The sequence below is a fragment of the Rattus rattus genome, chromosome 5 (genome assembly GCF_011064425.1).
Source record: "Rattus rattus isolate New Zealand chromosome 5, Rrattus_CSIRO_v1, whole genome shotgun sequence".
NCBI lineage: Eukaryota > Metazoa > Chordata > Mammalia > Rodentia > Muridae > Rattus > Rattus rattus.
The window spans coordinates 111,312,578-111,456,756 of record NC_046158.1 but is presented as its reverse complement, the minus strand read 5'-3'; positions in this window follow the sequence as shown (position 1 = coordinate 111,456,756).

The following is a 144,179-nucleotide window of genomic DNA, read 5'->3' as shown; positions in this document are numbered from 1 at the left end:
CCAAAGCAAGGCAGCAAAAAGTCTCTCTTTCCTTCCCTGCATCTCCTTTTCCTCCTGGGACCTGGAAGAGAAACACTATCATTCATAGAGTGTGCCTCTATTTAAATTCATTTTTTAGATGAATTTTCTTTCTAATGGGCTTATAAAATAATTGGCTTCCATTTGACCTTCCCACAGATTTATTTTGAGTATTCACCGATTCTTCCCTGAATTCCCACCCCCCTCCTTATTAGACCTTTCTACCCCCAGTATTCTGACCTCCATTTCCATCTCCAGTGTATTCTGCTACAGCCCTCCTCCCTCTGGTGACTCCTTTATATCTCTCTGGCTGTAATCACACTCAATGTTAACCGCAATAATACCAAACGTCATAGCTAGGATCTGGATATAAGTAAGAACATATGTGTGCGGTTAGCTTTTATCAACTTGATGCAAACAGGTGCCCGGGAAGAGGGAAACTCAACTAAGGAGTTGCCTCCATCAGATTGGCCTGTGGGTGTGCTTCTGAGGCTTTTTCTTGATTAATGGTTAGCACAGGATGGCCCAGCCCACTGACCATGGTAATATCTCCTACGTTTTGGAAGTGAGATGAACAAATTGAGATCAAATGTTGTAAAGATTTTGATTTTCAACATGTTACCAAGTTGTTTAAGGAATCAAGCCCAAAATCTATACCAAAATTGATAATGAAAATTGAACAGAAATGAGTGAATGGGGTGAAAACATTTGCTGGATTTAATGGCTCATTTAAATGAGACGAGCATTTGCTATTAAGGTGAAAATCAATTTATTTGTGCAATGTTCTCAATCAAAACAGCATGCCAAATGAAGCTGACATCAGGACAAGCTCACGTTTAGACAAACGATTCTACACATTTTAACACACTGGGTAAACACAGTCCCCTGAGTAGAGGTCGGGGGTGGATAACATGGCATTGCTTTTCTATTTGATAGGAGAGCTTACAAACAGATTTCAAGATTCCCGGGAGATCGATACTTGGTATATTGTATCTCTGACATTAGTTAGAGATAAATTTGATAGCATCAATTTTCATTTTGCTCCTGTCTCTTTGCCTGTCAGGTCCTGTTCTTAGAGACAAGCAGCCCTCATTTTGCAATCATGTCACCCTGGTTTGCCAGTGCCTACATTTGGGAGCAGCTATTTTTTTTTTTAAGAATGAAGCACAATGAATAAAATTAAACCCTAAATATCTGATGAGCACTGCGAGAATTCACTGAGAACTCTGACGGTCCCTCGAGCCAGTTCTGATGTCCTAGTGTCAGAAACACAATGTCAAATGTCCCACTAGGTTTAGGTTGCGCCTTTCACTTTTACAATTTAAAATGCAAAAATCCCCTCAAAGTTTTATTGCATGTACCCATTCACTCAAAAATAAAACCACTGTTTAAAAAAGAGAAAGAGACCATCAAGAGAATAAAAGGAGAATTACTTTATAATCTCAGAATTGGGAAGAATGTCTGAAAATAGCAATGGTAAAATAAAATTTTGAACAAATGATACAAAACTACCACATAGCCAAAATAGGGTATAAAAAAGTGAAGAGACAACTGAAAAACATCCACAAATTACAAGTCAGACCAAGGCTTAGTCTTCCTGTTATGGAGAGTGCTACTGGAAATCAAGAAAGACAATTTCAACAAACCAGTACACAATTGATCAAAAGAGGGGTTGGAGAGATGGCTCATCAGTTAAGAACATCTGAAGCTTTTCCAAAAGGCCCCTGGGTAGGTTTCTAGCAACCCCATTGGGTGGCTCATAACCATGTATAACTCAGGCTCCAGGAAATCCTAAGCCCACTTCTGGCCTTCATGTACATATGAAAACACAGTCATAAACATAATTAAAAATACATCTTTTAAAAACTGATCAGAAGAAGTGAAGAAAATCTGTTATGACATAAATGGTTCTTAAAATATGGCAAGAGGCCCAGCTTTACTCACAGTACAGGAATCCACATGAAAGCTAAGCTGAGGTAACTTTGATGTTGCCCTCCCTGCTTCCTGTCCTTCCTGCAACCCATATGTCATTACGCAGGCTAAGTATTGTTCTGCTTTCACATGTGAACCTTATACAAACATTACATCACTTACAGTTGCATACTGCAGCATATTATTGTGACATTTCTCATTTTGCTTTTTGTTTTTCTCCAAAGTTAATAATTGCCTTGCTTTTTACTAGTTTAGAATTTTTATTAACTTTTAATTTTTCTAACAACTTTCCCCATACTTCCAATAGCATCTCAGTGTATTTGTCCACAAAGTTAACAACATTAAATGACTGATCATTCCTACTTTTCTTAGAGACATGATCTCTGGGAATCCCAGTCTCCTTTTTTTTTTTTTTTTCTGAATTAGGGGTAACTTTATCCCAAAGCTTCTCCTTATTATCACTTGCAAGATCCACTCCTCTGCTGGATTGTGTGTTACTGGAACCTCATGCTTTGTTGGAGCAGAGACGAGGGATCAAGAGGATGAGAATAGAGTCCCGCTTCAGGGGTTGTGAACTGTTCACATGAGACTACATCTCTAATCTACAGCAGCGACTAACACCTCTGCATAAGGGGATGTGGTGAGTGCAATATCTGAAAAAGGTGGTGTGAAAATGCAAAAATATTTGGAGAAGAATATCGTGGTCGTAGATGGTTTTTATTTTGGACTTTGCCACTTCCAGAGTCAACTTTGTCACCTTTAGTGTGTTCAGTACAAAGCATCGGGCCATCATAACTGGATGTTCTGGGCTATGGCAGATCTGTCAAGAGTCTCAGGCTTAAAAGGCTCTAGAGGGAACCAGGGATGATATAAGTGAGACAGGTCTTTGGAGTGCTACTAAAGTCTGTCATTGGGTCCCCCTGTAAGCAGGCAGAGAGCCTTGTCGTCTTTAAAAGTTGACAAAAGGGACAAATATCTTCCTCTATTGACAGACTTCTTCTCTAAACAAATTCCTTGATAGCTGTTTTGACAATATTACCCTCAGATTAAAAAGAGGATCAGTCACTATTCCAAGAAAGTTGATTCCACTTTTGAATTCAGCTTGGTCAAACCAAGGCTCAGGAGGGAAGCATCAATGTGGTAAAAGGAAAGGAAATGCCAGAGACAATTTCCTAGGAAGAAATGAAGGACAGATGTAAGAACGCATTGAGTTCCATAGACTATTCAGGGGTTGTTCAACAGGCCAGGGCTAGACCCTTCTGCAGTAAACACTCACTCGTGTCAAAATGAAATGTAGGCTGGCTTTCCCCTCTGGAATGACCATGAAATGTGGGGTGGGTTGACCTTGTTAGCAGGCATTCGGATGGAATGTGACCCATGGCATTTTTCTACAAGCATTCGCTGTTGGAGCAGAAGGTTAAAGGGCATATTTTCTTCTCTCAGAGAATTCACAATTTAGGAGATAAAGATAAGTTAGCAATATAAAATCAGATGAAACCAGGACTGTATGACAGAACCAGAGGAATGCCTTCTGCCTGGGAGACAGGGAAGAATTCCCAACAGACCTGGAATCTGTCACTGGGCAGCTCTGAAGTGGGCCCCAAAGGCTCATATGCTAAAGCAATGGTTCTCAACCCTCCTAATGCCCCAACCCTTGAATAGGGTTCCTCATGCTGTGGTGAATAAAATTATTTTCATGCTACATTATAACTGTAATTTTGCTACTGTTATGAATCATAACATAAATATTTGTGTTTTCCAGTGGTCTTATGTGACTCCTGTGTAAGGGCCATTCAATCCCCAGAGGGATCACGAACCATGGGTTGAGAACGACTGTACTAAAGGCTATACCATGTCACCAGGACAACTACCTTAAGGAGGTAGAGACCGATGGAAGGAAAGTAGATACTAGGACTCTACCTACTCTCATTCTTGTCCCACCCCATCCCTGCCTGCTCCTTTCCTCTAGGTTCTGTTTCTCTGGAGATTTCTTACTTCTGTACTTTGCACTTCTGTATAGTTCTCAAAATTGAGAAACTTAGCTAAATAAAAAACTCCAACCTCTATGAATTTCCATCTCGGTGCTAGAAAACAGTCATAATAAAAAATTGTCACTTATTCTTTTGTGTGAAGCTTGATATTTAGGCACTGATACCAGAGTGACTTTTTCTCCAAGAGTATTGGGCAAGAAATCTTCAGTTGGGGATATTTTCCTTTAATGTGCCTGTGGTAGTTTGGGAATTATTAGGAGGTATGACCCTGTTGGAGTACATATAGCCTTGTGGAGGAAGTGTGTCACTGTGTGTGGGGTGGGAGGGGTCAAGTTCTCCTCCTATGGTCAGCCTCTATTCAGTGTGGATGAAAGCCTCCTCCTGGCTGCCTTTGGATCAAGAGATCAAGATGTAGAACTCTTAGCTCCTTCTCTAGCACCATGCTTCCTGCCATGATGATAATGGACTGAACCTCTGAAACTAAAATTGTAAGCCAGCCCCAACTAAATGTTTGCCTTTAAAAGAGTTGCCTTAGTAATTGTGTCTCTTCACAGCAATAAAATTCAAACTATAATGGAAATTGGTACCAGTCACTGGGGTATTGTTGTGATAGGTTTGCAGGAATATGGATTTTTTTTTTTTTGACTTTGGATTTGGAAAGTGATGGAATGCTTTAAATGGGGCTCAATTGGCCAGCATAGAAGGAATATGGAAGAAATTGGTGCTTAGGGTGATTTGAACTCTGAAGGCCCAGCTCAGAGGTTTCAGAGGAGAAGAATTTTAGTATGTTGCTTAGAGATCATTATTGTGGTATTTTGGTGAAGACTGTGGCTGCTTTTTGCCCATGTCTGAAGTGTCTGCCTGAGGTTGAGGTAATAAGATTTAGATTAATTGCACTGACAAAGAAAGTCTCAAAAATAAACAAACAGGGGTTGGGGATTTAGCTCAGTGGTAGAGCGCTTGCTTAGGAAGCGCAAGGCCCTGGGTTCGGTCCCCAGCTCCAAAAAAAAGAACCAAAAAATAAATAAATAAACAAACAAACAAAAGAACAAAACCCTAGTTTAGACTTTATCCTGTTGTTCACTTTTATGAGAAACACTTTGGTCAAACATAGCAAGCTTAGAAAGGAAAAATACAAAATTCGTGGTTTAAGTATTAAAGGGGCGCCAGGAAATGGAATGGAACTAAATCCTGAGTTCAAGAATATTAAATGTAATTAAGTGAGTGGTGACTTCAGGGCAATTTCCTACCCAGCTAAGCTTATTGTTTATGCAGTTCAATGAGGGATAGTTAAATCATGTTATGTGCTATTATGACCTAGCTATTGTTTTTATTTTAACAGAAGAAGATATGATTATGTCTCAAGTTGAAAAGGGAGGGATAGATTGTGATGACTACTCCCAGTTGTCAACTTGACTACATCTGGAATGAACTACAATCCAGAACTTATAAAGATCTTGTGAAAAGGTAAAGAAAGGCTTAGGTTCAGGCATGGTGGTACTCAGGAGACAGAAACAGGCAATCTTTGAGTTCAAGATCAGTCTACAGAGCAAGTTCCAGGACAGCAAAGTTTGTACAGTGAAGGAGTTGGAATTTTGTAAAGGTAATGTATATCTTGTGATGTTGAAAGTATGTGATCTACCTTCTTAATTTTGATTTTATAGGAATTGCAGTTAAGAGACTGCATGAATCTCAGAAGACACTTTGAAGTTTTAAACATTGTTGAAATTGTGATAGACTATGGGGACTTTTGAAGTTGGACTAAATGTTTTTGCATTATGCTATGGCTAGATATGGCCTCCATGGACTCATATGTTTGAAAAAGTCATTGGGGGCCAGAGAGTATAAATGGTCGTATGACTATGTATAACTCATGGGAAGTGACACTACTAGGAGGTGTGGCCTTGTTGGAGGAAGTATGTCACTGTGTAGGTGGGCTTTGGGTTCTCTTAGTTCTCAAGCCCCACCCAGTGAAAAAGAGAACCTCTTTCTGGTTTCCTGTGGAAGAAAGTCTTCTGGCTGCCTTCAGATCAAGATGTAGAGCTCTTAGCTCCTTCTCTAGTACCATGTCTGTCTGCCTACTGCCGTGCTTTCCACCATGGTGATAATGGACTGAAACTGTAAACCAGCCGCAGTTAAATGTTTGCCTTTATAAGAGTTGCCTTGGTCATGGTGTCTCTTCACAGCAATCCAAACTAAGGTAGTGCCCAAGTGAGACATTTTAATCTGGTGATATCCCAACTGAACTACTGTGGTCTGCTTGCTCAAGTGAGCCTTTTCAAAATATAAAACCTGAGTCATTCTTTAAGAAGAAGTTTCTGGTTCCATTGACTTGATTCCAATATGTCATCAATTTAACAGTATACTACTGCCTAAGAATGGAGGAAAGACAGGCCTATTTTTAAGGTATAAAATATATTCCATATAGTGATTGCATGTAGAATTTTGCTTAGTTATAAATCTATGTTAAAATCACTGAAAAACTTGTTAAAAAAGAATTGCTGATAGTCTAAGAAAAGAGAGAAAATGAGATAAGATAAAATGTTTAATTAAAGCCATAAATGAAATAACAAGAAGGTAAAAACAGAAAAAAGCAAATAATAACCAATATGAAATAGTAATAATATGACAGATCTCACACTTCTATATTAACAATTACCTTACTATCATGTCTCGTGTGTGCTGGTGCTTTATTGTTAGGGTCACATACCAAGAGCTGGCATGTAGATGCTGACAATATTTATCATACAATGATCATTGTCTTACTCAGAGTTCCATTGCTGTGAAGAGACACCATGACCACAGCAACTCTTATAAGAGAAAGCATTTAACTGGGGCTTGTTTATGATTTCAGAGGTTTAGTCCATTGTCATCATAGCAGGGAACATGGATGCATGCAGGCAGACATGGTGCTGGAGAAGTGTTTGAGAGTTCTACATCACTTGATTTGAACTTTTGAAAACCAAAGCCCATCCCCAGTAATACACTTACTCCAACAATACCACACTTACCCCAAAAAAGCCATCCCTACTCAAAAAAGCCTCATCTCCTAATCTCTCTCCAGTAGTGCCACTCCCTGATAACTAAGCATTCGAATACATGAGCCTATAAGGGTCATTGTAATTTAAGCCCCCACACTTCTCTTTAATTCCTAATAACTTTCTGTGTTCTAAAGCTCACTTATATGAAATTAGCACAGTTTATTCCATTTCTTTTGATTGGTGTCAGTGTAGTATATATTATTAGCCCTTTTATTTGTAATCTATATGTGTTTTTTATACTTAAAACGTGTTTCTTGCATCCAACCTATAGTTGGATCTAGTGTTTTTATTCATTCTGATAATTTCTGTCTTTTAATTGATATATTTAGACTAATTTTTAAACACAAAGGAGGGACCAAGATATGAAAAGAAGAAACTTTAAATGTATTTACTTTAAAGAAAGACATAGACCTAAAAGGTCACTTAATGTGTGCTTCTAACTACATAGCACTCTGGAAAGGAAATACCATGAAGATAATAAATGGGTCAAGAGATGTCAGAGATGAGAGAGAAAGCAGGGCAAAAGAGAAAGAACTTTTAGGACAGCGAAAGCTACTCTATGTTAATACTGGTCAGCGTCACATGTGTTATATGTCTGCCCAAACTCACGGAATATGTAACCCTGATTTAAACTAAAGACTCTGGAGATTATTGTATGCCAATAAATGATCATTAATTGTAACAAACATACCTCTCTGGTATGGAGTTCAGATAGTGTAGGAGAGATGGATATGCTAGAGTATGGAATATGTTGAAAATCTCTGTACCTTCTAACTCAATTTTTTGTGAACCTTCCATTATGTTTAAAATATAGTTTATTAAGTATATGAACACATGAACACATGCCCACACTTATGCATGTACACACACACACACACACACACACACACACACACACACACACACACACCAAACAACAAACTTTGCCTAAGAGCATCTCACATTCCCTGAACATCTGCTGGGATAAGTTGGCCTCTAGAAGGAAGCAAGATGGGGAAAGAAACAAAGACAACTCTACCAGAAAGTTTCCCAGTGACTCCAGTGAACCCCTGGCTAATCAAGGCTGTCCCAGGTCTTGTCTCATCACCGCTCTCAGATCTGGCATTGTCTCTCTGGGTCTCGGATATTCTAGTGCATGTAGGCTTTCTGCGGAAATGCTTCATACTTATCAGGAAACCACAGGCTGCATGGTGACCAGAGAGCAGAGCCAAGCTGGGGGTGCAGACGTCCCTTCCAAATGCTAAAGACCCGCTCCATAATGGATGCTTACTTTGCCCATATGTAGCTGGTTCTAAATATGAATCCCACCCAGAACTCCCTGCATTATCAGTCACAGAATGAAGGGAGAGGTCGGGAATTGAAGATACAAAGGGACAAACAAAGCAAAACAAAACAGAAATTGGTCTTTCCTGTTGTAAATACCACTAGAAGAGAAACGAGGACTGAATGCAAAAATCAATGGAGGGCATTGTACATCATTCAGAGGAGACCTGCGGCCACCTCTGCTCCTCCCTCCTGCTTTGGCCCTGCGTGTTTGTTTGTTCTGGCTTAGATTCCCCCATCCCATTTTGCCAGCTGCCCCCAAGTATGAACTTACACAGCAGAGCTTAGGCACTAGTTCTATCTTTGGAAGTTCTTCTTCTCTCACCACTAAATATAACTCACCCCAGCTGTCCAATGCAATTTGTGATAGACCCTCACAGTGACCCACTCGTGCAACCAAGGAAAACAGAGATGATCTATTGAATGTGACTGTGCTCTCCCAGGCATTGAGTCATTCTTTTGCTATCACAACCCACTTCTCTGTAAAGATTTCTTGAACACATTTGGTTCCAGTGAGAGTCTTTAGGTTTTTAAGTCAGGTATAGTTGGTATTCGAGATACCAACTATACCTGTTAGGATACTCAAGACTAAGATAATGTATCATGTTCAGACATGTGTTTCTTGTAGTTCTTGAACTGAGAAGCTCAGGATAAAGATGCTGTATCTGGTAAGGGCCTTTTTGCTATATCATCATCTCACGCCAGAAAAACACAGACAAGCAGACAAAGGGTCTGATGTGTCTTGTTAGAACACTAGTATTCTCACCATGAGGGTGGAACCCTGATACTTAATTATCTTTGAAAGGTGCCATAGTACTGTGACAATTAAATTCCATGAATTTTGGAGAAGATAAATATTCAAATCACAGCACACCATTGGTGTTGCCTGGGATTTGGGGTTCACACTTAAAATTCAGGGATGAATAGAAAAGCTATTAAGCAAATGCACTCTTTCCTCTGGCAACAAGGCCCATTATCAATGGGACAGCACAGCGACCTTGAACTGTGCTCATACATGGTTGCTTTTCCTCTGGCCAGCCATCTAAGCAAGAGCCATTTGAGAACATGTGATTCATTTGCGCACATTATTCTAACCTGAGCTTTTAATTTTAGACCAGGGATCCAAGTTAAATATTTCATGTGAACAGACCAAGAATAGAAAATGAGGTGAAAAGAAAAATAGAAAAGCCGCCATTAGCCAAATTACAACCTTTAATGGAGCACTGGTGACAGATCAGGCGCTGTGCAGCAGATGTCTCCCGCACCTGGTAGTCCCCATCCCACCTCAGTATTCAAACCCTTGCCTTCTTGGGTTCCACTTCCTTGACAAGAAAACGACTCTCGCCAACATGCTCTCAAAGCTGTTCTGAGTGAGTTACAACCCTTAGGTGGCATTTCGTCCTTTCTATAGCTAAGTCCAAAGAAAATCACTTCCAATAGTGATGAAGTCCTCCATAATATGGATAAGAGCAGCCTCTAGGGCTTTCATTTCTTGTGGCTAGCTGTGATCCCTGACCAGGAAGATGATATCAACCAACAGAACAATGATATCAACCAACCAGACCCCCCAGAGCTCCTAAGCTAAACCACCAACCAAAGTGTACACATGGAGCCACCCATGGCTCCAGCTGCATATGTATCAGGGGATGGACCTTGTTAGGCATCAGTGGAAGGAAAGGCCCTTGGTCCTATGAAGGCTCAATGCCCCAGTGTAGGGGAACGCCAGGGCAGAGAGGTGGGGAGGGGTGGATGGATGGGTGGATGGGGGAGCACTCTCATAGAAGCAGGGAGAGGGAGAATGGGATGAGGGTTTCCTGAAAGAAAACCAGGAAAGGTGATAGATAACATTTGAAATGTAAATAAATAAAATATTCAACTTTTTTTTAAAAGAAGAAAGAACATGGTGGTCAGTTTTAGCCTGTCTCCCTTGGGAGTTTGTTTAAAGCCCTATCATCATCAGTGACCTTGAAGTATTCTATCTTCTGGTCGGTCCCTCTGTCTGTGGATAAATTAGTAGGTCATTCTTCCTCTTGGTCCTGGCTCAAATAACAGCCTGAAGTATGATTTAGGTATCTGTGGGCACCTCGTGGGGGTGGAGATGGACCGTTGCCTTTCTCCAAACTTCCTCTCATGATGTGACTGTGTGTATTGAAATCTATTACCACGGTAGAGCTGCTAGGAAGTGCTTAGGTCATGAGGGCTGTAATCAGGATTGAGATTCATGTCCTTATAAATGAACAGCAGAGAGATGTCCCCAGTCCCTCCCATCATGTAAAGGGACAGCATTCATTCATCAGGAGGATGCAGGAGGACAGACACATACTGGACATGAGACATTGAGCCGGCCACTTCCTTGATCTTGGTCTTCTCAGCCCTCCAGAAGTAAGCCCTTGATTGTGAATGATGGAGTGTGAGGTATCTCGTGTGGCAACAGGGATGGATTACTTCCTGGTTCCATACCCACACTGGGATGGTAATTTCCCACAGTTTCTTCATGTTGAGGAGTCTGGGGGTTCAGGAGTTCTAGTGCTAACTTCTGGACTTGAATGAATGAGTTTTATGTTATACTCATAAGATTTAACTTAGAATAGAATTTGCCATACCTTAGTGACATTCAATCTTTCCAAATTTGCAGATTGGGAGACCACTGGGCTAGGAGCCTCTATAACACGAAAACCTCATACTTCTTTGCCCACCCAGGCTGAGAGAATCTGGTTGCTGAAGAATGCCATTCCCACCCCTGGCTCTCCACTGATACCAGTCCCAGCTCAGCCTCCAGGAAAATGCTAGACAAGGCTCCAGCATGCTGATTAATGTTTCCTAGACCAGACACGGACAAATTCTATGGTAAGACCAGTCCTATTACAGTCTATCACCACAGAACTTTATAAATCCCACCACTGAAATGCATGTCCTATTTATAGAGTGAGCTAAATCCTGTGGCATAGTTATTCATCAAACCCCATGTGGATCTCCCATTCCCCGAGTGAGGTCAGTGAGCAGGAAACACAAGTGGCAGAAATAGTTTAGTTGGAGGGCTTCAGCTGCAGAGACTTCCTCCCACACTGCCTTCTAGGACGTTAGAGATGTGGACTGAAGCTTTTGGGTAATAATCCAAGACAAGATTCGGTAGCTGCTTAATGCTTCATAGACAGGATATATTTAGATAACAAGGGAAGGGCATAAGGAAAAAGAATTCTTATAGTCTGATGGAAATAACAAAAGCTCTTTTATACTTAGAAGCAAGGTCATGTTATATGCATACAAAAACTGAATGTCAAAAAGTTAGGATATGCTTACCAGAGCCAGGCATTGTGGTGTATACCTTTAATCCCAGAGTTTAGAGGCAGAAGCAGGTGAGTTCAAGGCTAGCCTTGTATACATAAAAGGTTCTAGGGCAATCAGAGCTACAAAACCTCGTCTCATTTTTTTTCTCACAGTAAGAAGTTCACAAGTTCTAAGTCCTGATCCCTATGTGCCGTGCCACAGTGTCTAGAATGCATGAGATCATGGTCAAGCTTCAGTAAAACTGTGGACTAGTCAAACTTTGTCTCCTGGTCCGTAAACATCCTTTTCCTCACCTTGGGCACTAACTTCTGCTGAGTTTCACACCTAACAGCCATTATCCCTCAACAACTTAAGCTGTGGAGCATCCTCTGGTGTGTATATACATATATGAGAGAGAGAGAGCATTTCAGACCCATGCACCAGTGGGACTGGTTAGAACCTCCGCTGCTGCATCATAGTCTGAGAGTTTAATAATCCACCCTTAGGCTTCCAACAACTAGAACCAAACTGTCTTTGCTAGAGCCCACATTTGTACTTTCTGGTTATGTGTCTGTAGTAGAACCCAATTAGTGCTACTCAAACCTATCCTGGCAGAGGTGGATGCATATGTTCCTGACTGCCCTCAATGTTCTGGTTCCCAAATGAAAGGCTTACACACACACACAGCCTTTATATTTAGACATGCCTTAAACAGTTCAACGGCTAGGCCACTTCCTAATCTCCACATGGCTGATGTGCATTGCTTCAATATTCCCCAGTTATTACTTACTAAAATCTATATTCAATCTTTGCTGCCCTGGTCTCAGACCTGTGGCCCCTTGGCTGCATTCCCTGGCACCCACATGATGACTACCTCTCTGTCTTCTGCACCTCTCAGGTCTGGTGTCTCTCTTCCTTTCCCAGCATGGCGGCTATATCTTTCCTTCTTCCTAGGTCCCTTGCCTGGGAATCCTAAAAGTCCCACCTCTGTCTCCCTGTCCATCCATTGGTGTACAGCAACTTTATCAATCAAAGCTAACTCAGGGCAGGGTCCTGCAAACATGTAGATTCTTTTGCAATTTGGGGACCAGATTAACATAATACAAGTGGCATTAGGTCAAATCCACAACATGTGTCTTATCCCTATTGTGGTGGTTTGAATGAAAATGGCCCCCATAGATCCATAGGAAGTGGCACTATTAGGAGGTGTGCCCTTGTTGGAGTAAATATGGCTTTGTTGGAGGAACTGTGTCACCGAGTTTGGGCTTTAAGGTCTCAGATGCTCAAATCAAGCTCCCCGTTCTCTCTTTCTTCCTGCCAATCTGGATGTAGAACTCTCAGCTACCTCTCTAGCACCATGTCTACCTATGTGCTACCACGTTGGCAATGGACTAAACCTCTGAACTGTAAGTCAGTCCCAACTAAATGGTTTCCTTGGAAAGAGTTGCCATGGTGTCTCTTCACAGCAATAGAATACTGACTAACACACCTATAAAGCTCGGGGTCCAGAAATAGACAACTCTTTCTCGAATCACTCTAGGCTCCTTCATTCTCTACAGATCTTACCTTAATCCCTTTCCTGGGTCCCCTCAATAAGAGTCTTACCTAACCCTATTACCTGCCTAGCACCAGGCCTTCTGCCTCCCCTTTCATGAAAAAAATAATGATCATTTAGGGTCAATAAGACAAAACTCCTTTCTCTGCTTCTACAGCCAAAAGTTACAGGAAACACTCAGGTCACCACAAATACAAACGCTCTCAACTTAGCTGCGTCCTTGGTGCCTCCGTTAGGAAATGCTGTTTCTTACTCTTCAGTGTGTTGGAGGAAAGCATGTTACCTTCCACTACCATTGTTCTATCGCTATGTTAAGACATTTTAACCAAAGAACTTAAAGGTGGAAAGGGTTTCTGTTTTCTACATCATAGTCCATCACTGGGGGATGTTAGTGCAGGAACTTGAAATAATACTTTTATTGCTTGAGAATTTCACACATGTATCTAATGTGCTCTTTATCAAATCTATCCCCGTTCCCTCCCCTTCTAACTCCCCTCCTATCCTTCACCACTTTTCCATCCCAACTTCAAATACTCTCATTTTTAAAACCTACCGAGTCCACTTAGCCTGTATGTGCATGGGTCCAGGATCATTTGCTGACCAAGGATGGTCCCTCAGGGGCCACATTCCCAAAGAATACTGACTCCCTGGGAAGCTGTCATTTGCCAATGGCTCCTCAGACAGGTGTAGGATTTCGAGAGCTGGGATCTAGGCTGGCTGGATCTTGTGCAGACCTTGTCACGGCTGCTGTTTGTTCCTTTGTCCAGCGGCCCTGCCATGTCCAGAAAATATAGTTCCCTGCAGCCATTCATTGCTTTTGGATCCTGCAATCTTTCTGCTCCCTCTTCCATGATGATCTCTGAGCCCTGGAGAAGGAGGTATGATGTAGACATTTTATTTAGAGTTTCTTACTCTCTGTATACCATCCAGTTGTAGCCTCTGTATAAATCTGCCTCTTTCAAAACGAAGCTCTTCTGATGACAGTGGAGAAATATACTAATCCATGGCTATAAGAATAAGAACATAAGGGCAGTTTATTACTAAGAACCTTGAGCAGAAGAGTAGTATTAGGTTATGACCTATGACCTAGACAGCCACAGGTTTGGGCACAGTGAACAGTACCAGGCCTGCATTTCAAAATGTGGAACAGGATTTAAATCTAATCAAAAAGTGGTTGGTTTGTTCTATAATATCCCCTCCGGTATTGTACCAGCAGGTACAGGAACTTGAAACCGAAACCATGCAAGAACACTGCTGGCTGGCATTCTCTCGGACTAGTTCACAGGTTCACGATTAGCATTCTTATATAGGCCAGAATTACCTGCGCAGAAAATAGTATGGTCCACAGTGGGCGGGACCCTCTGCATTAGTTAAGCTAGTCAGGACAGGTCCTCACAGACCAACCTGATAAAGATGATTACTCAAGTGAGACTTTTCCTGGTGATTCTGTGCCAAGCTGACAGTCAATGCTATCTAGGGCATCCATCAAAACAATTCTAGTCTCAAACCCGTGTCTGTCTCCTCCCTGCGTCTTACCATCAGCAGGTAGCTTCGTCTACTCTGTGAAGAAAACCTGACTTAGTAGTCAGGAATGCCAACTTCCTGCCATCATGGTTATCTACTTCACAGCCAGCCAACCATCCCTTTCCCCCAGTACTTCCTCCTCCTCATTCTCTTCCAGCAGCTTCCTCTTGGCTCTGAGCAGCCGGCATCCTAAGCAATAACACGTATTTCAGGTCGCTCCTTTCCTGTTCTGTCTCCTTCCTGTCTGACTCATCTCCCTCCCAGAAGGCTTGATCTTATTCTACCTTGTGAAGTCACACCTTGCCTTGACCAGCTTACCCTCACCCCTTCCCGCAGAAGACGTACCTTGCCTCTGTTTGTTGCCTCTGCACTCTTTTTAGCCATCAACTTGCTGGATTTCTTTGCATCTTTAATGCACTGTGTCTATTAGGGCCAACGTTTGGAAATACCAGATTGTGTATCTTAAATGAACAGAAATTTGTTTCTTGTAGTGGTCAATGCTTGGAAGTTTTAAGATCTAGGTATCAGGGCTGGAGAGACAGCTCAGCGGTTAAGAGCACTGGCTGCTCTTCCAGAGGTCCTGAGTTCAATTCCCAGCAACCACATGGTGGCTCACAACCATCTGTAATGGGATCTGATGCCCTCTTCTGATGTGTCTGAAGCTACAGTGTACATAAAATAAATAAATATATCTTTAAAAAAAATCTAGGTATCAGCCACTTAGGGTTTAGGACTTTAACAGATGTGTTTGGAGGACACATTCAGCGCTTAAGATGTTCCTTCTCCCTTGAAAATTCTCTTCCCACTCTTTTGACTGTCTCTCCTGAGAGAGCCTAATGACTGTTTTCCCCCTGTAGGTCACTTTGCCTTTGCCTGACCCTTGAATAGTATCCATCCTTGACTACTTGTGTGTGTGTGTGTGTGTGTGTGTGTGTGTGTGTGTGTGTGTGGGTGGGTGGGTGGGTGTGTGTGGGTGTGTGTGTGTGTTATGCACACAAGGAGGTTCGGTTGAGATCAGAGGTCTCATTGGGGTCCTTCTCTATCACTCTCTGCCTTATTCCTTTGAGAAAGGATCTTTCATTAAAACTGGAGTCAGGTTGAGAGCCAGCAAACTCCAGCTATACCCTCCTTAACCCCTAGCGCCAGGGTTACAGGTACATGGTTACACGTGTACATATCTTCGCACTTGCCCAGCGTGAGTCCTTATCATCTTGCAGTGTTAGCTACCTTGTGCTGATCACTTAGCATCTACCCCTCCAGGTCTGATCCTCACTCATTCACAGGGCACAGTCACCAGGTACTCAGGTGGATGCCCTGTGACTGCCTGGTACCAAGAGATCAGTCATGAATTTCATTTCTTCCCATCTCTAGATTGCTACGTGCTCTGGATTCTCTCTGATGGGGTGGCCCCAATATATTCCAATCAGCAGAGTAGAAGCTCTGTGGCCACCCAGAGTCCTTACTATTCTCGACAAGCTGCATTCTTTTGCTGAATTCAACAAATCTGACCTCAAAACAATTGCTAGGCAATGGTGTGACAGATGGAGTACCTGTGGCATTTTAAAGTTATCATAGCCATCTTTAATAGGCTAAAGTAGTTTTGTGTCTCCAACTAATTTTAACTTTCTTTTACTCTGGCCTACATTTTAATTTCTGTATTTGCTTTTATTGGTTTTTTAAAGTTAGCATACAAAAATGGGTTTCACTAAGGCATCTTCATGAATATGTGCTCCTATTTGTCCCCAACCCCAGTGCTCTCCCCCAACCTCCTCTGCTCCCTCTTGTTGGTCTCCTTCCTCCTTCCATCCCACAGATAGTTTCTCCTGCTTTTACTCCACATACATTCCTGGGCTCTCTCCCAGACCTGATCCTCCCTTTTCATAATGCTTTCTACTTTCATACCCAAAACTCATACATATTTGTACATACAAACTTGTGCACACACAGATACTCATACATGTGCACACAGTACCTATACACATGCACACACATATATACACAGGCAAACACATATACATTTAAGTCTAAATTATATATATATGAGGGAAAAAACAAATGTTTTCCTGCCTTCAATAGCTTTCTTTTCCTTTTCCTAAAAACATAATTATAGCAAAGAAAATCAAACCTATAGTCTCAATATTTAAAGTCGCATTCCTGTGCAAAACAAATTTAAGACAATGCCACGCAACTAACCTTAGCAGAGGTTCTCAGACAAGGAGTAGCGTGAGGCATGCATCATTGTGTTGATGTGAAAGGAAAACTTCTCTTACCTGTGAGAACACTACCTGTACCTGTTCTATCCAATGGGGCCATGGTTCAGAACAGAATAAGAGCAGCAAATGTTCTGGTTATACAGAGGATGACATATAGCTTCCCTCAAGAACAGTTGACTCCACTGTCCTTGTGCGGTAAGGAGTGGTACATTACGGTCCTCCACTCTGCATTCCTCAGATCCCCCAGCAGAGCTGTTTTGCCTGCACCACAATGAGTTACAGCACTATGTGGCTGCTCTTTCTATAGATGATACACTGGTGGACACCAAGGTCAGTTCAGTGTCTGGAGCACAGAAGGTTCTCAGTTTATAACTACTGAATGCATACAAGAAGTGAACCAATCAGGATTCAGGGAACTGGCAGAAAGATAGAGCCGCTTCTTCAGAAACAAACTAGAGACATTTTGCACACTTCCCTGGGTAGCACTCTATGTCCTCTCCAAAAGAGAATTATAATTTCAAGGCCTTGGAGGAAAGCTGATAGTCAAAGTAGGTGGACTCTGGTCTGAGCACAAATCATTCACAGGAGATAGCTCTGCCAGGTAGCTCCCTTCTTGAACAAGGCAGTGGCAAAAAGAAAGAAAGGACAGATCCCTAGGCATTCTCTTTCTAACCCCTCTTCTCTTTCCCCCTCTTCTCGTCTTGCCCCTTCCCTCTCCCATCTCCCTCTCTTTCCCCACCCTGCTCCTGAAAATTTCTTGATCAAAGGAGGAAGAATGCAGTCTATCTTCAATGTCACTGCTAACATTCACCAATGCTGCAATTCTACCCTGACCCCAAGTCACCTCTCTGAATAGCACTTAAACCCCAGGAGATTCGCTCTGCCCTTCCATTGCCTTTTACCTTCACAGTAACCAGTGCCAGCTCGTCGCAGGCTTCTGGTAAAATGAGGTAAAATGAAGCTAGAGCACCTTGCTATTGCTTTTCTTAGTGGCATTGCCAGGGTCAGGTCTTTCTGCAGACAAGTGCACGCAACAGGGATTTTTTTGTCTTCCCAGTTTGCACAATGGGAGCAGGAGTCCTAGGTACATTCTCCAGATTCTTCCTCTGAGGCTGCAATATAGGAACAAATGCTGTGTTTGCTGACTGCTGCCCTACAAAAGCAGAAAACGGAAGTGGATCCAGTCTCTGGAGAGTTCCCCAGCCTTGGTGTGAATTTGGCCGCAGATTCCATTTCAGAGCAAATAGCTTCCATACATTCACTCGTCACTGGCTACAGGGGGATGTCAATTTCCAGGCACTTTCAATTCTTACCAAGACTAGGTAAATAGGTCCCAAAGTTTGATTCAACCCTCTGAGGAGGCCCAGGCCGTTAGGAGCAAAGTATACAGGAACTAGGAGACAGATCACTAATTTGTAAGTAGATCCACTGAGGAAGCTTGGCTGGAACTGTGACAGCATCCTTCGTGACAGGACACAGCAAAGCCATGTATTAGCTGCACGGCACTTCACTGATTAAACTTTCATTGGGGAGATTTATGGATGGCTAATGAGTTCTTAATATCTGTGGTTTGGCCTTTGAAGACAATGTCAGAACCCAAGCTGGAGAAGGTCCTGAGAAAATGGAATCCCATTCGTTTGGTTTAAATAGCTCCTAAGTTCTCTGAGCTTCTTTGTCAACTCTGACGAAATGTAGCACAAGAAGTCATCCATGCCTTGATAGACCAGGCTCTGTGATGTCAGCCAGCTTATGTCTTGAAAGAACTGGGTAGGGAAGACAAAACGTGATAGGAAATAGGTATATATCCATCTCTTATCCTGCTGCAGATACTGGGACTCCTGGAGGAATAGTCTCATTGCATCTGTAAGAACATAGCACACCAGGACTAAAGATCGGCGTCCCCAGCCTCCGTGTAAAGCTATACGCAAGGGATAGGCTGGGCCCCAGGACTGAGCCCCATGCCCCTCTGCCTGTCTCTGATGGCCAGCATTGCTGTGAGTGTCTGAAAGATTAACACGCCTCTAACTGTCATGATAACACACTCATGTCCATATTTCTTCTCTGACAAGATCAATTTCGTTTCCTCAAAAAGTTATACTGCTTCCTAGAGTCAAAAATGGAGAGAGAGAGAAGGCAGCTGTGATCTGAGAGGAACAAGGAATTAACTGAGTTCAAAAGCTTGTCAAATGCCTCTAAGTCAAACGCTTTGTTTTTAATGATGAGCTCGGGAAGAAAAGAAAGAAAGAAAGAAAGAAAGAAAGAAAGAAAGAAAGAAAGAAAGAAAGAAAGAAAGAAAGAAAGAAAGAAAGAAAACCCTACTTGCTTTTTGCCTCCAGGCTCTGACTTCTTTTAGAAACCCCATCTGGCTTTGAAGGGGAATATAATCCATATGTTTGAATTCCTATTAATCTAACTCATCCCCATCACGTTTATGAGAGGGATTTACTGCCTGTGAACACTTAGCCTCTTGAATAAGGCCGTCCGCTATTTCTCCCCTCTGTTCTCTGCCTCCGGTGTCTCTTTTCTTCCTTATTTGTCTCTCCTTTCTGTTCTTTTGCTTTATTGCTTCATGATTCATTCTCATCTCCTCTCTCTCTCTCTCTCTCTCTCTCTCTCTCTCTCTCTCTCTCTCCTTCTCCCTCTCCTTTTTCAATTAAAAAATCTTTTAATATCTTTTGGTGACACAGCACCATATGTATTTCATATGCTCAAGCCATGCTTTGAAGTCCAAGCTATGCATTGTGGGATGGCTACATCTATGGTTGTACATTCTTTGACTGACTATCACTCCTGCCACACTACCCACACCAGCCCACAGCAAGGACCATCTGTTCTCTGCTTCTCTAAGATCACCTCCTGATCCAACATTTGACTGAGATCATGTGACATTCCTTCCTACAGTAATGCTCCCTGCAAGAGCCATAGACTTAGAAAACCCAGGTGCCAGACACAGGAAAACTTCTCGAGTTTTTGATTTAGGGAGTCTAGGACACCCTCCCCCCCAAAAATACAGGCTGTTGCTTTGCCCTTTCTTGCCTCCCAGAACCTGAAGGTAAGTCTCGATTGCTGAAGACACCACACACTTAGGTATATTAATTAGAAGAATAAAGGTGAAGTTGACCCAGTAGCCTTCCCCTAGCTCTCACAGTACCTGAGGGGCTATGTAAACTGCCAAGGTTAAAAGGCAGTGTAAATCTATTCACTTGTAAAGGCTGCACACCATCACAGCAAAGCATGATATTATCAAGGGTACAATAGTGGCATTTATATCTTAGGGGTAACCAACAGCTACCTAACTGGATTTAAGGCCAACCCTGAGAGAATTCATGCCTAGTGCAGTAAACCTAGCCATCTAGGCATGGCGGGTAAGATCAGGACCACTGAGGAGAACCTACCACTGCCCTGGTCTGAAACTAATATAACCCCAGCTTCATTCTAAATGTCTATCCTCATCTCCACAGGTAGCTGTATTTCCAACCCCTTACCAAAGAAACTTGTTTTACAACACAATCACAGAGATTCACAACTGTCCAAAATGTAAAGAATATGTAACCGTGGGGATCTTAACCCCAACTGATACAGACATTTACAACACAGCCTCTACACCCAAACCTCAGGGGACATGGTGGAGGGCTGTAAGAGACGGAGGACCAGGGCATCTGCTGTGAGGTTGTGTCTTAAGCTACATTTATAAAATGTTAACAACACCGTCACCTGAACAAGACATGCACAGTGAAAACACCAGGTGCTTAGTATGACCTATAGATAGAAACCCACTGTTTGTTCAATTACCAAATTTGAGCAATGTAGAATCAATAAAAAAAATAACAATCCTTTAGCCTATGGTAAAAATGTAAATCCTGTGAATCCCCAGTGAACATTGCAAGTACAAAACAAGGTACACATACATTTAGTGGAAACATAGATGTCTATTTAAATAGGGCTAAAATGGGTTTGTTATGGGCAGCATGGTAAAGCATTAAAACATCTAAAAGGGAACAAGAAAAAATGATAGAAAACAGAGCATTTGTTACCCTAAGGATGTCTGTCTATCTCATTTCACAATCTAGGTTCCTTTGTCATACTAAATAAAACAAAACAGCACATAACACATGGGAAACGTAAAATACATTGAAATGCTCTTCTTAAAACAAGCAAAGCATCCTTCTATAAATTAATATGCAGTTAATTTTGAACTTCACTTTGAAGTCAGCATATTTTTATATTTTATAAAATATCCTGTGTGCTACTTAGTTCTTACTTGATTACTAGAATCTATGATTGATTGACACCTCAAATTTATTATGACAAGCAGAGAAATTTGTACAAAAAGTTAAATAATGATTTATAGAGGATCAATAATACTAAGATATGCAACATACTGTTCAAAGGGGATATGATCAAAACAGCTTCTTATAAAACATTAACTATTGTCACACAGAAAATACACGCTACTGTAGTACCTGCAAAATTTCATAACGCTGTCTATGAAGGGCTTTCTTCTGTGTTTATGGAGTATTATTAAGGTAGAGGGGTTTCACATACATAGTACCACTGACACAGGTGCATCAGTGATCCTCAGCCACAGATGAGAATATTGTATGCCCAAGCTATATGGGCACAAGGGAAGTTGCAATGTGCCTTTCTGTGCTCATCTGCAAACTGCAGAAGATTTCCCTATGAATGTTCCATAGCAATTCTCTCCCTCCCCCCTCTCTCTTTCCCTTTCTCTCCCTCTCCCTCTCCCTCTCCTTCTCTCTCACCACACACACACACACACACACACACACACACACGCGCGCGCGCACACACTCAGAGACCAGGTCATAAAGTTGAGAGGGAGTGGGAGTGACTAGGAGAAGAGCTGGAGACGGAAGAGTGTGAGTAGGAAGAAGTTGTAACTGTATTTCATGTATTAAATTCCCCAAAATAACAATAAAATTAATGTTAAAAAGGAAGAAATGATTATGTTTCCATAAAATTGTGTAAAAATGTCGATTTCCTTGTTAACACTAGGTAAGATAGATTTTTAACTGTTTCTCCAATCTCATTGCTCAAAACCATGTTTCACCTGTTATCTTGGTTATTCTTCATTATGAGAGAGGTTGTGGCCACAGAGATGTGGATTGAGAAAGGGCCACAAGGCCTCATCTCATCTTAGTTTTCTGTCATGAGAGAAAAAGAGAAGCTGTGGTGGGCGTCAGGACTTAGGAAGACATGTAGGTCAGGGGCAGAAAAGAGAGATGACTGGTGGGATCACACCTGGAGGAGGACTTTGCTAACCAAGAAGGGAATAGTCATGCAGGCGTGCAGCTGCTGTTCTGGGAAGGAGACAAGAGTGGGCCTGGATGCTTCTGACCATGACTCAGGTCCGGGACATGTGTAACAGTCCCACAACTTGTCATCTCTTTGTCTCGGCGGCATGGGTCATAGAGATGATACTTGTAACACCAACAACAATTTTCTACTGTAGTAAAATTTTAACACACTGTTTCTGACAAGACAGTCACTATTGTTGCAAATTGAAATGAAAATAGTTGCAGCATGTGACAGTCCCCACTATGGAAATCCTTTTATTTACTTATTTATTTATTTATTTATTTATTTATTGATAATTTCACTCACACAATGTATTTTTACCATATGCATTGCCAATTATACAATAAGTAAATTTGAAATGATCTATGTCTCGAGGAAACGAGTAGAAGATGCTGGAATCTACTCTCCTAGTTCACAGACCTTGGCTCTATGCGTTTATTTTCCATCTGTTCTAAAACTGCTACTCCAAACCAGCCAGCCCTGTCCTTGCCGACCTTGGAGATGTGTCTTATACACAAGCTTGTCTCCTCCCAAGCCCAGCCACTTTCTGCTAAAGCTGTCTCTCTTTAGGTGCTTTTTGTGACTGGAGACTGTCCTGAAAAACTGATAGTTGACCCTCACCAGAGCTAGCCTCGCACACATTATCAAACCGGAAGTCTAGCTGTCTTGTGTAGATGAAGTTGGCTCTTGGTGTTTCCATTTCTAACCTGCAAAAGGCGGACTCCCAGACATGGATACAGTATCAACACCATGACACCCTGTCTAACCAACAAACCAAAGTACCCTTGGCTACACCAAGCCTGCACTCTAGTCTTTCCTGGGTGAGGTATCCTGGTGGAAGCCATGCTCTTCTGCAAACCAAACTACACTTACCTAGGACATGCTGACTAGACTTGGTCTGTGACCAGTCAGGCCTAGAATGAGCTAGGGATGAGTCCAAGGTAAGTCAGAACAAACACATCATCACGTCTACCCCAACTGAAGTGTGTGTGTGTGTGTGTGTGTGTGTGTGTGTGTGTGTGTGTGTTAACCTGGTGCTGATCTCTTCTGAGCTCACAGATCTGGACTCCACATGGACACCAGAAAATCTTCCCGGAGCAGTGTGAAAAAGTGTTCCAAATAAAATTCTCCCACCATCACAGACTGGAGGAGGCAGACCAGCAATGAGAGGAAGAAGGTTCCTGGTTTCTCCCATCTCATGGTTCTCACCACACAGGATCTACAGTGACCTCACATCCACCCCATGCCTCCCTTATAGGCCCTGCCGCTGTTGAGTACTGACCTTGGTTTCCATATTTCCATGCACAGGTGCTGCTTGCTGAGATGGGAAGAACCTGGCCTCTGATCTCTAGCAGCCCAGGATTGGGGCAGTGGAACGGGACCCTAGAACAGAGTCCGCTTTCTAAACAGGATTGAGTGGGCACGAATGGCAAGAGCAATGGTGGAGGCTGCTCTGTGATCCGCGTCTTTCACCCCTGGAGATTCATAAGGCAACAAGTGGAGCCCCTAGGGTATCACAAGGGAGAACTTTAAACCACTGACTGAAGCCAGACCCCAAATCACAGTGCTGAGTGAAACGATTAAGATAGACTGATATATAAATTAGTAACATGTGCCATGTGCCGGAACTGGTGTTGCTACTTCACAATACTCACTTTGTAAGAACCAAACAGGGACACGATTCAATAGGAATGTCCTACTCTTGCTCTCTTGTTCTTGCTCTCTTCCCCTCTTCCTCTTTGTCCCTTCTTTCCCCTTCCCTTCCCCCCCTTCCCTCCATGTGCTCATGGCCAGCCTCTATTCCTCTCTTCTTCTACTCTTCTCTCTCTCGTCCCTCTCCCTTGTCTTGTCCTCTCATTAAACCTTTCCATGTGGAAAAAAATTAATAGGAATGATTGTAGTTCTCCCCTCTCTCGTGGATCATCTGCCAATATAGTCCACCCGGGCAGTGGGAGCAGAGTCGTTCAATGGGGGTTCAGGAGCCCTGTGAGTACACACAGTGAATGACCACACTGGGACCAGCTATCCGGAGGCAGATCAACTTTACTTAGGGTGATTCAGTGCTTATAATGTTTGGGAAGACTCAGGGTAGGAATATCCAGGATGGGCAAAAGCTGAAGGCTTAGGATAGCGAAATGCTTCATAGGCGTGGGGAAGCATTTGAGGAATCTCCGGTGCTGGCTGAACAGGCTCTTATCAGGAGAAAGGAGATTGATCCTGTCATCTAAGTAAGGCTAGGCTACATTCCCCAGGTAGAGGCACGTGTGGGGGCTTAGAATTCCCCAGACAAAGTCAGAGAAGGAGACACCCTGCTAATGAACGAAGTCACCCATATTGCACCAAGCCCAGAGGCTATCCAGTCATAGCAAACTTTGACCTTATTTAGCAGTTTTCCCATAAGTGATGCTTGATGTATGAAAAGAAAAACAATGAGACATCAGAAGGATAGAGGTTTTTAAAGGTAGTTAATGAGACAAGATACTGGGTTGGTTTGAAATAAAGAGAACTCTCTGGCTAGTGAGGGCAAGCCACTCATTTCACTGAGCCTGAAGCTAAGGGGCTCAAAGCCACATGGTAATGGATTCTGGGTAGGAGCTTGGATCTGGTCATGGAGGCTTAGTACTCTTCTCAAAATCCTTCTTTGGCAAGTCTTGTTTTCTCTGTGCCCTTGTTATGTGCCCTGCGGTGTTCCCCAGGATGTTGATTGGCTGAGCTGTATTTTCTCCCTCTGTTTCCTTTGCATGTTCCACTGTGCTCACCCTCAGACTGGCTGCATGGCCTAGCTTGAATTCTTGTCCCCAGACTCATGATTTCTGACTAGAATGTGAGTTGGTTTCTTCTGGGCCTTGAGCATTTTGCCTGACGGACATCATTTCATTCATCAATTATGTCCAAGAAGAACCTGAGAGGTCGTGCTGTGGACCTGCCCCCTTATTTATAGAAAATGGACATTTGGAAAAGGCCACTTCTAAATGGGCTAAGGTCACTGCACTGAGGGAGAGTGCTAGGGATTGAACATAATGCCTGGTGCATGCTGGGAAGGCTACATTTTTGTCCAGTTAAAGATTGAACTGTTAACCTTGAGAAAAAATTCCCCCAATAACAACTACCAGAGATGCAATTACACTGAGGACAGAGGGGGCTGAGATTGAAGGAGGTCTGTGGTGAGCATTCAGGAAACACAGAGAGCAGGGATATTTTGGTGAAATGTTTTCCTGAAGATTTAGTTTTTACACTTTATATCGATTACTTGCTAATTTTTGACAACTCATTGCCTATAACGCATGGGTTATCCATTATTATGGTTTAAATGGAAACGTCTCCCATGAGCTCCCATATGTTTGCAAACTAGTTCATCAGCTGCTGAGCTCTTTGGGGAGGTGGTGGAATCGTTAGGAGGTGGAGCCTCACTTGAGGTAAGACTTGAGACCTTACAGCCCAGCCCACTTCTTCACTGCTTCCAGACTGCCACTACCTATGCAATGTGGTGGGTGGGCTTCCTGTCCCCTCCTTGAACTGTGAGTCTACATAAACCCCCCTTGATCACTTCTTTTGAGTTATTGGGTTACAGCCTTGAGAAAACTAATAAACAAATATACCAACACATTCAAGAAACTACATATTGAGAATATTAGAAAATAAGATTCCTGGAGGCTCTGTAGAGCAAACCTCAAGCTTGCCAAATACACTGCTGAATCCATGAAGGTGAAGCAATATATTGGTACAGCCTACCCTCTGCCCTCTGCCTTCTGCCTCTGCACAGCACCTTTGCCCCTTCCAGAGCTCAATGAAGCATTGTTCACTGGAGTCTTTTCAGCAACCGTGTAGTTGGGCTTACAACACTCGCATCTATACAGAACACTTGAAGACTTTTTCTTGTTCTTTTCTTAACACTGTAGCTATTTATGGAGAATTTACATTATACTAGGCATATCAATAATCTACAGAGCATTCCAAATATACAGGTACATGTGCCTAAGTTACAGGCAAATGCTATACCATTGTGTATAACAGGCTAGAATACCACCTGAGGATTCTGGGATCTGCTGGAGATCAGAAGCCAATCCCCTATGCATGCCGAAGGGTGAGGTATGAGGTAGGAACTGGGGTCTATTTTTTTCAATCACATATGCTGCTGGTTTAGGACTATTTGTTGAAAAGACCGTCTGTCCACCGCAGGATTGGGCTTGTTTGCATGAATGAGATTCTGTTTCTAGGCTAAGTGTTCTATTCCACGCATCTGTGCCTAACTTCCTTACATTCTGACCTTGATAGTGTACTTTAACGGTGCTGAAGAAGTCATATACTGTAAACTCTCCATTTCACTCTCTTCCAAGATCACTTCAGATACTCTAGGCTCTTTGGTTCCATATACACGTTAGAAACAACTTAACAATTTCTGTAAAAAGAAAATAAATAAGAGAGGTCCTGTTGGGATTATAACTGAATGATAAACCCTTGAGGCTTCAAAAGTCATATTTCAAATTTTCATCTTTATATTTATTTAGTAACAAGCGAAACTCAAACCTAATGACTAAGGCCACAATTCATGCTGAAGCCATGGTGCCATGCAGCATCCCACACCCAGCTATTGGTGGGTTCATCACAGTGTCTTATCCCATAAGTGCTCAGTATCTCACAGGTGACCAGCACCCATGGGACAAAGGACTGTAGCTGGCAAATGCCTCAGTCAGAGTGATCTTTTCTACTTGCCAAATGGTTTTCCTATAGGGAAAAAAGTTAGTGTTCACAGGACAAATGTGTGTCTTTGTTGTCATGGAAACACATCTTCAGGCATCTTGACTGCCTTCTTTCTTGAGATTGCTTTACTTCCAGATTTCCCAGGCCTGACTGCACAGTCTGGAGCCCACTGAGGGAGGCCAGAGGATGAAAAGAAGGGTTATGTATTCAGGCTTCACACACGAAGGAACCTTGTTGGAAAAACAGGGTTCTCAGAAACTACATGTGGGCTGTGAGGGCTAGATGTTAGGTTCTGAGAACTTCCTAGATATAGGCTTGGGGCTGATGTACATTGGTTCAAATGCATAATTCTTGCCCCCAGATTCCTTTCCATTAATAAGAATTAAGTTTTTAAGAAGCCAAATTGTCACTTGAAGGACCTGGAAATTTTAGAACCTTTGACATTCTCATCTTATGGCTTTCCAAAGATAGCAGGTCATTGTCAAAATATGTCTGAACACAGAACTTGATCTAGAAACATTATCATTTGTGTTCTCTTTCAGGAACCTCTACATCCCTATGCGACATGGGGCCATTTGTCTTTTATATAATCTATAGGCGAAATGTAAATATTTCTTTGTATTTATGAAAGATCCTTTATTAAGAATGTTTGTTGTTATGTTAGCAGCAAACCACTGAACTGAGAATGAGACCCCCTTGGGGGAATTAGAGGAAGGATTGAAAGAGTTGAAGGAGCTTGCAACCCCATAAGAACAACGGTGCTAACCAACCAGAGCTTCCAGGGACTAAACCATTACCAAAGACTCTACATGGACTGACCCAGGGCTCCAACTGCATGTGTAGCAGAGAATGGCCTTGTTGGGGCACCAGTGGAGGGGGAAGTCCTTGGTCCTGCCAAGGTTGGACCCCCAGTGCAAGGAAATATGGGGGGCAGTAAGGAGGATGAATGGGGGGAATACCTGTATGTGGGAAGGGGAGGGGCTGGGGGTTATAGACAGGAAACTGGGAAAGGGAATAACATTTGAAATGTAAGTAAAGAAATATATCTAATTTAAAAAAAGAATGTTTGTTGTTGAGCTGAGGAGATAGCGCTAAGGATAAAAGCATCTGCCATCAAGCCTGATAACCTCAGTTTGGTCCCCAGGATTCACATGGTGGATAGAGAATCAACTCACTCACATTGTCTACACACACACACACACACTCACACACACACACACACACACACACACACACAGAGCAAGTGCATCCCCCCACCATAAATATATGCAGTAAAAATATTCGTTGTTTATACTCATGATGTACTCTTTTATATCCATGAAATACTCATTTATATGAAGAAACTATCTTGATAATGCCTACTCCAGGAATAACTCACAAAGTTTGGTGTCCTTAACTTGAAGGTTCACAATGATCCTCACTTGGATGATGTATATTTAAATGACACTGTCCTTTAATATAAAACCTTTGTAGAAAGACATACGACAGGGCTGGCAAGATGGCTCGGTAGATAAACTGTTCACTGAAAATCTGACAACCTGAGTTCTATCACTAAGACCTACATGGTGCAAGGAGAGGACCTACCCCTGTGAGTTAGCCTCCGACCTCCATATAAGGGTGGAGAATTTGCATCCCATCCCCCACCTCCAGAAATCAGTGCATGAATATAAAAATAAGGCTTAAAACAAAGAGACATTGAGAATTTTGTGACAAATGCTCAAATCGGGTCAAGATGAATAGAAGTCCCATAGAAACAGTGTTGGGGAGTTAGGATGAGTCTCTGTCAAGGGACACTAGATTGGCGTCTTCAAGGCTAACCCAGGAGTACATTTCCTATGTCATGTGGTCCCATGGTGAGATTTCTATTTTGTGCCCTTCCAGTTGAACAAAGGACAGAAAGTGTTTCCTTAGCGGGAGTAACTGGTGCACTTTGAATCTTTAGTCAAGGTCCAAACAAAATAAAAGGCAGACACACATAGTTAGAAACACTCCATGTGAGCCTATATCTGTTTAACCAGGAGCTCACTGCCCTGCTCCTTCAGCCCTGTTCCTCAGCCCTGCTATCTGCCACTTGGAATTCCTCTGTACCAGAACATTCCCTGTACGTGGTCATTCTAGGGAGGAACAGGCCGAACTCAAAGTCACTAATTCCATCTGACAACCAGGTCTTTATTTGGAAGCTACCCCAGTCCAAAAATGTGCCAAGGTCGGCTCATTCTCCCTCGGGCCGTGATACCCAATCTGGGCCTCTCTACCCTGGGAAATGTTAGTGGAAGGAGAGAAGTTTAAACTATATAAGCTGATCATTTAGCATTCGGCCACACATGCTGCGGGCCCTTTGCCAACCCAGCTTCCATCAGTGGGGAATCAGCTTTATGTCTCAGTGTCTGCACAGAGGCTGAAAATTCTGTGCTGAGGGTACCCCATCCGGAGCCCTGCCTGACTACCTCAGCCTCATAAATCATTCTCACATGTCCTTCGACGTGACTGGGATGTTGTAGGATGTGTCCTTGAGAAGGTACGCTCCACCTTAACATAGAAGTACGCAAAGACGAACAATTCATCCGAGACTAGGAGGGACATGAACATACACCCTACCTCCTGGCCCTGTGGTCTTGCCTACAGTCTGATGTAGGGCAGAGATAGTTGTAAGAAAAAAGACTGAATCGACCACTTGTCCTTATTGCAAAGTCCAGGTGATCTCAAAATCTGTTTCCAGAGTAAGTGATCAGCTTGGGGTCTAAGACAATGCTCCTTTTTCATGCCTGCTCTAAAGATTTGAGTGTGCTATTAAGAATGTTCCACAGGGATAGAGAAAGGGCTCTTCAACAGAACCCAGGTTCAAGTCTCATTACCTTACAATGATCTGCTCAGTGGCTCACAACCATTCACAACTCCTATTCCAGAGGATCTGGAAAACTTTTAAATCTAAAATTAAAAAAACAAAAACAAACAAACAAACAAACAAACAAAAGTAGTGCCATGTAGACCAGGAAGATGGTTCAGAGGGGTGAAAGTACTTTCTGTACAAACATGCATTGGATCCTCACCTCTGAACCCGCAGCAGAAGAGAATTGACTCCCAAAGTTTTCTTCTGATCTCCACATACACTGTGGCATGTTCATTTCAAAACACACACACACACACACACACACACACACACACACACACACACACACACACACGCACATGCACATACAACATGCATGCACACAGAAACAAAATAAATGAGTGAATGAATGGCTTCTCTATGGTGTGAGAGAAATAGAGCAATGTCTCAGTCAACAAAGTGATTGTTGCACAAACATAAGACCTTAGCTTGATTCTTGAGATCCATGTTCAAAAGTCAGGGATGGTATGATAGATGTCTAATCCTTGTGCTGAGGAGGCAGAGACAGATATAGATCCCCTGATACTTAATGGCTAGTCAGTACAGTCTACCAGATTCAGATGACTGAGGGCTGGTCTCAAACAAACAAAAGGATAGTGTTCCGAGGACTGACACTCGAAGGTGATCTCTGGCCATATTCACATGCACACACATAGGCCCACCCAAACACATACAGAAGAATGCCCAGCCTAAGAGAGGCAGGTCACAGCCATTCTAGTGGATAAATTGCTTTGTTTATTCATTTAAGTCATCCAATATTTATTGGTTAACAGTCACATATTGTCCTAGGCTTCAGAAGAGTTGAACTCTATGACATGAGTGTGGAAAAAAAAATTAGGGATATTGTGCCATGCGGTAAGTAGGACGTGTCACAGGATTGAGCACTGGAGACAAACAAGTAAGACTGGGGGACCAGAGGAGACTTCCTAGGGCAGATAGAGCCATAAGGAAAATTACTGGCTGATTCTGGAAGGGAGTGGCGGTTGAGCACAGCAGAGTGTAGGAACAGCTTATGTAAAACATGGCCACACAGCAGAAGGCATTAATGACTAAAGCAGAGTGAGTCAGAGACTCTCCTAACAAGAGGAAGCAGATTCTCATGTGATCTCACTGATGTGAGAGAATACTTTAGAATTTGAGTTAGGTGGGCATCCTGGGCCTTGAGGCTGAGGAAAGATGATCTTGAATTTGAGGCCTCCTCCCCCTCAAATTAAAAGAAAAGATGTGCAGCATAAAGGGTTCTGCAGGCTGGCGAGATGAAAGGGTGCACTCAGGGCGTGGCTCTCAGCTCCGTAGCATCAGTACCACCTAGAACTTGTCAGAAGAAAATTAAAGGGAACCAGACGCTCTGGAGATAAATCTCACACCAGGGCTTTTCAGTGTCCCATGCCTCCCGCTGATTGTGCTAGTTAACCCTCTGGATACATGGCTGTGAGATGACAATTGGTGTTACTACAGTTGAGGTCCTATGGTGTGTCTCTTGGGTCCCTTCAACATCCCATGTGGAACACAGTTTTCACCCCCACCTCTAAGCAATGCCTACTTCATCTCATTCCTTCAATGTCCACATCACTAGGACTTCAGACTCAAACCCAGGCTTAGTCCTCCACGTCCTTCATGTCCTTAAGCCCTAGCAACTTGTTCGTCTGTGCCTCATGTTCCTACAGCTATAAAATAGAGGCAATAACATACCCGCCTCCTAGAGTTGTGGTGGGGACATTTATACAAGTAAAATACTTGAACCAGTGCCTGGCTCAGTAAACCCCATGGCCATACTTACTCATTGCTGCAATTATTCATGTTCCTTGCCTGTGACAGCGTCAGGTTCCACAGACTGTCCATCCTGCTCCCAGTCTAAAGCCTGGATACCTTGAAACACCTTCATGCTGAACTAGTCAGCCATTCCCCATCCCCATGGATCCTCAGTGTGCCACGAGCTCATTATTAATTTAAACACCCCCATCCTGCTCTCCTTTTAAGCTGATGAGAGGGGACCTGCTTGTAGTGACATCAGGGAGTGAGTAGGCCATTTCAACCCACTCCTTGCCCTTCCTTATTCCCCAGGAGACATCAAGGAGAGTCTTGGGATCCTAGGGGGCTAGTGTGAATTTCTTGTTTGTGAGATTCAAACAGCTTCTCAAATGAGCCTGTCAAGGTGTTCATTTGCTTCAAAGCCATTGCTTCTCTGAAACAAAGTATTCGCACTGTTGGAGCTGATTTGAAAAGCCCTCAGCTTTGGCCTGAATGTCCCACCTAACTGTCCCTGCCAGTTAAGCCAGTCTCAGGAGACCACCTCTTCCTTTCAACCATGATACTCCTTTTATTTGTCAAGCATCCTCCCCAAAGGCAAGGAAGAGACTCTGGGGAACCCTGAGAACAGACACCCAGGAGAGCTGTTTCTAACTCAGAGGGACTTGGCCAGCTGCCCAGGCTTTGTTCCACTTTCTGGTGCTCTGTAAAATCTCCTCATCAAGTTGCTAAGAAAAGCACAGCGAAGCCCTCATGTCCCCCTTCTGCTTTTAATAACTTTTGTTCTATTTTCTGATCACGAACTAATGTGTGACCAATATGTCAGGAGATATATGTAAAACACAGACGTTTAAACAATAAAATAAGCTGCCATGCCACCCAACAAAGCTGAGCATTGTTAATTTTTTGGTGTATTTCCTTTGAGTATTTTTTTATGAATGTACTCATATTCAGTCATATAATTTGGGTCGTGATTATAGAACATTAAAAAGATAACCCTTAAGAATGAAAGTTTGGGGAACAAGAATACCCTTGGGAGGGAATAGGGAGGCAAAGTTTAGAACAGAGGCAGAAGGAACACCCATTCAGAGCCTGCCCCACATGTGGCCCATACATATACAACCACCAAACTAGATAAGATGGATGAAGCAAAGAAGTGCAGGCCGACAGGAACTGGATGTAGATCTTTCCTGAGGGACGCAGCCAGAATACAGCAAATACATAGACGAATGCCATCATTAAACCACTGAACTGAGAACGGGACCCCCATTGAAGGAATCAGAGAAAGGACTGAAAGAGCTTGAAGGGGCTTGAGACCCCATATGAACAACAATGCCAACCAACCAGAGCTTGCAGGGACTAAGCCACTACCCAAAGACTATACACGGACTGACCCTGGGCTCCAACCTCATAGGTAGCAATGAGTAGCCTAATAAGAGCACCAGTGGAAGGGGAAGCCCTTGGTCCTGCCAAGACTGCCAAGTGAACTCGATTGTTGGGGGGAGGGCGGTAATGGGGGGAGGATGGGGAGGGGAACACCCATATAGAAGAGGAGGGAGAGGGGCTAGGGGGATGTTGGCCCGGAAACCGGGAAAGGGAATAACAATTGAAATGTAAATAAGAAATACCCAAGTTATTAAAGATGAAAAAAAGAGTATTATAAAAAAAGAAATGTAAATAAGAAATATCCAATTTAATAAAGATGGAAAAAAGAATGAAAGTTTTACTAATAGAATATTATTGACTTAATTGGCAATGCCTATTCAGTAAACAATAGATAAAGCTTATTGAATGCTTTTTTGGGCAGGCCTTGTAGTTGGTATCATGCAGAAATAGTGAACAGAACAGGTACACAATGGCAGCAGCAGAGAAACACTCCACAATAGCAAGGATATTTCAACAAACAAATGGAAACAAAGTTACAAGGTGCCCAGAGTGGTAGGAAAGGCAGGACGAGCATGTGATACTGTGGTTTTCATATGAAAGGCCACCCACCAGGCTCATGTGGTTCAGTCTTGGTCCCAGTTGGCACAGTTTCACTGCTTAGAGAGGTGGTAGATGGCTTTAGAAGGTGGGGACCTAACAGAAGTCCTCTGAAGAGTGTATCCTGCCCTCTGTTGCTTCTCCTTTTGCTTCTTGTTGCCCTAAAGTGAGTTGTTTGCTCTGCCAGATGTTCCCTGCCATGATGGCCAATCTCAGGCCCACATCAACAGGACCAGCTGACCACAAACTAGAATGGCAGAACTCATGAGAAATAATAGATCTAAAACCTTGGAAGCAATAAATCCTTCTCTCGGGTTGATTTTCTCAGATGTTTCTCCAGAGACCACAGCGAGGTAGCTGAATTCAGACAGTGAGCAAAATAGGACTGGGAACTGAGGAGCACCCATGAAAGTCTACTTCATTCAAGCGAGAGCTGGTGGATGCCATAAGAGAAAGAGGGAAGGAGACTAGCTTGGGTCTGTTAGGCTTTGCTGTATTGATACTGCAGAAACACCATGAGCAAACACTGGCCAGCATCATGTACACTGTTCTCCCTCACAAGACTGTAGCATGGCTTGGGCCTGGATGGCCTCAGCTCAATGGAGATCAACACTAAGCTCTAGGTGGGTTTGGGATCTGCTTTAATGGTCCCATGTAGAGCTAAATGGCTTTAGAAACATTCTCTCTCATGATAGATAACAGGATGAGAAAGGTTCAAACGAACTCACCATGACCATTCAAGCCTCGCCTGTCATCATCTGTTAACATCCATCAGCCAACATGCAAGGAACTTAGCCAGAAAACACATTCAGCTCTCTTTTGGAGAAGTTCTGGAAACTTCATTACAGGAACAGAGTGGAGAACTGGAAACAATAATATAATCTATCCCTAGACCAAAGATAAGTCGTGGGCAAATGTCCCCAAGTCAGAAGAGAGCTAGGGCAAAGGCCATTGTGATGACAGAGATGGTAATGATCTTGCAGAGGCAGTGAAAATATCTAATTTTTACTTTCACTTCATTGAATCATCAAACTAAATTCCCAATAAGACATGGAGAAAAAAAAAGATGATATAAGAAGCCTCCAGGATCTGCCTTTCCCAACACCATTTTCCTCATTTTTTCTAATGAAATACTAACTTTCCAAGACTCCCTTGCAGCTAAGGATAGTCATGTGATATAATTCTGGCAAATGAGATAAAAGTTTATTGCTAGTAAAGTTTCTGAAGGTTTTGTGGATTACCTAATAGAAAGAGAAAAACAACTTGATGTTTTTTGTATTTTTTTCTTACTAAACTTTCACCTTGAATACAAATGTGATGCCTGGAAGCACAGCAGCTCTTTTATAGCCATGAGGACAAAGGATAGATTTAATAGCAAAGTGGAAATATAAAAAAGTGACTGAATCTATAATAGCATTTTCAGTATATGCTTACATTCTAAACTGTCAATGCTTGGAAGTGGTCTCAGGTGAAAAACACAAGTCTTTAAAATAATTGTCACTTGTATTTTCTTTGAATTGTCCTCGGATTAAGACTATACAAATTGACATGTTCCAATTTGTGTTCAAATGACCTGAGCATCATTTCATAAGAATGATTTTTTGTGAGGTAGCAAAGGGAACAGGAGATTATCTGTGAATTATGTAGCTACCAGAGCAGGAAACAAAGAAATCTTGGCTACAGTGAAGATTGAAATATTAGTTATTGGATGCTGCTTTCAAAAGAAAGAGTTGACTTGGGGCAGAGCTGGGGAGGGAGTTTGGCAGGTTAAATGCTTGCCACACAAGCATGAGGACCTGAATTTGAATGTCCCCTACACATGTAAAAAGGTGGACACCATGGTACGCATCTGTAACCCTAGCACTGAGGGAACAGGGACAAGCAGGCTCCAGTCAATCTGGCTAACCAGTGAGCTCCAGTTTCACTGAGGAACTCTGTATCAAGAAATAATAGAGGGCCATAGAAGAAAGACTCCTGACATCAACCTCTGGCCTCCACGTGCAAGCAAGCGCACACACACACACACACACACACACACACACACACACACACTCACACACATGAGACATGCATGTCCCCAACATCCAAAAACTGGTTTAGAGCTATAGGGAGCCATTTCTACCTTAAGTATTCTATAAGATTGATTGACTGATTAAAACTTCAGTGATGGCAGGGGGCTGGAATATTTCATGCCCAAAGTCAAATTTTCTTGAGCTATCTTTAGTCCCCTAAATAGCCACTTACTATCCACCTCTGGGCTTGACCTAATGTGCTTGTGACTGTCATACAAAATTATTTTGGAATGCACAGGCTTCCACCAGCCTAGAGGCTACAATTGCTATGCCTAACATCTGAGCCCTATAGCAGAGGTTCCCCAAATACCAAAAATTTCAAATTTCAGAGAAATTTGAAAAGTACCTTTATGTATTGCTTTCTTTCCTGTGTCACTATAGAAACTTTAGAAATGGCTATCATATCAAACCATATTATTTGAGGTAATCAGAATCTGTGTTTGTCAAAGTTGGCTCCAACATAGACTTTTTTTTACTCCGTTTAAGGTGAGCGCCATTTCACCTTCGTTTTTTTAATTTTCATCCTAATTTCTGAGGTTGTGTGTTTGATGAATTTACACACTAGAATCTAACAGTTACTGAGGATCCATCTCAGATTCAGATCTGACGGGGCCAACAATTGAACTTTAGTCATGGCGTCTCTTCACGGCAATAGAACATTAGCTAAGACATTGGATGATGCTTTCAAAAGAAAGAGTTGACTTGGGGTGGATCTGGGGAGGGATTTTAGTAGGTTAAATGCTTGCCACACAAGCAAAATATTCCTTTTTCTATAAAGGGATATAATGGGAAGGTCTTGAGGAAAGATCCCAAGTTGGTAGTATAGCCAGAAGTTGGGACAATCTCTTTGGTGTAGTTTATTAGTTCTGGGGAAGTGGACACAACAGTGCAGCTGTACCTGTACATGGGTCTTGCCTCTCCAGAGCAAGGCAGAAAATATCCCTTTTCCATGTGTGTGTTTTGTAAGCTTACACAGGTAGTTGCCCATTGGACTCAAACATATTTATAAGACATAGATTTGGAAACTTTTTGAGATGAGACAGAGGGATCTCACACTCCATAGGCCCAACAGAAGAGAGATGATGCCAAGGAAATGATCACCTTCCTGCACTGGAGGAGAGGAACCACTATGGGGAGCTTATAGGGTATTCTGAATTAGAAACTGAACTATGGAAAATGGCCTGACTTGTCTTTGCTATGATAGTATCATAATATTGTATGCCTTGTCTGCCAGGAAATGGCATATTCTGGCAGAGGTATGTCAAAGCCTTGTTCCCAGTACCAATGGTTACGTCCCAAGATACAGGAAAAGCTAGACTGTAGGGTTTATATCTAAATACTCATCGTCTCTGTGTCCTAGTGCATTTTGCCTTTCTATACTAAAATCACATAAGGAGACATTTACCATCCTATCACTGAGCCTGTTCCATTAAAACAAGAAAGACAAAAATCCACCCTTTTCTCAGGGAAAATTACATGAACCTTAGCTCATAGATATGTCTTGCCTTCCAGTTTGGATACTTGGAACCTTGGTTGTTTCTAATAGATTTAAAATATCTTATTTATGTTTTGTGGGTGAATTGTTAGCTCTCAATACTTCTTTCTCCTTCTAAGTGGCAGCAGAGGCATGTAAGACCATTAAGGCATAGTTTGAATATATAGTATAATGTTATATTATTATATAATTATATATTTATTATATTATCTAGTGTTTAATGAATATATATTATAATGTTATATTATTATATAATTATATTTATTATATTATCTAATGTTTAATTTTCAACTAGTAGTGTTTTGGCTTCCACTGTTCTTAAACAGGGGCCCCACTCTAATATTTCAATATATATATATTTTTTCTTTGAAAAATATACTTTAGTCTTCACTTCTGACCATAGGCATTGAGTCAATTCCATTAAGACAGGCCTTGTTGTTTTGGCTTGTTTTTAGGTCAAATAACAAAAAAAGCTTTTGGAGATTAGTCACACCTAACGTTGGGGCTTCCATGAGAGCCTGCTTCATTTAATTAAAGGACTGTTGCAATTGATTGTCCTAGTTAAGGTACTTGGAATCTGGACCCTTGACAGCCTCATAGAGAAATATTGCCATTAATCCAAAACTAGGAAGCCAGATTTGGCAGAATCCAGTCATCTCCCCAAAAGACTAACACCTTTTTCTATTTGGTAGAAGTGGTTCAATTAAGCTTGAAATCTAGATGGGAGAAATTGTCATATCCCCAGAAACAAAATATATCCCAAATTCTGCATTTTTCTTGCTGCACTCTCTGGGCCTTTTCCCCAGGGGACTCGGTGGTCATGAGAGAATAGAAATTTAGGATCCAGATGGTATTTTAGTTGGAACTTTCCTTCATATGACTGCATAGCAAAGTGTCACATCTACATTGTAAATGGCTCATCAGCAGAAATCGAGCTGCCAAGAACCGAGCCAGCCTGTTCTCCAGCATTTTTGGTCCTATAAAGAAGTCATGGTGTTGGGGATTTGCTTCCCCAACCCTGAAGTCAAGGGCACTCCAAGGCCAGGCTGTAGGGTCCTTACATATCAGACATGCCTGCCGGGATGCAATGGCCTGAGTTCTTACACTGGAAGCAGATCTGGCCCCATCCTTTGCTTTCAGAGGCTTCTTATGGGAATTCTTCAATGGACGGGTCTGGTCAACAGCATCTTCAAGTGCAAGCGCAATAATCTGGTCCCTGTTCTCTCTTCTCTCTTCCTGATCTTCTTTCCTCCAGGTCTCAGTTATAGATCACTAAGAATGCAGTGTCTACTAGCCAAGCCCAAGAGGTGTGAAGTCCCATCTGTAGTGTCTCAAGTTTTCTATGGACGTCAAGGGCTGAGTACAGTGAAATGCTGGCTTTAAAGGGTTTGTTCTTCAAGAGATAAGAAATTCAGTTGGAAATTTCCTTAAAGATTAGATGAACCTGTTAAGAAGTAAGGGAATATTGTCTTTCCTTCATTTAGTGAACTCCTTGACCTTGCCATTACAAACAGGTTTACTTCAATACAGATGTCTATCATAATTCTATGGCTAAGGTCCCTGCTGGTGTGTTATAATTATAATTAGTAGGTTCTGGATCTGGGATGATCTATGCACTGGGATGATGAACATTAGGACTTCAAATACATGACTCATCTTATCTGGAATCTGTTTTCCCACAGGAGTAAAACAAGTCGCCTAGTACAGTAGTCTACAAGTACAGGTCTCTCCATGTTCTCTCTTGGGATAAAATTAAAATCTTGAAGTGACTGGTAACTCTGGATGGGTTCTTGGAGAAGCTTCCAAGCTTCTTACACTTTGGAGATCTGTGATTGAAAAGGGAACACAGTCTTGGATAGCCCCTGTAGAACCAGGCACATCTCTTAAGAGAAATGTCACAGTCACAGGAGAAGATGATCGATAGGAGGCTCAGTGTAGGTTCCCTTTCATCTTGTGACTTGGGATAAATGGAAGAACATGGTGCTAGGGATACAGATCTGAGAGTGGGAGGAGATATTCCCTCCAGTACCCTGCTGTCTCTTGTTTAAAAGGTGGGTTTGGACACAGAGAGAGAACACCCAAGATAGTACAATTTCTTCTTTTGTGTCTCCTTTCACAGCCCCCTTTCTTTGTGCAGAACTATGAAGGCCTGAGCATAAGGCACTTTAGATCATTTCTCTCGTTTTCCACAAAATGCACCCAGTGGTAGAATGGTATTTTGAGCTTCCATCTTTTGGCCAGATTACCCCACCCCCACCCCATCACCCAGTATTGAGACCAGTCTTAGCTAAAACACTAATCTCATTTTCTTTAGGTTCCCAATATCAAACCCATCCTAACTCTTGAGAATTCGTTGTAGCAGGAAGTCCAAAGAAACTAAAGGTAATTTCCCATGATAATCCTAGGCAGGGTAGAAGGAGGGAGAGAAAAAGAGAAAGAGAGAGACTGTACTGAAGACTCCTCCCAACTTCCCTCAGACACTCAGGAGAAGGCATACCTCTCAGCAGTTACTATGTAGGACTCCCCTCTTCCCTCTCCCCTCTCCCCTCTCCCCTCTCCCCTCTCCCAGCCCCTCCTGAGATGGCTTGGCCTGTTATCAAAGACCACATGTGTTTGGCTTTCCCTGAACTAACTGCTTTGGGTACTGCATTTTGGTGAATCCTTGGATCTCCTGGGTGGGCACAAGTCTCCTCTCTATAAACCAGTGAGTACTGCCTTGGAGCTGGAAAATTCTCTTTAACACCTTAAGTAGAAAACAGACTGAAGCTGTAGGTGAGACTCAGGCTCTGTCTGTATGGGAGGCCCCATGATTGGTGAAACAAAGTTCCTACCAACAAGAGCAATTTAAAGATTTTCAGGTTGGTGGAGTTTTTAAGAATTTTATGCTCCACATCTCAGACTGTGATCATAAGCAGACATCTAAGTATTCGATACTGAGAGGTTGGACACTGCAATTCAAGTTAGAGTCAGTTTCATATCACCACTATCATGACAGTTAATAAAATCCATCATTTGAGCTCCTCACGTGATCTCAGTCAAGTCATGTTGAGTAGCAGATGTCATCTGAGGTGGAACTCAAGTCACAGGGAATTGTCAGTGCAGTGTGGGGGTGTGCTAAAATTTCTATAAGGCTGACTCACTAGAACTTCTAGGATTGTAGAGAGTTGAAATGTTGCAGGCCCACAAGCAGGTTATCCCAGGCTAGCTTTAGTACTTAATTACCATGTATTGTGCATATCTATATGTAGACAATACATGGCTTAGGATTCTTGTGAATATCAATTTGTACATTTGGCATGTACAGACCCTTAGCTTCTACCAGCCCAAAGGCTAAGAATGTCATCAGATAGCTTCTAAAATGTATGCCAGGGATGCCCCTACTTTAATGTAACTCATCCACCTGATGTCCCGCCGATGTATTTTTAAAGTGCTTTGATTTATAAGTTTCTTTGTACTGTGGCCACGTTGGAACATGGAGTTTGAGGTTACTGAATCTGTGTTCCTGGTCCTCGGTCACTCATATTTGGCTCCAGAATAAGCTCTCTCTTATTTCCTTAAGGTGAGAGCTGTGTTTTTGCAAGGACGTGAGTACTACAGTTAATGTGTGTGGATGATCTACTGGGCACCAATTGGCATTTGAAGATTTAAAGGTTCTTCAGACGGAAGGGCACAGCACTTGAATAGATTAAGGACAGAATCGAATAAGTTGCAGAGCCTCTGCAACTTAGGCTCTAATTATGTAAGTAGACATGCCCAGCCCAACCCAAGGCAGAAGCCAGTGCCTTAAGAGAGAAGGGTGCCGGCCAGGGCCACACACAGGACAGGGGTTTGTGCCTGGGGACAGAGTAACATAACAGTAAGCAGTAGCTGTAGGAGCAGCTTAGGCAGAGGGATGGAGTCAGTTGGGCTCATAAACTCTCTTGGCTGATTTGAGCAATATCATGAGTCTTGGGAAATACAGTCAGTATCAAGCTCTCTGTTACCTGGAGAGCTAGGTCAGAAAATATATATGTTTATAAATGGAGGAGGTATTATTATGCTGTCTGTATTATGAATGCTCTTTTGTGGTGTGTGCCTGTGTGTGTGTGCGTGTGCGTGTGTATGTGTGTGTGTGTGTGTGTGCCTGTGTAGTGTGTGCTTGTTTGTGGTGGGTATGGTGTGGTGTGTGACTCTGTGTGTGTGTGTGTGTGTGTGTGTGTGCCTGTGTAGTGTGTGCTTGTTTGTGGTGGGTATGGTGTGGTATGTGTCTCTGTGTGTGTGTGTGTGTGTGTGTGTGTGCCTGTGTAGTGTGTGCTTGTTTGTGGTGGGTATGGTGTGGTGTGTGACTCTGTGTGTGTGTGTGTGTGGTGTATGTGCGTGTGTGTGCATGAGTGTCTGTGTATGTGTGTTCCTAGGGATCAGACTCAGCACCTTATGCATGCTGGACAACATGATATATCTGAGCGACACATCCATCTCAACCCAAGGCACAGTGTTTTTGTTGTTGTTGTTGTTGTTGTTTTTAAAGGTTAAAAAAAGTACAGCTTGATTGGATGATTGGCTTAAAGTATGGCCAACAGTGTGTTTCCTACAATAAGGGACCTTACAGTAGCATATAAGGACACAGACTAGCATATCTAGACCTGTCTCTCACACACACACACACACACACACACACACACACACACCCACACACACACACACTCATTCCTTACTCACCTGTTGCCCACATAGACCACATTTACTGCATCACATCTTTCCCCATCTGCTATGGATTGAGTGTCTGTGTCCCTTCTTAGTCAGTATACCACGACCATGGTAACTTTAATAAAAGAAAGCATTTAATTAGGGCTTGCTTACAGTTTCAGAAGTTTAATCCATTATCAGCCTGGTGGAAATCCTGGCAGAAGAAAGGTAGCTGAAAGTTCTATAACTTTATCCACAGACAGCAGGAAGGGAGAACCTGGGCTTGGCTTGGACTTTTGAAACCTCAAAGCATACCCACAATGATGTGTTTCCCCAACAAGGCCACACCCACTCCAGCAAGGCAACACCTACTCCAACAAGGCCACACCTCCTATCTCTCCCAAGTAGTGCCACTCCCTGATGACCAAGCCTTTTAAAATATTTTAGCCTATGGGGGCCATTTTTATTGAAACCACCACTCCTTCTATATAACAGGAAGGAGGAAGGCCATTACCATATATCTGATCTAATGACAGCTTGGCCTTGAAGTTCCCAGTCACCAGCACAGTGGAAAGTGAAGCATTTGCTGAAGCCACAGTCTGTCTATTGTAATGACAGCCTGAGCAAGTGTCATGAAAGTCCCTGTATCTGAGTGCTCACTATATGCTCCTACCTCACATTTTTCTGTATGCCCCTCAAGGGCCAGCATGTTCCTCCCACCATCCCCAGAGCCCTCCTGTGTACTCACTCACATTTTTCTGTATACCCCTCAAGGGCCAGCATGTTCCTCCCACCATCCCCAGAGCCCTCCTGTGTACTCACTCACATTTTTCTGTATACCCCTCAAGGGCCAGCATGCTCCTCCCACCATCCCCAGAGCCCTCCAGTGTACTCAAAGTTCTCTTCTCTCTGTACTCTTATTCCTAACCAGTCATACAGCACATCCCTCTCCACCTTACACCTCTCATGGGAAGAATCATCTTCACAGGAAGAGTGCTTGAATCTTCCTTGTGTCTCTAGAGGCCACAGAAGTTTGTAATGTGCAAACCCTGTGCAGTGCTCAATAACTGGGGCAGTAGATACTCTGCTACAGAGGTACAGAGTGAACTTTGACCCATAGGTATTGGCACAGGTGCTTTCACTTGGCGTGTGCAACATAATCACAGGTTTCTTCAGAATCGATAAATCTTTCATGCAGTCCTTGTCATCAGCATGATTGCTCTGCTGGCCTTGGGCCGATGAAAGACACTGAGAGTCATAGTACATGCTTATAACCCATGCACAATCTAGCTCAAGACAAAATACACAAACAAGATGCGCGGGAATACCATCTAGGATTCAGTGTTAGCAATAGAACTGCACATGGGGATAATTGAGCTTAGGGTTAAGAAAGACAAGAGCTTCTGTGATGAATCCCACAATGGAAAACCACATGAGCTGGTGCTGGCCTGGGAACTCGGGAGTCCAGAAGGGAACAAGTGTGGTACATTGCATTGTTAGCCCCAAATCTTACTGCTCCCTGTATCCATGTACTCATCATGTGACTTGACAGTGTGTTTTCCAGCTCTTGACTGCATCAAGAGAAGCTGATAAATATCACCTTGAGATGGAGCCAGGGCCATCATCTGCCTGTCTTGATCTTGAAATCCAATTGTAAATCAACGAACGAAGCACTCCTCTCCTCCTTGTGCCAAGCTCTGCTGTCTGATCCAAGGGGCAAGGAGAAGGGTGAGGAGGCCTTGATTTGAACAAACTGATCTTACAACTAGGTCATGAGAAGCAAGACCTTGTCCCATATCCACAGTGGTGAAGGTGCTCCCAGGTAAGTGTCCAAGAACTCAGTGAGGGTGAGGGCAAGGTGTCAAAGAAATCCTCATGACTGTCATCAGGATTGGTCACCGTTGTGTTGCTATGAAGAGACACCATGACCAACTCAACTCTTGAAAAAGGAAGCATTAATCGGGGGTTTTAGAGGTTTAGTCCACATCTATCATGGCAGGGAGCACTGTTGCATACAGGGCACTGGAGCAGAAGCTGAGAAGTACATCCTGAAGCATAAGCATTGAGAAACACTGTGGGTTTGGCATGAGCTTTTGAAACCTGAAAGCCCACCCCAGTGACGCACTTCCTCCAACAAAGCCATGATCCTTCTTCTAGTCCTGTCAAAGAGTTCTACTTTCTGGTGACTAAGCATTCAAATGTATAAGCCTATAGGGGCCACTCTTGAAATGACCATGTCTACCAAGTTTCTTCTGTCTATGGGACCCCATTAATCAAAGCTTCTTTACATTTTTCTCTTCACCCACCCCAAGACCCTCCTACTCAAAATATAGTGGTTTCTCAGTCTGAAAATCACAGACTAATTACATATGAATGACCACTTTCCATTGCATGTGGCATCATGAAAAATACTTTTACCTATTACCTCCTGAACCACCCTGGCCTTCTATATAAAGGAACAGATGGAAATAATGCCATTGTACAGGTAGAGAAACTGAGTCCTAGGGAAAAAAGGAATTATGTCACCCATATCCTTTCTTGCAATGGTGCAACAAGTTCCCAAATCATTTGTCCTTAAATGCCTCTGAATTCCAAAGCTGCCTCTCAGGGAACAAACCCCATAGATGCAGCAAGTATAAGTCACCCCAAGAATTCTTGTGAACTTCTCAGAGGGAATCCGACACAATGGAATCCACCATAACTCAGAAGATCTCATTTTGGGTTCAGGGTTTTATTATCCTCCATAGGTTTCTGGGACTAGCAAAAATGTTAGTATTCCAAAATTTAAAAAAAAAATCGTTTTTCTTCACTTCTTTGAAAGGGCATACCATTTCCCATTACAACATAGAGATGGCATTGTCTCAGAAAAATTGCTTTGCAGATGTAATTATCAAGTGACAGCTCCTGGTTCAACCTTGTATTCATTCTCCCAGAATGCCTGGATCAATTATGTCTCATGAGAAGATATTATCTGGTTCCCTCACAACACTTATTTCTGAAGTTCTGCCTTTCCCAAGAACATGAAGAAGCATAACTAAGGGAGACTAAATCTTCAAGAAGGAAACTATTCAGTTATAATATCCCTGCAGTGTCACTATATGGCCCACAAGGAGGGAGAACCAATGGGAAATGGCTATTTAAAGCCTCTTTTTTAAAATGAATTTGCTTTTTGATGATTTTATTATACATGAAAACATGCATATTCTGATTATTATATGCCTTTCAATCTCCCTCCCTCTCTTGTCTGCCCCTACAAGTTCCCTTTCAACATTCATGACTATTTTTGTTGGGATTTGTTTTTGGTAATTTTTGTTGTTTTTTGGTTTGTTTGTTTGTTTGTTTGTTTGTTTGTTTGTTTGAGACTCGGGGAGTTTAGCCTGGGACATTTGTATGACTGGATTTAGACTTGGTGTGCTCCTCAGTGAGCATGTAACAAAGACAATGACTGCCTCTCTCGGAACCCTTCAGTAGCCAGTAGTTCAGCAGGAGGCAGGAAGGCCCCATAAGATCCCTTGTAGGATGTCACACAGGTGAGGCAGGTACAAGATAGAACGAACCCTGTCATTGGACGAGAAGGAAGGATGGGAGGGAGAAAAGTTTTAGGAAGAGTGGAATGGGAAGGCAGGAGAAGCTGCCGAAAGAACATGGAGGCTGATGTTAAGATTCCTCTCTGCACATTTACAGGTTGTTACAAATATTCTTAAGGTATGGATATGTACAGGACTTTGTATGTTTAGGTGGGAAATTATATCTTATCAATTGGATCAGAGGTTATTGTGTTTTGTGTTCTTTCATGTAGTGATTTAAGTTTAAGAGAGTGTGCGGCGGCTAGAGACACTGGGCTGCCCCAGAGTTGGGATGTGTGTTTCCGGCATGGTGAAGCCTGCTTGGGAACTAGACAGGTAGAGAGATTGCTGCCAGGCTCAGAGAGAAGCCATCTGTGATATGGGATAGAGCAAAGTGGGTGAGAGGCTTTGCTGACTGAGATGAAGATGTCTACCAGACATCTTGGGGCACTGTGGTGCCAGACCTAGTGGGGATAAAACACAGCTTTTCATTTTATATAATTTTACAGCAACAGTCCCTCCCCTATCTATGACTAATGAGTGATTGTTGAGAGGCCCAAACTTGTGTAAGCCACAGCTGCTGTGATATTATAACTGCACTGGCTGTGCCACACCATCGCCCTATCTTTCAGCATTTATACTCTTTCTACCACTTCTCTTGCAGTGTCCCCTGGGCATTAGAGTGTTGAAAACACTTCCTCCCACCCCTACAAGCATCATGACCACTGGGGGTTGATCTGCATGAAGAATGAAACCAAGAACAGTACCACCTTTGTGGGCACTGGGTCAAGACCTCCAGATAGTGACTTCGTAGCTTACTTTTCTTACACGTTTAAACATAGTAGAACTTGTAACCTGTGACCTTTGCAATAAGAATGTAGCCAAGTAGGACTCCCAGTGGAAGGATAAGGACAGCAACCTGCCCACAAAACCTACAAGATGTACAGGGACAAAAGGTACAGCAGAGACTTGAGGGAATAGTCAAACAATGCTGCCCCAAATTGAGACCCACCTCATGGGCAAGAATCGATCTCCAACACTGTTAATGATACTCTGTTAAGCTTGAACACAGTAGCTTAGCATAACTGTTCTCTGGGAGGCTCCATCCAGCAGCTAATGGAAAGAGATACAGAGACCCACAGACAAACATTAGATGGAGCTCTGGGAGTCTTACAGAAGAATTGGGGGAAGGATTGAGGGACCCGAAAAGGACAGGGATTCCACAAGAAGACCAACAGAGTCGACTAACCTGGACCCTTAGGAGATCCCAGAGACTGAACCACCATCCAAAGAGTGAGCCCAGGCTAGACCTAGGCTTTCCGCACATTTGTAGCAGATGATAGCTTGGTCTTCATCCAGGTCCCCCAACAACTGAAGCAGGGCAGTTCAATCTTTTGCCTGCCTGTGGGTCCCATTCCCCTAACTGGGCTGCCTTTTCTGTCCTCAGTGGGAAAGGATACACCTAGTCCTGCAGTGACTTGATGTGCGGGAGCATTGGTGAGGAAGTTCCCCATTCTCTGAGGAGAAGGGAGGGGGAGAATGGGAGAGTATCTGAGTAAGCAGGTACTTTGAGGAGAGTGGGAGCTGATATTTGAATGTACAGCAAATAAATTGAAAGATAAAATAAGAAATAAAAATAAAAGAATAAATTCTATTGACTGATGAACAGAGCTTGAGTCTAGGGCCAAGACGAAGGCTCTGTGATCAGCATTAAGGGTAAGAACAGATTCTATTGGTGAAGACTTAAAAGAACATGGGGCTTCTTTCAAAGGGGTGGGCTCTATTCACTGCAGGATTGGGACCCAATGCTCGGGGTATTGGGGGTTTCAGGTGGAGGCTGGATCCTAATAGAACAGCAAAGAATCACCAGATCAATTGACCACCTTTCATTCTGGCATCCCCAATTACTAGGTGTCACCCATTTCCTTCCATGGAAGAAAACAGACCTGCATGACAGGCAATCCTGGTTTCTCCAGTGCTTATTCTAATCTGCACTTCCTACATTCGAGGCTCTGGTATAAATGGTCTATTTAGGGCTGAGCACTCAACTGTCACTCTCAGCAACTGAGCTCTCAACTTCTCTGCATTCACCACCGTTTATTGCAAAGAGAAGTTCTGTGATTAAAACTGGACTTAGCTTTGTCTATGGGTATAAACATAAATGTGTAGAAGGCAGCTTGGTGTGAGGAACAGTTCACTTCTGGGGCCTATGACTGCTTCAGATATAGGATTTTTTTAAACCAAGTTTACAGTACCATTAGTTTCCTTTTGTGATATGGGCCTCTTAGCCAACCAGAGACAAGTTAATTGCTACCATAACAGTAGTGTCATTATTATACTAGGGGACACATCTGGCCTGGCAAAAACTCTTACTTTTAAAGTGTCTCATTGCTCTGAGCTTTCTTCCAGCCTCCCTTCAGTGCAGTAAGGAGAAGGTACCAATTCTCTTGTTCTGAAAATGGAAAAAAGCAAGTCCACGGTTTCTGACAATTCACTACTAAGCAGGTCGTCTCCTCCTCAGGCTTCCCATGAGACCTTAGAGTGGCACTGCATCCTCTTTGAGGTCTTGACCATGGGAATTGCAGCTCACAGTGCAATTGGGAAGGCTCTGGAGAGCTACTTAACAAATACCATATTTGTCACTGATTGCTGAGGGGTCTGAGAATCTCTCTTATTTCTTTGAGGGTCTGTCAGCTTCCTCTCTCCACAATCAGTGCAAAGAGAGCAGAGCCAGTTGATGACTATGGGACATTTAATCATGCAAACATTACTTATGAATACTGGTCTGTAGTGGGTGGCTGCCATTTTGGCTGCCCTGAATCTGTTCAGGTTCCTGAATCTTTCCATGTTGGAGATAACCCAGAAACGGGGTGAGGAAAGCAGGGCTATCCTTCCTTGTGTCCTGGCAATGAAATATGGATTCAGCCCAGGATTTTAAGTCTGAATAGAGTGATTCAAAGTCCTGTCTTCTCTTGGAGGTTCCTGAACAGGACAGGGATAGAACAAGAAGGTGGGATACGTTGTGACAAGTGGGCTATTTGTCGGGGGAGGGGGAGGAGGAGGTGCCTACTGTAACGGGAAGCAGAAGATCCTCAACTGGTACCCTCTGCAGCATTTCCGCTCACTCTTTGGATTCCCAAGTCTTCTGGGAACTGTCCAAATGCTCTGAAAAATTCCTCCCAAGCTTAAGTTAATTAGAAACAGTTTCTATTATTGCCAGCCAACAGTTCTGACTCATAGACTCTCTCAAACGGAAAAGAAGGGAAAGTAATTCTGAAAACAGGAATCGAAAAGTTATAACCATTTCTCAGTCATATGCCAAGTGGGGAATGGACACTTTGGTTCTTTACAAGTTGACCTTGCCACTTGTGATGATCAGCTCTAATCTAGTTTGATACAACCTAGAATCACCTGGGAAGAGAGGCTCATTGAGGGATTATCTACATTGAATTGGGGTGTAGGCACGTATATGTGGAATATCTTAATTGTTATGAGAAGAACGAGTCTACTACAGGTAGCCACATTCCCTAGGCAGAGTCCTGGACTAGATGAGAGAGGAGAATTGGGCTGAGCACAAGCAAGCATGCACACACTCATTTCTTTCTGCTCTTGACTAGATGTGATGTGAGTAGCTGCTTGAAGTTCCTGCCCTGGCGTCCCCACAATGAGGGATCACATCAAATTTAAGTTGAAATAAGTTCTTTTTCTCCCCTAAGTTGCTTTTCGTGACAATATTTTATCACATCCACAGAAATGAAACTAGAATAAGCATTATAAAATTATTAGCTTCTGTTCACAAATTAAAGTGATAAGCAACATCCTGAATATTTACGGGTGTGTAAAAACCTAAGTCTAGTTGATGACTTCCCATTACAATGTAAATTCATCATCTGAAAAACACACATAGGTCTCAAAGCATGAGAAGCCAGAATTAAGGTGTTGGAGACAAAATGTGCATTCCCTTGAGGTTTCAGAATTAGTAAATGGTTTGTATATATTTATCACCCCTCTGTAGGCTTGTTTGAAGATTCAGAACTTTTGGGTTTCTTCCTCTTTAGGAATATTTCTCTTAGGCAGAGCTTCTCCAAGCATGGTCCCCAGACAGAGCCAAGGTGCCAGGATAACCAGGGCATTGGTTAGAAAAGCCACTCCTCAGCAGGGATTCTCTGTCATACACAGATCTCAGCTTCTACCACTTGTATGTGCATGGATGTGAGAGAAAGTCTGTGTCAAGCCCAGAAAACCAGAAAGTGGCCCATGAAAATGAGGAGCTGAATCTTTAAGTGGGGTAGGAGGTTGTTGTGCATACATGTAATACAAAAATAGAAGAGGGATTAGTAGGAGTGGAAAGGTTTAAGTAAGAAAGTGGACAGAGAGATGGGAAAAGATGGAAACAGGAGGCTTCAGTAAAGCAGTGATGAAGGCTACCCAGAACAAACGATGTGGAAAAAACATTAAAAATGAATATTTTATAAGACAATAAAGAAACCTAAAAGACTTTAAGTGGAGGTGTGATGCGGGTGGATAAAGTTGTCCCAGAGACAGGAAAATCAAGCTGCTACTGAGTTGAAAGCGTCCTGCTTCTGGCTGGCTCTTAGGGTGTCAGAAGGTTCTATACAGGCTGCTGGGGAAGGACCGTCAACAGTCTTACTCTGTTGAAGACCCTATCTGCAACAATGCCTGCCAACCGGCCAGCCATATTGGCACAGCCATTATGGGGTAACCTACTACTTTCTGCTTGGATTTGTGACCTATGCCATGTAAGAAAATTCACATCTGGTAATAGAAACCCAGTCAAAAAGTCATGGTTGGTAGTCATTGGCTCCAATTGGGAGCCTAATGCTGTGTTTTGCCAACTAGACATGATATGTCCTTGTCCTAAATGATACTACCTTCTAAATAGCAATGTTTATCCCCATAGATTGGCGTTGTTCTCAGCTCTGATCAGAGACAGTAACTAGAAATGCTTATGATTGGTAAGTGTGATGAAAGTGAGTGATCTCAGCCATAAGTGAGATATCTATATCACCCCTTCCGCAGCTCAGGGAGTGCCATGGAAGTGGCCAAAGTATATAAGAGCTGGAAGAATGGAGGAAGCGCAGACTGTGGAACACTGGTTTTCTAGTGACAGGCCTGCTGCACTCTTGAACTCAGGACAGCTGTGGTTATGTCAACAGAACTGAGTCTGTCCTCCTGCTATGGAGGGAATCAGGGTTCACTGCTCCCTGCCTTTCTCTGAGTATTATTCTCAGTTAATGATTGATAGGGAAGGGAGAGACATTTTCTCCAGGGATGTAGTCACTGGCAAGGTGCCTGAGTTCCTGAAAACATCCTTAGTCAAGCTCCTATCAGTAAACCCAATGAAATTCACTGAGTCACACACACACACACACACACACACACACACACAAACACACACACACAAACACACACGCACATGACAAGAAAATAGAACCAGGGCAAGTTGAGAAGAGAAAAAGAATCAATGGGAGTGAGAGAGGGTAAGAGAGATGACTACAGTTGAAAGACATTATGCACATTTGTGAAAATGTCATAATGAAACCCATTATAATGGAGAATGTTAAGGAAAAGCAGTTAGAAAGAAAAGAAGCCATTTCGGAGATCAGACCAGAACTTGCAGCCTAATTCAACCACCCGTGGGTGGTGCCAGAACTCTGTGTTTTAACAAGGTTTCTAGGATGCTTTAGCTTGAGGACCATTGTCCTCATGTTGGATGTAAAGCTACAAAGCAAAATAAGTTCAAGTGTTTTGAGGGCTCCTTGAAATGTACACATTTTATAGAAGATGCCGATTAAAAGGTATCAGTTTCCCAATGTCTTTCACAATAACCTCAAAGAAAATACCTTGGGATAACCCTTAAAACGCAAGTGAAAACTTTGTCTTAGTTAGGGTTTCTATTGCTGCCAAGAGACACAATGTCCATGGCAATTCCTATAAAGGAAAACATTAAACTGGGGCCGGCTTACACTTCTGGAGGTTCGGTCCATCATCCTCAAGGCGGGAAGCATGGCAGCATGCAGGCCCACGTGGTGCTGGAGTTGGAGCTGACGGTGATCCACTTGCAGCAGGAAGAGAATGCCACTGAGCTTGTGCTTGGGCTTCTGAGACCTCAGAGTCTACCTCCTAGAGATGCACTTCCTCCAGCAAGACCACACCTCCTAATGGTGTCACTCCCTATGGATGTAGCATTCACACACGTGAGTCTATGGGGGCCATACCTATTCGAACCACCACAGATTTGTATAATAAAAACTCAAAGACATTGAAGAAAGAAATTGAAGACATCAGAAGATAGAGTTGTCTTCCATGATCGTGGATATGTGGGATTAATACTGTGAAAATGGCTATCCTATCAAAAGCAATCTACAGATTCAATGCAATCCTCATCAAAATTCCAACACAGTTTTTCACAGATGGGAAGAAACAATGATCAGAATATGCTACATAAAAATATTTCCAACAAAAATAAAGTTATTATTTTCAGCTCCATATCTAGCTCAGTCAATACTCTTTAAGTTAGAAACAGCTTGAAATAAGGTAGCATGCTGCTCAGTCTCCTTATTCTGTAACAAATACCTGGGAGAATTCACTGACTAAAGGGATGTTTACACCACCATTGTAGGGGGTTGCCCATGATTAATGGCCCTGGGTCTTTGGCACAGTGTATGGTAGAACAAACACAGTCATCCCATGGTCTGGAAGCAGATGAGAAAAGTGGGGAGTGAGGCTACACTATCCACCGTGAGAGGATAGAGACAGCTGCAAATGCCACCCTTGGCAGACAGAGGAAACCCTTTAACATCTTTCAGAGATCTCCGTTCAGGCCAGAGCCGGATTCACGGATTTGATACTGAAAAGAATTTCAGGGCTACCAGGTATGAGAAAGCAAATTGGAGATGTTATAAGCTGTGGGCGGAACATACGTAAGGGACACCCAAGAGCATTAACGTGGGCTCCCCAAGGCCTCACAGAGAGTAAGGCACTCCCAAGTGTGGGTATGGGCTTGGGAGAGGAGGGTCGCAGAGAATGAGATACACGAAGTGTGAGTCTGGGCTCCTCAAATGAGAATCACAATGAATAGTTTACATAGCATTAGCCATTTTAGTGGCCCTCAGGTTACACCTTAAGAGGTTGCTAAGAAACTTTCCCCTCTCCTTCGGTAAGTGAGATTGCAGGATGACTCCAGAGGGGCCGCCCATAGCATTATAATCTAACAACCCATAGCCATGAGTTGCACCTTTCACTCTAACTGGCATTTTGTGTGGTTCCTAGAAAATTGCATGTTTATGCCTAGGAAGGCAGAGAGACATCTACTTCACTGCTGGTGAGAAACTTCAGCCAGGCTCCAGGATAAGGGACTGCCTTCCCTTCTTATCCCCACCCCTGTTTTCTGTCTTTATATCCTAAGTTACCTTCCAGGGTGCACCACTGACCTACAAACTCCCCTGCACGCCTTACCTCTGAGAACAGTGGTTCTCAACCTGTAGGCTGCACCCCCCACCCACTTTGGGGAACCTTTGTCTTCTCCATTTTTCCTTTTTCTCGATTCATATGCTTGTGAAAGTTTAAAAAAAAACATTTGGGAGACTCACATAAGCAATAAAATATCTACAATCTCCTCTTGTGGTGGTTTTAAAAAAAGAAAGGAATCAGGAATCGTCTAACCTGAGTGTGGATAGTTCCCCTAAGAACAGACAGATGGTACCTGGGCTCGCTTATGAAAAGGAAGATATTTTAGTTACTTGAAAGCAGAGGGGAAAAAAAATAAAGCCACGATTTTCTTGCCCTATATAGGATATAATTGTTTCCTCAGTGCAGTGAGTTGTGGCAATATGTGGGCAGTGAATCACACAAAGGCCACTGTTTTCAACTTCTTTGCTAACTTCTTTAGTTTGTTTTTTCTCGGTTTTTATCAAATCCTAAGTTATAGAAATGTCAACCCAAAAAGTAGAACTCACAGTTTTAAAGCTGCTTCATGCCACATGAGCATTTCGGGCACCCCCAAACAGTGAGGCCAATAGCTGCTGGGCCTCCAGCCCTTTCCCAATGTGACAGAGTTTGCAGTGAATGCCCAAGCTTCACCTATCGCTTTCATTCAAGGGAGGACTGTGGGGACTGTGGCACAATGCCGGAGTCTCAAAAATGCATATGGGAGGATTCTGCAGGTCTCCAGCAGGCAAAGGGTCATTAGGGTGGGTCTACCTGCCAGTCCCCACCCTACAGAAAAGTGCAGCTCAGGGAGCCTGCCATCCAAGGGCTGTGAGCTCCACAGACGCTGGAAGGGCATTTGGAAGCCACAACTCGATCAACAGAAGGCTGCGTTTTGTAACCACATGCAGATAACCTTGGGTAAAACACGAGCTCCCTCTCATCCCATGTTGACACAAACATAAAGCCAAAAGTGGATGCACATGTCTGTCTCCCTCTTCCCACCAGCCCCATGTCTGGGATATGGTAGGCAATACCGCAGCTCTCCTGCCTCTCACACGCTGTTTTCCACCCTGCCTTTCCAGAAATCACTTTGTCAAAGAGCTTGTCTCTTTTGGCCATAGTTCTGAATAGAGAACTTTAATGAGGCTTTATAGCAACATTATAGTTATCTCAGAGACTACTTAATAATTGTCATTTTGATCAAAGGGAAACCAGGAGAAAGACATCAATCCACACTGAGTTGGTGGCTAACAGAGAATCATTATGGCCTGGCTCATGAACACCTTACAGGTTCCATTCAGCTGGGCAAGCATTGCTCATTTGTGCCTTCCCTTAATAGTTTGTACATCGCTTACAGGGATGGCCAGGCCAGAGTTCTTCCAAGGTGCCTTAGTTAGGGTTTTACTGCTGTGAACAGACATCATGACCCAGGCAACATTATAAGGAAAACATTTCACTGGGACTGGGTTACAGGCTCAGAGGTTCAGTCCATTATCATCATGGCAGCATCCAGGCAGGCATGGTGTAGGAGTGTCTACATCTTCATCTGAAGGCTGCTAGGAGAAGACTGACTTACAGCACCTTGGATGAGGTTTTAAAGCCCATGCCCACATGATAAACTTCCTCTAACAAGGCCACACCTACTCCAAGAAGACCACACCTCCTGATAGTGCAACTCCCTGAACCAACCATCTTCAAACCACCACACAAGGAAAGAACCTAACATGGAGCTCCTGTGTCCCTACCAGCAGTTTGTTTCTATTTAGCCTGTGCCACAGAGACACCATTCAAGTCCTAGAAACTGCCAGGTTTGAGTGCCAGGGTCATGCAGGGGGTTGATTTGCTATGGCCACACCTGGACAGGGAGCACAGTTGTGTAGCACTATCTCAGCAAAACAGCCACCAACTTCCTCAGATCAGCTCACAAAAGTGCATCAGGAATGGGCCTGTGTGCGTTCCATCCGAGAAGAGGCGGATAAAGCAATCACTGGCCTCTCACTTGCTTTGGGGTCCCCCATGCTCCTATAGGCGATGCCTAACCCATGCATCTGTAAGTCAGGCTAAACTATGGTAGAATCCCTGGGATCTTTTATAAGTAGACATCACTCTGATAACAAACGCACCGGAACAACAGACAGGAAAGGCTACCTGGGACCACCAGCCAGTCCCCACCCTCATGAAAAGTACAAGTCAGGGAGCCTGCATCACAGGGCTGTGAGAAGTGAGCTCCAGGGACCCTGCCATCCCAGGGCTGTGGGAAATGAACCCAGGGCCTCTAGAATAGTCACAGGGTCACATGGAGACAGAGACTAGAACTCTGTGACAGAGCCACGTGTAAACCAAAGGGTTAGTCTTAAAATCCTTGACATGTAATTGATAAGCCCAGTTGTCATTGACAGCCGGTACCTTAGGATTTGAGCACAATGATTTCTAAAGCAGCACACACAGACGAAATCTCAGCGCACACACACACACACACACACACACACACACCCCACACATACACATACACACACACACCCCACACACACACACCCCACACATACACATACACAAACATACACACACACACACAAACACACACACACACTCCATTTCTGGACCCCCTGCTCTGTGCTGCCCTCTGTCTTTAAACAGTCCCTTCAGCAGCGGCTGTTGAGGAGGGAAGCGGGGTGGAGGTAGATAGTACAAGGCAGGTTTAGAACGACTACATTTTAACAGAGCCAGCACGGCCACCCACAGCTCTGCTCTAAGCTGGGAGTTTGGCCACTGAGAGCAGCCGTGGGGACAGTAGATGGCATCCACCTAGATACTGAGCATAATCAACTGCTTCTCAGCATCACCACCAGCTGCCCTCTCAGCCCCATCCGTTTCCTAAGTGCAATCAGGATGAAGTAGGTGTTAGCACGCTTTTCAGACGTGTCCAAGTCACTGGAAGGCTTATGAGCCCCAGATCCCAGGCACCGCCTACAGAAACCGTGATTTGGTAGGGGAGAAGGTCTTCATTACAATGGAATGATTTGGGAGACTTGGGGTGTAGATCAGTCTTGGAACACTTGAGGAACACCTGTAAGCTTCTAGATTCAATCCCCAGCACCAATTAAATAGCTTAAAGGAGTTTGGGGCACCCCTTTATTAGTCGCCTTGGCATAGATAATATTAAAAGTTCATATGCTTAAAGCTTCATTTCCAGCGTAGGATGCTATTGGGAAATGGTGGAGCCTTTACGCCATTGAGTCTAGCAGAGGAAGGTAGATTACCAGGGATATTCCTTTGAAGGAACTCCAACCCCTTTCTCTTCCTCCTTCACTGCTGGTCACTATGAGAACTGTTTTCTCCAGGACATGTTCTCACTATAATATCCTACCCCCCAACTAGAAGCAAAGGGATCCTCTGACCATAAGAAGAAAGCTGCCAAGTATGAGACCAAATAAACCCTTCCTTTTTTAAGTTGATTTAATCTCAATAATTTTGTTACAGTGACAGAAACCTGTCTGGTACACAAACGCATCCTCCCCCCCCTCCTCCTTGGCTAGCATTTTACTTGTTCCAGACAGTGGAGGCAGAGGTAGGGAGGAAAGAAGAGGTAATTCCACATTCTATTCCAGAATATTGCAGGCCATTAACAGCTTTCGCTGGAAGGGAGAGAGAGACAGCTGAGATCTATCAAACAAACAACTCAAGTCAGGGATCATTTCTACATGGAAAGCCCTATTACGCTAGTGGCATCTTCCAGAAAGATTACTTCTTCATACATAAAAGTATTTTAAGATTTCTTTCAAATATCCCAACTGTTGGCAGGCCGTATAAGTGGCAGAATGTCCTCTTGTCTTTAAGAGGTCATCATGTTCTCACGTGAAACAAAGAGAGCCAAGAAAGAAGAGTCACGCTCTAAGACACTCCTACAATCAACACAAGAATGGACTGAGTGAGAGACTGGAGTGTTCCAGCCGTGAGCTGTGAAAGGCACTTTTTTTTAACCTTAGTAAGAAGTCCACCACACCAGTCAAGAGGAAGAATTTTTGTTAAATAAAAAAGTCAGCTCTGAAAGGGATGGGTCAGGCTTAGGAAACACAGAGTTTCTTGGGGGTACACTTGGTCAAACCAATCAAGACACCTGCTCTCAGTTACCCAGAGTGCTGACTGATGTGGTCCCATAGTCTCCGCCTGAGGATGGCTCTCCGTACCGACAGAGGATGTCCTAGCAAAGGTTATGCCCTTCCCCCGAGCAGCTAAATTGAAGGACTCCAGGGTTCAAGAACTAGATCTGTACGCTGGTTTGTTTGGACTGTGGAATTTGTTCTGGGTGTATCCATGAAAGATGGGTATGTGGGAGAGAGATGAGATCATCATTGAAATATTTAAATTAGTCTACACATTTCCAGTAAAGTGGGCAAAGTGAATTGTCCTCCGTAGTGTGGGTGGGTCCCATCCAACCAGGTGGCAGTCTCACCAGAACAAAGATTGACCTTTTCCGGCAGGAGAGAACTTGATTGAAACTGTTCTCAACCTCTAACCTGTCACCCTGCCACAGTGGATTTAGACTTGACAGTCTCCACATTTGAGTTAGGCAATTCCTTAAGAGAAACCATCTCCCAGTCTCACCCTGACTCCCAACTTTCCATGCCTTATGCAACTGCATGAGACTCTATTTCTGCACAGGACTGTGGGTCTTAGGCCCTTCTCATTATAGCCTAAGAGCGCTCCGTAGTCAGCTTCCTATACATAAATCTCCATCTTAGAATCCGTTCCCCCAGAATTCCAGCCTACAAAAGAAACATGTGAGGAGAGAGAGAGAGAGAGAGAGAGACAGACAGACAGACAGACAGACAGACAGACAGAGACAGACAGAGACAGACAGAGACAGACAGAGACAGACAGAGACAGACAGAGACAGAGACAGAGAGACAGAGACAGAAAGAGACAGAGAGAGACAGAGAGACAGAGAGACAGAGACTTTAGACAGTGGGTCTAGCACCAAACATCATTTTTAATATAACCCTTCAATGTATAGGTCATGCAGAGCAGGGAATGTTGGGTGTTCACACATCTGCCATCGTCATACATACTTAGTGCCAAATCACCTCCTGAGAAGTTTGTTCATCTAAGGTCACTGGACATGATGCCCTTCATGGTCATCTCTGAGTGGGCATCGCTGAACCCCATTTGAATACCCTAAGCTCTTACTGCTTCATGAGAAAGGCCATCTCATAGAGCATTCTGTGACATGATAGATTCAAACTCTCAGTCTGCTGGTGACCATAAGGAATGTTTTCAACTCCATACACATTTTGGTCCAGTTTCTGTTGCTATAATTAAATATCACAAATGGATGAGGCCGAGAGGTTCAAGATCAAGGGTGCCCCTGAAGACAGCTTATGAAGCCACAAAGCAGCCACCATCATTACCTCATACAGTCCTAACTAAGTCTCTTGGCTTTCTCCAAAATATCATTAATGTGTGACTCTGAAGACGAAGTTTCAACCTGAGCTTTGGAAGTGGCAACGTGAAACCTTTCCATATTTGAAGGAGCTTTCAAACCTTTCCTGACCCTTGGACACATTGTCTGTTTCTTGTTGACTTCTGGGTAACCTCTTTTGATGCCCTCTCTCCTACTAAACACCAAGGGCACTGCAGACCACCAGACCAGTATAGGCAAGGATACTGGCATGTCCAGCCCACGGCCAGAGGCCTGTGGTAAGGCTGGCTCCTTGCTCCATGTCCTTTTACCCTGACATCCTGTTCCTCTGATAGTGGCTGGTGTCATGCAGGATAAGTGTCTGGCTGTAGAGGACAGATCTTTGTCCTCTGGAAGGTGCCTGACTTCTAACAGCCCCTTTCTCTGACTGACTACAATGGCTCTCAAGCCCAACCTTTCTAAGGTACTCCCTGCTTGAAGTGTCGCTGCAGTGAACTTCTGCAGCAGGAGGTTGTCTCAATTCGACATGATTTTTTTATTACTATGTCCCACCAAACACATTTTAACTCCTAAATTCTATCAACACCACATGCCTTGGCTGTGAATGGGAAAAGTCTTGTGTCTCCTTGGTAGGAGCTGAATTGCTTAATATTTAAAATTGGGGCATTTTGGGGCTGGAGAGATAGCTCAGTGGTTAAGCGCACTGACTGCTCTTCCAGAGGTCCTGAGTTCAATTCCCAACAACCACATGGTGGCTCACAACCATCTGTGATGGGTTCCGATGCCCTCTTCCGGTATGAGTTCGGACAATATCACGGACTTACACTAAAATTGGGGCATTTTGATGACTCTTACTGAGAATACTGATAGGACAGCATTGCTTTCCTAGATTCAGCCAGCACTCTGTCTTCCCTGAGAAATCCTCTAGGGAGGTCACCATGATTCAAAATCACTAAGGTTCCAATGGCAAGCAACAGCATCAGAGACAGCCCCTGCTCCCCTTCCCCTAGTTGGACTGCCTGGCTGGGCCTCCTTGGGAGAGGTAATGGAAGCAGGAACTTGTAAGGGTGGGACTGGGAGGAGAGGGGAGGTTGCAATCAGGAAGTAGAATGAATGAACGAATGAATGAATGAACGAATGAAAAAAAAATCACTAGGGCTCTACTCTGATTGAAAGACTTGGTTTCACTTAGCCGAGTGTCTTTCCCAGACACTGGGCCTGTTGATGGAAACGCTCCTAGGGAAAGGTGGCTGGAGCCTGCTCCAACCCAGAGCAAAACCACAAGTGGCTGCAACCCTCATGCTTAGAGGCTACAAGAAACCATTCAGCATGCCAGCCAGTTCTATCAGGTTTGTATTCCTGGTTGGGCAATCAGGAATTTCCCTAATGGCAAGTCCTAGTGCAAACCTCCTACAGTGGCTACAATAGACGTTCCCCCTATACAAACACACACACACACAGACACACACACACACACACACACACACACACACACACACTTTTTTTCATCATCATGATCATGTCTACTGGATATTAATTTTTAGGCCAAACAGTGTATCAATGGTGCACTCATTTATCGGTTTTTCTCCTTTTCTCTTTTTAAGATTATAATTACATCTCTCTCTCTCTTCCTTTTCCTTACAAACCCTTCCATATAGCCCTTTTGCTCTCCTCCAAACTCGTACCTCACCTCTTTTTACTAATTGTTAATGCAGGCATATATATTCCTATATATTCCTATATATAATCTTTCAGTCCACATATTGCTACTCGTATGTATGCTTTTAGAACGCCATTTGGCACTGGACAAGTGGTGCGCTCTTCCCTGGGAATGGGGTGTCTCTCAGACTTCCACAGTTGCCCGCAGTTCTTTGTGGAGATCTGAGACCTCACAGGCTTTCCTCTGTCCAGCTTGGCATGTTCATTGGCATCGCCCATCTTCAGCTCATATTTGGGTGGTCATCTTGGTGAGACTTTGTGAGTACAGCTTCCGATATTACCAGAAGACATAATCTCATTTTTAAAAAAATCTCCTTGAACTTCCTCTCTTACAATCTTTCAGCCCCCTCTTCCACGATGTATCCACTGGGGCTGGGCTCCACAACTCTACATTTTAATTGGTTATGGTATTCTGTCTCCATCTGTTACAAAGAGAAGTTTCTTTGATGAGGGGTGAAGACTACAATTGTCTATGAGTATTAAGACAAATGTTAATAGATTATTAGAAATTAAACTGGTTTAGTAAATTAGTGGCTATAGATTTTTCTCCCAGAACCACGCACCATCTCCCTCTTGTTGAGCAGGTCTCAAGTCAAATAGAGTGCTGTTGGTTACTGCCACGGTACCTGTGCCACTACTGCACCCTTAGGGTTCCTGTGCCATGCTGCTCATTGATGTGGACTTAGGAACCACAATCTGGGTAGGACTGTTGGTTGACACCTTCTGGTACCTTGAAAGCTATTCCTCAGGGGGAAACCTTCAGGTCAGTTCTACCTCAGGAATCTTTGGGCCCTATTTCTGAAGTGCATGGTGTCTTCGGCAATAGGGGCTTACTTTCTACCTCTAGGGAGTAACAAGGACAACAGAAATAGGCTATATGTTTTGGGAGTCTCTTGGACAGCCCTGGCCAACAACTCAAAGACAACAATTTCACTTCTGGTTTTGGTTTTGTTTTTTTGTTTTTTTTGTTTTTTTTGGTTAGGTAGTCTTTGGCTCTTGGAGGAAGTGCCATGCTGACAAAGGTTCATTAAAACTGTATATGCATTTATATACAGAGTTATGTTTATTACAGTGCTTTTGTTTTGTAAATAGTTAGAAGTATGATGCATTGTGGCTTTTCTAGATGTCATTGTTATTTTGCCCATCTTTCTCCTTCTTCTGTATTTACCTCCCTCCCCTTCTTAAGAGTTCCCCCTTTTCTCTATTTCCCCTAGGCATGTCAGGGATAAAGCCAGCTTGGCTGTGGTGCATAATCTCTTTGACATAGATCTGTATTCTGTTTGAACGTTTTTTTTTTTGTTTTTTTTTTTTTTCTTTTTTTCGGAGCTGGGGACCGAACCCAGGGCCTTGCGGTTGCTAGGCAAGCGCTCTACCACTGAGCCAAATCCCCAACCCCTGTTTGAACGTTTTTTAATGAGTATTTTTTTAGTCTATGTTCATTAGGGATATTGGGCTTCAGTTTTCTTTCTTTTTCTTTGCTGCTGCTGCTGCTGCTGCTGCTGCTGCTGCTGTTGTAGTTGTTATTGTTGCTGCTGCTGTTGTAGTTGTTATTGTTGCTGCTGCTGTTGTAGTTGTTATTGTTGCTGCTGCTGTTGTAGTTGTTATTGTTGCTGTTGTTTTTGTTGTTGTGTCTCACAATCATACTGACTTTAAAGACAGAGTTTGGAATGACTCCTTATAGTTTTTCTGGTTTGGTTTTGGGTTTGGGTTTTGTGTGTTTGTTTGTTTGTTTTTGTTTTTTAAGTTTAAGAGGGGTTGGCTAGATTGATTATAGATCTTTTTTGAATGTAAAATAGAGTTCTGCTATGCATCCCTCTGACCTTGGACTTAAATTTTTTTGATGGGGAAGCTTTTTAATTGCTATTTCAAGCTCCTCGATGGTTATGTGTCTCTTTAGGCTGTTGACTTCTTAGTTTAATTTTGTTGGTTTGACTTCCTCTAGAAGAATCGTTCATATTTTTAGATCTTCCAACTCAATGGAGTATAAGTTTTTAAAACACTCACTTGTAACATTCTGGCTTTCTTTGGTGCCTGTTCTAATGTTTCCCTGTTCATTTCCGATTCTTTTAATTTGGGTCCTGATTTTCTTTCGGTTTGTTGGGCCAAGGGTCTATCCATCTTATTTTTTTAAAGAGCAAGTTCTAATTTGTCGATTCTTTGAATTGTTTTCTTTGTTTCCATTTCATTGATTTCTGCTCTGATTTTTACTATTTCTTGCCCTCAACTTGGTTTGAATTTGGTTCTTGTTTTTTCAACTTTTTGAGTTGCATCACTAAGCCATTTGTTTGTGCTCTTTCTGATTCCTTTAATGTGGGCACTAAAAGCCATATATTTTCCCCGTAGGACCGCTTCCAAGGCTTCTGAAGCTTCCGAGGCTTACAACAGAGCTTTTGTCGTATTACGGTTTGTTTTCATTTTCACTTGGTTCCCGAAAGCTTTCTAGCTTTGTTTTGATTTCTTCTTTGACTCGTTCATCATTAAGCAATGAATTTGCACACTTACTAGAGTTTTGTTTTTCTGCTGTCAGGAAGTTTCATTATATTATAGTCAGATGGGATCCAAGGAGTTATTTACATCTTTTTTGAATTTGTAAAGATTTGTTGTGCGTCCCAGGATGCTGTCTATTTTAGAACAGCTTCCCTGTGCTGCTGAGCAGAATGCATGTTGTTGGTGTTAGACCGAATGTTCTGTAGGTACCTGTTAGGTCCATCTGATCTCAATTAATTGTAAGACTTCTTTATTTTTTGTTCAGATGATTCATCTACTGGAGAAATGGTGTTTTTAAATCACCACCTATTAACTAATGAGTTAATGTTAATCTGTGTTTTGTTTTGTTTTGTTTATAAACTGGTGCCCTTGCATTCGGGGCATATATGTTGAGGACAGTAATGTCTTCTTGGTTGACTGTTCTCATGATTGGAATGGAGTGTCCCTCTTTAGACTGGTTTGACATCTAATCTGTCTGGTATTAGGATAGCAGTGTCTGCTTGCTTCCTGGTCCCATTTGATTGGAGCACCATCCCTCCTTTTACTCTAAGGCGGTGTCCATCTTTTTTTTTTTTCCCCCGGAGCTTGGGACTGAACCCAGGGCCTTGTACTTGCTAGGCAAGCGCTCTACCACTGAGCTAAATCCCTAACCCCAGCGGTGTCCACCTTTAAAACTGAGCTGTGCCTCATGCAGGCAGCAGATAGTGGATTTCGTTTCTTGATCCATTTACTCAGACTGTGTCTTTGGTTGGAGAATTGAAGCCTTGCTACTTAAAGCTAATATTAAAATGTGACTGTTAGTTATGGTCACCATGTTGCTGACTTTTGGTGGTGGTGTTTGTGTTCTCGGTGGCATTAGTGTTCTTATGATCATGGCTTCAGGTTTGCTTGCATAGTCTCTCTGCTATGCTCACTCCTCTCTTCGCCTGAAATACTGTTTCCTGTATTTTCCTTAGGTTTGGGTTGCTGAATATATTTTTTAGGCTTTTTATGTCCTTGGCTTTTGGTTTTGGATTTTTTGTTTGTTTGGTTGGTTGGTTAGTTGGTTGGTTGGTTGGGGTTTTTTGTTTTGTTTTTTACTTTTTGTTTGTTTGTTTGTTTGTTTTCCTTCGATAATGACAGATAGTTTTTCTAGGCATATTACTTTTGGTTGGTTGTCACAGTATTTAAGAATTTGGAATAAATTGTTGCAGGCTCTTCTTGCTTTCAAAGTTTCCATTGAGAAGTCAACTGTTATTCTGATGGGGTTTCCTTTATATGTGACTTACATTTTTTTTTCCTCCTGCAGCTTTCAATTTACTCTCTTTGTTGTGTATACTCAGTATTTTAACTGTGATGGGCCATGGGAATCTTCTTTTCTGGTTTTGTCTATTTGGTGTTCTGTGTGTGTCTTATATCTGTACAGGTTTGGCTATCCTTAATGTGGAGAAGTTTTCTTCTATGATGTTGAAAATCTAGTCTGTGCCATTGACTTGAGATTTTTCTCCCTTGTCGATGCCTGTAAGGCTTGTCGTTTTGTTTTGTTCTTTTATGTATCCCACATTTCCTGTGTGTTCCCCTCCTGGTTTTTTGTTTTGTTTTCTATTTTCATGCTCCTTGCTTATTTAGTCTAGATCCTTTATTTCAACTTCAAGCCTGATATTGTGTCTTCTGTGTGATGCATTCTAACTGTAAGGTCTTTCTTTGAGTTTTCTCGTTGGGCTATTGGGTTTTCCTACTCCATCTTTATTTCGGCTTGGATCCACATCAACATTTCTATCACTATTGAATTCCGTTTTCCAGTCCTAGGTTGTCTTGGTCGTTCCCATCGGCCGTGCTTGGGTTCTCTTGCACATTGCTTAGGTAATCACTTTCACTAAGCTCTTTCTCCTGGATTTCATGGAGCTCTCTCTCTGTGTCTTCTCTCATTCTTTGAGGGAAATTTTCTCCTTTTAAATTTCTCTGTCCTGGGGTTTGTCTAGAAAATTCTCGTTGGCAAGCATTTCTACAGGACTGGTCGGTTTGAGAAAGGAGGTATTGGCTTTATCTTTCATATTGTTGTTACTCCTCAGAAGCTGTTACTCCTGATATGGGCATGCGGACTTCCTCTGTTAGCTCTGAGTTTGTTATGGATAAAGCAGGTTGGAGAAGAAGAGAAGCTGTCGGGGTGGGTTAGGTCTAGAGGTTGAAAATGGCTGGAATGAAGGCAAATGGAGAGAGGATGCTGAGCTGGTATAAAGGATGTACTTCCTGTTTTAAGGAAAGAGTGTGGAGTAGAGAGGTTCAATGGAAAGGCTGGTGAGGCTGGAAGAGTCCTGTGGTTAGCAGATAGACGGGGAGAATAATGACACAAGCCTAGAACACCTCTGCAGGGAAGACAGGGAAGGCCAGACCAGGCTGGTACACTGGCTATGAAACCCAGGCTAGATCTGAAAGCTGCAGAGAAGGTATTGAGGAGAAAGTCAGGAGTCACCAGGCTAGACCCTCAAGGAGGACATGGGAAGTCTGGGAACAGACTGGGGTGGTGAAGGTGGCACAAAGGACCCTGTAGGTAGATGCAGGTGTGACATATTCTGGCATCAGCCTGGAGGTTGGCTTTGGTGCAGTAGGAAGTCATGGGACGGTTGGAGCACAGGATGTGGGACCCTGTGGAAGCATCGAGGCCAGCTGCTGTAGGTATGGGTGAGAAGACTAGGCCAGACAGATATAATGTGGGACCTGGGCTGGATCTGGTTGCAGAGATAACAAGTCTATACTCTCCAGGCTAGACCCTGGAGGAGGACACAGGAAGTCTCCGTATGGAATAGGGTGGCAGGGGCAACATAAATGTCCTGCATCCCCACCTTTTCTTCATGGCTCTTCCCTAGCACTGAGTGCTCAGATCCATCCTGCTTCCCAAGCTCTGGCTTGTCTACTCACATCAGGGGCTCAAGAGCCCAGAGCCATGTCTTCCTCCTGCCACTGGACATTACTCATGTTCTCAGTTCCTCATGCAATTGTGCATGGTCTGGTTCTTAGTATATCATGTCTGCCACTTCTGTTAGCAACTCACTTTGCAAGAGGGCCGCTTTAAAGAAAGAACACCCCCTCCAGTCTCTCTTTCCCGGGCTCCTTCTCTCTTTAGTGAGGTGACAAGTTGAAACAAGGTGCTTTGGCTGTTGTTTTAATTTTTTGCTTTGCTCTCCTGCACAAGTAGGCACAGAGGTCTCTGTTTGGGAAACGGCTCTATTTTGACCTCAGGTCTCACCAAGCTCCTTTGATCTCTCTGATCCACACCTGGAGTTCCAAGGGGTGGACTGTCAGCTCTCTCCTGACCACTTTTGTTGCTTTGGGTGCTTTCTTATCCTTCACCATTGGCACCAAGACAGGAGAGAGGTAGTTCTTGGTCCTTGCCTCAAAATGCCATTGAAACAGTTTGCCATCTGTCTTGCCTCTTCCATATGGACAGGGACCATACCCACACAGCAAACACTATGCCTCCAGACCTACCCAGCATGATTGCTCGGTAAATATATGTTAGTTAGCTAATAAACACATTTGACTGGAGAGGTGTCCTTTGATTTTGTTTTCCACTCTTAATGATGACATGTTGACAAACACAGGAGACAAACTGTTCCTTTTAGCCACACTCTACCAGAATTTTTGTTGTGTTTTTTCTTTCTTTCTTTTTTTTTTCAGAATCTTCCCTTGCCAGAGAAACCTGTGTGGGAGTTTTCTCTCACAACAATAAATAATATTTTACATACACTTACCCTCTAAAGTACGTTGCATTTTCTTGGCTAAATGTTAGTGGGTAGCGTTAGAGTTCTTTGGGGGAAGCCATGCTGCAGTCCTCCATCTTCCCGTGGGAATCTATGCTTCCCAGTCCCACACCTCCATCCTCAGAAACACTGCCTGCAAGATGAGCTTCCCTTCCCCCAGCCCTAGGCCCAAAGGAGGACTGGTTCCATCAGCCGCCAGCATGTGTTGCATTATCTGGTCCAGCGGACAGCACCGTTTCTGAATGCAAGGAAGGAACACCTCAGAAGAATCCTCAGGGATGCTTCAAATGCCAAGTCCCCAGAAATCAGACAGGGAAGAAAATCAGCTTTTCCATGGAGCTACACTTACATTCTGATGAGTAAACTCCTGCTGCTTGGGTGACTGCTTGTTCCCTGTCACCCACTGTTACCCCCTGTCACTTGCTGTCACCCCCTAAAATGTTTTCAGGGTTCGGATTTGGGGATTTCTCTTTAAAGAAGCATTGTATGCACCCCTTTGTCCACAAATTTGTCTCATGACCCCTTGAAATGAGTGTGTGTGTGTGTGTGAGTGTGTGTGTGTGTATGTGTGTGTGTGTGTGTGTGTGTGTGTGTGTGAGTGTGTGTGTGTGAGTGTGTGTGTGTGTGTGTGTGTGTGTGTGTGTGTGTGTGTGTGTGTGTGTGTGTGTGTGTGTGTGTGTGTGTGTGTGTGTGTGTGTGTGTGTGTGTGTGCGTGTGTGTGTGTGTGTGAGTGTGTGTGTGTGAGTGTGTGTGTGTGTGTGTGTGTGTGTGTGTGTGTGTGTATTGCCTTGAGAGTATCATAAGCAGAACTCATGTGTCATCTCTCATTGGACTACCAAAGCCCAGCACATAGTTGACCCTTCACAAACACTGTTCCTAATGAATGATTGCACACCCTGCCTCACAATTTTTATATGTGGTATATTGTCTAGTTGTCAAAACAAGTCAACAGAAGAAAAAAACTGAGATCAAAGATACTAACCAATAAGATAATAAATTCACCCAATCAATAAACGGAAAAGCCACCCCTTGAACCCTGTGAAGTCTGGCTTCAAAGCTTATCCATATTCCCTTCCCTCCGGAGGTTTCAACTCACTTCAAAAGTAAATTATTACAATCCACACGGCCACTGTGACTTAGTCTTATGTGCACAAGAACTCCCCACATAGACCCCGGGGACAATAATGTCCCTGAAATTGAAAGAATAAGAAATAGTTAATACCAATGAAGACCTGCCATGGCCTGATGTTCTGCTACCACAACTCCCTCACTTATGTCAGGCATTGTTAATCAATCACAGCACTAACTATGGATAGAATCTCAGAACCATTCAACCCAGTGCTTTTGGCAGACTCTACTAATCTGCTAAAATATCACAGCAGGTAAATTCTTTCTGGCACTCCTGGCAGTGAAACATAGATGCTTTTAGCAGTTGGAGTGCCTACATTCCAGCCCCACCTCCCTATCTACTGGCAGTAAAACTAGAGAGAAGTTCCCTATTCTAGCCAGTAGCGTTGTTCCAACATAAAATGGATATAGTGTCTGTACCAAAATTGGCTCAGGGAGGAATATGGCCCCAAACTTTAAAAAACGATGATACTACATACATTATTATATTATGATTGTGATACATGATATCATACATCATATATCAGTCTATATGATGTAGACTGGATGAAAGAATAGCACCCTTTAACTGAATATACTTTTGCTTTGCTTTGGAGATAGGATCTCAGACTCACAATGGATGACCGTAAACTTCTGACCTTCCTGCCCCCACTTCCACATGCTGGGACTATAGGTGCCCAGGACATTGGACTAAAAATATAAACTAGAAGATTGGTTACATTATCTAATTTATGAAGGAAAAACAGATGAGAAGAATTGCCAGGCCAAAAGAAAAAAATGACATAGAGCCATTTGGTACAGAAGCAGGGGCTGTGGGGCTGGTGACGTGTCTCAATGTGTGATGGCAACTGACACCAAGACTGACAACCCGGGTTCTATCTCCCGGTCTCTGTGACAGGAGGAGAGTGCCAGACGTCCATAGCACATACCGTGGCATGTGCCCTCCACCATACACAGGTATAAATATATGTGTGTCTCAAAGCATTTGCCAGTGTGGTCATTTGGGGACATACTTCTTGGCTAGCCATAAAGTGATGGGGTTTTAGCCATAAAGTGATGGGGTTTGAATAAAAGGTGTGTTTTGTCTCCGAGTTCTGAAGACTGGAAGTTGAGGACCAAGGCATCCCCACAGCTGGTTTCCTTTGACAGCGGTGGGAAGAACCTGCTCCAGATCCGTATGCTTTTGCCCTGACGCTGGTGAGTGAAAGGCATCTTTGGCTTTCCTGAGCTTACGGAAGCTCTGCCCAAGCTCTGCCTTTGGATTCACATATACTGCCCCTGACAGAATATGCCTAAGTCCAAACAGCCCTCTGTCTGGGGAAAACAGAACATCGCAGCTCACCCCAGTGACCTCGGTTTAAGCTGCAAAGACCCGGTTCCCAAATCTGGTCTCATCTTGAAGTTCTGCCGCTAGAATTTCAGCACCGTTGCTCTGCTTCCTTTCCTAAGCAGAGTCTGTGCTAAGAGCAGGCTCAGCAAACCTACAGCTGCACCACAGAGGGGAATAATAAAGCCTAGTCAATGCATAAAACAAGAAAATTAAGAGGTACAAATATTGAAAGAAAAGATACAGAAATATCCTTACCAAAAATAGTAAAGCCTGAACAAGCTTGGGTGCAGGTGGTATATTTTTGGAGGTGATCCCGGGAAGCAGGGCTTGGGGGGAGTCTGAAGAGGGAGAGAAAAGTTAAGGGGTGCTGTGTTCTCAGGGCTGGTCTCATATGCAGTGGGAACCCCCTTCCATCAGGTTCCAATACTGACACAGAAATCCCCCCTGGAACATCCTGCAATGTGGACAGATAAGCTCATTTGTCCCTCAGGTTTTGACCCTGTTGGTCAAGGGCAGGGCTACTCCTGGAAAGCTTGGCTCTGTTAAACATCTAGATTTGCACTCGCAAGGCTCTGTTGAAGGCCAGCGTGGGTGAGTGTTTGAGTAAATGTTCCGGAACATCGGCAGCTCAGTGCAGAGAGGTTTACACAGAGCCTGGGAACAGAAATTAAGACGATCAGAGCGTGTACATGGACCAAGGCCACAGGGAGGCTCTGGGGAACAAGACTCAGGCAGCTGGGGAAACAGGGAAGAAAGGATGTTTGGGAAGAAGAAGGGGGAGAAGAGTAAGCCCCCAGAACAGAAGGTCCACGCAGCAACCCTAACATCTTCTGGTCCCTCGAGCCTTGGCTATTTGGCAGAAATTCCCACTTCCTCCCCGTTTGGCCCCCATCCCACTTCCGGTTCTAGTGAGGCTTCTAACTGGTGGCAGCAACAGAAGCCTAAGTGTTAGAAAACAGGTATCTCAAGGTCAGTCTCCTCTAAAATCTTTTCATTTGTTGACAAAGGTAACCACAGCCTCTTCGTAGCCAACATAAACCAAGGGCACTTTCTCTGGGACGGAAAGCCTGCTCCCAACCCCCACCCTCTGTTTCTCAGGAAGCCTCTCCAAGGATAGAAAGCCCCGGATTCCAGCCTTCGCCAATCATTTCCAGCTTTTCAACCTCTTAGCATGCTTGCTGTCTGGGAATGGCCTTCTGGGCTGTGACCTCTAGAGAGTTACTATCCTCTCTTACCTACAACTTCCCAAGTATATCGTTAGAATAAACGCTTTCAGTCTCCTCCCAAGTTCTCCAACTTCTACTCTGCGTGAGTATCTTTTCCAAACCAAACATTAATTGTTGCTCACACTAAGTTAAGTTAGCTGCTAGGCATTGTGGGAAATTCAAAATCCCAAGACCACTCAGCCAGGAAGCTACAACTCCGTTTGCAGCTGAACAATCACCCAGATGCTCACTCGACCTTCACCTTTCATCCAAACCCCCTCTTTCCATTCTTCTCTCTCCTTCATCCTTGACTCCCTCTTGCCTTTTTCTCCCACCAGTGTCTCCTCCTGGGCTTTTTCTCCTATCCCACCCTTTAAAAATCTCCTAGCTCTCTCATCACCCTGAAGGAAAAGTCATCTTCAACTTTTCTTGGTCAAACATCACCTCTGCATCAGCAGCCAGGCTACATGGCGTGTTACCAGCCTGAGCCAGATCAGCAGACAGCACACTTTCTAGAAAGTGTTAGGTTTTCCCCTAGGCTCTGCAATCCGTCTCCTTGCAGCCAGGTAGCCTGGAAACCAATGAACACTCACAGTACAATGCAAAGGAAATATCAGGATTCGCTCAGTAACTTCACAGATCACAACCTCTCCCTCTCCTGGGTTCTCCACGAGTTGAGAATTAATTTTAAAAGAGGGGAATTCAAAAGCAGAGACTTGTTTCAATTGTATGAAAGACTCAATAACATGTGTTTGTTGCTTATTATGAAATGGAACGGGAATCTGAATGACAGAGGCAACTTTACCCACCTCAGGATGGTGGAGACATATCCCTTATCTGGGTGGATAGGGAGGTAAGACTGACAGGCTAAATCAGCAGAAAAGAACAGATAGCGAAAGGATGCTCTCTCTCTCTCAGAGGACAACAAGTTGCTGAGCTGAGCAGATTGCGTTTATTCTTCCCGAATTTAGCAACCAGTTACATCATTCCACCTCTCTTGGGATAGAGTAAATAAAAGAACAGAGACACTGGAAGCCTCACAGATGGGAAAGCTGTATCAGCCGTCCCTGGTGACATCTAGCTCTTTGACCTCTTAGCAAGTGGACTTGTCATTAAACTTGTGGTAAGGAAGAGGTCTGAGGTCCCATGCCCAGCGTCAAGATGGTAATGATTGGTGGGCATAGAGGCACGTGCCTTTGGTTTCAGAGCTCAGAGGGCAGAGTTAGGTGCATCTCCGTGTTCTCCCTCGTGTGTTCCAGGTCTACAGAGTGAGCTCCAGGCCAGCCAAGGCTACACAGTGAGTCCATGTCTCAGAACAAACAAAAATAGGATCAGATTGAGATACATGAAGGCGCTGTGGAAGTCCATGGACACACAGGTCACTCCAGGAGCAGAACTGTTCTTTAGTGAGAACCGCTGAAGGGCAGTCGTCTCTCTGTGGAAGTGGAGACTGTGTGTGCACGGCTCAGAGGTCTTGTCTCATTGGAAAGGGGGTAGATTCCATCTCAGGTCAGCTCCCCAGCTGTCTGGGAGTGGTAGGTACTTGTGGATGTGGAGCTCCTAAACAAAGGCTTCCACAGGTGAGGCCATTTCCTGTGCAGAGCTTCTCCGTTCATCTGAGGTGTCTAGGTCAGTAACAACCTTTTTGCTTTGGTTTGGTGTGGCTTGGTTTGGTTTGGTTTTGTTTTGCTGTGGTGGGTGCACAAGTGGTTAATTTCCATTTGTCCCCACAGTGATATGAAATATACCAAAAGAACAATACTAACGAAACCTCAAAGTTATTCTGGAACCAAGACCTAAAATTCATTCCTACATTCTTTCTCTCCCAAATTATATGCAGTCATAGTTTTATATAACTAACCAGTGATTCACTCACTGAACAAAATTTAACAGTGCCCACTTGGTTCCAGGTGGTGCTCCAATGCTAAAGATGCAACAATAACAAAAGGATAGACATGTTTGCCTTCCCTACCTCATATGCCAATGAAAAGAGAGGCCACAGAAACAATCTACACAGCATAGAACTTAGCACCAAGCCTGATTGTGGGCATTTGTAATCCAACAGGCAGCAGGTGAAGGCATGCGGAACATCTCAGCCAGGTAGGGAGTTCAAGGCCAGCCTGGGCTGCTTGAGACTTTTTCTCAAAAATTCGAGTGGGTAGGTGAAGAGGAAGAGAGGAGGGGAGAGACCGGGGTTGCCCTGCTTGTTTGGAAGTGGCGTGCATCACAGAAAGTGCAGTGAGGAGCTCTGAGAGAGGAGGGCATGTTGCACTCGTAAAGAAGGTAGGCTCACCTTAAGCATGCTGAAGAGATAAGCGGGGAAAGGTTTCGTTTCTTGAGATGCTATACTTTTCAGTCCCAGAATTCCTCGCTGTCAGCGTTGTCCCTGTGAATCCCCATGTGGTTCAGCTGGGTCTGCACACTTTTACGTGACCTGAGTCAGGAAATGTCTCAGTTAGTGATCTACTGCTGTGAGGAGACACCATGACAGCGACTCCAATTTTAAAAAGCATTTAATGGGGGCTGTTCACAGCTTCAGAGGTTTAGTCCACTTCCACCATAGCAGGAAGCACGGCAGCACGCAGGCAGACACTGCTGGAGAAGGAGCTGAGAGCTCTGGATCTGGATCTGCAGGCAGCGTGGGGAGAGAGAAGCGGGAAAGGGAGGGAGAAAGAGAAGAAGATGGGGGGTGGGGAAGGGGGGGGGAGGGAGAGAGAGAGAGAGAGAGAGAGAGAGAGAGAGAGAGAGAGAGAGAGATTATCATTGCAAATAGAATCATTCCCTGGTGATCAAATATTCAAATCTATGAGCCTATGGGGACCATTCTCGTTCAAACCACCATAGAAAGGCCCTTGTCCCTTTTCTTCTAACTAGCTCTTTTTTCAGATGCTGGCCAGACTCTAAGCATAGGTTTCTTTACTCGCCCTCTGAAGCCCCAACGCTCTGTTACCCTGGTTGTTTATCCTTCAACAGTTATTGAGGTTAAGGGGATCAGTGTTGTCAATTAGCCAGTACAGTATTTGCATAGTGGGGTACATCCGGCAGCATAGTGGGTTGCTCCAGCAGTTAATTAAACTCTGGGAGTAATTTAGAGACCACGCCAGGAATCAGAAACACACTCTGAGCTTCTGAACTGAGGTTCTACTTCTAAGCCATGCACCTAACTCTACCACAACTTAAGCCCACCTACCTACACGGGCACTTCCACTGAAAGAGTGCGTCTAGCAATTAAATCCACACGATGAATTATCCCCAGATGCATACATCTCAAGGCAGCAATATAAGAAATAAGAAAGACCAAGGCAGCATAACTTCTCCAAAATGTAATAATCCCACTATTAGATGAGATCCCAAAGAACTCAGAAGACCAACTAAAAGTATGTTGAAAAAAGGTCAAAGAAGAAAATAAACTCTTGAGCTATCCCAAGAGAGTGCCGCACTCGTGCACTCAAATCACAGCTAAGTAAAGATGCCAGTGTAAGATACGGAAGAGGGATTTCATAAAAAGATAAAAACACTGAAGATGAACCAAACTGAGATGCCGAAGATGAAAAACACAGTAAGTCAGATTTAAATGCTCTGTGGGAAACTTCACCAAGAGAGTAGCTCAAAGAACAGATAGGATATTGGAGCTAAAATTGGAGGAATTGGACAAAGATCATTGGTAAAGAAGCTGTGAATAGCACTCTCAAGCTATGCAGAGCTGTATAAAGACCAAACCTAAGAACCATGCACATAGAAAAAGAACAATTTTATTCAAAAGGCATAGAACATATTTTCAACAAAATCACAGCATAAATTTTCTCAGAATGAGAGGAGATACAAGTCTAGATTCTGGAGGTGCTTAGAACATCAAATATGTATCCTGGAAGAAATGCTTTTGCTGCCATGTTATAATTAAAACATCAAAGATTCAGAAGCCAAACCAAGTATTGATCATGGCAAGAGAGGAGCACAGAGTCATGAGAAAAGGCAAAGCCAACCAGAAGAGCAGATTACCCAACTTCTGATCCAGGCTACAACAACTAGTACAACTGTCTATCATAACAGAAGGAGAAAGAAAAAATTCCACAGTAAAATTAGACTTGCAGGTTTCACAATCATTAAACCACCGCTGCAGAAGATCTTTGAACAAAGACCCTGCAAGGGTGGATAGAGTTGTTCCCAGAAGCCGTAATCACTAAACAAAATTACTAGTGCCAGGGTGGATGACTTCCCTGTGAGTTGTTAGCCAGGAAAGCCACTGAGGCTCCCAAAACAACATTGTCATTGCTGCTAGCTGCCTGCCAGAATTGGACTGGAGGACCCTGTTGCCAAAGACACCACATGGTTTGGTTGTAGGACACGGAAAAATAAAACTGGAATTGAGTTGGACGCTTCTTCTCTGCTAGCTAGCTTTCATGGTTCCGGGAAGTGAGGTGCAACTGCCTTGAGGTCAGGGAGAGGGGCATCAGTAGTCTTGCATAGCTTAGATTCTGTGCAACAGTACTGGCTCGCCAGACAAAACACTGCCACTCTGTGATGGTGACAAATCCAGGGCGTGATAATGAATAGAGTATATGCTTTAGCAAAGGGAGGGAGAGCTTTCACATACAAGCTTGCAAGTATGGGAGAGAGAGAGAGAGAGAGAGAGAGAGAGAGAGAGAGAGAGAGAGAGAGAGAGAGAGACTCATTCCATGGCAGTGAGCAGGCCTGAGTATCTGACTGAGTGGTGAAAGATCCCAAGGCTGCATCAAGCCTGAAGGGTGACTTCCTACCAGACAGAGAGGTGAACCACCGGACCACAGCTCGCTTGGCTGACTTGCAAGGCTAAGTATTTAGCTCCGATAGATTTGAAAGACGAGTAAAGACCAGTGGTTGCCAACTTTATAGGATTGTCAAAGAAGTCACCCTCTGCTTTAAAAAGGTCTTACATCTCTGTGTGTTTGAGAAAACACATAAGTTAACAAGACTCTAGGGTAAATTTGTTTGTTAACATCTATTAGGGTGCCTTGAACTATGGCGGTTGTTCAGACATTCTGTTAAATTGGCCTTAAACATCCTTGGGAATGATGGGCTGCAGTGTGGTGCAGTTTAGGACTCAGGGTGCACTGAGCTCTAAAGTGAGCACAGAAAGCCCCGGAAGTCACATACTGTCTCATTGGCTCCTGAGGTTAGAGACATCTGGGAGTGGGTGGCAACAGAAACAGAGACTATTTGTGCTGTTTAATGGGAGTTCTCGTCTGTGAAAATACATCATTAGTTCTTAGTGCTTAAGCTTAGTGGGAGAAGAACTTGCTGTCAAGTGCTGACAAAATACTGTCTCAGAACATGAGCTTACAGCAGCAATCAGTCACTTATGTGCACATAAACAAATACATCTTAAAGTTACTGTAGATGCATATACACAGGATCTCTTAAAGTTATTTAGTATATATGAATACACAAATACATTTTTAATTTTTTTTAAAAACAGATTTATTTATTATGTATACACTGTTCTGCCTGTATGTACACCTGCAGGTCAGAAGAGGGCACCAGATCTCATGACAGATGGTTGTGAGCTACCATGTGGTTGCTGGGAACTGAACTCAGGACCTCTGGAAGAGCAGTGCTCTTAACCACTGTGGCATCTCTCCGGCCCCATCTTTAAATCATTGTATGTGCACATATGTCCAAATACCTATTGGATTTATTGCATCTGCATATACATAAATACCTTTTAAAACTGAGTTCAAACTGTGTGCAGTAGCATACCTCCGAAAGTCCAGCACTCAAAAGATGAAGGCCAGAAGATCAGAAGTAAAGGGCCAACCTCAGCTACATAGAGTTCTAGGCCAGCCTGGATGACATGCTGTTGTTTGGTTTTGGTTTTAGTTTTTCTGGGGCAAAACGTCGTACTTCCTCCAGGCTTTCTCACTGAACCAAACTGACCATTCTTTAGGAGACCTGAAAGCTTTTCTTCCATCCCTTCCACAGGACAGACCTCACCTCCATCCACTTCCTACCCAGAAGGCTTCTCTTCAGTTGGCTTGTCTCCTGAGCAAACACAGCAACAGCAAGCGCACTCTGTTGGCAGAGTTGGTGTTTGTGAGAACTGGCCAGAGGCTTAATTTCTCTCTTCCAGAAAGGACCATCTGTCTGACCCAGGACCAGACGGAATCTGTGCCAGAATCCTGCATCTTCAAAACTCGGCGTATTAATTGGTGTCTCCTAGAAGCTTCTTCTCTCACCACCAATCCCTAAGTTCCTAACAATGATCCCAGGTTGGTGTTGGTGTTGCTGCTTTCTTGTTTGCCTGGGGTTTGTTTCTGGGGTTTGTTCTTTACAATACACTTTCTTTTTTCCTCTTTTATGTCTTAATTGTGGTTCTAAATATTCATCACGTAAAATTTACAGTTTTCGATGCACCATTAGGTAGTATTAACTTAGCTTATCCATCCAACTTCCAACAACTGCCTACTTTGTTGTGTCTTTCCAATTCCCAATCTTATTTTTATTTATAAGACAATGGCCAGAAGCTCTTTCTTTAGGTAAGTGTGCTGTCTTTTCTAGCCTAGACTCAGTATCTTCGCTATTTTGGTTTGTCCCAGACAGGCAAGGTAATTAACAGCACACTCTCTCTCTCTCTCTCTCTCTCTCTCTCTCTCTCTCTCTCTCTCTCTCAACCTGAGTGACTGGCATGGATTCGTGTGATTTTCAATTCTCACCTCTGATCTCTGATACAATCTCTGACTGTGTCTGTTGTTTTTCTATTGCTCTGATAAAACACCATGGTCAAGGCAACTTATAGAAGAAAGTTTAGCTGGGCTCATCATTGCAGAGGGTTAGGATCCACGGTGGCCTAGTGAAGGCACCTGTGGCAGAAAACCAAGAGCTCACATCCTAAACTACCAGCACAAAGCAGAAAGAGTCATTGATTCACTTTGTAACCTCAAAACCTGCCCCCACTGACATGCTTCCTCTAGCAAGGCCATGCCTGCTGAACCTATGCAGGAAACATCAGAACCAGTGTTCAAATATCTGAGCCTCTGATTGGCATTCCTATTAAAACCACTACATATGTAGTAGCTGCTTATGTCAACAAGGAAACAAAAGGATAACTCTAGCAGGGAAACAGCAGGAAGAAACTAACTACAAACCTGGTCCTCAGGACACCCTGTCTGCAATTGTGGACACACAGACATAGACATAGACTCCCTCCTCCACAGACACGAGATCAGAAATATACATTTTAGGAGGTAAGTTGGAATTCAAATGAAGATGCTAGACTAGAGCAAGTATATCAGGGATGGAAGAGGAGGTCCATTACAGATATAAGATCTTTATAATTCTGGGTCAGGAAGAGTGTATTTATAAATAAAATCTGCTATGGTTTGAGCTTGAACCTTCTGGATCCAGCTGGGAGTTGATCCAAGAAGCTGGTGGGTGAAACTCAGAGAGACCAGCTCAAGAATATGGCTAGGTATTGTGTATGTGGAAGAACAGTATCTGAGGAGTCAAGTTACAGACACAAAGTGACTGAGAGGATTGGGGAATCATGGGAAGAGACCTCATGCGCTGATGGACCAGGGCTCATCAATGCAATCCATCTCTTGCCCAAACTCATCTCTCTACACAAGAGGCTGCTTCTTAGAGAAATCTGCAACTCATTCTCCCACAGCTTTTCTGATCAGGGCGACCACTCTGCCCACACATAGGACAAACCTACATTGCTTGAGGACCAGCATCTCCAGCAGAAGTCCATGAAGGTCAGAAGTAGCAGATAAACATCCCAGCTCCTTTCCCACTTGGCTGAGAAAACTCTGAGGCAAATGTCCTGTCTCCAACAGTTTTCATTAACACCAGGCTCTCTGTGTCAACATGGAAAGTGAATGAGTAGCATATTCTTCGTTAGCTATCTTTCCTCTCAGATAAGTTGTTTACACCCAAGTCCTAACTCAATGTATTTCTTCAGGAACCCACATCGAGAGAAGAGTTGGTAGAGGACATGATCATCCTAAACTTCCCTCTTGCATCCCCAGTAACCTTCCAGAGCCTTACTCTTCCCTTTGGTGTGCAACAAGAGCCAAACTGGGAGAGTTTTGTTCAAAGCTGGGCTTCCTAAAGACATCTTTTCCCTAAGTCTTCCATTCTGTTCCTCCTGGTATGTGTAGTCCAGCCATGATCTTCAGTGTACAATGATGTCATACAGGTGAAGGCAGATACAAGATAGAACGAAACCTGTCATTGAACGAGAAGGAAGGATGGGCAGGAGAAAAGTTTTAGAGAGAAGAGGAGACTGAAGAGAGAAGAGGGGGAAGCAGTGGAGAGAACATGGAGGCTGATGTTGAGATTCCTCTCTGCACATTACAGGTTGTTATACATATTCTTAAGGGATGGATGTGTACGGGGCTTTGTATGTTTAGGTGGGCAATTATATCTTATCAATTGGATCAGAGGTTATTGTGTTATGTGTTCTTTCTTGTGGCGATTTAATTGAATTCAAGAGAGTGTGTGGTGGCTGGAGACATGTGTATGTCTGGCATGGTGGCAGCCTGCCTTGGGAACTAGATGGGGAGAGAGGTTGTTGCCAGGCTCAGAGAGAAGGCATTGGCAGTGCGATATGGGATAAAGGAAAGCGGGTGAGAGGCTTTGCTGACTGAGATGAAGCTATCTACCAGACATCTTGGGGCACTACAGTGCTGGATCTATTATGAGAAAGAAGTCAGCATTTTTCATATTTCTACAGCAACACTTCAGTGTCCAGTACTAAGGGCTTCCCCAAAAGGCAAGGAGCCTTGATGTGTGTGCCCCATCTCTGTGACAGCACCCACAGAGCGATTCAGAGTTTGGGCAAAGCCTGGGGGTGGGAGGTCTACTACTTCCACCTACCAGGCTCCACAGAAGATCTGAGCCATGAGGGATCCCAACTGTGGAAAGCAAGGGAATTCTCAGGAAGTCACCCCTCTTCCGGTTCCTCTTTGAGGACTTTGGGTGTGGGCTGGTCAGCCTAGCAATGTCTCCCCCCTCCCGAGTCTCACCCATAGAGGAAAGAAAATACTGTTTTGACAAAGAACCAGGAGCCAGCCTTTGTTGCTGTGGCTCATGGCCAAGCAGTGCCCTTCCACCCACAGCCAGCAACAAGAACTGAATAGCCAGAGTTTGTTCATTAGCTTAATTTGTTGCTGAGGGAAATAATACGTAGGCCATTAGGCGCCTTTCTGAGTCAGCCTTCAGGGGAAATTGGTACTTAGTCCAGAGGCTTCTTAGAGGAATTAATAAGGTAAGAAGTCAATCTGAATGCAAATAAGAAATATCTCCCAGTGGGATGTGGTTGTTAAGCTCAATTTCAATCACTCCTAGGCTCAGTTGGGCCCTGCAGTTGGGACTCTGTCTTAGCTGTTGTGAGGCTGCCAACTCTCAATCATGTATTTAACTTTGCCTTTGGCATTCGGCCATCATTATCCAGCTCTCTCAGAGATGCTGTTGGGAATCCCAGCATCCTGTGGAAGCTTGCAGAACCTCTGGCCCCAATGCTTCCTCCCAGTCTCTTCCTTGTTCCTTTCTGAGGATTGCAGAGCGTTCCTAGGCCCTTTCTTAGCATAACAGAGACCATGGGAAACTAAAATGGGGGTTTGCAGGGCTTCTTAGAGACCCGGCTCCTAAGTTGTACAGTTCCCCTGGTTGTACAGCTCACTCTACTGAGAAACCTGTACCTCCTAGACCAGATAGACAGTCACAGTTCACTCTGACCTAGACTTTGGAAGCCTGGTTTGACCAACCACACAAAACCCTATCACTAAGATTTTTGCCTTCAGCGAAGCTAGGGATCAGGTATCAACTCCTCGATTTCTGTTCTTCCACCCATTGCTTTGTTTTCTCAGCTCAGAAAAGACTTCCCACCCAATTCCCACAGCCATTGGACACACAGTCTGCTATGCTCCTAAGTTAGGACTTAAGGGGATGCTCTTGATCCTGCCATATATGGAAAGAAATGCTGTGGGAGATTTAGAGATTCTTTATGTACCTGGCTCCAGCAAACGCAAACCCTTTCCTTCCACAACTACCATTCTGGAAAACGCTTTCTTTAGAGCTCAAGTTGAGTATGAAAGGAGCCTGCTGTTCTACCCCGGATTCTGCCTTCGCCCATGAACGTTAACAAGAGGATTGACGTTAACTCACGGACAGCAAGAACTAGCAGCCGTAAACAGTAGATCCATGGGTGCAAAGGGCTAGCAGCATGACTGGGCTTAGAAATGCCTTTGAACTCAGCCTTCGAGTTACCCTGTTTCTGTGACACTATGATGTAATCACGAGGAGGTTGATTGGTCATGCAGGCTTGAGACCTTCCAAATTTGAGGAGCATGGAATGCTTCTGGGAAGCAAAGGCTTTGATTTCTCTGTGTCAAGGTGACCCACAAGTACCTTGACTCCCCACCACAGTAGCCACGTTTTGAGGAGGCCAACAAGATGTGTCCTTGAGTAGATGCTGGCCTACCGGATGAAAAGCATGTCAGGCCATATCTCCTTTTATGCACCTCTCTGTAAGGCCAATGAACCACAGTGAATAACGGCTGGCACATATCATGAGCTTGACTTCCAATCTGACCATAAATTCTCTCAGCCCTAAACCAAGAGTCCGTGGGAGGCACGGCAGTCTGAGCGGAAGCCATCCATTTTCCACCTGGCATGGCATCTTCAGCTTCGCCCACCACTGTACAAGGAGACTCGTCTCCACTCCTTTCCTGGCAGAAAGTTCCCTGGTACGTTCCATGGCTCTTGTTTGCCTTGCAGGCCACACTGTGCCAAGCTGGAGATGGACATTAAGCACCTTGCCAACTGCTTAACGTGTGCCCCTGGATGACTTAGTCCTGAGAAAATGCCTGCAGAAGGCACGATCTCTTCCTACTGAAAAGATGGCTGCCTCCCACTGTAGTCTCCAAAATGAACGTTCCCCTTTAATACATGCTCAGAACTTAAAAGTCTGTGAAATATTTCATACTGATGTTCAATTTAGTCCGTCCTAAAAAAAATGGAAGGTGCCTAAGCTATGTTCTGCTGTTGCCTCAAGCAACCATATGGGGAGCATTCCTGGTGTGTGCACAAGGCTGGTGTAAGTCACTACACCTGCTCACATTGCTACAGACATGCGGGTGGCCATAGTGAAACTTGGAAGCTACAGCCCTATATGGACTAACTACAGGTCCTAGTCCCCATGCTATAGGGCATCTCAAGCCAACTCTGTATTGAGAGACAGGGAGAGGACAAGATGTGTCCCACTGACCATTTAACTATCACTGTCTCCAATAGACTAGGCTGTCTGATATAGCTTATAGCCTTGACCATTGAACTTACCCCATATTGTTATTAAGAAAGCTCACCCAGAGATTACTGCAGACTGTCAGCCAACAATACTTCATCTGGAGATTCTGATCTGTGTCTGCTGAGCCTTATCCGAGCCAGATGGATGATGGCAGCAACAGTTACAACTGTGTGTGTGTGCTCAAGGGTTAGAATATTCTTTCTTACAGCTCTTAGGAAACCCACAACTACCGCCCTGGGACAAGCCTGGCCTCATTCACTTGAGTATAAGAGACCATGTGGTTTGGTTATGCCCATCACACCAGCCAGTAGCCAGCCAATCATGTAGGTGGGTGAAACCATCACCCTCAGCTGACTTCAGGTTCCTGAGCCAACCTATGAGAGATCATCACAACAGCCACTTACATCTCACTCACTCAGGATTATCAACTCATAAAAAAAAAAAAAAATCACTGATTAAGTAAAGAGATATTTTTATCCCTAAGTTTTAGAGTTTCTTATTTTATGACAATTGCTGATAGCATAATGGAGCTCGCAGTGCCAGCTAAGGAGGCAGAAAAGAGTGAGGGGTGAGCACATAGATGAGACTTTCTATTCCTCACATAGTTACAATGTAGGTGTGGATGAGATACACACACACACATATACATTCACACACACATACATTCACACACACATACATTCACACACACATACACACCACACACATACACACACCACACACACACATACACACCACCCACACCACACACACACATACACACCACACACACACATACACACATACACACCACACACACATACACACACATACACACACATATACACATACACACACACACATACACACACACCACAAACACACACACACACACACACACACACACATACACACACACACATACAAACACACACACACATACACACTACACACATACACACATACACACACCACACACATACACACATACACACCACACACACACACACTCACATCAATTTCCTCATCGTCGAAACAGAGGCAGGGTAAATACCCTTCTTACTCCGGAGCCAGTTCTAAGGTGACCTCAGAGGACCGTCCATCTTCAGTCCTGCAGGTCTCCTTTCTTGCAGCAGAGTCCTCTTGCTCTTCCAGTTAACCCCACAGACTCCAAGAGGGTGTGCAGCTTCTATCACAGCAAAAGCACGCTCCTCTGTGGCCAGCCTAGGGATCAAAGGAGCTTGGTATTTGGTCGGTATGAGTGTGGGAACAGTTTATATAAATTTACACAAAGAGAAACACAACATCTCCCCTGGGAATGGTAACAGGGAAACACTCAGCTCCAGTTGAAAGAGAAATGTTTAAAACAAGAAAGTTTATTTAGAGAATAAGCAAGTCCCTGAATCAACAAACAAAGACCTTATCAGCGTCCCTGGGTCACTCTGACTCTCTCTGCTCTGTCGGCTGCCCTTGGCCAGGCTAGGTTTCAGGGTAGAGCCCTCCGGCCAAAGGAGGCTGAGGAGCAAGTGAGCAAGGCCCCAGGGAATGAGACTTGGGTCCTGCCATGTGCTGAGAGTCAGGGGTGGAGAGGCCAAGGAGTCACAGACTAGCAGACAGCTCTGTGGGCTCCTATTTTTAACATTTCTTATCATTTTTCTTGAGTTTATTTTTCATTGAAAGTAAGAAAGAGGGGAGGGAGAGAGAGAGGAAGAAAGGGGGTGAGAGAGGAGGATAGAGGGGAGAAAGAGAAAATAAAAGAAAGAAGGCAAGCCCTGGGGTTGAGGGAATGCAGGTCTAGTCTACAGGCCATTACCAACCTTCATTTCTCACTAAAACTTCCGCCGCATCATTGCTCTGTACAGACTACACTGAGATCATATGTCCTATGCTAATTTACACAAGATTTTAGGCATAGACAAAGGTTGGCAGGATTCCCTGTAACAACCTTTACATTTGACAAGTTGGATAGATTCAAATGGTAAGTTAGAGACGATGATATCACTTTCCTAAGAGTTTGTCGTTTCACAAGAGGACCAGATAGCCAACCTCTTCGATAAGATAGATACTAAAGCACCATATTTGACACGGAGACATTCCTGGAAATGGAGCCTATTAAGGAGTCCTAGTCAACTTCTTCTTCTACAACAAAATAACTCAAGCTTGGTGGTTCACAAGGAATTAGAACTTACTTCATGCCCTTATGGAGGCAAGGAAGGGTTCCAGTAAGTGGTGTTGTCTGGTTAGGGCCATACCTTCCCTAGAAGAGGAATGTTGTTCTTGGAATGGAGGAAGGCAGAAAAGACAGCTATTGGACTCTGTAGGTCCTTGATCCTGCTCATGAAGAAGGAGTCCTTAAGGTTTTATTGTGTCTCGATAACCTCACCTCTTAATACCATCGCATTGGCAATACTAGATTTTGGAAGAGACATATTCAACCCATAGCAGATATGAACCCAAAGTAAGAGTTTCAGGTGGTGGCTGCCTGAGACAACTGCATAGAACCTGGAGCCTCCAAGGCCCATCTGCCAGGGGCATTTGGTGGACTCTAAAGGGCTCTCCATCTAGGTCCATCAAGCTATCTCTCACCAACCTGCTTCCTTAACTGCCCTCACCAAGGATGTTAGCCTTTTGGGCGGACTTCTCTTCCCACTGAAGAACTTCTTTGCCTTTTTGGGTTCCCCAAGATAAGATTAATCATGACATGAATTGTAGAGCAAATTACTTTTGAAAAGTTATTCTGAAAAGGCTAAGAAGGGAGGGAGGAGTAAAGTGGGAGACGAACAAGAAGTCAGTCAACACAGAGAGCCTCAACCAGTGAGCCCAAGCCTATGAATTAAGTCTGAGGAGAGGGAACATGACGCAGGGGCTGCTCACTCCAGGGGCAAGGAAGATGGAACGTCTGCGCACTGTCTCCCACTTACCATTAAAGGAGTCTCAAGGGCAGCGGTTCTCAGCCTGTAGGCCAAGAGCCTTTTGGGGTCAAATGACCCTTTCGCAAGGAGTCACCTGAGATCCTCGCATTGGAAAACACAGATATTTATATTGTGATTCATGACCATAGTAAAATTATAGTTAGGATGTAGCAATAAAAAATTATTTTATGGCTGGGGGTCACTACATATGAAGAAATGTATTAAAAGCATTAGGAAGGTTGAGAACCACTCCTCTAGGGTGAGGCACAAAGTTCCACAACAGAAGATGGACCTTGGATTCAAAAAAAAAAAGACATCAGTCAGAATTTGGGGGCCTCCATGCACCACTGTGCTATGCCCCAAGAACATAGGCAGGTGCCTGTGCCAGCTGTTATCCTGCTATTTGTAAAATGTCAAGGTGGTGGGGGGCGAGGAGGAAAGACCACAGAGTGCCCAGTTGGAAGACTAAAAATGACGTCAGCCTAGTAGTGTGGCCAAGCTAATCATATTGTCTAAAGCGGGACAGAAAGCCCAAACCACGAGCTGGCACTGTGTGCCATCAGCAGAGAGGAAACAATATGAATATTTAAATCTATACCAATCTGCCCTATTCTACCTGTTGAGGGGAGAGTCATTCTAGGGAATAAAGCAGGAAAGAGGGAAGAAAGGGAAGGGGGTTATCACTTAGCTGTAGGAAAGGGAAGGCAGACACATCACTTAGATGTGAGAGGAAGAGCACAGGACTGAACAAAATACCCCGAGTACCAGCCCTAGGGCTACTATCACCCAATCTGACTCATTTCTTTAGCCCTAGTCTCCTCATCTGTGAAATGAACACAGTGTAGGTTATCTTTCAAATATTCTACAAGCATACAGTACCAGTCACAGATCAGTGTTAGAAAGTGGAGACTACTTGAACTATAATTAAGTAAAAATAAATGAGTATCCAGGCACTAATGCTTTCAAAAACATGGAAAGAGCTATATCAGCTCTGTGCAAGAGTCAAAAACCCCCTAAACACCTCAGTCAGAGATTCGTCTCCTGTGCCATATCCACACAGATGCATCATCAGAGTTGCAGGTGTTGGACTGGAAATCCCTGTGCAGACCCTGGTTCTAGAATGAATCCACTCTCCAGACCTCCACTGTTACAACCTGGGTACACTCACCCTGCCCCTTATTCCTCTGTAACCCACTACAGTGGTTCAGGGGCAAAGCCTGCTTCCAGCAAATGTAGCCATAGAAAGCTGGTTTCTGTGTCAGTCCCATCCAGAATTGGAGATTCAGGGAAATCTTCATATGGGCTTTCAATTTTCCATTTTCTCCATAGAAAGAACATTAGAAAGAAGCTGGACGGTGAAGCCATTGCCCTGCATTCACCCCAGGTACCCATGCCATACAGGTATGCACAGCCTGGGGACTCAGGGGGTCCTGGATCCTAAGAAACTTGTGGTCTATGTGGTCTGAAAGCACAGTGCTCAGGTGCTCCAAGTCACTGGAAGACCTTATCTCAGTGAACAAGACGGAGAGCACCTCAGGGATAACGCCCAAGGTTGACCCTAGCTCACATGTGCACACACTCACACACACTCACTCACTCACTCACTCACTCATCCACACACACACACACACACTCACACACAAACACAGACATTCACTCACTCACACGCACGCATACTTACACTCTAAAAATGTGGCAGTAGAAGAAGCTTGGCGCCATCCCTAAGGGGTCAATAGGGGTCAAGGGCAACCAAAGGGGACAGAAGGACAGGGACAAAGGTGCAGACAGTTGAGTAGTAATTTGAGAAACAGCTGTGAGAGAGGTATGGGAAGGCAGAAGTGAACTGAAGAGAGGAGGTAAGAACACAAGAAAGGCTACAGCTGTAACAGGCATTGTCCCAAGCCAGGCTGGCTCTCATCACAGCTGTCACCACTCACATCCCTGCCCGTCTCTTCTCGAGAGCTGTCTGCAGCCCTTCACTTCACAGTTCTAAGCTGGTCCTCTGGGACACAGCTTCTCAAGGCAATAAACTCATCCCCAAACCACTCCTCTCTGGCTGAGTCCCAGCCCCAGAAACATACCCTTACCCAGCAACTGTTCTCCAGTGTCCCCAAATCCAAGCCATTGTCTGGGCTCAGCAGCTCATCTATCTAAGCTCACCTGTTCTTGTTGGCTGGAGCAGTGAGAGGGAGCCATGTCCCTTCCAAGTTCCAAGGGCTCTTTCAAACAAGTCTACTCTGTCCCTGCTTGTTACCTGGGTAAGCTACGAGGCATTATGAGAGCTGCTTCTCTGACTCCAGATACGACTGGAAGCACCTCTCCTCAGATTTCCTGATTAATCACTCATGTCCTACTAACACAGTGACTCTCAACCTATGGGTGGCAACACCTTCAGGGAGTCAAACGACATTTTCACAGGGTCGTATATCAGATATCCTGCAAACATGACATTTATATTATAACTATAACTATATATATGTATATATACATTCATAACAGTAAAATTACAGTTGTGAAGTAGCAATGAAATAATTTTATGCTTGGGGGGTGACCACAACATAAGGAACTGTATTAAATATTAGGAAGGCTGAGAACTACTGTACTAGCAGGAGGCTCCCTGCCCTCTCTCAGCCCGCATCTTCTTTACATACTAAGAACTACAGAAGCTAAAGCTGCTTGAAGAGGAAAAATTCCTTCTCCAGATGCCAGCGAGGGGAAAGAACTGGAACGCTGACAAATCTGGAGTGTATTGCTTCTCGTTTTACCAAAGATGGGGCCTGTGCGTCCTGCTTTGCTGACGGCTTCACTGCCCAGCTGCAGGCACGGTCGGCCCCGTGTTTGAGACCCCAGGCTGCTGTTCTCTTGGCTCACCAGCCCGTGCTCCATCACTGTGCCCCAGAGCTGGACAGTTTGGTACTGGCCTCCCAGCCATGCTCACGTTAGCCCAGAGCAAGTCCCCTCACGTAAACCTTGGTCTTCATGTTGAGTCCCCTCCTCTGCCCCTGATCCTGGAGCCTTGGGCCTTGATCTACTCTAACCTGGGCTCTCCAGAAATACAAGTTGGAATCTCTGTAGCTTTTCTCCAAAAGATCTTGATGAACTCTTTAAAAGCAAGCCCTTCCCCCAACCTAGAGCTCTGCATACCAAGCAGCAGCTCGCCTTGTGACTCACAAAATAAGTCTTATGACAGACACTGAGCTGTCAACATCTATGCTGCTTACTTTGTATTTCTGGTATTTTCCTTTTGTGGGTATAACCTAGAGTGCAGCTCTCTGCTCCCTTACAGTTAAAATGCGGCCGGGCATCCAGTTCTGCTCAATAAGGTGTAAGTAATTATTAATGTGTTGTCTGTTGCTGGGACAAAGCAACTTAGAGAAGGTAGGGTTTATCTGCGCCCGGAGTTCCAGGGACCAAAGAGTCCCTCATGACGAGAAGCTGCTTGGTGGCAGCAGGGCATGGTGACTGGTTTAGCAAGGCGAGATTTCACATCTTGAACCACAAGTCCAAATCAGAGAGAGCAAACTGAGTCTTTAAACTCTCAATGCCTGCCTCTAATGGCGTCCTACCTCCAACAAAACCACATGCCCTATGTCTCCTCAAACAACGCCACTAACTAGGGACCGGGTATCAGAATGCTAGGGATTATGGGGAACATCTCATTCAAACCACCACAGTATATAAATGACATATCACCAAAGGATCATAAATCCTAGAGTCAACTGAAAAAAGAAAATGTGGAGTGGAGCCCCTTGTTCAGAAAACTATTTTAAGATTCAAGGTAACAGCATTAATGCAAACATAAAAAGCTTCTGAGAGCGGGACTCAGCGTAAGTGGGCATGCCCATAAAGCTGACCTTGCATGGAGCTGCTGATTACCTGTAACACATCACAGAGATCTTCCTTCTCCTCTAACAGAAAGACCAGGAACACTTGGGATTGTGAAAATCCTTCAGTGTAGTTCCCTAAGAGTTCCCTTGTCTACCTAGCTTCCATAAGAGACACGCTGTGCAGCAAAAGATAAACATTTGTTTGGGTTGCTGGTTGTTGCAACATAAAACTCCACATCCTGATTTGTGTACACCCTGCACCGAGATAAGAACTTCTTAGTTGACACATACTTGCCACAATAAGGTAAACACTGGCATACAACCTTCCACAACCAGAAAGGTAACATCTGGCCCCTCTCGTCAATCCAGTGAGACGGTAACTCCATCCACGATAAAAATCTGGACCATTCGCATAATCAGTGCTCATCACTGTGTTTCACGCAGAATAATTTTAATTCTAGACATTCTAAATATTTTGAAGCTTGCTTACAACAAAATTCGTTTTCCTATTATACGAGAGCTGAGGAGATAACTGTGCGTGTAAAGGATTTGCCACACAAACATGAAAACCTGAGTTTAAATCCCTACCACCCCTATAAAACCTGTGATATCTATAAGCACTGTAGGGAGATGGGAGGCAGACACAAGAGGATCCGCAGAGGCTCATGGGACAGCTAGCCTGGCATCCACAGCAGAAAAAGAAGTGTCAAGAGGCCCTGTCTCGAACCAAGTGGAAGGTGAGGCTCAGTACTCAAGGTGGTCCTCCTACATACATACATGCCTGCCAGGACATGTGTGTGAATGTAGACACGCATGAAGGTGCACAAAGGGTGTAGAAGAAAATGCATCAACTCACATAACTGGAAGTTAGGTAGGATAAGCACGGATCCCTCCACCCCATCCTTCTCTGGGGTTTCTGTTTTCATTTTGCTTCTTAAGGTGGCAAGATGGCATCCAACAGCCTCAGAGAATGTCTGCTTCTTTGCTCAAAATCTACAGGACTCAGAAAACCTTTCATATGACAATAAAAATCCTCTCCAGCGTCACTGGGACCCGCATGGCCTCATGCCCCAGCTCCTGAACCAAAAGCAATTGCTTGAGGAACACTGGGCACTTCCTTTATAGTTGTTTGCTGAGTGTGGAACATTTTAAGCTCTGTGGTTGCAGGAGCTGAAATCTGAGTTCTCTCAAGAGAGGTAAGAGGCACTTTCTGCAGTAGGCTTAGACTAGCCTGAACTCCTGGCACCCTACCATTTCCAGCTAAGGCACCATCCAAATCATGGTGCATATGGAGGTCTTTTCCCCACTACACACACTGAAGAGAGTGGGGTGGGGACACACAAAATAACAGGATTCTTCCAAGAAATGGAAGCAGTGCATGGTGGGTAATTATACATTCTATTCAGCTGTTCTTTCTAGTGTTTACTTTGTGAGACAAGAAAAATCTCAGGTAATCCTTTCCCAACTCAGCGGGCTATCTGCACAGCTCTTCCAGACTGGAGCTGACTCTGTTCTCCAGTTAGACTGTCCCCCTCTGCCTGTCTTCTGTACCTCCCCTAGCCAGACCACAAAAGCCCTGCCACACTGCCCTTTCTTCAAGTCCTCCCTGCCTTTGCCCCTACTCAGCCTCCTCAGTTAAACTTCCTCCGGCATTTATCAAGGTGAGCCTTGAGCCCCATGGCCATCTACTTCCAAACAAAAGGTTTGGATATGAATTTTACTCTAAAACTAATACCTGTTTATTCACTGTAGAAAAGCTGGAAAGGTGGGACAGCGTTGGCCTGAACTGAGGTGGACTAAATAGCTTGGCCTATGACTTTCCAGTCTGCTATCTATATATGTTTATATCATCAAATCACGGTGCATGCACTACAAAGTCAAGAAGTAAATCTTCATTTGAGGACCACAATTTGTGATGGTTTAATCTACAGTTCTCGGTCCCATGAACCTGGGTAAAATCCCATGGGGACAGGAGCATGCCAGGGAAAATCTGCTCACTTCGTGAGGACCTACGGCAGAGTGAGAGGAGGGGACCAGGTGTCATGCCTCATGACATGTTCTGAGTGACCTGAGTCCCACCTCTGCACGGTCCCAAAACTTCCCACAGTAATGCCACCAACCCAGACACAAATCTTCAACATCTGAGCCTATGGGGACAATTCGTGTTCAGTCGTAACAGTGCATATCTCATTGTATGACGTTTTAACTGTTAATAAAATATTTAGATAATAAGCATACCCCATAATTTAATAAAATGTTTATGCATATTGGACAGTTAGTGGTAGTCTACCTTTGATCTGTTGCTTCCTTTGATCTTTCCCTCCCCATATTTGGTTTGTCTGTAGTCTGTCTCTAACATGCTGATGGTCGTATCCTCACTTAAGACCTGATTTCATTACCCAAATCTCTCCCTAAAATATATATAAAATCATAAATTGATATGAAATGTTTAGAGCTTTTCCAACTTATTGAGAAAACAGCAAAGACCACTTACTATATGCAGTAATTTCCCCCATGCTATCGTAACAAATTACCACAAACCTGGGGCCTCACACAAATCTGTTTATTCTCTGTGGTTTATTAAGGCCAGCCGTGAAAAATCAGATTCACTGGGATCAAGTCAAAGGGTCAGTGGGACGGGTTTCCTCTGAAAGCCCCAGGAAAAACCTATTGCCCTCGCTCATCTAGATCCAGAAGACACCTGCAGTACTTGGCTTGTGACTCTCTGACATCATCATGAACGAACCACATCTTATTTCCATCACCATGCCTCTGGTCGTCTCCTGTGGAAAAATATCTCTCTCTCTCTCTCTCTCTCTCTCTCTCTCTCTGTGTGTGTGTCTGTCTCTCTGTCTGTCTCTCTCTCTCTCTCTCTCTCTCTCTCTCTCTCTTTGTCTCTCTCTCTCTCTCTTCTCCTCCCTCCTATTTCTCCCTCTTCCTTCTTCCCTTTTCCCTCTCCCTCCCTCCCTCTTCTAAGAATACATGTGATCACATTCAGGGCCAGCCAGGAGAATCCAGCAAAGCTCTTCCTCACAGCATCTGCCTCATAAGGTGATAGGTGAGGATTCTAAGGATTCGAGTATAAGCCTAACACACTCCTCTGTCTTTGAAGGTCATTCAGCCTGGCCCACTGCATTACAGCTAACAGTTTTGCTGTTTTCCCTTTTCTTTGGGTTAATGTAATGGACAAGATACAAGTCAGTAGCGACAGGTAAATTCTCTCCTTTCCTACTTATCCTCTAGATATGCTTCTAGTGAGACATCCAGGATTACTCACCAAGCCAGACATGCTTCTCGACATAAAGAACATTAACCTAGAGTCTGTTGCATATTGTGAAGATATTTTCTCCCAGTTAATTAATTGGTATTTTAAGGTTTATGTATCTTCAACAGCTATTTTCTCTGTTATATCCTTTTTGCAATTTATCTTTTAATCTGAATAAAAAGTTTTCACTTTAAGAAGTAGAATTCTGAGTCAACCAGAGCATCGAGTTAACAGGACTATTCATCTCTTTAGAATTCTGTCTTGATTGATAACTGTCAGGATTTTTATTTAATTCTGGTTAATAATAAGGCTACAAAAAGAAGATTTTGATATCATCTAATAAAATTTGAAACTCCTTGTGATTTCTTTAAACTCGTAACTTTATCAAGTATTCCCTACCTATATATTATCTTGTGCCTTAATAACATTTCGATATTATGCTTATTCCTTTAATCATTAAAATTATCTTTGTCCCAAGCAGATGAAACTGAATTGACTATTTGTGAACTGCAGGAGCGTTGTCTCAGCACCACTTGTATTGAATAATCCAGTTCTTTCCTATTGTTTTGTGGTTCTTCCCCTAGGAAGACATTTAACAACATGATTTCAGCAGCCTAAATAAACACCGCAAATTTTTGAGAACGGACTTTTCTTGATCTAAAATACAGAAGAAAAAAGCTTACCAAAATTAAAGTACTGATTATTAATTATCAAAGGGTTAATTCCCATAAATCCAAAAATAAAATTAAAATGAGAAGTATTTGGTTCTTTTGAAGTCTTCATAGTGGAATTAAATGAAAGGCAATAAGTTCAGCCTAACAACTCATGGGCTTTCCAAGAACTTCAGATAATTTCATGGGAAATTTTAAATTAGGAATAGTTCCTATGTAAGTATACATGTATGTTCACACCTGCATGCACGTGTGTCCCTATCTATGTATCTATGTGTATGTCTGCGTGTTTGTGCCCATCTGTGTGTGTGTATGTCTCTGTCTGTGTGTGCACACGTGCGCACGCATTCGCCCATGTCCATGTGTGTGTTTGCATGTGTATGTATGTATGTATGTATGTATGTATGTATGTATGTATGTATGTTCATTTGTCTGTATGTGTGTTGCTTGCATTAAGCCCTTGCTCCTCAAAATGTGCTACCCTAACCAGTAACATCAGTTTCATCAGGGAACTTTAAAACCTTTGAATCCCCTTTTCTCAAAGAGTGGAGCCAGATACTGTGGCACGTCTTTAGTCCCAGCACTTGGAGGAAGAGACAAGCAGATCTTTGTGAGTTCAAGACCAGCCTGGTCTAAACAATGAGTTCCAGGCCAGCCGGAGATCTACAATGGAAAGTAGAATTTAAGACTAGAAGGATAAGCTGGGCAAGTGTTACAGGCTTTAATCCCAGCACTTAGGAAGCAGAGGCAACTGGATCTCTAAGTCCGAGGCCAGCCTGCTCGACACAGTGAGTTCCAGGACAGCCAGGGCTACACAGTTAGATTTGGGGAGTAGAGGGTAGGGGAGTGGAAGGATGAGTAGTTCTGTGGAGTGCTGCCTTCATGTCCTAACAGTCATGACCTCAGCAGCTGTAGTTACCTGCACACCATCAAGCCATCTAATCTCCAGATGGATGGCAGAGGAAATTGTGAGCCCCATCTCTGGATGAGAAACTATCGGCAGCTGATGGTGGCTCAAGGACTAATAGTCTCTGAGGCATAGCCCCCCAGTAGGCTGCCCACGCAGCAGTAGATAACTGCACACCAGTCACACATAGGCAGCATTAAATGGATTCAGTGAGGCAAGAAGAAAAGTAAAAGAGAGAGACATGTATACATTAAATTCAAGAATCAATGGCTTAAGTATATGATCCCATTTTGGAAAATGTTCCAAGCTCTTTTAGCTATAGCTAAAGAGCAAAACCCATCCAGGTCGTGTTATTCAGTGAGACTGGGAGACACGAACAGCTGCAGGGACAAAGCTGTTTGGTCTTTCACTCACTGGCGACACTCTTGGGTTTCGTCATGGTTGAAACTCAGCCCCTTGATCTCTGCTTCTTTCATGACTTCGTCTTCTTCCTCTTCACCCTCAACACTTACTGGCTGTTTTCTTTCTACAACCACCTGGCTAAATGTTCCACAGAGACTGTCCAGTTGTCCTAAGTATTCAGTGGACTCTATTATGAAGAACTTCGCCTATGTCTTCTTATCATCAGCTTGTGTGTTGTCTGCCCTTGGTGCCCGTGGGGACCCACTACTGGGTCCTTTATACTTTGCCACTACCAGTGGTTACTCATCCTTGGAATGACCTCCGGTTATGGAAGTCCTAATTGTTATTCGTGCTTTTCTCATATTTTAAGATTATTACTGTTGTCTTTCTCAGGACAGGATGGGAGCTCTGTTCCTAGCAATAGAACTGAGTGTGCTAAACCTCTCAAACCTCTTCCAAATGCACTTCTGTGAGTGATTAATAAATAATCAACTGTCCATATGAATAAGTCACAAAGTACCCAGGAAATATGGATGGATGTGCAATTTCAATATTACATCCACCATCTTGTTCTCAGCAGTCTATCCTGTGTGCAATAAAAACAGTAAGTTATGAACATTTTGCCTATTTTCTTGACACTGTTATTTCTCTTCTGGCCATGTGTGTTTAATTTTTCTCTAGTTCCTGGGTTCTCCTGTCTTCTCTCTGCTTGTGAGCTGGCCTCTCAGTCACTCCAGGGTTAAGACCACACCAAGAAAGAGATTGCCAGATGGCTGGCCAGGAAGACAGAAGCTACTCACACAACCCATCTCCCAGGGGCAGCTCTCCAGCCTGGACTCTGTTGTCTCCATGTGAGCATTCCAGAGTCACTGTAGATAATTAGGACATGATAGTTGGTGATAATTTATTGAGCATCTGCCAAACTGGAAGGAAGTTGAAATATATCCATTCCTTGAAGAGCTCACAGTCAGCTAAGAAGATAACCCAGACACTGGAAAGAGAAAGCAAATATTAAACACCAAGAGCTTCCAAGCAGGAGTGAAGAAAGGAAAGATGGAGAAGTCTGTTGTAATAGTTCTCATTAGGACACCAGTAAAGTCTAACCCTTAACTGGCTCAGTCATTCATTCTTTCAACCAACCATACTGAAAAACTCAGTGTCATCTAATCTTTATGGATTGATGCAATATTATTCCCATTTTACAGATGAAGATAGTGAAGACTAGAGATTCAAAATCACTTTCCCATGGCAAGACTGATAAAAAGAAGACCACTGAAGTGGGGAGCACTGACTGAGACAAAAGGTTTTAAACTGTGATCATCTGTGTTCTACAAGACAGGCAGAAAGTTTGTGGGGTTCACAAAGTATTTTTAAAAATAAGGCTGAAAATGTCCCCAATTTAGTGAAACACACATACATGCATATTTGATGCACTGAACAATATGAACTCAAAGAGACCCACTGTTTGACACATCATAGCCAGAAAGCCTTAGAAACTGGAAAAGAGAAATTGCTCATTGTCTATAAGAGAAAAACAATGCTCATGGCAATCGATTTCTCCTCATAAACCACAGAAGCTGAAGAAGGAGCAGCATTTCAACTGTCAGCCCAGGCTAATGTCACTGAGCCTGTCAATCAACAGGATAACTATGACAACAGACACTGGCAAGGACAGTAGGGTAAAACCGTATTCATTGAAATGGAAAATGTTCTGTTAAGTAACCCAGGATCAGAAAGAACTGACCTCAAATAGGACCTGTTCTCCCTCATATATAGATCCTAGTTTCTAGTTTATATATATTTGTGTTTGTGTAGAAGTGTCTAGAGGGCAACAGTAAACTAAGGGACCCAGATAGGAGAACAAAAGATGTCTTAAAATTTACAGGTAGGGAGGGTGTTTATGATGGCAGAAGGGGAACTGTGTGGTAGGCATCTTTAAGCAGAGCTAGACAGCACAGAGATGGACAAGAGAGAATGGAGAGGGTGGATAACAAAGGAAATATGTGCAATGATGTCATAGTGAAATCTACTTTATAGGGCAACTTTTTAATTTTTAAAAACTAAAGAGAGAAGAGCAAGATCAGCAAGACTTATAGCAAGTTAAGGCACTCATCACCAGTCCGGACAATGTGAGCTTGATCCCTGAGATCCACATGGTAGAAAGAGAGAACCAACTTCAACACGTTGTTCTCTGACTTTCACACAGACAGCAGGCTGTGTGCATGCACACAGAGAGATTAAATAAATAATAATGTGGGATAATAAAAGATAATTAAATAAAAGAGAGATAAATAAATAAATAGATGTGTGTGTGTGTGTGTGAGAGAGAGAGAGAGAGAGAGAGAGAGAGAGAGCCAGAAACAAAGACAGAGACAGAGATGACAGAGACACAGAGATAGACACAGCGAAACATAAAGTCCAAAGCAAGAAAATTGAAAATTAATAAAAAGAAAACAGAGAAGAACAGACTGATTAAATTTAAAGGATAAAACCAATAGAGAAAATATGGTTGATTGGGAAGGCTAATACAATTGCAAAATGTCTAGCAAGACTGGTAAAAATTAAAATTATACAAATTATTCCAATCAAGATAAGAAGCTATCACCTTCAGACTATTAAAGGAATACTATACACAATTCTGAACACGTAAGTTTGACAACTCAGATTAAATACTTCAGTTAATATCACTAATAATCAGACAGGTAGTATCATATGCCCAGTTAATGAACAAAGAGAGGCACCGGCATGTTTGTGGGGTAATTGGAAGCATGAAGTTCAGTCTTCATCAGATAAATCAAAGTTGAGAGCATCAGATAAATCAAAGTTGAGAGAAATTATACAAAGCACTGCCCTGCTGTTCTGTGAACCTTTTCCAGGGGAGAGCTAAACAAACACCTATTCACCCCAGGGAAGGCACCAATGGCAGACCAAAGTAACAATCATACTAGATTCCAGCTTGGTTAGAATGAGTCCATTTGGGTTACTTACAGGAGAATGAACAGCCCAACACAACCTCATTACTGAAAAGCATCCTCTCCCCATCCCCATCCCCAACCCCAGCATGGGTAAAGACTCAAAGTTGAAACCCTAGAACCTTCTGTGCTGTTTGCAGGCAGCTTCAGGTTAGAGATTCACACCCTCTCCCCCTTACAGCTTGTACAACCTTGGGGAGAAAGTGACCTTGTGAATCTGTCTTCAGGGACTTCCTGAGATTTATGAGTTGTTTACTCCTTGGGTTATAAAGAGCCTCTCTCCAGGGTAGAATGTTTCAGTTCTGGGAAAAGTATTGCATAACACCTATATTCTTCAGAAATGCCACTGTCTATGTGGAAATAGCAGGCATGGATGTACAAGACTGTTCCCAGTGCAGGGGATAGACTGATGATCTCCCTGTGAATTACTGGTCAAGGAGGCTGCTGCTGGGCCCTCAGAACAATACAGACAGCTGTCACTGTGGTTGGTTCCCTATCAGAGGTCAAGGCTGTGGTTGTAGAACATAGAGAAATCAAGCTAGAGCTGAGGTGGATGCTCCCTCCCTGCTGACTAGAGTTCATAGTATAGAAGGTGTCATGCAAGCTTCCGAGGGAGAATAATGTTGTTTTTGTTGTTGTTGTTATTGTTGCTGTTGCTTGATTTTTACTTTTAGATTTATTTAGTTTATTGTTTTACATGTATAAATGTTTTGCCTGTATATATGTGGGTGTACCGTGTACATGCCTGGTGCCCACAGAGGTCAGAAAATGGTGTTGGATCCCCTGGGACTAAAGTTACAGACAGTTGTGAGGTACCATACGGGTGCTGGGAATTGACCCACGTTCTCTGCAAGAGTGACAAGTGCCCTTAATCCTTAAGTCATCTCTCCGGCCCCCATAGAGAAAAAGTGTAATCAGCAGTCTGACTTAGCTGTGGACTTTGTGTAACACTGAGGACCAGCCAGATAAGACATAGCTACTGATGCCAAGTCTGCTGTGGGGATAAACAAACACCTCCTGACTGGAACTACGGTCTGCTCCACAGAAGGGTTTCACATCTGTTCCTGTACACCTGGCCAAAAGTTAGAGTCCAGGAAAGTCACGGCTGGGGGAGCTCCTGTTGTGATTTTGCTAACTCCATGTGATAGGCCCATCAAATTGACTTCTAAATAATTATGCTTCTCCCAATAGATTAGTGTTGCTGTCAGTTCTGGTCAGAGATGAGTCTTTCTGCAGTTCCTGCCAACTGCAGAGACTCACAACTGGTCAAAGCCTTGATGGTAAACCTCTGGATGGAATAGTGTTTGGAACACTGTCTTCCAGACATGGGATAGCCGAGGTACTCTTGATTTCATAGTAGCTATAAATATCTGCATAGGCCCTGCACAAGATTAGCTTGTCAACAATCCATCTCGGAGAGGGGAGCGACCCACAGGGTTTCACCCCCTTCTGTTATCTATAAGCCGCCAGTGGTTGCTGGGGAAGGGAGAGATACTTTCTTCAGTGGTACAGTCACTAGTAAGTTGTCCATGCTCCATGCTCCGGCAAACAATCCCCAACTCACGCATGATCCCAAAAGCAACCCTAATGAAACCCCTGAGTTGCCAAAAATCAAAACTGAACTGAACAGCATGAAAATATATATGCACTTAAACAGCATGCAAGTATCTATACACTTAAACACATATATAAGCATGTTTGCCTTTATGGTATATACTTATATTTCATGAATTTTATATATTTTCTATATTATCTTAGGGATTCTATTGCTGTGGTAAGCACCATGACCAAAAGAACCTTGGGGAGCAACGGGTTTATTTCAGCTTACACTTCCACCTCATAGTGTGTCACCAACAGAATCATAGTAGGAACCCAAGGATAGAATCAGGAGACAGGAACTGAAGGAACACTGCTGAGAGGCTTGCTCCCCATTGCTTGCTCAGTCTACTTTCCCCAAGGACCAGCTGCCCTGGAGTGTCACCACTGCATGGTGTGGGAACAGAACCCAGGTCCTTGGCAAGTGCTCTTAACCATAAAGCCATCTCTCCAAACCCTCTTTCTGGTTTTTCAACATAGGCACTTAAAATTATAAACTCCTCTCTTAGGACTGTTTTCAATGTGTGTGTGTACTAAGGTAGGGGTGTGTGTGTGTGTGTGTGTGTGTGTGTGTGTGTGTGTTTGCGTGTGTATATATGTATATGTGTGTGTATGGGTGTGTATGGGTGTGTTTTCATTTTCATTTAGTTTTAGAAATTTATTTTTTTCTTGATTTCTTTTTTGATCTATTCAATGTTCGTTAATGTGTTGTTTAATCTCCATAAATTTGCATAATTACTGGGAATTCCTTTACTGTTCATTTTAAGCTTACTGTATTCTAATTGGGTAATTCATCATTATTTCAATTTCTTTCTTTCCTTTTTTTGGTTTTGTTGTTGTTGTTGTTGTTTTTGTTGTTGTTTATTTGTGATATTTGCTTTACATACCTGGGTGTGGTCTACTTTGGAGACCCTTCTATGTGCTGCTAAATAGAATATGTATTCTTCGGTGTTGGAGTGAAATGTTCATAGATAGGCGGTGTCATGTAGTCCCAGTGTTTCTCTGATTATTCTTTGTCCAGATGACCTGTCTAGTGGAGAGCATGATGGCTAAAATCCCCTACTTTGAGTAGAGTTCATCTGTCCTGAAGTCAGTCACTCTCCTTTTATGAAGCTGGTGCACCAGGGTCTGCTCTCTTCCCCCTCACTGTCCAGGCTTCCCATGGGCTCCAGGTTTGGGGGTCTTAGCAAAGTCTCTTCAGCACAGATATAATTTGGGTTCTCTTCTCCTTGTGTCCTGCCAGCTTTCAGAAATGGCAAGATAATACCTCCATCTTCTCCTTTTTCCTACCAACTCAAAGACTATCGAAGAGGACAGCATCTGCACATCTTTTTATCATTGTAATTCTTCCCTTATGGGGGAAAGTTCTTTCTAGGCAAAAAGGTATGCCTCAGTTTTGTGTCTTACTGCCCACAGCAAAGCACACATAACTGCCATGATACCCTGCTTACAATTCTGTCCAAAGTATAGTACTTTTGAGAATACAACATATTCTCTAATCTATCAGGTGTCTTAGAGTATCCTCATACCTAGATGACAGATGCTGTCGGGAATGAAGGGGTCTTTTGGAAGACAGAGCCAGTGGTCCTAGGATGAGAAGAATTGCAGAGTACAGAGCCTTTTCAAATCTTGAACAAGCTTTCCAAACACAGCACAGATGTTCCTCTGGGATACAGATCCATTGTTGATGGATGCTGAATCAGAGCAACCCACAATAGGGGAAAGAAGAATGGGGCCAGATGCCCAACATCTGTACCAGCTGATTAACTTGCAAATGTTAACTTGCAAAAATGTGAAAATTCCCTTTCTTCAGTTCTTGGCAACGTTTTATTCATGTAAAAACCAAGTCAAAGCCAATGGCAAAAACACCTCAGTGTGATCCCAGAGTAAGCAAGTGCCTAAGTGAAGAGAAAAAAAGAAATCTTCATATCCTACTTGTAAGTCAAGCAAATGCCTTGTGCTCTGGGTGTTTCTTCGTTTAAGAAGACAAGTGAAAGAGACTATGCTTTAGCTCCTAAGCTGCCACAATGACCCAGGATCTGAAATCAAGCAATGGAGTCCCATAGATGTGCTTAGACCCTAGGCAGCATGGTCTCTATTACCACATTTCTATCACCAAAGAGCCTTCTGTCCCAGTTTGTATCTCTGTCACTGTGGTAAAACAATGACCAAAAGCAACTTTGGGGGAAAGGCTTTATTTGTCTTAGATCCTGATCACAGTTTATCAGAGAGGAAGGTGAGGGCAGGAACTCAAGCAGGAACCATGGAGAAAAGCTACTTACTGGCTTGTTCTGGGTGGCTTGCTGAACCCGCTGTCTTACAATAACCCAAAATGGCACCACCCATCATAAGATGAGTCCTCCCACATCAATCACCAGTTAGGAAAATACCCTCACAAACATGTCCACGGGCCAATATGAAGGAGGCAGTTCCTTGATTGAAGTTCTGTCTTCCCAGGTAAATCGAGCTCACGTAAAGTTGACAAAAACTAATGTGCATGGCTCTGGGACCCCATCACTGCCATTGTGATATAGATTGCTTCTTGTTTACTTTCTCCATGTCTTGCATTTCTTGTTCTTTTTTTCTCTTCATCATGAACAGCACCATCACGTCTCTCATCCCGTTCAAAAGTTTGACTCCGTGTCACTTCTCCTGGAAAACTGTTGCAAACCTGCCTTTGCTGTCCTTCATGATACGAACTTGAAGGGTGGGTGGCCCTGAAGGTTGTGCTGCACTGGAGATCTGGGTCTCCTACCAGGCATGGGTGTTTCAAGCACTGAAGTGGTTTTTCATCTTTGTCTTCCTAATTCCCGGCGAGAGTCTTGAATGCTGTTCGCACTAGTCACTCGCCTAATCAAATACTGAATGAGAAAAGGTTTCAAAAACACTGTTCCTGACTCTGATTTCCTGCCCTTCCTATCCAGCTCCAAGCCAAACCATACCCTCTTTCGCAAAGTCCTTCTACAGCTATGGTCCTCAGATAAAATGTTGCTTCATCTAATCTCCCAGGAGGGGTCAGTTGAAGTTATGGTCCATTGGATTCTCAAAGGGGGGGGAAGAAAGGTGTCTGTTGAAGACATTTGAAAATAAACACCAATAAGGCTGTGAGCAGCCTGGATCCAAGGTGACGCAAGTGTAATTATGATTTTTACGGTGTTGAAAGTTAGTTTGGTATTGGACTATGTTCTGTTTCACATCTCTTTAATGTGCATTTCTCCCTGTTCTGATAATGATTTATTACCTGTTTATTTTATATTTATTTTATGCTTTGAACATGATCCTAAACGAAGAGCAAATTCAAGCATTTTATTACTCAGGTTCAGAAGCGTTTAGTCATAAAGCAGTAGCGACAGTTAGCAATGTCACTAGTGAGTCTTCCGTGGCAGGGATTGCAGATGAATACTTGGTGCAGTGCTGTGCCAAGAAGGTTTCGAAGAAGAGCACCTTGAAGATTAGGAGCATAATGACAGACCGTCAGAGGTTGACAGTGCCAAAGCACTCAACGTTGACCCTTCAGACATCATTGCTCAGTATAGGAAGCTAATTGGAAAGGAGAAGACTCAATAAATGGGAGCCTTGGGAGCTAGCCAAAAGCCATGGTCAATGCTGTGGTTTGCACTGCGGTTCTGGTCCACTGCAGCTCTTTGATTCCTAAGAGAGACCATTGTATCTGAGAAATCTCCTCAGCATATTGATGAGCTGTGTCAAATCCTGTGTGCTTGCTAACGTCATGTCAACTTGACAAAAGCTTGAGCCACTGAAGAGGATGGAACCTCAACTGAGAAAATGCCTCCGTAAGAGTGAACCGAAGAGCAAGCCTGGAGGACCTTTTCTTAATTAATGACTGATTGGGAGAGCCCAGCTCATGGTGGGTGGGGCCATCCCTGGGCTGATGGTCCTGAGCTCTATAAGATAGGAAGCTAAGGAAGCCATGAGGAGTAAGCCAGTAAGCAGCACTCTTCATGGCCTCTGCATCAGCTCCTATCTACAGGCCCTTAGCCTGTCTGAGTTCCTGCCCTGACGTCCTTCAGTGATGAACACTGATAAGGAAGTGTAAGCCCAGAAACCCTCTCCTCCTCAAGTTGCTTTGGTCATAGTGTTTCATCACCGCAATCATAACCCTAACTGTAGCACCTAAAGCTGCCATTGCTCAACAGAAAAGACCCAATTAGCCGCAGCAGCTGACTACACGCCACACAACCAACACTTCAAAAGCTGGGCACACTGCTCTACAAAGCTTTGCCTCATCCAACACAGTCACACTGCCATCTTGACAGCTGACCAACACCTCTTCAAACATCTGAATGTTTTGTTTTAATTTTATGTATGTATGTATGTATGTATGTATGTATGTATGTATGTATGTATGTTGGTTGATGGGTTGTTTTTGAGAAAAATGCTTCCATAACCAGCATGATACAGAAAATGCTTTCGAGGAGTTTGGCAAATCTTGAAGCACATATTTTTATGCCACAGGAATAAATGAACGTAAATCTCATTGGCAAATGTGTTTATTGTAATGGTTCCCATTTTCATTAATAAAGCTGTGTTTGAGCCTAGTTATAAAGATTTAAAATTCTCAGTCCAAAAATATAGTTCTTTTTGTACCAAACTAGTAGAAGATAACATGAGGAAGGTGCCAGATGACCAGAAGCAGCAAGGGGTGTTGACAAACAGAATAATAGTCCAGAGGAGACCTGAGGACCAGATAGGGGAGGACAGAATTCAGGCGGGGGCATGCTGACTTTAGGTGGTTAGCAATTTCCAGGGGACAGTTCTCATAAACAGTAGAAGTGAGTTAGTGACCTAGGATCTGTTATGCCTCATTGACATCAGCAGAAGTGGTGCTAACAACACTGCAATGTACATTGAAGGCATGAGTGTTCTAAGGACAAGGAGTAGATGGAGGAGAACAGCGAGCCCAGGAGTAGGCTCTGGGCACATCGTTGCCTACTAGAGGAAAGAGAAAGGAGATGAGACCCCATGAGCAAATTAGCACAGCAGTGACAGAGGAGAAATCAGCGATACTGATCCTGCCTTTAAAGCTCTAATCTTTCATCATGAATTTGTGTATTGATTTTTGTCATAATGGCATATTTCATTTCTCTTGAGAGACAGGAGGTGCCATGACTGTCTCTCAACACCCTTCCTTAGAGAAGCAGGCCGGTGCAGCTGAGCCCAATAGTCAGAACCCAAGCATTCGGCTGTCTTGAATTTGAATCCTGACTCCTTAAATCGCTTCACTTGCCCATCTCTGTGTCCTCACCTGAAAAGTGAGACCCCTCAGGCAGCTTTGTCCCAGTGCCTGCCCCACAGAGTGATTCCTATGTGTTCCATATCCAGGCATAGACAAATAGAAAGCAAGACAAATGAAAAGCTACGCAGGAGGGAGGGGGCATAGTGGTGGGTGGGGGATGATTGGAGAGCAGGGTTCTCTACATGCTGGACAGGTGGACAGAGCCAAGCAGAAGAGGATGCTCTGTTACTGGCCGCACTACGGGGCTTCCTTATATCCGTAGCTTGGATCCCTATGATTTCCTTTCCTCTGGTGAGTGGCTGGGGAATCCAAATCCTTTTCACAGACAGGGAAGCCTATTGTCCAGAATGCGCTGGAGCCTGGCTGCTTTGCTCAGCTCTTTTCCCACCTTTGTCCCCAAAATCCTCAAGATGGTGTGACAGCCCTTTACCCTCAGGGGTCAGAGGAGGGTGGAAACACAGAAGAGCTCTCTGCCTGGCTCCCCAGAGACAGGGAAAGTCCAGTTAGGGAACAGACCTGCTGCTATTTCCCCATATTTCCTCTTCGAATGCTTGGAAGTCCCAAATTTTCTGTTCCCTGGTAGAAAACATCCATGTTTGGTGTCTGCCTAAAGGAGAATCTCTATGGAAAGTTTGAGAAAGATTCCCTCTTCCTGGGAATCTGAAGAGAAAAAAAGAAGTCTGTGCCTTTCCCATTTGGAAAAAAAAAGGAAAGAACATACTTGAGGCGTGGTTATTTTTGCCTCTGACTTGGACACTGGTCTGGCCTGGATTCCCACCACTTTGTAAAGGCCACAGAATGAGCCACACGGAGGTGACGTGACCCATAGTGCTCAAGTCTCTGCTCCCGATTCCTATTTTTGCTCTTTTATTAGGTATGGCTTCCAAACACTAAAATGCACACTTTTTAAAAAGCCTTGTATGCACTGTGTGTAGATAACCATGAGACTCCTGCTCAAGTCAAGACCCAAACCTTTTCCAACACAGCAGAGATCTATCCCGGGCCCCTTCCCAGACCAGGCACACCCCTCAGAGCTGACTAGGTTCACAGATTCCTAAGTTCACACAAATGGAGCTTGCAGTATGCGTGCCTACTCCACAGTTTCATCCGCTCCGTGGCTTTGAGACTCATTTCATTATCCTGGGTTCTGTCAGCTTGCTCAAGTGGTCATAACCAAGTGTCACAGACAGCATGGCTCCAACCACAGCAATCTGCTGTCTCACCTTATCAGTGAGTAGAAATCTGCAGGGGTCAGTGAATTCGCTTCTTCTAAGGACTCTTTGCTTGACTCCTTTGGATGGCGTCTGTGAGTTTGCTTGACTTGCCTTCTGTGTGTATGCGCATCCTAACCTCTCTTCTCATGAAGATTGTTAGTTATGCTGAATTGGGGACCACTATTTAAAACTCTCATTTTATATCATTGTCTCCTTCAGTATTCTGAAGTACTAGAGGTTGGGGCACTGGTACATGAATTGAGGAAAGAATAGATACCTGATACCAATTGGCTCTTTTTCCTCCCTTTTCTTCTCCTTTGTCTACCCTCAGCTGAATTCAGGTGGGCCATTTGAATGATCCAGAAGATACAAAACACACTTCTCTTTCACACTGATTTATCGTTGCTTTGTTTTGTTGAAATAGGGTCACACACAGCCTCTGCTTGCATCCTATGGGCTGCATAACTGAGGCTGGTTTTGATCTCCCTGCCTCCATGTCCCAAGTCCTGGAATTACAGATATGCACCCCTCCACCTGACTTGCCCAGTGAGTTACAAAGGTTTACTTATTTATTACACATATGTGTGCTTGCCTACATGTTATGTGCCCCATGTGAATGGCTGGCATGATGGTTTACTATCGAACAATGGTGGGGTCTTTTCTTTCATTTTGTTTGGTTAAATGCGTGTGGGTGTTTCGCCTGCACGTGTGTATATGCACCACCCCATCCGTGTCTGGTACATGCAGAGGTGAGAAGAGGTGTTGGGATCCCCTGGAACAGGAGTTGCAGATGACTGAGAGCCATCATGCGGGTACTGGGAACCAAACCTAAGTCCTCTGAAGGAGAAAGCAGTGCCCTTACTGGTGCTGAGCTGCTCTTCAGCACTCCAAAAAGTCCCTAGTCTGGAGAGGTCCCTGCCCTCTTTTCCCATAGGCTGGTACTCAAAAGACTACTTCACTTACTTCCGGCTTAGCCCCTCCCCAATTCCCTGTCACATTGGTTTATGCTGCAGAGTTGTACCTAATGAATATTCTGTCACTCATCCACTGGCTAGAGGACAGAGCCTCTACTGAAAACAAACCATGGCAAAATATTTCTTATAAAGTCTAAAACAATAAAATACAGAAAACTCATTTAACACCTTGTGAACAAAGTAACAATGGTTTGTCCCTTCTGCAACTAAAAACACAGGGTAGGCAGCACTATCACCAAGTCCAGCTTATTCTTGTTCATTGCTGAATCATATTCCACTCTACCCAGACTAGTCATTTCTCTTATTGATAGACACTTGACTTGTCTCTATTATTGTAAACACTACTGCTTTCGATGTCTCTGGGATATGACATTCTTAAGTTGCTTTTTTACTTTTGATTTGGTTGGTTGATTGGCTGGTTGGCTGGTTGAAGAAGAAGGTTGGATGACTTTGAAACAGAGATAGCCCAAGATGCTCTCAAACTTATGTAACTCCAGTTCACTTTCAATTTGGGGTCCTCCTGTCTCAGCTCCTGAGTTCTGAGATCAGACCAGCACAACCAATACACTCTCTCTACTGCATGTTTTCTTGAGACCTTTCTAATACTTGCCATATATATTCCAAGCAGTAGAGCTGTTGCACTGTAAGGTGCGAACCTTTGGACACAGTAGAAGATTCGGCCAACCGTTTTCTGGTGTGCTTGTATGAAGTAGCCCTGTGGTCCCACAGGGGATGCCTGAAGTCTGGTTACTCCATATCTTTTGCCAATGCCGCAATCTGTCACTTTTATTTATTTAGATGTTCTCACAGAAACTAAATAATCAGAATCTAACGGTATCAGAGCAAGTCCATTTGCAGAATCCACATCCTTGAAATTGTAAAGAGTTTTACATTTAGATCCAAAGAGCTCCAACCGAGAAGAGCTCTGTACTAAGATCTGACTCCCTTGGTGCCAGGAATCCTGGTTTTACCATAACCATGCCCTGTCAGAATGAAAATCTCTGTCTTGGAATTTTAATGAGAAGGCTTCTGGGGGTGGGATTGGTCCCACAAAGGAGCCTAGGGAAGCCTCAAGACCACTGGATAACTTAATATAGGACAGGTTGTGGCTGGCCATCTGCCACCTGCCTCTACAGGGTCTGGAAGATCCCTGGAGATTACCTGGTGCTTTCTGGTTAATGGCTTAGCTGGGTAAAAAGAAAACCATTTGGGCTCTTCAAATGTAGTCCCCAGGAGACTTCTCAAAACGGGTCCTTCAAAATAGACTCAGAATAGAACCTCCATTCCCAAATTTTCCTCCCCTACCCTACCATTTCCCCTGCCCTATTCTAGAGCCCCATGGTGTCCTTTTCCTGTGTTGCAACATTATCTGGTGTCTTCACATTGAGTGACAGAAATGGCAGCCTTGACTTATCCAGGCCTCAGATTCAAGGCCACTCCTTCTGAGCCAGCAGCACAGAGGCCTAATTGGAAAAAGTAAGTCTTTATCTTATTCCTTAGAGCAAAATACTAAAAGTATTAGAGGGGAAAATGGCAAATGTACAATTAATCCTTTAAAACTTTCCCTGAATGAGTTAAAAACCCAAAAGCCACAAAGGAAACGATTCACACAGACAGGTACCTCGAAGTCAAAATCACTTCAAGGGTGAAAAAAAACACATTAAGATAAACAAAGGATAAACTCCAGGCAACACAGCAAAAATGTATATCAAAGCTCACACACACACACACACACACACACACACACACACACACACACACACACACACACCTGCAAGAATCAGAGAGAGCCTACTAGCCACACAGAGTAATTTGAAAGTAGAATAAAAAACATCTTACAAAAGAGAATTGTCAAAGCCTAATAAACACGAGGAAAAACATAGCACTCGAACAACAGACAATGAAATGCAGCTTTGAAGTCTGATGTGTCCTTTTGAAACTGATCGTGCCATCAGGAGCACGGAGTCTCTGCTGAGGAAACAGGCATTCACACGTTGCTAGTGGGTGTTTGTTGATGGTTGATGGTGGGGCAACTCCCCCCACAGTGGTACACTTCATGCAGTATCACATCATACAGCTCCATGGTTACCAGTCTAACTTCGAGATGAATCTGATTTTCATATTGAGGTTTCTTGTCAAGTGTTTTCTATAGCGTAGTAAGACACTGTGGTGGTTTGAATGAGGATGGCCCCATGGGTTCATGTGTTTGAATGCTTGGTCCCCAGGAGGCAGGACTGTTTGGGAAGGATTGAGAGGGGTGGCCCTCTTGGAGGAGGTGTGTCACTGGATAGACTTTGAGGCTTTAAAAGGCCACGTCATGCCCAGTCAGCTCTCTCTGACTAACGTTTGTGTCTCCGATGTGAGCTCTCAGCTACTGCTCCAGCACCATGCCTGCCTGCCTGCTGCCACACTTCCTGCCATGATGATCGTGGACCAATCCTCTGCAAGTAAAACCCCCAAATTAAAGGTTTTCTTTTATAAGTTGCCTTGGTGTTTTGGTATAACAACAGAAAAGTAACTAAGACAACCACTAAAAGCAATTCCATCTTCAACCAATATGGAAGTAGGCAGCAAACTACTGCATATGTCTACCATCATACGATATGCTTAGTAAAAAGCAAAGAATTAAGCAGATTTAAGTACAACAATTTAAATAAACCTCTAAAATGCATGAATCCAAAGTAAATTACTTGATTCACTAACCAGTGAGTGAGCCTTAGTGTGATCGATTGACTAAAACATTTTCACCTATAAATACCCTTCACGGTGGCTGAAGTAGTGAAGAGACTTGGCTATTGCACATAGCAGGGAACTCGCTGAGGACTGGACTCTCTTCTTCTCCATCCTTGGCAGTCATTTCCTGCTCTAGGCACCACATCCACACTCAAGACAAGAAGGTAGATGATTTAAGGCCACAGAGCTCTCTTACCATGCTTGTCTTTACATCTCATTGGCCAGAACCATGTCACATGATCACCCATCTAGTTGCAAGAATTTCTATAAAAAGCAACACCAACTATACTGTCTGGCTTGACCCAATCATGGCCCGTGCAGAGGCTACACACTGCCATGCTAAACGAACTTCTCAGCTGGGAATTTCTGAGTGCTACCCGGCATTTTGTTAGAGTATCAGTAAATTAATTTAAGCCTGGTTATAACAATGTTTTAGATGAAAGGATGAGGAGTCATCAGGCAGCCTAGAGGTATGGCCATCTGGCATCTTTATTGAGAGCTAAATGGAGGTGATAAATCAGGTTGGTAACTCCAGGCAGAACAATTTAGAGAATCTGTCACGAGAGAAGATGGGGACAGTGTCTGCTCCAAGTTCCCAGATCATTCCCAAAGGAAGGCCAAATGGGCCCAGAAATTATCAATCATCTGATTTGTGTTCTTTTCATTTATTTGTTTGTTTTTGGTTTTAAGTCTGACCAGGTCTCTTCCAATAAGGAAGCAAAGGACTGTCCTTTAGGACCAGGAGTGTGACTTTGTCCATAGAGCTGACAGGCTCAGAGGGATTCTGTTATGCCCAAGCTACCGACTAGCACCAAGAAAAATGCCACAGCTTAGCAAGCACAGCCCAGGTCCTCAGGTCCTCACACTTTCTGCCCAGTATCTTTGCTTTAGTGAAGCTGTTGCAGTTTGGATCTGGAAGGTTCTGCAAAACCTGATTTCTAGGCCATGGCCCTGTTAGAAAATGGCAGAATCTTTATAAGGTGATAGCTCATGAAAGGTCTTAGACGGATGAAGATGTGCCGTAGGGTGGGGCTACCCCTTCTACACATTCTGCCACAATGTGGATCCTTACCACACAAATGCAATGAAAAGCAGTCATGACTAAAACCCAAAAATGGTGAACCAAAATAAGTCTTCTTTTTAAAGTTGATGGTCTCTAGTATTTTGTTATAGTGATGGAAGGCTGGAGAACACAAACATCCGGTTCCCTTATTTAAAATGGGGCAAGTGAATGCACAAATTCAAAAGTCCCTTAGGCCCAAACACTGTTCTCCTCTGCCACTGTATCTATAGGATTCACTCCAGAGATTCCAGGGACCTGAACGACTAGCTTCAAACCCTAGCTTCACCACCAGAAGCTCCCTGACTTTGAAGGAGTTGTTTAACCCTTTGGATACATTCATTCATCCAAAAAATACAACAAGACTTTAGGAATGAGGGTTACCAGCTTTCTCTTCCATGGAGTCACAGTAGCTTCCATGTTACCCTTTGTCCTTGTCACCCCAGTGGCCTCTGCATGTCTGACCACTCTTTTCTTTACCCTCCTCTGTCCTGATTTCAAACCTTCCAGTCCCCAGTTCTAATTGCCCCTTGCCGAGTGTCCATCACCCTCCGATGCCGACCTGCAAGGATGCTCAGCCCCACTTAGAGCAAGTGTAGTGTGGATTTTAAAGGATAAACCATCTTACTCATGAGATTAACAAAGCAGGGCTCTGGGAAGCTGTGTGGACGTGGCATCTGGGGCACAACAGGAGTGTGCTTGGTAAAAACCCCTAGAGCCTAAGAAAAGTTGGCACAACCAAAATGAACTTGACATCTAATCAACGCCCATGCTTTACGGAAAAAAGAAAAAGAAAAATTCCAGAAGCAATAAGGAAGAACAAACAAACAAACAACAAGAAAAGAACGGAAACCCTTTGACTGCTGTGATGGTTTGAATGAGAATGGCCCCCAGAGGCTCATAGATCCGAATGCTTGGTCTCCAGAGTGTGGCACTATTTGAAAGAATTGGGAGGTGTGGCCCTGTTGGAGAAAATGTGTCACTCAGGATCAACGTCAAAGTTTCAAAAGCTCTAGCCAGCAACACCCCCCCCTTCTTTCTTCCTGCTGCTTGCAGCTCCAGATATAGAATCTCAGCTCCTTCTCGCACCATCTCTGCCTGTGTGCTGTCATGCTCCCCACTAGGATAATGAAGCCTCTGAAACTATAAGCCAGACGCCCAGTGAATGTTTTGTTTTCCTTTATAAGAGTTGTCAAGACCATAGCTTCTCCTCACAGCAGCAGAACTCTGACTGAGACAGCCACTCTGAGAAAAAATTGTTTAGAAAGCTTCTGGGATACCTTGAAAAGAGAAGAGGTTCAAGTGGCACTCCCTTCTCCTCTTCCCCACAGCCATCTGCCTGAGGCATGACCTGGTCACTGGATCTGGAGCAGTTGCTTTGTGACCATGGAACTGGCACAGAGAACTCACCAGGATTTCACGAGCCACTAAACCAATGCCAGCATCTCTAGAGTTCTCACTACATAGAAGGACCAAATCTCAATTTTTTTTTTAAATCCCAGTTGTGTGTATTTCAATTACATGTAGCCAAAATGAGCCCCTAGCTAACTTTATGTGTGCAAGGGTATCTTAGCGATATTGTTTACATAGAAACGTTCTAGATTCCTGGTTACAGGGAGCTGTTTAATTAAATTATGAGTTGCACATAGTAATCCTGTATAGCTGTGTAAAGGAGATAGATTTTTTTAGTAGCAAGATGAAGTGGTTGGTAGCTAAGATAAGTATTTGAAGGAAAAGAAAGTACACTGGGCTAACATTTATATAAAGTTGGATTTTTTTAAAAGACGTGTGTGCACGTGCGTGCATGTACATGCACACAAGTGTCTGAAGAGGACAGATTCTCTGGGATTGTTAGCAGCCTGACTTGGGTGCTGGAATTGAACTCAGACCCTTTGCAAGTGTTTCTAACTGCTGAGCCATCTCTCCATCCCCCATAAAATTGTTTGACAGACATAGAAGATGTAAGGATAAATATGTAAGAGTCTAGCTCAGCACGGGGGTGTGGGCAGGGTCACGGGGTCAGGAGTCACTACACCTTCATGAGTTGTTTGAATACTACGTGTATGCATTTTTATCTTCCCAAAGACCTGTTGATTCGAATTGTGTAGTGCTTTAGCTGAGAAGAGTGGGGGCAGAATAAGAAAACAAGGAAGGGGAGAGGGAAAGAGAGGGGAAGTCGACTGTTCCCATGATTCCTGCCAGGGCTTCGTGACTGTAGACAGATTGAGAGAACTGAGCCTGAATTTCCACTCCAGAGCCCTGTGGTAAGAGACGCCTCTATTTTCTGGTCAGCAGCCGTGGACATCACATATGGAAGTTTCCCAGGACTCAGCTCACTATAAACTGCAGCCCTGCTGTTCTGATGTAGCGTGTGCTTCATAGAGTGTGCTGGCCGTCAGCCAGCAAGGCCCCCTCAGAGGCCCTGCCATTTTTGAAAGGAGGAAAAGTGCCAAGTCCTACTTTCTTTCCTCCGCTTCAATTCCTCCTCACCAAAATCGGGCGCCCCTGATCTCCTTAGATAGATGTACCGGATACCATCCCTTCAGTAGGGCCCCTTGCTCCGCCTGTGGCCACAGGCACCGTACTGGCCACTCTTCACTCACTGTCCTCCCTCCTAGGTCATGTGAACCGTTGCCGTGTTTGCAACCCTCTCCGGCAATTCCTCCCACCCACAGCATGGCTCACAAGCCAATCATATTCTAAAAGACGTGAATGTGATCCCTATATTAATCAGTGTCCTATTACTGTGATGACACATCATCAAAATCACAGCAAATCTTATGAAGGAAAGCATTTGATTGGGATTTGCTTATAATTTCAAAGGCGTAGTCAGTCCATAAGCATCATGGCAGGGAGCATGGTGGCACACAGGCAGACACGGTGCTGGGGAAGGAGCTGAGAGTTCTACATCAGGCACAGGAAGAGAGAGCCACTGGACCAGGCTTGGGCTTTCGAAACCCCAAAGCCCTACCCCAAATGACACACTTTCTCCAACAAGGCCACACCCACTCCAACAGGACCACACCTCCCAATCCTTCTCAAGTAGTGCCACTCCCTGATGATTAGGCATTCAAATATATGAGCCTCTAGGAGACATTCTTTTTTCTTTTTTCTTTTTCTCGGAGCTGGGGACTGAACCCAGGGCCTTGAGCTTTCTAGGCAAGCGCTCAACCACTGAGCTAAATCCCCAACCCCTCTAGGAGACATTCTTATTCAAATCACCACAGTGCCACCCTCCACATAATCATGTCTCCTCTATTCCATAACCTGCTTTTCTACATCTCTGAAGCCATGTCCCACTCCAGAGCTGGTCACCCTTTCCTCAGCATAGTCACAGGACTCTCCAAGGCCACTGTGACCCTTCAAACACTGATGTCAGGGCAGAATATTTAAGAATATAATCTTGTCACACCTGACAGACAGGTGATAGATAAGCAAATTACTATTACAAGCTCCCATCATGATCAGACCCCCCCCCAAAGCCCCTGAGCCTCCTCAGGACTCCCTGACCCTGCCTCATTCCTCTGAGCCTGCCTCAAGGCCCCGAAACCAGTGACACTTTCTGGAAAATACCATAGCTTTAAATCTCTGGCATGTACACACATTCTTTGTACTCCACTGACACTAAGCATTTCTTGTCTTACTTCTTGATTAAACTCTTCAGATACAACTTAAAGGCTTCCTCTTCCAGGATGCACCCGTGACCACTCATCCAACATGGCCCACGCATGCCTCCCTCTGAACTATAAATTCTTAGATAAGAGGTGTTTGTCATTTGACTTCTATTGACTTCTATACCTGGAGTCTAGAAACATGTCAAATAAATGAGAGAGGCTCTCAGGAAATGTGTTTTTAGTGTGGTTTGTGTGTTTTTGAAACAGAGTCTCATTATAGCAGCCCAGGCTGGCCTCAAATTCTCCACCCTCCTGCCTTAGACTCCCAAGTGCTGAAATTACAGGCATGCTCCAGCATGGTCTTTTGCTTAGTAAATGTTTGTTGAGACATCAAATGAATAAGCTAACGGGCTCTCAGTAAAATAAAATGAGGCATGTAGGAATTCCTGAAACCATGCCAGGTACACAGATGTCTACCTGAACTCCCTCCTGCCTCTCTCCTACAACTCACTCTCCCCAGGTCTGCCAAGCCCTTGGGTAAAAGCAGGGTCCCTTGGTAGTAGGTTGCACATGCTTCTGGTGCTTGCCCCTCTATGCACTCAGAACATCCTATCCCTGCTCAAAGATTCTCAAGTCTCCAAAGTGACTTTCATATCAACCCACTGCTGCCTTCAGTGCATTGTCACATCAACCAAGTCTTCCCTCTTCTGCATTAGACCCAGCTCTAGGATGTGCAAAGCCACTGTATACACACACAGGCACACACACACACACACACACACACACACACATGCATGCATACACATGCATACGCACACACATGCACACACAAGCATACACACATGCACACATGCACACATGTACACATACAGCCACATGCACACACATACACCACACATGCATGCAGGCACACACAACACTCACACATGCACACAAACATATGCACACACATATATGAATACACACACACACATACACACACACACACACACACACACACACACACACACACACACACACAATGCCCTGTCTTCTCATTCTGGCACTACTGCTAAACTCCTCTGAGTCCAGTGGACTCAGCCCACACCAGCAGATGAAGGTGATGTGGATCTTTCCTTCCCTTCTTAATCTGGAGGCTCACTCAGGCCTGGTCTGGACTCCAGGGCCAGAGGACTCTGCTGGAATCTGGATCCCAGCAGCCATGCAGACCAAGTGCCCACAGTTTACTCCCTCTAAATCTGAACCGTGACCAAGGAAAAGAAAACAGGAGCAGGAGGGGCAGTCGGCCATACGGACAGGACGTCCTTTCCAGTCACTTCCAGTTCACTCAGGGGCTTAGTCTAAAAGAGGCAAACTATGTGTTTTTCACTGAAAGAAAAATGCCGTAAAATCAAATGTGATTCATAGTTGGCACTGTGGAGCAAGGGCAGTGGCCCTTCACAGGGTGACCAGAGAAGGGTCAGGTTAAAGGGGACAGAGCTACGATGGTCCCCAGAGGAACAGATCACATCCAGGAGCAACCTGGAGCCTATACCCTGTATCAAGTACAGTAGCCAGAGCTCGCTGTTGTCAGCGCCCAGTTTCCCAGCTGTGAGTTCAGGGCTGACCCATGCTGGCTGCTTATATCTCAATGTATGGGAGAGGGGGAGGGCACCTGCAGTCTGGGAGCTGAGACCAAAGCGAGGATGTCTGCCTCCAGGGGAGGTGGCCCCACCAGGAGGAACACTGAGCTCTGCCGCATCTGTCCCATCTTTATTGTACTCCACGCTGCACTGCATCACATCCGTGTGATGGCCCTGTCTTAGTTACTGTCCCATTGCTGTGAAGAGACACCATAGCCAAGGCAACTCTTACAGAAGAAATATTTAATCAGGGGCCTTGCTTACACTTTTAAAAATTAAAGATTACTCCATCACCATGGTAGGGATCATGGTAGCACACAGTGGGACAGGGTGCTGAAGAAGTAGCTGAGAGCTCTACATCCTGATTCATAGGCACACAGAGAAAAGGATGCTGAGCCTGGGGTAGGCTTTTGAAAACTCAAAATCCATCCCAGTGATGCTGACACACTTCCTCCAACAAACCACACCTCCTAATCCGTTCACTAATGCCACTCGATGAGGAGTCAGCGTTCAAATATATGAGTTTATGGAGGGCATTATTCAAACCACCATGCCCTCTGAGAAAGTGGGAACTCTTTGTCTGCCGTGATCATCTAGAGACCAGAGACAAGATCTGTGAATATCAATAAGTAGTACGTTTTTAAAAAGAGAGTCAATTCAGTGTAATCGTCACAAACCCCGGCCCTTTTCTCTTCTGGTTAATTCAGAAGCTTCCAGATAGACTCAGCACTTCACCAAAATCTGCCTCAGAGGACAAGAATCCCCCATGAACGGTCCGTTCCATTCCTCCTCTTCCTCCAGGTCTGGAGAGTCTAGAGGGAGAGATGCTGTGTCAGTTGCCTAGGTTTGGGTAATAAGAATAGTGGAGACCATGAAGACAGGGGAGAGCCACGATGACCATGTGACCACAGCATAGGAGGGAGAGGAGAGGGAAGGGAGCCCCAAAGAAATAGAAGGCACTAAAGGGGCTTGGGCCATCTATGGTGGAATCCATACAATGTGTGGTTGTCTCCAACAGCCAGGCAAGGCTAGTGTAGGAGAGGGAAATCCGGTGAATACAGCTTGCTAGTGAGCTGCTGTACAAGGCAACCATGACAAAAAATAATTCACGGGCATTTTTGTGATTATGTTTGGGGGAAACTGTCATTTGGTTAGTTACATAATCATGATCCTCTATCATGACGTAAAACTCCGTGAGCACCTTGTTGGACAGTGATGAGTGACTGCCCCTTTGCCGTGGGGAAGTGGGTAAAAGAATGGAAGTATTCTGGTTAGGTTTTTAGTCAATTGACATGAGCTCCAAAGAGAAAATGCCACCACCAGATTAGCCTTTAGGCAAGTCTGTGGGGTGTTTTCTCTTAATAACTGATGTAGGAGGGCCCAGCTCATTGTGGGTGATGCCAACTTAGGCGGTCCTGGGTTCTATAAGAAAGCAGGCTGAGCAAGCCAGTAAGCAGCACTCCTCCATGGTCTCTGCTTCAATTTATGCCTGTAGATCCCTGCCTTTAGTTTAACCCTGACTTCCCTTCCTAGTGGACTAAATGGGAATGTGTAAGCCAAATAAACTCAAGTTGTTCTTGGTCATGGGTTTCGTCACAGTGACAGAAAGCAAACTTAAGACAGGGGGAGGCCTCTAAGGGTGGCATGGCACAGTAGATTGGGATCTCCTGGTGGCCTTCACTCACTAACTAGGGCACTCTCCCTTCAGAGAACCTGCTTCTCTGAAGCCCTGCTGGTCAGCCCTGGGTTCATTTATGCCCTAGCTTTCACTTTCAGCCATGGAGTTCTCCTCACCATCTCTCTCTCTCTCTCTCTCTCTCTCTCTCTCTCTCTCTCTCTCTCTCTCTCTCTCTCATCTGTTTCTGTATGGGAGTGAGGTTCTGTATATGCATGGGTTATGTGACTGTGTGTATGTGTTTGTGTGTGTCTTTGTGTGTATGTTAGTGACCAGTATGGTTGACTACATCAATGACCACCATAGTGAACAATGTACCTGAACATCACAGTGACACTAAAAGTAACCACCACAGTGACCAGTATGACTGACCGTCATGATGAACATTACAAATGACCACCATACTAGACCACTATGCCTGACCATAAGAGTGAACACTACAACTGACCACCAGCAGGAACACAACACTGACCACAATGGCTGACCACATCAGTTTTCACCACAGTGACCACTAAGGCTGACCAACCACATCAATGCCCACCATAGGGATCACTATGACTGACCATCACAGTGGACACTGCAACTGACCACCACAATAACCACAGAAGTGACTACAATGGCTGACCACATCAATGACCACCACAATGAACAATGTTACAGTGACTGTCATGATCAGCTGTAGTGTCCACTGTGATTGTCAGACATAGTGGTCACTGTGGTAATAATTTATGTGGTCATCCAGAATGGTCATTCTAGTGGTTACTGTGGTGGTCAGTTGTGGTGTCCATTGTAGTGCTCAGCCATCGTGGTCAGTGTCATGGTCAGTTTTAGTGTACACTTACTGGCAGTCAGAGTGGTCACTGTCATAGTCACTCTAGTGGTCACTTGTGATCACTGTAATAGTCAGTCAGTAGTCACTCAGTATCTACTGTGATGGTCAATCCTAGTGGTCACTATGTTAGTCAGTTGCAACGCTCACTGTGATAGTTGTAGTGGTCACTATCATGGTCACTTGTAGTGTTCACTGCAATGGTCAGTCATAATAATCACCGTGGTGACTAGTTGTAGTGTTCCCTGTGATGTATAGTCATAGTGGTCACTGTGGTGGTCAGCTACATGGTCACTTTTATGTTCACTATGGGTGTCAGTTGTAGTGTCCTGTATGGTAGGCAGTTGTAGTGACCATTGTGATGCTCAGTCACAGTGGTCACTGTGGTGGTCAGTGTGGTGGATAGCCATCACTCTGGTGGTCACTCCGGTGGTCACCTGTAGTTTCCACTTTTGACTGATCATCAATATAGTTACTGTGGTGGTCATTAATGTGGTCAGTAATAATTTTCACTGTCATTTGGGGGTGTGTGTGTGTGTGTGTGTGAGTGTGTGTGTGTGTGTGAATGTGTGTGAGTGTGGGTGTGTGTGAGAGAGAGAGGGTGTGTGTGTGTGTGTGTGTGTGTGTGTGTGTGTGTGTGTGTGTGTGTGTGTGTGTGTGGATGTGTGTGTGTGATGTGTGTGTGATGTGTGTGTGTGGTATGCGTGTGGTGTATATGTGTGTGTGATGTGTGTGTGAATGTGTGTGTGTGTGTGTGAATGTGTGTGTGAATGTGTGTGTGGATGTGTGTGTGTGTGTGTGTGTGTGTGTGTGTGTGTGTGTGTGTGTGTGTGTGTGTGTGTGTGTGTGTGTGTGTGTGTGTGTGTGTGTGTGTGTGTGTGTGTGTGTGTGTGTGTGTGTGTGATAAGGTCAGGGTCAGTGATAAGCCAATGCCCATTCAGGGCCTTTCACCCTCCATTACAGCAAGGAGAGCCATGGCGCCTTCACTGCCGCAGGTTACGTTAGGATAAAGTAAGGTAGATGTAGGAAAAGTTCTTTGGGAACTTGAACGCTGTGAAGGTTTATTGTGATTATTATTCATGTCTGATTTTGCCGCCTCTGTGGAGCCCCAGTTCTGAGTTTGTGCCTAGGCGATGCCAAAACAACCAGTCAAATCCATCAAAAAGTCACTCAATTGAGTGGGAAAAATGCAGAAAGCACTGTTTTATATTATCAAAAAATAAAGCCAGAGGCAGATCACTGGCGTTTTTGAGAACATGCAATGGATTGTTCTAGGCACTGTTTTGACTTTTCCTGGGGCTTTTACCTCCTGTGAACCAGAAAACCCTAATAATGGGGGAGGGGGGAAATCAAGGACCTTAGTTGTTTCCCAGGAGCAAGTACCGCCTTAAAACACCAGCAGGAATGGAAGACAAATTCTTACAGGACATCCCCTCTCTGTCACTCAATCCTCACTCACGGCTAGTTTAGGCCAGAGGCTCTCTTCTGATGGGAAGTCCATCTGTCCAGCTAAAAAGCAACCTTGGAAGTCCTCCATGTGAGTTAGAGGGAAGCCAAACCAGCAAATGCTGCAGGAGCTGTACCCTGCCACATGGGGCAGCATCCGCAGATGGGGCCATGCTGGAGGGGCTGGCCTCTAGGGGGAAAGGTTCTGAAAGAAGAGGATCCTTGTAAAACTGCCCTGTCCCTAGAGGGCCGCTTTAAAGTAGCCCTTAAAGCCAGTTACATTTCTCCATGCGGACAGTCCCACTAATAACCATTTCGCTGGAGGAAAAACGGGGAGGGGGGCGTTTTAATCTTTAAGTGGGTGGGATTTATTTATGCGGGCCTCCCTCACACACTGTTCTCCTGAGGATGAATCTGATCAGGATGAATCTGGCTCAGAAATGAAACTTCTGGATCTAAATGGAGACATATATGAGAGGTAACCCACGCCTCATCCTGACTTTAATCCCTTCCCAGCATGTATGTGCTTCTGCTCCTTCGCTGGAAGGTGGAAAAGGGAAGCAGAGACCAACAGCTCAGCCATAGAGGTCGGTCATGAAGGAGCCTGGGCTGGGTCGATCCAAGGTGGGTCTCCAACGTAGAACTTGTGAGAGTGATTAGAAAAGGGATTGTGTTAAACACCAAAGCATCTCTACCCAAACATTAATTTTGTTGATAATTATTATTAAAATGATTGTACTGGACCTGGAAGGGTGAGCGTAAGAATTGCTTCTTCCTCTGTGTACACACAGGACCACCCTTTCCATACGTCCAATCTCCCCCTCCGGCCGCTCTATCCATGGGACTGTCCTGTCACGTGCTAGAGCTGTCTATGCTTGAGTAGGAGTCCGACTGGAAAGGACAGAAGGTTAACTCCCACTGCAGCAGGGTGCACAGTAGTGGTGTGTAGATACTCCACCACCCCCACCCCACAGGAAGGAAATTCTGAGGTGTGTGCCCTCCACCAAATCCCAGAGTACTCCAGGGAGCTTCCCTGCAGCCTCCATAACTCCTGGGAAATGCTCTTGTTGACTGTGCCCCACGCCCCACGCCCTACGCCCCACGCCCACCCTGGCACCCTGTCTCTTTCCTGTTCTTAAGTCATGCAATAGCATGCAAATAAACCACTTGTGCTTAAGCCTTTATCTCAAGGTCTCTCTAGTTCTTAGAGAATGCAAACTGAGGTAATACATTCATTTTTATTGTCCCTTTGAGATTCGTGTCTTATGGTTTGCAGTACTTAGTTCTCTAACAGACTAAGAAAATTGAAAATATGACCAGTTTTCAGATGATGGAACCATGACACCAAAAGCTGAAAAACTAAAGATGATGTAACTATAAAAGGGACCTCCTGGAGTTCCTGAGTCCTGGTGTGATGCTCTGTCTTGGCTCATTTCCTCTCTAAATAAACCTCCTGCACTGATGTAGTACTAAGTTCATACTGGCAACATTCCTTTTTTTTAGTTGGATATTTTATGTATTTACATTTCAAATGCTATCCCCTTTCCTGATTTCCCCTCTGGAACCCCCCCTATTTCATCCCCAATCCCCCTGTTTCTATGACGGTGATCCCCTCCCCCTCCCACCCACCCACTCCCACCTCAACACTCTGGCTTTTCCCTACACTGGGGAAATGACCCTTCACAGGACAAAGGGTTTCTCTTCCAATTGATGCCTGACAATAGCCATCCTCTGCTATTTATGCAGCTGGAGGCATGGGTCCCTCCATGTGTATTCTTTGGTTGGTGGTTTAGTCCCTGGGAGCTCTGGGGTATCTGATTGGTTGTAGTGTTGTTCTTCCTCTGGGGTTCAAACCCCTTCAGCTCCTTTAGTCCTTTCTCTAACTCCTTTATTGGGTCCCTGTGCTCAGTCCAATGATTGGCTGTGAGCATCTGCCTCTGTATTTCTCAAATTCTGGCAGAGCCTCTCAGGAGACAGCTATATCAGGCTCCTGCCAGCAAGCACTTCTTGGCATCTGCAATAGTGTCTGGGATTGGTGTCTGTATATGGAATGGATTCACCAGGTGGGACAGTCTCTGGATGGCCTGTCCTTCAGTCTCTGCTCCACACTTCATCCCTGTATTTCCTTTAGACAGAAGCCATTCTGGGTTAAAAATTTGGAGTTGAGTGGGAGGCCCCATCTCCCAATCAGGGGCCTTGCCTAACCTCTGGGTATGGTCTCTACAGGTTCTCCCTTTGTTGGACATTTCAGCTAATCTTATCTCTGCTGGGTCCTGGGAGCCTCTTGCTTTCCTGGCATCTGGGACTTGCTGGTGGCTACTCCCAGTTCCCCATTTCCCATTGCTACACATCTCTGTTCAAATTCCTGACCCTCTGTATATCATCCCCATCTCTTCACCGTTCCTGGGCATATATCCAAAAGATGTTCCAACATATAACAAGGACACATGCCCCACTATGTTCATAGCAGCCTTATTTATAATAACTGGAAGACGGAAGAACTGGAAAACTGTATAAAAATGAATACAGACATAAACTTTGTTAGTGGAAAATATAAGTAACAATGTCTTAGTTTGGGCTGTTCTTGTTGTGATGAAACACCATGACCAAAGCAAGTTCATCACCAAAAGCAGTTTTGGCAGGAACTAAAGCAGAGCAGGAACCTGAAGACAAGAACTGATACAAAGGCCATGGAGGGGTGCTGCTTACTGACTTGCTCCTCATGGCTTGCTCAGCTTGCTTTCTTATAGAACCCAGGACCACCAGCCCAGGTATGGCACCACCCACAGTGGGCTGGACCCTCCCCACTCCCCCAATAATCACTAATTAAGAAAATGTCCCACAGGTCTGCCTACAGCAGATCTTACGGAGTCATCTTCTTAATCGAAGTTCCCTCCTCTCAGAGGACTTTAACATGTGTCAGCTTGACATAAACTAACCCGAACATAAAGATAAACATTTTTTATAAAAACCTTAACTAATGGGCTTTGTAGATCTCCGCAGGAGAAGCAGGGACTGCAGCACTTCCACATTTGGTCAGACTTGGAGTCTGTCTTTTACATTCTCTCAGATCCATGCTGCCTGCTCACCTCCCCAAGGATGCTATGGCAGTGTTTACCCCACCTCTTCAGTGGGGGAGCAAAGCAAGTCAACACTGATCTTTTCTCCTTAGACTGGCCTTGAACTTGAGATCCTCCTGTCTCTGCCTTCCAAGTGCCAGGATCACAGACTGATTTTATTTCTTGTACCCCAACTATGAAAACTTCCCCAGGGCACTGAGTATCATCCGGCTTTGCACCGCTCCCCTCTTATGGTGATTTTCCACCTCAGAAAAGCATTGTGTGCCTTTGTTTCTTGCTTCTGTCCCTTCCTTGTGACAGATATGCTCTCTTCAGGAGTCCCTCTCTCCCCTGAGACCTGACACATGGTATCCTAGGAAACATCTCTCTCTTTGCCTCTCTACCAATAGTTTTCCCCATAATTCGTGCAAGTCCTTCACCACTCCCAACATGTATTTAATGCTGCTGTTCAGTTTGTTTGTGTAAATCATAATGTGTATGAAAGATGCAAAGTTCAAGAGGGGAAAAACAAACGAGGAAAATGATTCAAGCAGTTGTTAAGCAGCCCTGCCCCTGGGCCATTTCTCTCCACAAAGGGAAACGTTACCAGTTTCTTGGGCCCTCTCTAAAGTTCAGTGTGTACAGTATCTGCAGTTGCTCAAGCACGTGCACACACACACACACACACACACACACACACACACACACACACATCTATTTCCACATGTATGTGCTGGCTAGTTTTATGTCACCTTGACCTAAGCTAGTCATCTGAAAGGAAGAAAACTCAAATGAGAAAATACCTCCATTAAGTCCAGCCGAGGGCCACACCCTGCACAGTGTGGTCCTGGAAACCCACCTTAGGTGACACTGGAGTGAAGAAGCAAGAGACACTGAAGAAGTGAGAGGCATACATACAGGAAAGCTTGGGACCCAGTGCTTGCTCTGGCGGGGGGCATTGGGCATCCTGGAAACTCAGAGCATATTATGTATGACACAAGGAAACAGCTAGTTTCGGTGTGAGGTCTCTATTGTAGAGCAGACTCCGGTTGCAGTCATCCTGCAGGGGGCGCTGTGGTTGACAGTTTCTTTCACTCACTGTCAAAATCTACTCTAGCTGGCCTAGAGGGAAGCTTTGCCGACTCCCTGAGTCTGAGTCGGAAAAGGCTTTGCTATTCCCGTGGGTGTCCTTGAGAGGGCTGCACCCATGACAACAATACACAATTCACTCACCCGGACTTTATCCATGCCCACAGCTGCAGTTGCAAGGAGGACTTACTGGTGCGTGGGACCAAAGATTCAATCCCGAGAACCACAGAAAGCAATTAAGACTAAAAATAACAGAATGGGTTGACATTAGCAATGCCACAGAGTACAAATGGACCTCTGAAAATCCTCTCACATAATAATGATGAGGAAATTGGTAACTTTTCAGGACTCTGAAATTTAATTAGGGTGTATATTAATCATATAGCATTTATTCAAAAACAGGAGTGAATCTCATCAAGAACATTGGGCTCTCTGCCATTTCCCTTTCCCATCTGACCTCTCCAGGCCTCAGGGGTCTTTGTGGCCACAGTTTAAGGGAGCAGCTGCCATCCCAACAAGAAAAGGAACAAGGCTGAGCACAGGCTTGTTCCTCAGGTCTGAGGAACTCCCGTTTTCTGTCCCTTCTGGTAACCCCAGGGAGATCCTTCTGCAAGTCTGTCTGCTCTGGTCTTTGTTCAACCCAGGGAACATTAAAAAAAACACCTGACCAAACAAAGCACTCCCCAGTTCCAGACCCTCCCCAGCAGTCCCTCTTCCATGCCCTTACCAGGTTCTCCTCAGTCTTGTGCCTAACTGCATTTCTCTTTTGCATCTTCTAGGTGCCATCCCACACAGACCAATGCCCTCACTCCTCTCCACTGGACTCCTCCTGGACACCTAAGAGCATCTCCAACCTGCTGTATCCCAGATACGACATCCGACCCCAAGTCACTAACCGGTACCTGTCACCGTCCAGCTAGGTATACAACTCAGAAACATGTGATCCATCCATGACATCCAAATCCCTCTCCACAGCCAACATCAGGAGCCTCCTTAGATTGCCTCCAAAATATCTTTCAAATCTGTGCATTTGTCTGCCTCTCAAAGTTGCTGCCAGCTCCTGCCTGGACATGCACACGGCCCTGCCTTGATCTTCCTAAAACGTCTGTAATGAAGCCCAGACTCTTTACCACAGTTTCTCTCCCCTCCAGCAGCCATGCGATCTCTGACCTCAGAGCCTTTGCTTTTCTTGACTCCTTGCTCCCACACTCTACCTGTAACTCTCAAGACACTGCTTCCACATTATCTTGGCCTGTGGGGTTCTTATTCTGATTCATCGTTAGCTAAGCCATCTTGTTCACTTATTTGCTTGGCTGTCCATAAACTCTGAAGCCTTCTCTGCTGTGTTCACTCCCTTGTTGCCTACAACAACATCCCAAGGCCTATGTGGATCAGAATCTAAATGGGTTATTTGAAGTTACGATCTAGTCGGAGAAGAGCCTAGCTATATAGCCGAGGTATCTGTAAGCATATTTTGAGTCTGAGACTGATTTCTGGGAGCATGGGACTCCCAGAAACAAAGGCATTTGCCTTTATTTCCCAAGGACATTTTGCCCTAGGAAAGATGTATTCTGTTAGTCAATGTGAGGACCCAGAGTTAGGGTTGGGACAGGGTTGTTTGCTTTTATCCTTCCAGGAAAAGCAAGCGTCCAACTAAGGAACCCAGAGACCATTGGACAGGAGAAACATCTAAAGAGTAGTACTGTTAAGCTCATTAGCTGTTTTGCATATTAATTATCAGTTTGACAATGCAGAATACAAATGCCTTTTCTCAGAGAAGATAAATAGACCAAATAAACACACAGGTCATAGAGACAATGTGATACTGTTTTAAATTTGAGAAGACAAGAAATTAGCGCTAATTGAAATGTAACTTTGCCATCAAGAGTATCCAACTGGATACACTGACAGACAATGATGGTCTAGTTAAAAATAGGATGGAAATTTCTAGAGTCTTTGGAGACTTGGTTGTACCATGTGATGTTTTTCTGGAAACTATCTTATGAGAGAATATTTTTGCTGAAGTAGATTCGTGGGAGAATGTTTTGCTGAGAGTAGACATGTGGTGTTTTTCTGAAAGCTGACTGGTAAAAAGGATATGTGATGTTCTGCTAGAGAGTGGACACTTGAGAGGACACACGTTTGGAAATGATATAAGTATAACCCAACAGATAGTAGACCATGCTATGTGCCATTGGTTCACCTTGCCACTCTTTGCTGGTCTTCCTTGGGCTTTGATGATGCTGGTCTTCGCTGACCACCCTGTGGCATTGGTTCACCTTGCCTTCTTCAGTTATCACCGTTAGTGTGACTTCATAGAGAGGAGCACAGCGAAGAACTTCTTGTGAGATTCAGGCAGCTTCTTGCCACTTCCATAGACTCAAGCCAATGGGCAGAGCCTTATGACTTCTGGATCAAACTGCCGCTGCTGATTCATGAATGCTGGTTGCAAGTGGCTCGAGACACCGCTGCTAATTTGTGTGACCTGAACTGCTGACATCATGGCAATGAAGATTGAAATCACCCAAAAGAACCATCTCTAAACACGTCCACATCCCCCTTTGCCCTATTAAACCTTTCCTTTCTACTACTTCTGGTGGGTGGTAAGCTAGAAGGGGGTGGGGGGCTAAAGAACTTAAGAAGCCTTATTTAAAAAGATTTAATCCTTATTTAAAAAATATAAGCCTACACAGCCTAGCACATGACACATAACCCAGGCCAAGGCCTCTGAGCAAATACAATATTGCTTGAGAGTTTGCTTATGCACTTAGATGGAAAGGGATTTAAATAAAATCAAATACAGAGAACAATATATAATTAAAGGAGAACAAGGTGGGATAAATAAATCCACATAGATAGTAATCTCCAAAGAAGGGATAAAGAAATAAAAATTGATATAAATGTTTGCAAGAGTTCATAGATACTAAATAAACAAACTCATGTCTTAGATCCCAATACTTGAGAAACGAAGGCAGAAGCAGATAGTTTCTTTGGGAGTTCAAGGCCAGCCTAATCTACAAAGCAAATCCAAGTCAGCCTGGGCAACACAGAGAAACCCTGTCTCGATAAATAATGATAAATATATGTCATTGTAGAGGAGAGTATCTGGACTCCAGACAATCTTGTTTTAAATTATCAAAATGAAATGGTTAATGTTCAATGGTAATGGTGGTATTATATGCATCCTGCTTTAGAGAGGTCAAAATGGAGCAGATCTGGATAGAAGGGGGCTGCTAGATTGAATAAGTCTATACTTTTAATGACTTCAAACTTCTGGGCAAAAAGTATGTGCTATGTTGGAAGACGAGCCTTTTATTTTTGTCACCAGAAAAGGAGAAAAGGATTCGGATTCCATCCAAAAAAAATTAGATTTGACAGAGGAAGATTCCCCCTAAGATCTTGGCTACAGACAAGAAGACACAAATCAAGATCAATACAGGTAACTTGTATAGGTGATCCTGCTACTTGGAAGCAGCTCTGAGACTGGCTGACACAAAAAATGTCTCCAGCCAAAACTTCAGCTTGCACGGCCAATAAATCTTCTTGGTTGCAGAGTTCTCATAACGTATTATTGCATGCCATCCTTTCATATGGCATGAATGAAGTTTTATATTGCAGTTTGTTAAATGATCAAACTAACTTCTAAAGACAGCTGTCTTTTCACCTGTTCAGACAGAAAGCAGAAAATCTTTACTTGATTTGTGCACACAGAACATCCCATATAGATGTCTCTATAGAGCTATATGCTGCTTGTAAAAGTTTGTATGTTACAGAATGGAAGGCTAAAAAAAAGCAGCTCTGACAAGATCCATGCTCAAGGATGCTAGGACATCTGATCCTACCTCAGACTGCTCTGATACTGTTTCCTTGAGAGACTTGCTTCCAGAACAGCTTCAGGAAGGGCTGCTGACCCCAGCCTTATAGACTGATCCAGTCGCAACTTCAATTGAACCCTGAATTTTATCAGCATATATGAACCCTTGAAAACATTTAGATCAATTTTTATTTCTTTATCTCTTCTTTGGAGATTGCTCTCTATGTGGATTTGTTTATCCCACTTTGTTCTCCTTTAATTTTACTTTTTTCTAATCCCCAAAAAGTAATTCTATGTCCAAAATCAACAGGAAGCAATTATAAGAAGACTGCCTTCCCAATCCATTAAGTTGGGGTGGATGGTTTTGGTTATTTTATAAATTATAGACATGTTGTCATTTGAGGAGATGGTTACAAACAATTATTGTCTTGGACATGGAGGAAACAAAATAGGAAACTTTGACTCAGGAATTTCTATCTTTCATTTCCTTTTCTCTATCCTTTCTTTCTTAGATAAGGGGGGGTGAAGAAAAAGAGAGGAATGTAGAATTGTCCTATAGAAATAATAGAATAGAAAGTAGATTATTAGATCTACTGTTGAGCTTAGAATTATTGCTATTCTCAAATAAGGTTATTTTGTTACATTGGTGCAAAATGTTGTGTATTGATACAAATTTAAGGTTTTCATTGGTACAAATCTTTGTATAGTGATACAAATTTAAGGTTAATTTGTTACAATATAATATATGTATGTTTTAATTCTAATATAGTTGTGTCTTACAGCTCATTTGAACATGCAAGGTTTAATTCAAGTCTGTTTAATAGCTGCTATTGCAAACTATTAGGGATGGTTAAGAAATACAAATTAATGATCAGTCAATCAAATTCATGGTCACGTCAGATACTAGTCAGGATTATCATAGAAATATGCATCTTGGATTGAACAGATAATAAATAGCTACAAACACAATGTTTGCTTGTTCAGATATGTTATAAATAGATGACCTTCAAAAGCCTCAGAGACTCACAGAATATAACATTTAAACATGTTTTTTATTAATTTAAGATCTTTTTCAACATGGAGATATGTCAGCCCCTGGCAGTACCCTATTCAACTTGGAAGAAGATGATGAGCATCAAAGGACCTCCATTTGGAGATGGCTTTATTTGTTGCAAGTAGCCACCAGGCAAAGAAAATGCCCTAACTTCACCTGCTGACAGAATGTTGTCCAGAAAAGACAAATGGACACAGAGAAGTCAACTGCCAAGCTCTGCCAAGTCATAGTAAGAAAGTCCTTCATAATCCTGCTTCACAAAAAGTCTGTCAGATATTCTGGACCAGAAGACTGGAGATGATGGTCCAATATTGTATAGAATGTTGAGGATTGTCAGTTGTTTCTGTCATTTCTATAATTTTTTGAAAGATGTGTCCCTGAACTTCCTACATACTCAGATAATATTTACTCCTTCTCCAGTCTTTGATGGAGTTGAAGACTAGGTAGTCATAGTTTTACTATAAGCTTAAGTTGTTTAAGATTTAAGAAGATGTTCTAGATCTAAGATGTTTTATGTGTTTTTAAGATTTATTTTTTTTTATTTTATATATACTGTCACTGTCTTCAGACACACAAGAAGAGGACATTGGATCTCATTACAGATTGTTGTGAACCACCATGTGGTTGTGAGATTTGAACTCAGGACCTCTGGAAGAGCAGTCAGTGTTCTTAACCACCAAGCCATCTCTCCAGCCTGTTTTATGTTAATAATACAAGTTAGGATAGAAATTTATTTACACACAGAACTCTGAACTCAGGTTAGGATAGATAATAGAATACTTTGTCCTGAGTTGTCAAATACAAACAGACTGGACTTTTTTAATGTAACTTTTAACTAATAATTTTCATAATTGTTTCATAATTATTCCTGTTGTGTGTTGTTTATTATTATAAGAAAAGGTACCTTTTATTGGACTAAAAAAGGAAATTATAGAGAGAATATCTTGTGTATTGTATAGATGCATCAACTGTCAATTAAAAAACCTGTGGCCTATAAGAAAAGGTAGAATAGTAGGTGGGACATCCGGGAAGCAGGAAGAATTCTGGGATAGAGCAAGGCACGGGAAATTCACCCAGGGAATATGCGAAGACAGATGCGTGGTACCTGACTCCAGGTAACCAGCCACATGGCAGAATGTAGGTTAAAATAATGGCTTATTTTAAGTTATGATCTAGTCAGAGAAGGGCCCAGCTATATGGCCAAGGTATGTGTAAATATATGTTGAGTCTGAGTTTTATTTCTGGAAACATGGGGCTGTGAGGAAGAACAAGTCCTAATTTCTACACACCATGTCTGCCTGCATGCCATGACAAGCAATACCGTACTTCCTGCCATGACAATAATGGACTAAATTTCTAAACCTGTAAGCCAGACCCAATTAAATGTTGTCCTTTATAAGAGTTGCTATGGCCCTGGTGTCTATTCATAGCAATAAAACCCTAACTAAGACACTAATTAATGTATGTTTCCACCTCTGTCCTTGCCATTCTCAGCCAGACCCAAAGAAATGGGTTAAAATAAGGTATCAACATGTGTACCTGCTTCTCTATAGATGCAGTTTCCTAATGCATGTCGTTCATAGACTGAACAAAGATCATTTGTGACATAGTCATCATTATTATTACTTGGTGTGTATCTGTGGGAGATATGTGCCCATGTGTATTATAGATAGACATGTGTGGTTGTGTGTAGAGGACAGAAGTCAGCCTTCACAGTCTTCCTCAAAACTGTCTACCTTATAATTTTGAGTAAAGGTCACTGGTCTAGAGCCTAGAGCTACCTAGACAGGCTGTACTGGCTGGCTGGCTGGCTGGCTGGCTGGCTGGCTGGCTGGCTGGCTGGCTGGCAAACTCCAGGACTCCATCTGTTCCATCTCCCCAGAGCTGGAATTGCAAGTATGCACAACCACACTGGCTTTTTTACCTGAGTTCTGAGCCTCAAACCTAGTGCACAGAAAGCACTTTACAAACTGAGCTATCTCCCTAGCCTTGACAGAGATCATTTTTATAAAGACAAAAGTAATTACCATTATAGAAGACAAAATTACTTAAAGCATGAATATATCATTTAAATCTCTATCAGCTTTGAATTTAAACACCATTGTCATATAACACTCCCACCACAGTTTCCTCCGTGACCTCTTACTATGTATTTGGAATTCAAAGGACACATTTCTACATGATCCCGATGCCTCTTGAGCTGCACCTCAAGCCTTCAACTCTCATGTTCCCTGCTGTCAGCCTTTCTTTGCCACTAGGAATGCCACGGCTGTCCTATGCCCCTTTCTTCTGACCGATGTGTCTACTCTTCATAAATGTTCTCAGTATCGCCTGACTGTCTCCACCCACCAGCTCCCAAGTAATAACACAGAGACTTACGTTTATTTTTGAAAGCTTAGGTCTTAGCTTAAGTTATTTCCCAATTATCTCATTTAACTTAATTAACCTGTTTATTCTAATCCCCATTTGCCACATAGCCCATTAGTTACCTCTCACTAATATGTCCAGTTTCCTCTGTGTCTGACTGGTGAATCTCCTGCCTCTCTGTCTTTCCCAGAGTTCCTTTCTCTGCCCAGAAGAAGTTCCACCTATTTTCTCCTGGTTTGCTATAGGCCATCCAGCTCTTTATTAAACCAGTCAGAAGGTGATGGAGAAGATGCCTACAAAACGCTAAGACGTGATGCTTCATAGAAAGAACAATACTGAAGTCCAGGCTGTACTCAAATCTCTGCTGATTCAGCAGTCAGCATACGAATAAGACAAAGATAACCTTTATACAGTGCACAAGAGGTTATCCCAACATCTCAGACTCTCACTCAGTTCACACGTCACTGTTATAAGAAAGCATTCCCTCATTAATCCACCTAAATTACCCAGGAGCCTCCACTCTGCTGCCATTGCGTCGGGGTGTGTTGCTTCTTGCACTAGGTTGACCACACTTTTGTTCTCGCCATCCGTCTCCACACAGGAAGATCCATGAAAATCAAGGCTTCTCCCACTCAGCATTTCATCCCCACTGGCCAGGATGGCAATCAAGACATAGTTTATGCCTATAATAAATATTTGTGGTATGTATAAAGATCATGCCAAACCCAGACACGTAAAACAATAATACAGCCATTCACTGATGCTTGGTTGGCCCAATTGTGCATCTTCTCAACTCTGTTCACCTAACTATGCATCTCAAGAGTCCACAGTGCATAAGCCCAGTGTGTGTGTGTGTGTGTGTGTGTGTGTGTGTGTGTGTGTGTGTGTGTGTGTGTGTGTATGTGTGCAACTCCTCTGCTGTATTCACTGCCGTCCCTTAAGCAGAGGGAGTAGATGGGCAGTGCCTAGAAATTATGGACTACCGGTATCCTACAGTCAACCTTCCATGGGGAAGGAAATACACTGAACAGCACAAAGAAATGAACAAAGACCTTGTCATTCCTGCCACTTTCTCACACCTCTGCCTACCTGGGAAATCTGTGACACTGAAACATCGTGTTTCTTAATACAATGCAAGAGGCAGTTCTGGCCTGTTAGAGGAGGTGGAGCTCAAAGTGTCTTCCTGTGCAGGTGGGATGACGTTGGTAACACACAGCAGGGGGAGCCTGCAAGATGTAATTTCACACTAGATCCTAGTTATCAAAACCACACCACATTCTCCCTGTAGCTTTCAACAGGCCTAAAAGTATTCCAACAAGGGACCAGGTAAAGCTAGGAAAGGCGTCAATACCAAAGGGAATGATTGAAAAGTAGGAAGATTGTGACCTTTAGTCAGAGCTCGTTGTAAGTGGGCTGATTGAGCCAATATCAAAGAGTGAGCCCTACATTGTAGCCTACATTCATCCCCCTCCTGCCCTAATCCCTGAGCACTCAGATTGAATCTTCCATCCAAGCAGTCTAAACCTACTCTACCCCTGGCCTGAACCCACAATCGGTTGCTTTCTACATTTTAATCAATAATTTTACCAGCTTTGTGTAAAATTACCTGTTTTTTTGTGTTGAGTGGGAACTTCCCAAAACAGGACATTGATAATTCATCATAAGGCCAGAAAGAGAGGGAAAGGTTAGGAGACAAGAGAAAGGTGTCATTTTCTCTCACCCTCTTGGAGATGATTTATATTTCCTGCTGAGTCCAGGGTTTTCCCCCCATTTTTAATAGCATTTGTAACTGTAAAAAATAATGAGTTTCATGATGACATTGCATACATGTGCATATACATGCCTATTATATAATTGATTGTCTTTAGTGCCCCATTATCATACCCAGTGCCCCTTCGTCTGCTCACCTATCTCCAAGCCCTCATTCCACTTGCATGTATTGCCCCATTGCTTTCTTTTTACTTTAATTATATTGTGACATTCATACATACATATCAATTCAACTGGATGTATCCATTTAGCATTGCTCATATAAAGGCGATTTTTTTAGGACTGACTACTTGGTGTTGAATAACCAATTAAGAGGACTATCCCTAGAGAGGATTGATTTTCCCTCTCAGCAATCATTAACTGCTTGTAGTTCATCTAGGGATAAGGCTTTGTGGATTTCTTTCTCCCATCCACACTGGCATGTCACCTGAGTCATCATTGTACAGATTTTGCATAGGCCCCCATACTGTTGACATTCCATGGATGCTGCTTCCCTGTCCTGTAGAGAAGACACCGACAACAGACATCAACAGACATCTCCTTTCTGGATCTTGCAATGTTTTCATCCCCCATGATAATCCCTGAGCCTTGGGTAGAGGGTTATGCTGTAGTTGTATCTATTGGGTATAAATACCCACAATCGGTTGCTTTCTACATTTTAATCAATAATTTTGCCAGCTTTGTGTAATGGTCTCCATCTTCAGTAAAAAGAAGCTTCTTTGATGTGGGGTTAGGGAAGGAGGGAGGTACACTTCTCCTTGGGTAGAAGGATACACATTTAGAACACAGTCGGAAGTTATAGTAGCTTAGAAAATGTTCTCTTGTAGGTCACATAGCCTCGACAGATCTGGGGAGTTAGCTGGGTTTCCAGTACCAGGCATGAATTCTCTTCCATTGAGCAGCCTTACGTCCAGTTAGACAGCTGTTGGTTACCCCGAGGCTGTAAATGCCATTCTTGTGCTCTTGAGGATACCACAGGCCTCACAGCTGGTACAATAGCTGATTCCTGTTCGAGATGGTTCAGGGGCCACACTGCTGGTAGAGCTAATTATTGCTTTTCTCTTGGCAGTTTGCACAGCGCCTTCCAGACTGTGAGAGCTATTCTTCATGGAGGAATCTTCCAGGTCAGTCCCATCTCAATTCCATTAAGTACTGGGTCCAAAGTATGTGGTGTCTTCATCAACATGGACTTAACCTTCAAAGTCTGGAAAGCAGCCAAGTTCAACATCAGTAGCTGTTTGGCAGAGCCTTGGATTCCCCACCAATAACAAGTTTTCTCATGACCAGGATTAGGGTTTTGTTATATAGTCCATAGCTTTTGGAGGGAAGATTATTACTTTTACTGGTGTAACTTTATTGTAATTGTATGTATGTATGCATGCACACATGTGCATGTATGTGTGTATGTATACACACATGCATCTATAATGTAATTTTAGGTAAACATAAGATAATTTATGATTCCCTGGGGTTTCTCAAGCATCCTTAGGGTTAATTATCCCTCCTCCCTCCTACCTTCCCAGTTAAAGCTCCCCCATCATTATTTTCATTCCCCCTTCCCCTCTGCCCTGCTATCTCTCTACAGCTCCTTTACCTACCACTACCACCACCCCCAGGCCCTTTTCATCCCCGCTTTAAGCAGTTACTTTGGGTTATATTCTCAAACTAAGAATTCAGAGCTAAAAGCCACAGATAAGGGAGAACATACAGCATCTGTCTTCTGAGTCTGGGTGACGTCCCTCGCTGTCGTCCAATCACATCGCCTTACCTGTAGGTTTTATGATTTCAGTTTTTTGTTATAGTTGGATGGTGTTCCATAGAGTATCTGTGCCACGTTCTCGTTATCTGCTCGTCACGTGAAGGACGTGCAGCTTGTTTCTACTCCCTCGCTATTGTGGCTAAAGCAGCAAGGAACATGACTGAGCAGATGTTTGTAAAGCAGGATGCTGAGTCCTTTGGGTGTATGCCAGGGGGTAATATAGTCAGGTCATGTGGAAGTTTCATTTTTAGGTCTATGTGGGAATTCTCCACTCTGATTTCCAGGGTGGCTGCACCAGTTGCAATTGCACCAACAGGGGATGAAGGTTCCCTTTCCTAACACACACACACACACACACACACACACACACACACACACACACACACACACACACACACACACACACACACACACACACAGACACAGACACAGACACACACACACACACACACACACACACACACAGACTCACACACACAGACACACACACACACACACACACACACACACACACACACAGACACCCAACACAGACACACACACACACACACATACACACACACACAGACACCCAACACAGACACACACACATACACACACACAGACACACACACACAGACTCACACACACACACACAACACACACAGAGCGCACAAAACACAACCACACACACACACACACACACCCACACACACACAGACACCCACACACACACACACACACACACACAGACACCCAACACAGACACACACACACACATACACACACACACACACACACACACACAGAGGCATTTGTTGCCAGTTGTTTTCTTCACCATCCCAGCTAGAGAAGATGAAATCTCAAAGCAGTTTTAATCTACATTTCCCTGATTGCTAAGGATGTTGAACACTTTTTGAAATTTTTCTCAGTTGCTTTTACTTGTTTTGCCAACTCTCTGTTTAGAAGCATACGCTATTCTTTCATTAGGCCATTTTTTTACCTCAGCAGTTTGAGTTCTGGATATCAATCATCTCCCAAGTGTACAGCTGGCAAAGATTCTCTCCCACTCTGCGGGCTTCCACTCCACACGATTCATTGTTGCTTTTGCTACACAGAAGTTTTTTATTTTTGTGGGGTCCCTCCCCCTTCCCAAATGTTGGCCTTAATTCCTGGGCAAATGATGTCCTATTAAGAAAGTCCTTTCCTATAACTATATTTTATAGGGTATTACCTATAATACGTATACTACGTAATAGAATAATATTGCTTTCATAGAAGGAATCTTTTGTTTCTGTATATTACTTAATAATTTAAGAAGTATTGGTTGTAGTTCTCCTTTGAAAGTCTGTTAGACAATCCACTGAACTGAGAATGGGGTCCCCATTGGAGGAGTTAGAGAAAGGACTGAAAGAGCTGAAGGGATTTGCAACCCCATAAGAACAACAATGCCAACCAACCAGAGCTCAAGGGACTAAACCACCACCCAAAGACTATACATGGACTGACCCATGGTTCCAGCTGCATATGTAGCAGAGGATGGCCTTGTTGGGCACCAATAGAAGGAGAAGCCCTTGGTCCTGCTAAGGTTGAACTCCCAGTGTAGGGGATTGGGGGGGAGGGGGTGGTACGGAAGGGTGGATGGGGAGGGAAACACCCTTATAGAAGGGGAGGTGGAGGGGTTAGGGGACTTATAGACAGGAAACAGGAAAAGGGAGTAATATTCTGTAAATAAGAAATATCCAATTAAAAAAAGAGGGAGAGAAAAGAAAAAGTCTGCTAGAACTGTGCTCTGAATCCATCTAGGCCTGTTGTTGTTGTTGTTGTTGTTGTTAATTTTTTTAATCTCCTTACCCATTATGAATCTATTTAATATGTTGTTCTCTTTATGGTTTAACAGTTAGGAATGTGTCCATTTCTTTTAGGTTTTCTATTAAAAATATTTTAATAAAGCATGGGTCTTTAAAGTGTTCTGTTAGAATATTCTGAATTCATTTGGTATCTGTTGTAATGTTTCGCTCTTCATCTCTGACACTGATAATTCGGGTTATCTCTTTCTTTCTTTTGGTTAATTTAGCAAAGTTCTGTTGATCTTGTTTTGTTTTGTTTTGTTTTGTTTTGTTTTGTTTTTTTCTAAAGAGCCAGTTCTTAGAGTCGCTGAATTTTTTTTTTTTGTTTGGTTTTCTTTGGTTTTATTTCATTAATTTCTGCTATGATTTTTGTTATTTCTCCTATTTATTGAGTTTGGATTTGGTTTGTTCTTGTTTTTCCAAATTCATGAGTTGCAGCAAGAAGTCATTTATTTGTGTTTTATACTTGTTATGCAGACACTCAGAGCTGTAGATCTCTCTCTCTTGGGGCTGCTCTCAGTGTATCCCAGAGGCTTTGGGGTGCTGTCATCCTCATCTAAGCCCAGGTCTGTTTGTTTTTTGTGTTTTTTAATCTTTCTTGGTTTCTTTGACGCACTCATCATTCAGTAAAGAGTCATTCAATCTCGATGAGCTTGTGCAACTGCTAGATGCTTGCTTGCCATTGACTTTAAGTCTTATTACCTTGTGGTCAGAAAAGACACGCAGAGTTATTTCAGTTTCCTGTGTTTGTTAAGGTTTGTTTTGTATCCCAAGGTGCTGTCTGTTTTGGAGGAGGATCCACAGACTACTGAATAAAATTTATATTCTTTGGTGTTTGGGTGTAATATTCTGTAGTTATCTATTAAGTCTATTTGATATACAACATTGATTAATTCTGATGTGTATTTCTTTGTCCAGATGATCTGTATATTAGAAAAAGTACAAGATTAAAATCACCTACTATTACTGAGTTGAAATTGATCTATGTCTTTAGTCCCATTAGAAACATTTAATGAAATAATGTGTGCTAGAGCTTGATAGATATATGTTTGGATAATAGCATCTTTCTGATTAATTTTTCACTTCACCAGAAGGAAGTGTCCTTGTTTATCTCTTCTGATTAGTTTGGTTTTGAAGCTTGTTTTATCAAATATTAAGAAAATTGCGGGCTGGAGAGATGGCTCAGTGGTTAAGAGCACTGACTCCCTTTCCAGAGGTCCTGAGTTCAATTCCCAGCAACCACATGGTGGCTCACAACCGTCTGTAATGGGATCTGATGCCTTCTTCTGATGTCTGAAGACAGCTATCGTGTACTCATATGCATAAAATAGATAAATCTTCTAAAAAAAAGAAAGAAAAAAGAAAGAAAGAAAGAAAGAAAGAAAGAAAGAAAGAAAGAAAGGAAGGAAGGAAGGAAGGAAGAAAGAAAGAAAATTGCACCTATTTCTTCCTGGTCCCACTTGATTGAAATTCCTTTTCCTTAGTTAGGGTTTCTATTGCTGCGATAAAATATCACAACCAACTTGGGGAGGAAGGGACTTATTTCAGCTTACAGCTCGCAGGTCTATCACTGAGAGAAGTCAGGGCAGCGCCTCAAGACCAGGACCTGCAGGCAGGAACTGAAGCAGAGGCCATGCAGGAGGGCTGCTTCCTGGCTTGCTCCCCACAGCTTGCTCCGTCTGCTTTTTTACGTAACTCTTGACCACCTGCCCAGGGGTTGGCACCACCCACGATAATGTGGGCCCTCCCACACCCAACATTAATCAAAAGAATGCACAGACTTGCCTATAGACTTGCACTCTTATGGGCCATTTTCTAAAGTGAAAGTCCCTCTTCAAAGGACTCTAGCTGTGTCAGGTTGACATAATAGTAAGCAAGGCTACTCTCCCATGCTTTTATTTTAAGGTGATGCCATGTTTGGGGGTAAAATGAGTCTCCTGTAGATGGCAGGAAGATGGATTTTGTTTCTGAGGTTTGTTTGTTTGTTTGTTTGTTGATGTATTAAAGGGTCTCACTATGAAGCTCTGGCTGGCCTCAAACTCGCAGAGATCCACCTGCCTCTGCCTCCCAACTGCTAGGATTAAAGACCTATACCACCACACCTAGATTTTGTTTCTTCCTTTTTTCTTTCTTTCTTTTCTTCAAACTCCAAATATCCATTTCTCTCTCTATTTTTAATGTATTCACTTTATATCCCAGTATCAGGACACCCTCTGCCCTTAGTACCCCCTCACACAGTTCCTCCCCCCTCCCCTTCCCCTTCTCCTCTGAGAAGGGGAAGCCCCACTTTGGGTATCACCACCACTCCCCACACATCAAGTCACTGGCCTCAGTGGGAGGTGCAACCTCTTCCACTGCCACCAGACACAAGGCAGCTAATTAGGGGAGCAGGATCCACAGACAGACAACAGATTCAAGACAGCCTCCACTCCAGTTGTCGGGGAGCCCTCATGAAGACTGTCGGCGCCAGCACCGACACGGTACCGAGAATCGGGCAAAAGCCTGTGGGATGAAAGAAACACACACACACAGGTTATTCGTGTCAAGCCAGAAGAGGAAGAGCGCCTCTGGTTTCTTTATTGACCAACTATATATCCCAAGTACAGCACTTAGCAGGTATCTGCCAAGCACAGTGGGGAACCCTGGCTGAGACTTCGGTAACAAAGGAACGACTATGTGGCCTGAATAAATTAGGGAAATAACCAGGAAGGCCAGCCTAATTCTGACTCAGGTGAGAAGTACCCGCCTGACAGCCAGTTGGGAACAAAAGGCTTCCACATGTAAGGGCAGGGCTCAGCAGGGGTCAAACCTTGCTGGAGACCCAGAAGGGTCTTGTTCCGGCTGAAACATTCCATGAATGCAAACTTCTTGTGCCCTAAATTACAGGGAGAGGCTTTTGATCCTACAATCTAAGACTAAGGCCAAACAGTGATAAAGCAACCAGGCCCAAATCCAATACGGTTCCCACAACGACCAAGATGCACATTTGCCTCATATGTGCAGGGGGCCTAGGTCTAACCCTGGCTCACTCTTTGGCTGGTTGTTCAGTCTCTGGGAGCCCCCAAGGGCCCAGGTTAGTTGACTCTCCTTGCTCCTGCTGCTGCTGCTGCTGCTGCTGCTGCTGCTGCTGCTGCTGCTGCTGCTGCTGCTGCTGCTGCTGCTATGGCCAGATGCTATAGGTATTTATTATAGGTATTGGTCTTCTTGTGGTGTCGCTGTCCTATTTGGGCCCCATAGTCCTTCCCTCAACTCTTTCATAAGACTCCCCAAGAGCTGCCTAATGTTTGGCTATGGGTTTCTGCATCTCTTTCCGTCGGCTGCTAGGTGGAGCCTGCAGAGGACAGTTATGCTAGACTCCTGTCTGCAAGTGTAACAGAGTATCACTAATGGTATCAGGGACTGGTTCTTGCCCGAGGGATGGCTCTCCATTTGGGCCAGTCATTGGTTGGCCTTTCCCTCCATCTCTGCTTTATCTTTGTCTCTGCACATCTTGTAGTCAGGACACATTTTTGGTTGAAATTTTTGTAGTTTTTGCTTGTTAACGCACTTAACTAAACTGTGTCTTATTTAGGAAGTTGAGACCATTAATAAATTATTATTGAAAGGCATGTGTTCATTTTGGCCATTTCTTCATTTTCCTTTTTGCTTGGTTCATTGGTAGATCGATGAGGTGTTATTTTGCTTTTTTTGGTTTTGGTTTTGGTTTTTTGTTTAATTTGGTTTGATTTGGTTTGGTTTGGTTTTGCTCTTTATGTTCTTAGTCCTATTTTATGTTTCAATAATTATAGCTTCTCTTTCTTTCTTTTGTCCTTCCTTCCTTCCTTCCTTTTTTCCTATGGTCTCTTGACCATGCTTATTCCTCTCTTCAGCCCAAAGTATTGCTTCCAGTGTTCTCTGTGAGGCTGGTTTGGTGGACATGATTATTCTAGGACATGTAATTATGTTTACACCGTGGAGTTTTTCTCCTCCTGCAGATACGGCAGACAGTTTTTCTGAGTACAACAGTCTGGACTGGCATCCCTGATCTCTTACACTCAAGTGCATTGCCCCAGTTGCTTTTGGCTCTTGAAGTTTCCATCGAAAATCCTGTGTCATTCTGGTGGCTTTTCCTCTGCATGATTTGAGTCTTAACATGCAGTATTCAATACGATCCCTTTGTTCTGTATGTCCTGTGTTCTAACTATCATCGGGTACAGATAGCTTCCTTTCTGGGCCTGTCTGTTGGTGTTCTGTATGCCCCTTACATAATTTTTCATAATTTTGGGTTTTTCTTTCATGATCTTGTTGAAGATCTGTCCTGTGCACTTGACCTGGGATTCCTTCCTTTCATCTATGCGTAAAATCCAAATATTTGTTTTTATAATGGTGCCCCACAGGTTCTGCATGCCCTTTTCATGTGTGGGTTTTTTTTATTGTTCATATTATTTGCGTGTGGGCTCTAATTCTTCTACTTTATCTTCGAGTACTGGTATTCTTTCTTCTACTTGATCTATTCTACTAATAAAGTGTCCCCTGGCTTTTCCAGTTCTTATTAAATTTACCAATTCCATCTTCATTTCAGTTTGAATTCTTTTCAATATTTATGTCACCTTTCTGAGTTCAGTTTTAAAATCCTGGACTGTCTCCTTCATTTCATTCAAGTGTATGTGATTTTTTTTTTACATATACTCAGACATATATTACTGTTCTTATTAGGTTCTCATTTATTAATGCTCTCATCGAGCTGTTTGGTTTTGCCTTTAAACTCATTAGATACTTTGATAAAATTTATGATTGTTCTTTCAAGTTCCGTGTCCTGAGGTTCATCTAAGTAATTATCATTGGAGAATATGTCTACAGGGCTGGTAGATGGGGGGGGGGCAATATATGGTATTGGCCTATGTTATTTAGCATTTTGTGATGAGACCTGGGCATGTGAACGTCTTTCATTGGTCATGTGCATGTGTTATGAGGTTCTAGGTTACCTCAGGCTAAGCCTGCATACAAGCTATAGCACACATCCTAATGGCTGGAAGGCATGAGCAGGCCAAGTTTCCAAGACTCACCAGGCTGGATCTGCATGCAGATGTGCATCCTATGCTAGGCTAAAGGCTGGATATGGAGCAGGTGGGCTAAGACTGAAGGGGTCTTCTCACCAGATTGGACAGTAGCACAGGCTGTTCAGCTTTGAATTGGGTAAAGATTTATCAGATACAAGATTAAATACATGATCAGTAGAGGGGGGAGGGGGAAGGAATCCTTTGGTGTTTCATAAAATGTTTTAAAGTCTTCTTTTCAAAACACACTATTAAGAAAATGGAAAGAAACAAAATTCCAGGACTGGAGGGGTGTTGAATGGTTGTACACACCTGCTGTGCAGCCGTTCGAGGTCCTTCATGCTGATCTCAGCACCACAGAGCAAACCAACCATCCCACAAACACCTGTTCACTCCAGCACCAACCCATCCGGCACTGTGTTCTAGCCTCCGTGCCTGGACGACAAGTGCATCCTCAGACACATGTGTGCATGTGTTCATACTCACATAAAAAGTTAATTAATTTAAAAACAAGAATGGATGGGGAGCAATGCTATAAAACCTATAAAGTACTCGTAAAATTTATTTTTAAAAAATACAGGTTCTAGGGTTGGGGATTTAGCTCAGTGGTAGAGCGCTTGCCTAGGAAGCGCAAGGCCCTGGGTTCGGTCCCCAGCTCCAAAAAAAAAAAAAAAAAAGAACCAAAAAAAAAAAAAAAAAAAATACAGGTTCTAATTAAATAGCCCCTACTCCCTGGAAATGAATAAAAGGCCTATTCTAAAAGGAAACGATCTGATTTGAAGGACAAACAAGCTCCCTAAAAAGGAGCTCCTCATGAGGAAATGCAAGTTCACAACCCAGGGAGACACAAATCTATTAGAAACTTAACGACGAACGACAGGGAAAGTGGGAAGCATCCGTGTCTCCAAGCTGCAAGTGGGACTCTGTTTTAGGATTCCATGTATAAGTATAGCGTTTGCGCCATTTCCACCCCTCCCAGGCTCCTCCGACTCCTCCTCTGTCCCCTCCACTCCCTCTCAAATTCATGACCCCTTCTTCTTTTTCTTTAATTTTTACTGACTGTGAATTTCACAGTATGCACTCCAACCCCATTCATCTCCCCATCCCTTTGCATCCAGCCTCCTTCCTTGCAACTTCTCCCCAAAGGAAAAGAAAACAATGAAAAGAAAAGGGAAATAGAATAGAAAAGAATTTTAAAAGATATCACCATGTGTCAACATGTGTTTTACCGTGTACCCATTTGCAAATGTTCATTGCGGTGAGTCCTTGGTCTGGTTCAGGGCCTCTGGCTTCTGCTACGCTATCCATACTGGATCCTTGTAGGGACTCCTCTTGGATATCCTGCTGTTGCCCTGTGTCATAGAGGTCCTGAAGCTGCGGGTCTGCAGGACTGGCCTTTCCGTGTGCTCAGGCAGATGGCAGATGGGGGAGATGTTGCAATGGGCCAACTCAAAGCCCTGGATCTGGGCCTGAAGGTAGGCGAATTGGTCAGCTCTCCAGTTCTCCTGTGCCCACACCACTAGGGTAAGCTCTCCAGCACTGCCCCTGCCAGCTCATCCAAAGCCACTGCTGGAAAGGAGCAAGGCCATAACCTCCTCTGACCCCTAATTATTCTCGATGAATCGATCTATATCCTGCCCAGTCTCCTTTAGTTTGGTTGCTTGTATGTGCATGTGTTTAGAGTCAACCACTTGAGACTGGGTAACTCATCAGGAGCTCTTCCCTGGAGAAGACTGAGTCTCCCTCTCTCTGGAGCCACTAATCGCCTGTAGCTCTCCATCTAGCGATGAGGCCTTGTGATGTTTCCCCCACCTTGGTGTGTTGACTAGTGTTATCATTGGGCAATCTTGTTTAGGTGGCCATCTTGTGAGCTTCTCATGGGTGCAGAATTCCCATCGTATATAGAAGACACAGTATTGAAGCAGTTAGTGCTCTTACAATCGCTATTCCCCCTCTTCCTTAAGTATAGAACTCTACTGTAGATGCCTCGTCTGGGCCTGAACACCACAGTCAGTTCTCTAAATTCTGACCAGTTGTGGATTTCTGAGATGGTCTCTGTCGGCTGCAAAAAGAAATTCTTTCATGCAGAATGAGAACTACACTATCTGTGGGTGAAGGATAAATATTTATAATGGAGTAAGAAACTAAAACGTTTGGGAAAGTGGAGCACTGAGCTCTCCTCTAGAGTCCATGGACTCCTCAGCCACAGGTAGGTTTACAGTGCCAGGCATGAATTCCCTTCTGTTGAGCAGGTCTTAATAAAAATTCTAAGTGATAAAAAACCATTTGGAAAACAATATGACACGTTCTTCAGATATTAAGCAAACACCATTTATGACCCAACCATTCTGCTCCTAGATATTTTCCCAGTGAAAAAATACACGAGAGCAAATGTCCATATTTAAATACAAATTATTTATAATAACCAAAGGCTAGAATGGGTGTATACATTTACACACACACACACACACACACACACACACACACACACACACACCAAAACAAAACAACAGGTGATTATCAATGCATCAAGCACAACTAATGCTGAATAGAGCTTTAATTTAAAGGAATACAGACTATATGATTTCATTTGTACAAAATTTCTTTTTAAAACACAGATTTGTTCATAGTGGGGAAAAAACAGATGGGTGAAAGATTACAAAGGAGACTGGGGGAAATTTGAAGAGTAATTCATATGTTGGTTGTCTTAAGTGTGGTGATGCTTCACACACACACACACACACACACACAAGCACACAAGCACACAGATATATGTGTGTGTGTGTATATACATATGAAAAGTTGCCCTTGATAAATTGAAACTCATTGAATTGCACACTTTAAATTAGTAACTTGTGTGAGAACTATTTTTCAATAAGTTGATTTTGGGAACGGGAATCTGATTTACCAAAAAGATATATAGCTGAGCCACTCTGCTGGAGCAAAGCAGGGAAGAGCCTCATGACATCATGAGACTTTATGGGACTTCTTGTACCCTCCAAAATGTATCCAACCTTTTGCAACATGGTTTTGTCATCTGACAAATTCACATTCAAGAACAGTGCGACTAAAATACAAAAAAGGAATCCCCCCCCCAAAAAAAAGGATCACGCTGTTTTAAGCTCGTGGTTTTATGTTGAATCACATTCATTTCCTATCCTTGACTGCATCTGGGCCATAAGTCATGAGTGGACAACCCCAACCCTCAAGGCTTTAAGATATTCATATGCTCAGAGTGTTGTGGAAATCTGGATTTTGAGAAACCATGAAGTACTCAGAGAGTTGGAGAACTCAGTCTTATCCATGCAGTGTTAGCAGGCAATGCACTAAGTTGCAGCTCTGCAGAGTCCCAACTCCCTGTAGTTTTAGAGTTTGAGCAGCAGTGTTGGAGTCTCTGACCACCTGCGGGTGCTGTCTGGGTCCCCTGACCCACAAGAAGCATCTACAGTAGTCTGAGCAGGTCTGCTGACATGGGCATTGCTGGGACCTGTTAGACATGCTTGCTTTAGGAAATAGGGTTTTGATGTCTAACCAGACAGCTCTTTCTAGTATTTCTTAAAGTAGATTCACAGGCATTCATTTTTCCCCAGGTAAGAGGAAAGAGATTCGGCCAAAGCAGGCAGGAGTGAAAGAGCAGAAGTCAGTAAATCTTGACTCATTCTGTCTCTCTTAACCCTACAGTGCCTGCCAGCAGCAGACTCTCTTAGATGCATAGAATACTGAATTTTTAGCATATAGTCTTCTTTTCCTCTAATATACACAGAAAAGGTAGGCACACTGACCCAGTTGTGCATCTCTCCAACAGAATCCCTAGCTCCTTGGTCTTCCCTATACCATAAAGCCCCAGCCACAAGGCAGATCAATCTTTCCATTTCTTGAATCCCATATAAAGGTTTCTAGAACTTAGAAAGCAATGGTTTCTCAAGTTACTCTCCTCTTCTGGACCCTCAGATACTGAGGAATCATGGCTGCCCTTGGAGCCTTTTCCAGATCTTTCAGAAGTTGTTAGACATTTTCATTGCTATTTTCAAATCTCCCAATCCCACTACCTCGTTCAGGCACTGTGTTCTAGGTTCCCTCCACCCAGATTCCACAAGCATTATCTTCCTCTCTACTTGTTTGCATCTGGACTTCTGTTGTATTGCACTATCCTCCCAGCAGAACAACCACCATCTTCCTAAAAACAGCTGTGTCTGTGTCTGCACACAAAGAGAGGAGAAAGAAAGAAAAGGAGAAAGAGAGAAAGAAAGGTTATCACCCTGGGTTTGCTAACTGTTGACATTTCCTCAGAGAAAAAAAGAGAAAGAAATAGGCATAAGACGCTCAGATGCGTATCTAATCACCCTCCTTTCAGCCAGTTGTATGCAATTCTGCCCTAA